Here is a 144,179-nt window from a genome sequence, read left to right on the forward strand (position 1 = left end):
GTTAGTATTTCGTTTAATATTTTTGGATCTGTTTTCATCAGAGGTATTGGTCTGTAGTTGTATGTGTGTTATCCTTGCTAGATTTTTACATGAGGATTAGTTATATTGGCTTCATAATATGGGTTAGGAAGTATTGCTTCTTCTTAAATTTTATGAAGTAGTTTGAGAAGTATAGGTATCAAATCTTCTTTGGATGTTTGATAGAATTCACTAGTGAAGCCATCTGGTTTTTTTTCAGAGAGACAGATTTTTAATGTTTATTTTAATTTTCTCACTGTTGGCCTATTTATATGTTCTACTTCTTTATGTTTCAGTCTAGGAAGGTTATATATTTCTAGGAATTTACTGAATTTGGTGACATATACTCTTTTATAGTATTCTAGTATGATCCTATGTATATTTGTGATGTCTGTAAGTTCTCTTTCATTTCTGATTTTGATTTATTATGGGTCTTTTCTCTTTTTTCCTTAGAGAGTCTAGTCAGAGTTTTGCCAGTTTTATTAATTTTTTCACGGACCATCTCTTTGTTGCATTATTATTTGTATATTCCTTTTGTTCAATGCTTTATTTAATTCTGCTATATTTTTTATTATTTTCTTTTTTCTCCTGGGTTTAGATTACTCTTCTTCTCCTCCTCCTTCTCCTCTTTCTCCTCCTTCTTCTCATTCTCCTCCTTCTCTTCCTTCTAATGTCTTCTGTGGCCCAGTCATTTTTTAGTATTTTGCTGCTTAATCTCCACCTCTTTGTGGGCTTCTTTACTTTCTTTTTTGAAGATGATTTCTAATATCAAAGCATTATGGTCAGGAAATATGCTTGGTATAATTTCAATCTTCTTGAAATCGTCTAGGCTAGCTAGTTTTGTGACCCAACATATGGACTATCCTAGAAAATTTTTCATGTACACTGGAGAAAAATATATAATCTTATGTTCTGGGAAGAAAGGTTCTGTAAATGTCAATTACATGCATTTGATCTAATCTTTCATTTAAGTCTGATATTTCCTTATTGATTTTCTGTTCAGATTATCTATCTGGAGCTGTCAATGGAGTATTAAGTTCCCCAACTATGACTGTTTTTTTTCAGTTTATCCCTTTAGTTCTGTTAGTATTTGCTTTATATATTTTGGTGTTCCCTAATTAAGTTCACATATGTTGAGAAGTGTTAGGTCTTCTTGATGTAGTGTCCCCTTTATCACTATAAAATGTCCATCTTTGTCCCTTGTTAACTTTGTAATCTTAAAATCTGTTTTGTCAGATATAATATGGCTACACCTCTTTCTGTGGATGTTATTTGCTTGAGGAATCATTACCCACTTTTTTACTTTGAATCTAGCTTTGCTTTTGCAGCTTAGATATGTTTCCTGGAGGCAACATATAGCTGAGTTTTGGCTTTTGATCCAATCTGGTACTCTGTGTCTCTTTATTGGTGAATTCAGTTCATTTACATTTAAGGTAATTATTGATGTGTGAGGATTTCCTATATACATTATATTTTGTTTTCTGGTAAATCTGTGCCTTCTTTGGTATTTTTTTCCTTTGTATTTCTGTCTGTTATTTTTGTTGATGATATTCTATAGTTCTTTCCTCTGTTTCCTCCTTTTTATGCTATGTGTCTCAGTTTTTTTTTTTTTTCTGTGTGTGTGTGTTGTGTATGTTTGGTTATAATTAGGTTTATGTAAAATAATTTTTTTATATGCAATAGGTCTTTTTCTTTTAAATTTATTTAATCCCCACTCCTCTTTTCAAATTTGGACCTCAACCCCTCCCATTTTATGCTTTTGTTCTCACAAAATACCTCTGTTTATGCTGTAAGTTTGTTGGTGATATTATTCATAATTTTGTGACCCTTTGCTCTTTGTTTCAGGTACAATAACCCCCTTAAGTATTTCCTTCAGTGAATGCCTTCTGGTGATAAATTCTCTCAGCCACTGTATGTCTGAAAACATTTTATTTCTCCTTCATATTTGAATAAAAAGTTTGCTGGATATATTATTCTTGGCTGGTAATACCTCTCTTTCAGTTGTCTGAATATTTGGTTTTACTCCCTTCTGTCCTGTAGAGTTTCTGCTGTAACCCAGTGGGCTTTCCTTATAGGTTCCTTTTCCCTGGCTTCCTTGATAATTATTTCTTTTTCATTAATTTTTGACAGTTTAATACAATGTGCTTTGGGTATTGTCTCTTTGAATTGAGGTAACTAAGTTCTCTGTTTACTTCTTGGATTTGAGGATCCAACTCTTTCCGTAAGTTTGGAAACTTCTCATAAACTATATTTTTAAATAAGATCTCCATTTCCTTTCCCTCTCTTCCTCTTATGGTATATCTATTATTTTTATATTGTGTTTTTTATGGTGTCAGATATTTTTTGTAGAATTCTTTCAGTAACTTTTTTTTTATGTTCAGGTCTCTCCCTTCTTTCTTCTGCATCATTTCTAGGCTCTTTTTTTTTTTTTTTAACTTTGATATTACTATTGTTTTTCTCCATCAGGTCCACTTTATTTCCTGTACTTGTTAGCTAATTCTTGATCTTTTTAATGGAGTTCTTCATCTCTAGAATTTCTGTTTAGTTCTTTTTTAAAGTTTCAGTTTCTTTGGTAAAGTTTTTGTTGTTGTTAATTTGTTTTCTGAACATGCTAAATTGCTTTCCTGCATTTTTCAAATTTCATTGAGTATTTTCACAACTACAATCTTGAATTCTTCTTTTACATTTATATCACATATTTCTATGTATTTAAGTTTGTTTTCTGGAGATATTTATAATTTCCTTCCTGAACAGTCTTGCTACATTTATTATTCATAGTATTTGATGAATTCTTTCTCTGACTAGGCATCTATGTATGAGTGGCATTATTCTAACTGATTAATATGAAAAAGTCTTTTTCTTATTTTCCAATGGGTGGCACCGAATCACAAGTTTTTAGTTCTGTGGATTCCTAGTGCTGTCTCCCACAGCCAGATGCTGTCATCAGTACAGCCACAACAGGTGTGGGTATGGCAGGCTGGGGCAACCAGCTCACTTTTTTGTTGTTTTGCCCTCTTGGTAGTGGCAACTTTGGAACTTCATGAGGCTTTCCCTTCACCCCAACTGTGTGGTAAGTCACAGAGTACATCCTTTGCTCAGGGGGAAAAAAGGGCAATTCTGAAGTACCAGTCCTCAGCTTTGCAGATAATGTGCTCTACAACCTGACACCAAGGGCAAAGGCAGAAAGCTCTGGAAGACTATGGAGCGGTAGGTCTCTGTGTCTGTCTTTCTTTGCCATGAATTCCAACTGCCTGACAATCACAGCTGTACCCCAATGAGGTGTCCTACTCATGACTCTAGGCCCAGCTAAATATCCTCAAAATCCTTTTGTTTCTCCTGGCTGAAGGAGGTGCCAGCAACAACCAGATTCTTCTCTGTTTTTGTGCTGGGGAACGACTGTGAGCTCCTGACTGTAGGGCTGCATCTGTGGCTCATTTGAGCTCTTACCCCTTCTTGCCTACTTTTGTTCCCACTTGCCCACCTTTAGATTTTCAATGTGTGGATCCCTTAGTCTTGCTTGTACATTGAACATAAAATTCTTTATTGAGATATAACTGTTCAAGTTGTTAAAACTTGAAATGGGGAGGTCAAGGGGATTTATTATGCTGCCATTTCTTTGATGTCACTCTACTAATTCTTTTTTTTTTTTTTTTTTGAAAATTTTGCTTAGAATTTTTTAAGTTGCTGTTGACTTAGTAAGTGCCCGAACATGATTTAAACAAGGAAGGTCATATGGATACTTAACATATTATAATGATTTTTTTCAATGTGTTCATGTGGCTAAGCTACAAATCATATTTACAATAAAACATTAATCGATGTGCTACTGTGAAAGTATTTTGTAAAATGTGATTAAAAGCTATAGAGATTAACAACTAAAGAAGACAGACAAAGGCAGTAAATCCCTGGAAGTCTCCAACAGGCTGCCTAGAGCCAGACTGGTAGATGATATGACGCCACCAGAGGCAGATTCAGGAAGTGCAGATCATTCTAAGAAGCACCAACAAACAATAGGAGTCACAAAAATGGGGAGACAGAGAAACAACCCCACATTGAAAGGAAAGGTAGAATCCCCAGAAAGAGTGCTAAATGAAATAGAGGGGAGCAAAATATCAGATATGGAATCCAAAACATGGATTATGGAGAAACTCAATGAGCTCAGCAGAAACTACAAAGAACTCCAGGGAAACTACAAGGAACTTACTGAGAATTACACCAGCATGAGAAAGGACATAGAAACTATCAATAAAAGCGAGGAGGAAATGAAGAATATGATCTCTGAATTGAAGAACAGAGTAGAAGGAATTAAAAGCAGGCTAGAGGAAGCAGAAAATTGGATCAGTGAGCTGGAGGACAATGTAGACAAAAACTCCCAGACAGTGCAACAAAAGGAAAAAAGATTGAACAAGACTGAAGAGGTTCTAAGATAGCTGAATGACAACATGACACGTAATAATATCTGTATCATAGGAATTCCAGAAGGAGAAGAAGAAGAGCAAGGGATAGAAAACCTCTTTGAAAAACTAATAACAGAAAACTTCCCTAACATGAGGAGAGAAAGAGTCACGCAAGTCCAGGAAGCACAGAGGGTCCCAATGAAGATGAACCCCAACAGGCCCACTTCAAGACACATCATAATTAAAATGGCAACATTCAAAGACAAAGAGAGAATTCTAAAAGCAGCAAGAGAGAAACAAATAATAACATACAAGGGAACTCCAATAAGGCTATCACCAGATTTCTCAGCAGAAACACTACAAGCCAGAAGGGAATGGCAGAAAATATTCCAAGTAATGAAAAACAAAGGCCTACAACCAAGAATACTCTAGCCAGCAAGGCTCTCATTCAAAATGGAAGGTGAAATAAGGAGTTTCCAAGATGAAAGAAGGATAAAAGAATACACCTCCACCAAACCAGCATTGCAAGAGATGCTAAAGAGTCTGCATTAAGAAGATGAAGAAAAAGAGAGAGACAGAGAGGAACATGAGTACAAAGGGGCGAAATGACAATGAATAAGTACTTATCGGTAATAACCTTAAATGTAAATGGATTAAATGCTCCAATCAAAGACATAGGATAGCTGAATGGATTAGAAGGCATGACCCACATATGTGCTGTCTACAAGAGACCCACCTTAGAACAAAAGATTTACACAGACTGAAAGTGAAGGGATGAAAAAAAGTATTTCAAGCAAATGAACATGAAAAAAAAAGCTGGGGTAGCAATACTTATATCAGACAAAACAGATTTCACAGCAAAGGCCATAAAAAGAGACAAAGAAGGACATTTCATAATACTTAAGGGAAAAATTTATTAAGAAGATATAACCCTTATAAATATATATGCACCCAACTTAGGAGCACCCAAATATGTAAAGAAAAATTTGAAATACTCCAAGAAAGATATAGACAGCAGCACACTCATAGTAGGGGACTTTAATACCCCATTGTCAACAATGGACAGATCTTCAAAGCAAAGAAACATCAGAGATATTGAGGCATTAAACAACACTCTAGATCAAATGGACTTAGTCGATATATATAAAACTTTTCACCCCAAAGAAGCAAAATATACATTCTTCTCAAGTGCACATGGAACATTTTCAAAGATAGACCACATGGTAGGACACAAAACAAGCAACAAATTCAATAAAATTGAAATTATATCAAGCATCTTCTCAGATCACAATGGCTTAAAATTGAAAATCAACCTCAAGGAAAAAACTCAAAAACATTCAAACTCATGAAGAATGAATAACATGCTACTAAATAATAAATGGGTCAGCAATGACATCAAGGAAGAAATCAAGAAATTTCTGGAAACTAATGATAATGAACACACAACAACCCAAAACCTATGGGATACAGTGAAAGCAGTCCTGAGAGAAAAGTTTATAGCAACACAGGCCTATCTAAAAAAGCTAGAAGAATCTCAAATAAAAAATCTAACCCTACAGCTACAAGAACTAGAGAAAGAACAACAAGCAAAGCCCAGATCAAGTAGAAGGAAATCATCAAGATCAGAGCAGAATTAAATGACATAGAGACTAAACTAACAATTCAAAAGATCAACATAAGTAGGAGCTGGTTCTTTGAAAAGATAAACAAAATCGACAAGCCCTTAACCAGGCTCATCAAGAAGAAAAGAGAGAGGACCCAAATAAATAAAACCAGAAACGGAAGAGAAGAAATCACAACCGATACCACAGAAATACAAAGAATTGTAAGAAACTATTACGAACAACTGTATGGCAAGAAATTTGACAACCTAGAGGAAATGGACAAATTCCTGGGAACACATAGTCTTCCAAAACTGAATCAAGATGAAGAAGAAAGCCTGAAAAGACCAATAACAACTAGTGGAATTGAAGCAGTAATCAAAAAATTCCAGCACACAAAAGCCCTCGACCGATGGCTTCACAGGTGAATTCTATAAAACATTTAGGAAAGAACTGACTCCTATCCTCCTCAGACTATTCCAAAAGATCCAAGAAGAGGGAAGACTCCCAAACTTGTTCTATGAAGCCAATATTACCCTAATTCCAAAACCAGGTCAAGACACAGCAAAGAAAGAAAACTACAGGCTAATATTGCTGATGAACATAGATGCTAAAATCCTCAACAAAATATTGGCAAACCAGATCCAGCAACACATTAGAAACATCATACACCACGATCAAGTGGGATTCATCCCAGGGATGCAAGGATGGTTTAATATTCGCGAATCAATAGACGTAATACACCACATAAACAAAGTGAAAGAAAAAAACCACATGATCATATCAATAGATGCAGGAAAAGCATTTGATAAAGTACAACACCCATTTATGATGAAAACTCTCAGCAAAATGGGGATAGAGGGAGCATACCTCAACATAATAAAGGCCATATATGAGAGACCTGAAGCCAACATCATACTAAATGGGCAAAAACTGAGAGCATTCCCACTGAGGTCAGGAACAAGACAAGGATGTTCACTCTCCCCACTCCTATTCAACATAGTCTTGGAAATTCTAGCCACAGCAATCAGACAAGAAAGAGAAATAAAAGGCATCCAAATTGGAAAAGAGGAAGTAAAACTGTCATTATTTGCAGATGACATGATAGTGTACATAGAAAACCCTATAGACTCCACAAAAATACTACTCAAACTAATAAGTAAATTTGGCAAAATAGCAGGGTACAAAGTCAATATTCAGAAATTGAAGGCATTTCTGTACAGCAACAATAAATTCTCAGAGATAGAAACTGAAAGCAAATTTCATTTACCATAGCAACAAGAAAAATAAAGTACCTAGGAATAAACTTAACCAAGGAGGTAAAAGACCTGTACTCAGAAAACTACGTAACGCTGAAGAAAGAAATTAAGGAAGATACAAATAAATGGAAGCATATACCATGCTCATGGATGGGAAGAATCAACATGATTAAAATGTCCATACTACCCAAAGCAATTTATAGATTCAATGCAATCCCTATTAAAATACCAATGACATTTTTCACAGACCTAGAACAAATCCTTCAAAAATTTATATGGAACCAAAAAAGAGCCCGAATAGCCACAGCAATTTTGAAGAAGAAGAACACAGTAGGAGGATCACAACACCAGATATCAAACAATACTACAAGGCCACGGTAATCAAAACAGTCTGGTACTGGCATAAAAACAGACATATAGATCAATTGAACAGAATAGAGAGCCCAGGAATAAACCCAGGTATATATAGTCAACTAATATTTGACAAAGGGGGAAGGAACATCAAATGGAGTGAAAAGAGCCTCTTCAGCAAATGGTGTTGGGAGAACTGGATAGGGACATGCAAAAAAATGAAACTAGACCACCAATTTACATCATACACCAGAATAAACTCAAAATGGATCAAAGACTTAATGTAAGCCATGACACCATAAAAGTCCTAGAGGAAAACATAGGCAGGAAAAATTTAGATACCCCATGTAGCAACATTTTCACTGATATATATCTCCTAAGGCAAGGGAAATAAAGGAAAGAATAAACAAATGGGACTACATCAAACTAAAAAGTTTCTGCTCAGCTAAAGAAAACATCAGCAAGATGAAAAAGAAACCAACCATATGGGAAAATATATTTGCCAATGATATCTCAGACAAGGGGTTAATCTCCAAAATATATAAAGAACTTATACTACTCAAGACCAAGAAGACAGACAACCCAATTAAAAAATGGGCAAAGGACCTGAACAAACACTTCTCCAAAGGGGACATACAGAGAGTCCATAAACATATGAAAGTATGCTCAACATCACTAGCCATCAGAGAATGCAAATAAAAACCACAATGAGATACCGTAACCTTAGACCAGTCAGAATGGCCATCATCAACAAATCAACAAACAACTTGTGCTGGAGAGGATGCAGAGAAATGGGAACCCTGGTGCATTGCTGGTGGGAATGCAGACTGATGCAGCCACTATGGAAAACAGTTTGGAATTTCCTCAAAAAACTAAAAATGGAACTGCCTTTTGAACCAGCAATTCCATTGCTAGGATTATATCCAAAAAATCCTGAAACACCAATTCAAAAGAACCTATGCACCCCAATGTTCATAGCAGCACTATTTACAATAGCCAAGTGCTGGAAACAACCTAAGTACCCGTCTGTAGATGAGTGGATCAAAAACTGTGGTACATTTACACAATGGAATACTATGTAGCAGAAAAAAAGAAGGAACTTCTACCATTTGCAACAATATGGATGGAACTAGAGAGAATTATGCTTAGTGAAATAAGCCAGACAATGAAAGAAAAATACCTTATGCTGTCACCTATTACAGGAAACTAATGAACAACACAGACAAATGAGCAAAATTGAACCAGAGGTATGTAAACAAGGAGTAGACTAACAGTAACGGGGGGAGGGGGAGCAGGCAGGAGGGAGGAAAGGGGGTAAGAAGGGGAAGGGTCTAGTCAAAGAACATGTATAAATGACCCACGGACATGGACAACTGAGTGGGGACTGAATGTGGGAGAAGGGAGGGACAGGGTGCAGGGAAGCAAGAGGGGGAAAAAAGTGGGACAACTGTAATGGAAAAAGAAACAACAAATTTTTTAGTGGGGGAAAAATGAAAATATGAAGAAAAAAAAGCCATAGAGAGTTAACTTCAAGATATTCTTAGGTGATATAGTTAAGTTTGATTCAGTTCATTTAAAATTCTTAAAATCAAAGGTGAGGCTTCTCTAAAGAAATTTCACATGTAAACAACAATTTTGGCATGTGCTTAAGAGTCACAGCCTGACCTTTCTGATGACTTGCCCTATGAGTTTTAGACTCATCTACATAGCTTAAAAAATCATGTAAGCCAATTCTTTACATGAAATCTCTTAATATGTACATACTACTGGGTCTATATCTCTGGTGTAACCCTGACTGACACTTACTCTTTTTACCTGGAACTACAGTACTGCTCTAACAAATGTTTAAAAATGTGAAAGTGCTTTGAAATTGGGCAATGAGAAGAGGCTAGAAAAATTTCGAGGAATATAAGTTTTTTAAACATACAAAAACAAACCTGGATTGCCTTGAACATACTATCAGTAGACATATAGATGTTTATAACTACAAACAAGGACTTGAAAGATCATGGGGACTATGAAATAAAGAAACTTAAATCACTTTGGCAAACAAACAGTTATATTGTGATACACAAATTCTTAGTAGATATATGAATGTCAGATGTGCTAGTGGTGAGGACCCAGGGGCAACTAAGAAACATCACATTAGAAACTTTAAAAAAAGGAGACTCTTCCAATATAGCAGCACAATTATGTTTTATAAAGTTATGTGGAAAGAATTTGGAAACAATAAAATTAGACACTAATCTGAAGAGATTTCCAAACAAATTTGTGAATTTAAGGTGATGTTTCTTCTTGCTGCTTATAGTAAATGCAAAAGGATAGACATCAGTTGAAAAAAGAATGGTTGAACACAGAGGAACCAGGACTTGATTGTTTGGGAACTTCTCAGGCTCTTCAAATTGCAAAAGAACCTAAATTAAGGGATTTCCCCATCAGAAAAATAGGCTCTAGAGATAGAAAGTCAGGAGTCTGACTTTACAATCCTTATCTAATACTCCAGGAATATAAATATGTTAGATTATGCAGTGACTAATGTTTGTTGTGTGACTCATAGATTCCATCAAACAATTAGGCATTAGACATAAATAGACATTTGATTATCTAGAAAATATCTCTGCAGGCGACTATTTTCTACTGGAATGAATCTCCATCAAATACATAAGAAACCCATGAGATTTTCTTGAGAATATTGCACCAAAAGAAACACTGACAATATAGACTAAAAGTGTAATATAAGACAACGCAGGTTCAACTGCCTACTGCAAAGAAAGTCAAACTCACAAGACAGGTGCTGGTGCAAAAGGAAAGAGGTTTATTTAGGTGCCACAATCTCAGAGAATGGTGGACTCCAGTCTCAAAAACCATCTCCCCTTTCTTCTCAAGATTGCCATTCTTACAGGGATAAGTAGGAGAGGATTTTTCTTTTCTAACCAATTATATTGCTAGATTTTGTTGTGCTCAAGCTCTATCCATTCATCTTTCTAGACTTTGGCATGCTTAGTGTTAGAACCACCCCCTGTGCCATCTTGGCCAATAGGGGAAGACTCTTGGCACTTTCTGATTGTTTATGGTATTAGGGTCATTGGGGAAGGAGTGTTGCAGGTCTTGCTATCAGGGAGCCTGGAGATGCCACAGTCCTCAGTCCATGTCCTGACACTGAACACAGGTAACTGCACATCTGGGAGAGCCCTTTGGAGTTTCTGAATCATCTGAATATCCCCCATGCAGACTGTTTCTTTGATTTTTCCAGCAACACCTGCACTTACCATACCACTGACTGCTTGTACTCCAACTGACTGTCTATGGTAACAAAAGGAGCAGAGAGAGAGAGAGAGAGAGAGAGAGAGAGAGAGAGAGAAATAAATAAATAAAGCTTTCTGATCCCCAAAGTTATTCAGGAAAGAAACTGGTTGGTGAAACTACTCAGTAGCAAACATATGCTACCATTTGTTTAAAAAAGAAAAAAGAAAGAGAGAGAGAGGAAAGAAACAGAGAGAGGAAGGAAGGAAGGAAGGAAGGAAGGAAGGAAGGAAGGAAGGAAGGAAGGAAGGAAGGAAGGAAGAAAGAAGAAAGAAAGAAAGAAAGAAAGAAAGAAAGAAAGAAAGAAAGAAAGAAAGAAAGAAAGAAAGAAAGAAAGAAAGAAAGAAAGAAAGAAAGAAAGAAAGAAAGAAAGAAAGAAAGAAGAAAGAGAGAAAGAGAAAGAAAGAAAAAATAATCCACAAAGTGGAGCTTCAGGGCAATTTGGGTGAAACCTGGATCTTGGACTATAGAACTCAGAATCCAGAGGTTGTAACTTCTGTTCTCAGATCTTGAAACCTATGAATATTTATCTGGCTTGATCTTACAATTATTTGAGATCAGTGATGTTTTCTTCCTTTTATTTTGTCCATTTCTGAGAAAGAAAGTCTCAAACTGCTATCCTATGCCAGATCGCTTATTCTATTTTGGAAACAGATAACTTGATTCCTAGTTCTATAAGTCCACAAATACAGAGGAATTTTGTACCAGGATATATTGTACTCTTACCTAATTTAGATGAGTTCTATGATGATTAGTTTGGGGGATTTTATGCTAGTGAGAATTAATGAGATTTTGGACTTTGAGTGGATGTTATAATGAGTTGATATTTTGTGGATCTTGGAATAGGATGAATATATTTTGTACACAGGATTTATTTGAATCTTTTGGATATAAATATTCTGTTATAGTCAAAATAATAGCTGTGATAATAAAAAATAATACCTCTTCAAAAATGCCCACATCGTAATCTCTGAAAGCTGTGACTCTGGTACCTTATGTAACAAAGCGGCTTTGCAAATGTGATTAAAGTAAGGATTTTGAGATGATAAGATTATCATGAATTGTCTGGAAAGATCCAATGTAATCACAAAGGACCTTAAAATACTAAGAGAGACAGATGAATATTTGACTATGGAAGAAGTCAGAATGATGCCATGTGAGGAATATGAGGACTCAATTCTCCTTTGCTAGCTTTGAAGATAAATAATGGGGTCTATAAGTTAGGGGGTGTGAGCAACCCTGGAACCTGGAAAAGGCAAGGAAACTTATGCTACCTAGAGATTACAGAAAAGAATGCAGTTCTGATTTGTAATCTTTATTTTAGCTTATTTTAAACAGTGTCAAAATTTTAACTTACAAACCTATAAGATAATAAAGTTCTGTTGTTCATATGTGGTATGGGTCAATACTGATTTCTGGTATTTAGCCAATGTGTGGCTGAATAATAAAGGACTTGGAAAGGAACTGAATTTGAAATGTGGTGACAAGAAGGTCTGAAAGAGAGATAGGTAAACAGACCTCTTTGAATCGGCAAAGAACATGAAATACTTGAGTCCCATGTAAATGCTTCCCAAAAAGTGATAACTGGAGAGGAGGATTATAATAATTAATTGTATAAAATAACCCATTCTGTGGATATCAATGTCTGTTTCCCCAGCTTCTCTTCTTGTTCATTGGGCAATGAACGAAGTGGCCATGATTGCAGGGATGGAGATTATACATGGTCTCAGGAACATAAACTTCCATTCACTAAAGTTGACCTGGCTGTGACCACTGCTGCATGCTCAATCAACCAACATCAGAGACCAACACTGAGTCACTGATATGGCATCATTCCTTGGGGAGATCAGCCAGCTATCTAGTGATAAGTTGGTTACATTAGACCATGCCCTTCATGGAAGAGACGGCCCTTTGTTCTTACTAAAATAAACAATTATTCTAAATATTCATTTCCTCCTACAAACACAACACTTCTTTCAAAACCACCACCCAAAGACTTATAAAATGGTTTATCCATTATAATGTTATTTCTCATATCTTTGCTTCCGACTCTGAAAATTTCTTCATAGAAAATTAAGAACAGCAATAAACCCATGTTCATGGAATCCCCTATACTTACTCTGTTACCTAGTATTATGAAACAGCTGGTTTTCCAGAAGAGTGGAATAACTTTTTGAAGACTCAATTACAATATCTTGAGGATTTAGACAAGCCATAGGATACTATTTATGTTCTTAATTAACATCCAATATATAATCCTTTTTTTCCCCATAATCAAGATACACAGGTGCAAGATCAAAAGGTAGTGCCACCACTCACTATTACTCATGGTAACCCACTGCACCACTCATTGTTACCAATGGTGACCCACTGGCAAAATGTTTGCCTCATGTCTCCACAATCTTATTCTCTGCTCATATAGTGGTCTTAGTTTTAAAGGAAAAACTGCTTCTCTTAGAAGACACAACAATGGTTCCATTGAACTAAAAACTGAGACTGTGAGAGGGTCACTTAGGGCTCCTCATGCCTAAAAATCAACAAAGAAGTAGGTCACTGTGCTGGCCAGGATGCAAAGGAAAATTGGTTTGCTACTACACAATGAAGTTAAGGAAGAGAATGTTTGAAAAACGGGAGATTCCTTATGACAACTCTTAGTACTTCCATATCGGTGATTGCAGTCAATTGAAATCTGCAACAACACAATTCAAGCAGTACTGCTATTGGTGAAAGAACCCTTTGGGAGTGAAGGTTCTGGATTATGCCACCAAGTGAAGAATGATGACCAGTGAGTTAAGGGCAAAGGAAATACGGAATGGGTAATGGAAGAAGGCAATTATAAATGCCAGATGTGGTCACCTGGTCACTGTAGAAACAAAGTTATAATCATTATGAGTATTTCTTATGTTATTATGAATGTATATAAAGGGTGGGACAAAAGTAGGTTTACAGTTGTGCATATGCAAAAAAACTGTTTATTTTTGTATTATTATTTACTAATTATGGTTTTATTTTCCATACAAACAACTGTACATCTCATCCTGCATAGCAACCAAACATTTTTGTTTTCTTCCCTTTGTTATTCCTTTATCATCTAACATAGAATGCATTAACAATAGTTAAATTTATCTCACAGTATTTAAGCTGCAGGACATTAAATGAATAGAGTGAACATCACCTAATAACTTTCATTTCTTTGTTAGGAAAGGGTTAGTTTGTCTTTGTTTGTACCCAAGATAGTTCTATCATGTCCAGCATAAATATAATTTTGTTACTGTCTTTATCTGGAGATTTTGGAGGTTAAGAGTTAAGGTTGTGTATTTCAAAGAGATTGATATCTTGAGGCATGAACTGTGATGGCTTTTTCATATGTCTACTCGGTTAACCTACAGTATCTACTAGTTATTTAATCAAATACTAATTTAGGTATTTTGTAGATGAGCTTAAAGTCCACAGTAGTTGAAAGTGGACATTCTGGAAGAATTAAGTAAAGGAGCAAAACTGAGGATTTTCTGCAAATTGAGAAATTACATGGATGCCTATAGTACAATTTAAAGATGGTATTGGGAGATGAGAGGAGGTACCTCATTGAGCCCTGATTTAGTACTTAATGGTTGAATTGTAATGTTCAGTTGAGGAGGGGAAGTAGAGAATAGCTAATGTATGCTCTAGGGTGTAATAACTCTAATAAGTACAAAATTGGTTGAGGTCAGAGAAAAAAGGTTGACATGGAAAAATTAGAAGGATTGGCTTAGGATTTGAGACTATTAGATGCACAGAATTAAAAGCAAGATTTTGCTGAGCATTGGTTTTGATGTAGAAGATGAAGAAAGAGTACTGAAGAAAAAGTAATAACACTATGCTAGATGGATTAAAAAGCTGTGTATAGAGTGGGACCAGCAGTGTGAAAAAAATTTTAAAAAGTATTATGATAAATAGCGTCTATAAAATAGCTAGTACCTGCATGAGTAGCTGTGAGCCATCATCATTCATAAAGATCCTGTACCTTAGTATTTTATTGCTGCAAAGAAGGAAACTAGTCTTATCTTATTACCTTAAAAATGAGGGAACAGAGGCTCAAGTAGATGTAACTGTCAGTATCACAGAGCTAGTTCAAAGTGGCAGAACTAATAGAATTCTAACACTTTGTTTTCTGTTCATTTCAGTGCCAAGCTAACTCTCCACATCCCTAGCTTGAGAGGTAGAATGGTGTCATGGTTAATAGCATTTGTTCTCAGAGAAGACAACCTGAACTCAAATCCTGAATATGTTAAAGATGATGGTAAGGAATCTATTTAGAAAATAAAATATAGCAACTAATTTTTAAATGAATAATGGAAACAAAAAGCTACCAAACAGAAGCATTTAATCAGTAGTGGTAGCAGATGAAGTAATTTCTTAATGTTGCATTTTTAATAACAATTGGGTTCAGGAAAAATACAAACTATATCCTGGAGCATCTTTCTATGATGGGGATGATTATGAAGGGATTCTCAAACAGAAAGTCCAGGTAAGTGGTCAGAAAGGAAGATTAGCAAAAAAGCTCTATATCTTTGGGTAGCTGGAGGGATGATATTTAAAAAGCATATGAGCTGTTGATAGATAAAATGAATCATAGCAAGGGAACAGTTTCAGCCTCAGTATGTAGAAAGAAACGAACTGGAAACCATAGCATAATATTCAAGTACTCAAATGAAAAATCATTAGCCCTAAATAGACTGATAAGGGCCAATGGAATTCAGATGAAACCTCTCAGTGTCAGCACTAACTTCTTGAGAGCACCTAAAAGTAAAATGTATTTAAAAAGCTAAGCTCGGTGACAACCTTTCTCTGGATACAGCTTCGTGAGAGTGGCTTTTTGAATGGGTGGAACAATTGGCTGACTCTAACTGAACAAGACTCTGCATGATTTTGGTGTAGGAGCTGCATCAGTGAATCACAAAATGCAGTTAAGGAATTAACTGTTTATGTTGCAGGGTACTAAGAATTTTTGTATTTGGCTACATAACATATTCCTTTCCACAGGAGGTAGTTATGACAAATTAGAAGTCTAAAAATTTTCTGATGGTGTAAAGGCTCAGCTGTCACTGGGGAGACAGTGATCAGATTTCATAGCTGCTTGGTCCCGTGGCGCCACAGAGAGCTCCATATGGTCACCCAAATGTTCCAGCTAAATCCACTGAAAATTTCCAGGCTGAGTTTTACTTGAAAAGAATAAAACTCTTCTGGTATGAATTTATCATTATAGGCCTACAAAGAGAAAGAGTCTAGTTAACTGGCTACAGTTTTTCTTAGACTGGAAGAAAATAATCCACTTAAGAACAACTTTGTAAGCTGACATGTAGTCTTCATGATAAGCAAATAATAGTGCATTCCTGGGAACTCCACATAATTTTCTTTATATCAGTTGTAATACAACCTAAGAATGGTGAACTTTTTAATAGATGTATAGTGAATAATTAAAATCTGTGGGAATACTTACTTGTACTATAATAATTTTATAAACCACTATTCTCTCATTCCCCCAGACAACCATCTCTTCTAAATTGTTAATGTAATTACTAAGTGCCAGGACACTTGTATGCATGTCAGAAATGTCAGTTAAGTCTTACCCAATAACAAATGACTAATGCATAATTGATTGAGTCTTAAATGGCTATGTCCTTGGATATATTTCATATAAGTAATTTGCTTAGAAACACATCTGGTTCATGAAAGCAACAACTGTTTTAAAGAAGGTCAGCTCTAGATTTTAAAGTTAAAGGAAGGGTACAATAATCTTGTCACAGTTCTGTACTGAATCAAAAAACTTTTAGTTTTGTAATTCTATTTTGGGTTTCATGATATAAAGAATATGACAAAAATCTTCCTCTAAAACTTGTAAATATTGAGAATATAAGCAAAAAAATCAAATATCCCTTCATAAAACTTTTTTTACCAAAAATAACTGATGTACCTGATTTTTATAATATACATTGAAATCTAATAGGTTGAGTATTTGTTTTTAATGAAATATAAATGCAAGTATTTGGCATTTCAAAATGGAAATATTAGTGAGAGTGCTTCAAACACTTAATTTATATTAATTGAAATTAGTTTACTATTAATTCTTAATCCTGTATACCTTAGATAGTTATTAATACTTCTTGTGGTGGTTATAAGCTTATAAAATTTGATAAATATTATTTTATTATATCTTACATTTTATGTTTCTTTGATAGAAACAAAATATGATTTTTGAAATACAATGTAAATTTTATTCTCTTGGTATACAAAGAAAGGCACTGTGGAGAAAATACATTTTCAAACCCCTACAGTAAATAGCCAAGTATCTTTAACTTTACATTTCACCTTGCAGCATACTCAAAATGTTTAATTATTTGAGGATTAATGGAGGTAGTTTATAATTAAGCTGAAGTATGAACTGATGTCATCATCTCAGTATGATGATATACATTTTTATGCCAAAGCACCTGTTGTTTTGGAAGGAAGCAGCTGATATCATTATCTGCGCAGCCAGATAGCCCTGTTTCCTGCTGCTTAAAAAATTATCCTAAGGGTTACCTAAGTTGGAGTAATTCAGCATTTATGTTTTCATACCCAGAATAGGACAGAATGGAAAAAAATGACTTCTTTAGCAATCAAAGGAAGGCAAGGTGAGAGATATGCTGAGAAAAAGAAAGATGGAGAAAGGGAGAGAGCATCAATGTAGGAGATTGCTGCTTGCTTCTGGGATGGCCTTCCTACTTCTTCTAAGAACATGTGGATCTTGCAGAAGAATAGAACAATAGAAGCACCTAGTTAATTTTATTAATGTAATAAATAAAATTTTACATTGTTGGAGGAAGTGGAGAGCAAGATAAAATTTTATGCTTTATCACAAAATATAACATTACTATGTTCTAAATACTAATATAAATGTGTCTATTTCAAAATTTTGTATACAGAGAATCAATGACAAAATTCAAGGGACCCAAATTTTCATTTTCCCCTATTAGACCCCCTGCCCCTGATTTCTTTTTTTTTAGTTTATTGGCTGGCTGGTTGGTCTTTTATTATATATTAATTAGAAATGAAGGTGAAGGCTTAAGTAACATAAACACAAGTTGTTTTGTAAATATATTAATAAATATACTCACCTGACCTGTCCCTGGCCTCATCCTGAAATCTTTAAGCATGAGACAATTCTACAGTCTCCCACACTGCCAAATCAATATTCTAAATATAATTGGGACCTTGTGTGTTGCTCCTACACTCTTTTATAAGAAGCTGTTGCCTACTCGGTGTTCTCATTTATTAAACATAAGTTCTTCCCAACTTAGTTTTTCCTTTTTTTTTATTTCCATTGCGACCTATAGCCCCAATCAATACTACTTAACTGCCATGTGTTTTCTATATTGTCTTATTTTTTCCTCCTCATAGGCTTCCTCACATAACATCTATTGACACTAGTTATTATTTACTCATAGATCATAGCTGTTTTTTATTGAGATAAATTTTATTTCTATAAAAATCTCACTTGAGAAAGTTGAGCTTTACAGAGTTAAAACAACTTTCCCATAGTCACACAGTTAGTAAATGGTTGAACTGATACTCAACCTTTGTCTGCAATATTCAAAGATTATGTTATGAATCTTATGTTATTTTAAATTAATCTTTTTCTTAAGCACTCTTACTATTCCTTTCTTTAACTGAAACTGATTTGTCTCTGAGGATCATAGTTCCTTACAAAACTTCTGTTAGGATATACTCACTGTTTTCACTGGTTGTATTCACTGGGGTAACTACCTCTAGCTGCCTAACAATCCAGGAAATATAGTGGATTAATAAAAGTTTACTTCTCACTCATGTCACAATTGAATCCTTAATTATAGAAGTAGTTTGGGAAAGTTTTTGAGGTGAACACTTCTCCAAGTGATAATTCAGGGATACTATCTCTTTCCATCCAATGGTGCATCTCAGTTTATGAGCAAGGATATTACATGCAGCATTGTTAGCAGTGGCAAAATATTGAAAACAACCTAAATGGTCAACATATACTGGAAAAATTAAATATACAATATTGTACTATATATGGAAAGAATAATAAAGCTTTTAATACAATTATATAGAAAAATGTTCCAATACATTGCAAAGTTAAAAAAAATAAGGTTCAGAAGAGTGTCCATCATAAATTACTCTGTTTAGGAATGTGTGTGTGTGTGTGTGTGTGTGTGTGTGTGTGTGTTCATTCTCTGGAAGAAAACACAAGAAACTGGTGACAATGTATGTCACTACTGGGGGAAATGGGTAAATAGGAAATTAAGTGGAGAAGTTATTTGTTTCACCCCATATCAATTTATACTACTACATAGTACCATATATGTGTACTACTTATTTAAAATAATAAACAAGCAACTAATAGAAATAATATTGTAAAGCAGCCCAAATCAAAAATATTGGAGATTCTGAAGCTACCAGAGCAAAACTTCTATCTTATCACAGAATATTGCCCTCCCTATAAGAATAGCTTTTTACCAAGGTTGTTAGAAAAGGTTCCATGTTCCAATATAATACAGTGGGCTTATGTATGTATCACCTTGTTTGCAATTGGAAAAGCAGGAATAATTCAGAGTCCTTAAAATAGAATGGAATCAAAACTAAGATTTGGTTTTACACTTGAGAAAAAACATTGAGAAGCCAAGTAAGTGACAGTGAGTTACCCTGGAGATTAGCAACAGCTGGAAGCCACGACCTCTTGAGCTGGTGGAGGGAAAAGACCACTTTTCAGCATCAAGAGTCACCAATCAGAAGCTGAAACTGTCAAATGGGAGTCGGGGCCAGTGCTGCTAGAGATGTTGTCTGAGTTAGAGGGGGAGAAACATTTTCATCTCTCTCCCTTTCTTCAGCCCCATGTCTACTAAGCATGCCTTTCACTAGCTGAATCCAGCCAGAAATCAGCTCCCAGGGGAGCTTGGAAATTGAAACATTCAGGAATCACTCCACCTGAAATACAAAACAGAACTGGATCTGAAGAAAAACAAACTTGGGGCCAGTGAGCTCTTCCTTTTTATTACTCAGCAAAAGTTTGCATTATGTGCCGATATATAAATCACATATAATGATGTCACATTTCTGCCTAATATATGGCTATCATCTATTATACAAACTGAAATGCTCTTTCTCTGCATCCAACAATGTATCTTTCTTACTTCCAGGATCTACAGGAAATTTCTAATCCTGCCCCATCAGGTCCAGATGTTGCACCTTATGCAGTCTGGAGACATATGAAATGAAACTGTAAAGTTAGGCACCATTAACACTCTGAGGATACAAAAAATACATGAGGAGGGGGAAATAATTGACATATACACAGACAGACAAACACACAAGCATGCACAGCTGTTAGAGTGCTCAGCTCTGGAAATGGCTATGAGGGCTTCGTTGATGTTTATCCATTTCTCTTCCCACTATTAATTCCATGTTACCTTTACTCTCAGATCATCTGCTCTGGATGTTTTTACATTGAGATATGTTCAAAACCTTAATTCCAGAAGGCTTTGAATCTCCAATGGTTTTGCCTTTATGAGGCTGGCCTTTATTATCAGTCGGGATGTAATGAATTTCTGGGAATCCCATGTGTTTCAACTGTATTATTTCTTGTTCTTGTTGTATAGCAGCAACTCAATATTCCCTTGATAATTTGTAAGAGTCACCTCTACTAATATCATAACCTCTTCACTGCCTTTTATTTCAAGGGCATGAAGAGTCATGTTTCTAAAAATAGTCAGGTGGTAGTTTCAACTTTCAGTTTAATTGTGTCACATAGTAGACACTTGAACAAGGTTGCAGGAACTGAAAGAAAAATGTCTGTAGTGGCTTATGTGTAACAGTGAGAGGGACTCTTTTCACTTCAACTTCTTGTATTCAGGATCTGTGAATTCTGGCTATGAGAGACCTATCATCACCTGACTGTGACTGATTCAAAGTATATACTACATACTGTAGGAGAACACCTCAACTTTAGTTGGTCTCCCATCAAATATTATTGCTGTCCTCAGGCTTTTTTCCCTTCTTTCAGGCCCACTGCTTCGGGTGATGAAGTTTATGACTAGATCAGAGAAATCCATGGAGTCAGTCCATTGCTGCATTTCTCTTGCAGCAAAATATGTTTTTCAGTCAGAATTAATGTTATGTAGGAAAGATGACACCATTATGCATAGGGGAATTCTACAAGTCCATGGGTGGTTATGATGACAGAAGCATATGGGTATGGAAGACAAATTCATAATAAGAATAGATATTTAATCCAACAGCTCACTTCTGAGTATATATTCCAAAATAACTAAAATCAGCATCTAAAAGAAATATATGCAGTTGCACATTCATTGTAGCATTACCTATCATAGCCAAGGTATGGAAACAAGCTAAATGTCCATTAATGGAAAAATGGATGAAGAAAGTGTGGTATATACATAAAATAAAATATTATGCAGCCCTGAAAAAATAAATGTAATCATATATTACAACCTTAATGAATGAACCTGAATGACAATATGAAAAATTACAGTGATGAAAAATTACTTTCTCAATAGAAGAGGTCCAATGTCATTTACCTACAACAGGTAGACTGACCAGTATTTCTAGAGAATGGTCTTGTATTGGATGTTCAATATGGGCATCTACGGTTCAGAAATTGAACAGTAGTCAGAGACAACAGTGAGTCCAATCTTGATGAGGCAGTCTATGTTGTTGAGATCATACATCACCTACATCTCTGCTGATATGGCCATTTTTATCATGGGACCATTGAAAAACATACAAATCAACAAGCAAACTCAGAATGGATGAGAAAGTGGGCTGCTAGCTCTGTAGCCAGCTATCTTGTGCACATAATTAGTGAGCTCCTCCTCTTCAGTGAATGCTCTTCAGTGGACGCACATGTCCATATGGCAAAGTCTGTTTATATAATGTCCCTCAACCTGCTTTCTATCAATCTTCCAATATTGTTTGTTTCAAGTCCTTGACCAGCAAGGACAAATATTAATCACTGTCATGAGCCAAAGGAGAACTTCACCTAAAACCATCTCTCTCATTACACAGAAAAATGGATAGCCAGATGCACTGTGCAAAGTCTTAATCCTGAGAACTTTGACTTTCACCACCATCCCCCAGGTTCACCTCTATGTGGGATTGTAATGTATTAGCAGTCCATGTCCAGGCTGACTTAGCACATTGTGCAAATTCTGTGTAAACCAGAACCAAGCATTTCTTCTTCAATCAACTGGTCATAGAAAACCCATGTGAGACCATAATTGTTGCTTGATAGGGGAGCAGCAACACAGCAGAAGTGTGTCATACAAGTACAAATCACCTTCTCATGCTACTGTGTCTTTAGGATCTGCTCAAGCCAACTTTATATATGAATTCAATTTCTTTTTTTAAAAAACTTTTGTATTTTTTCCATTATCATTTAATCCTTTTACACCCTTATGCCCCCAACAATCTCCACACTGTTGTCCATATGCATGAGTCCTTTTTCCTTTTTGCTCAATCCTTCTCCCCCTTAAACTCCTCCCCCCAACTTAGCTGTCCTCCTGCTCTCTATAAGTTTGTCTCATATGCTAAGTGAATAAGCCAGTCAGAGAAAGACAAATACCAAATGATTTCACTCATATGTGGAATCTAATGAACAAACTGAACTAAAAGGGAAAATAGAGACCAATTCTATTTCATAATGCACTGCCACTGCAGATGTTCAAACTTAATATTAGACACTTTTTGAGTTTTTATATTCGAGTTAAATTAAATTCTACAATTTGTGTGCTTGGATTTGGGGCCTGATCCTCTGTCACAACTTTTCTGCTACTATAGATTAGATATTATTTTAAAGTGCCCATAGTAGCTCTTTGGTTCTCAAGTCATAATATGAACTCAAAACCTGGAGCCTATAATTTTCTTTCTTTAAGTTTTTCAAACTCCATTCCAAAGACAATGTTTGAAACCATCATTACTACCATACTAGTAAGGAGCAGTTTCTACAATAGTTGTTTACCCAAAAACTTGCTATTGACTGGCACTTCATTCCAAGAAATAATAGGCTTATTTGAGTAATCTAAGATTCTGTGTGTCAGGTATTAGTGTTACCTCATTTTCCAACTGCAAGAGGGTTATAATTATATTCACATTCAAATAAAAAAGGAACCCAATTCTGTAAACCCATCTTGAAAGCTTATCACTTGGGGTAACTCCTAATAAAAAGAAGATTGTTAATCAGGGTATAATCAAGAAAATAAAACCATTCATAGTTATAAACAGAGAAAATATAAGGCACTGAAGTGGTTACAAAGGTGGTAGAAGAGGCTGAGGTTTTAACCAGGGAGTGCTGACTCATCAGTGCTGTCAACACTCTGGTAACTATGTGACACACAGAGATTCAAACTCACCCAGAATATAAGACACTATTCAAAACAACTGCTACTATGTGACACACAGAGCCAAACTCACCCAGAATACTAGATACTATTCAAGAGGATTTGATATAATGAATAAGAGAGAAGGGAATCTTCTGTACTGGGACAAAGACACACATAAAATCCCCCATTGGAAAGTAAAAATGCTTATATCCTGTATAGAGAAATCTAATATATAATTTCTAACATATCATCCAACATGGTACATCTTTGAAAATAATAAGGATACCATTAACAATTATACCAGGACAGCGGGAAAAAAATGAGCTCGTTTAAGTAAACCAGTATACACTGTCTCCTAGTTATAAAGGACATTTTTCAGATAATTTGGGAAATATGAGGGTAGTCTGTACATTAAAAAATGTTATTGAATTGTTTTAATTTTCTTAGGGGTGATAGTATCATTCTTATAGAGGGAAATGTCCTTGTTTTTTGGAAGAAATACTTACACTGAAGTGTTTAAAGTATCACAATGCATTTTCTGCCTTCTTTTGGATAGTTTGACAAAAGAAAAGTGTAACAATAAAAATTAACAATTTCCCCCTCTCAGACTTAAGACCCTTCATAATCTAATAAAAGACAATGGGCGAAGGTCTTGTGCTCCTCTAGCTGCTTCAAGCTGGGCATGGTCGTCGTCCTACCTACCCTTGGGTCCAAAAATCCCTAATAAGAGTGGGAGGGTTGAGGGGAGGGTGGCCTTCCCATATGGGGAAGGATCTTGCAGACTCCAGGTCAGGTGGCTGTCCCCAGACAATGGTGTGCTTGGTTTAACAGGCTGGCATCCTTGTTATATTCTGGGGACAACAGATTTGGTAACAGGGTTAAAAGACATCATTCAATCCATAACCACTAGATAACAGAAGGCAGGGATTAATTTTTCAATATCCCACATTAGGGGGAAAAAAAGGCTTCTTTGGAGGAAGTTGTATAAATTAATTAATTGATTTTTAAAATTATATAGGAAAGGGTGAAGCCAAGAAACTTATATGCACAACCCATGGACATGAACTAAGGGTGCTGGTATTGCTGGGGAGTTGGAGAGGTTGGGCAGAGGGGAGCAAAGGGGAAAAAATTGAAACTATTGTAACAACATAATCAATAAAATATACTTTTAAAAAGTGTTTGTGTGTAGAAAGAGACAGAGTGGTAGAGCTAGTGCAATATATAAATAGTAAATTAAGGTAAGAGGCTATATGTTTTCATTGTACTATCCTTTTAACTTTTTCAGAGGTTAAGCATTGATCCTCACCTCCCCCTCAAATGTCAATTATTGGGAAAAAGAGGAAAATAAAAATAGATAATAAACATTAGACTATGTGCTTGGGAAGAACAAGAGAAATATCACTGATTCTTAATTCTCTACTACACCCCCAGTGATTCAGGTTTAATTGGTGTAGAATGAGATCAGGACCAATATATGTTAATAGCTATCAAACAGGTTTGTGAACCACTAGCTCTGATAATTAATTATGTGCTGGTAAGTCTTAGATCATAGTGCTCTTCTCTTCTATTCTACATACAGTCCTGCAATTCTGATGGATACCTTCATCTGTAGAGTTGTCTGGCCCCTCAAACAGAAAATGCCTCAAGACATAGTGATTATTTTTCTTTACCATCCTCATTGCTTCCTAACAGTCTCTTTTCATTGTTTTACTATTTTTTACTAATGGAACCTACATTCTCCCAAATATCTGAACTAAAATGCATGGAGTCATTATCCTTGCCCCTCCTATTAAATCAGAATCGGTGCTACCATGTCCCCATTGTCATCTTTATTATCATCAGGAAAAACCTCATTGTCTCTCTCACTGTATCATTACAAGAGCCTCATTGATTCTCACTTCTATTATAGCCCCTTCTCCAATCAATCATATGCACTGCGCCCAGAGTAAACTTACAAAACTATGCTTCAGTAAAAGAGAACTTTTAATTATTTTATAATTCCTGCTAAATTGAATGAAAATTTTCTTCCTGACACTTAAATTCTCCATTGTTTTCTCTCAACTAAGTATTGCAGGCTTTTCCCATATTACCTGCCTCATATTTTAGTTACAATCTAGACCTGCCTTTTCATGATCCAAACTCATATTGAAATTGTTCCTTACACACTAACATTCTCCTCTATAACTTATTCAAAGACAAGCATGTTCCTTCCTACAAAAAGCCTCTATTATCTCTGTTTTTATGAATCCCCAGAAGATGTCATTTACATTAAACCCACTTTTCACCTCTAATATTAGAAAGCCTAGGTCTTGCATAAAGAAAACCCCTAGGTAGTTTCTTCACCCTACCCTTTCTTGTATCTCTATTTCTACTTTTTACTTACTCATTTTGGAGATGTGATGAGTTACAGTTTACTTGCAATTTCCCAAGTTGGTCTTTATTTTCCAGACTTCCTTATCTGATCTTTCCAATACTAACAAATAATTAACCTGGAGAAAACTGCCAAAATGTACTTTCAGTTGGGTATATTCCTGGACATCTCTTCTACTTGTATCTCATTAGGCCTGCTAGTTTTCTAAAATTTTTATCTCTTCTGGACATTTTCTTCCTTTAATTATAATTACTCAATCTTTCTCTCCAGTATCTATAAGTTTATTAAGAACAGAGAATACCTTTATCATTTCTACATCTTTTGCAACACTTAAATGTCTACACAGATTTTTTGTTCAATAAATGTATGCTCCCTGAATTGAACAAGAGTTTTTAGCATTCTATACAAATCATTTTGCTATGCTTTAAAGAAATTACTAAAAATTAGGATTATTTTTATTATTCTTTTGTAAAACAAAGTAAAATGTTTTCATATGAAATCACACTTGGTGAGTTACAGCTAAATTCTGCACTAGTGAAATAAACTCTAGATCATGGGAAGAATAAGTTGTAGAAATTGTTGGGAAGGCAGAATGAAAGGTTAAAAAGTGACTGGTAAATGAGAAATAATGCTTTTTTTTATTAGATTTAACTAGCTTGAAATTGATATTGATGAATGTTCCAAAATAGTACACATAAAGCTGTAATATTACCTTGAAATTCTAATGGCAATGATGAACTAAGTTAAATGTTTGTCACTTTTTATACCTTTGGATAGGATAAAATTACTATCTTATACTAAAGTGCAATTGAAAAAGAATATACCTTCCCATGTTAAATTCACTGTATGTGAAAATATAATATGTAATGAACATCTGCATAATATAATTACGTAAACAGCTGCTAACTACAGATATGTTATTGTGTTTCAAAACTTAATGCTGTGATGGTTTAATATGCACAGGAAAGGAGAAAGAGAATGGCTGCACTGTTTTATCTCAGAGTAAAAAGAGAAGTATAGTTTTCTGTAGGGTTTTAAGGTTGTAAAATAGGGGTTTTTTGACAGCACAATTATTCTTAACATTTTACACTTCCACTTAAAATAAAGCGACTTCTATTTTTTATCTTCTAGCCATTTTGACGATTTAATTGAACAAGATGTCAAAAAAAATTTAAAACTTTCACAGAATCCCAAATGCAAGGTAGAAAGCTGCAAAATGGGGGTGGGGGAGCTGTGGTATAGACCAAAGAGGAAATCGATGATTAAAAATATTTTTATCTCAATCACATCTCATGATGTAAAAGACAATTTTAAAAATAAATGGTGTAGTGATGACCAGCAGGAAGGAGAAGATGGGTCTGGGTGGAGGCAGGCAAAGGAGGACATCTGTAATAGTGTCAAGAATAAAATAAATAAATATAATTAAAAAACAAAAACAAAAAAAAATGAAAACCTCCATTGTAGACATCAAAAGAAATAAAATTATTTTATCTAAACAAATTTGTTATAGGAATGGGATATGTAAAATAAAAGAACATTTAACAGAGATCATGTAGGAAATAATAAAATTATCCTAAAATGAATGATTTTTTTTGTTTTTTGTAGTTTTTTTGTTTGCTTGGTTTTCAATTATATATTATTGTTTATACTATTACAGTTATCCTCATTATTTTTTCCCTTTGCCCACTTTTACCTAGCCCCATCCCCCTCAGGCAATTCCCACCCCATTGTCTGTCAATGGGTCATACATATATGTTCTTTGACTAACCCCTTCACCTTCTTTTATCCAGTCCCTCCCTTCTACCTCCCCTCTGACACCTGTCAACCTGTTCCATGTGTCTATGCTTCTGTTTGTGTTTTGTTCATTTGTTTATTTTATTCATTAGATCTCACATATAAATGAGATCATATGGTATTTGTCTTTCACTGATTCCTTTATTCACTTAGCATAATAGTCTTCAGGTCTATCCATGCTGTCTCAAAAGGTAAGAGTTCCTTATTTTTTTTCTGATGTGTAGTACTCCATTGTGTAAATGTACCACAGTTTTTAATCCACTTATCTACTGATGGACACTTGGGCTTTTCCAGATCTTGAATATTGTAAATAGCACTGCTATGAACATAGAGATGCATATATTCTTTTGAATTAGTGTTTTGGGATTGTTAGGATATATTCCCAGAAGTGGGATCACTGGGACAAAAGACAGTTTCATTTTTAATTACTGAAGGAAACTCTACACTGTTTTCCACAGAGGCTGTACCAGTCTGCATTCCCACCAATAGTGCACTAGGGTTCCCTTTTCCTCACATTCTCATCGGCACTTGTTGTTTGTTGATTTATTGATGGTAACCATTCTCGTAGGTGTGAGGTAATATAACATTGTGGTTTTAGTTGGCATGTCTGTAATGATTTGTGATGTTGAGCATTTTTTCATATGTCTATGGGCCATCTGTATGTCCTCTTTGGAGAACAGTCTATTCAGGTCCTTTGTCAATGTTTTAATTGAATTTTTGTCTTCCTGTTGTTGAGTTGTTTAATTTCTGTATATAGTTTGGAAATTAAACCTTTTTTGGATATATCATTGGCAAATATATTCTCCCATACAGTGGGTTCCCTTTGGCTGTGCAGAAGCATTTTAATCTGATGTGGTCCCAAAGATATCATGGTACCTGACTTAAAATTATACTACAGAGCTATGATAATCAAAATAGCTTGGTATTGGCAGAAGAACAGACATGCTGTAATAAAATAGAATTGAGAGCCAAGAAATAAAACTGCACATGTGTGGGAAAACAAATTTTGACAAAGGTTCAAAAAACATGCAATGGAGAAAATAAAGCCCTCTTCAATAAATGATGCTGGAAAAATTGCACATGCAAAAGAATAAAACAAGATTACATTTTGTCCCCACATACAAAAATTAATTCAAAATGGACTGAAGACCTAAATATAAGATCTGAAACAATAAATTATATAGAAGAAAACATAGATACTAAATTTATGGATATCGGTCTTAGAGAGGATTTTATGAATTTTAACCAAAAGCAAAATTAACGAATGGGACTATATCAAACTATAAAGCTTCTGCACAACAAAAGAAACTGCCAGCCCAACAAAAAGGCAACCAACTGAATAGGAAATGATATTTGCAAACAACAGCTTAGACAAGGGGTTAGTATCCAAAACATATAAAGAACTCATACAACTCAACACCAAACAAACAATCCAATTTAAAAATGAATGGAGGACCTAAACAGGTACTTCTTCCAAGAGGCATACAAATGGCCATCAGATATATGAAAAGATACTCAACTTCACTAGCTATTAAAGAAATGCAAATCAAAACTACAATGAGATATCACCTAACACCTATTAGAATGGCTATTAATCAAGGCCTGTAATAAGAAGCATTGGAGAGGTTGTGGAGAAAAAGGAACCTTTATTTACTACTGGTGGGAATGTAAACTGGTACAGCTACTATAAAAAAACTCTATTAAGGTTCATGAAAAAATAAGAATAGAGTTACCACATGACACAGCAACCCCTCTTCTGGGTATCTATCCCCCAAATTTGAAAACATGTATTGCAAAGATATATGCACTCCTATGTTCATTGCAGCATTATTCACAGTGGCCAAGACATGGAAACAACCAAAGTTTTTTTTTTCTCTTTCTTTCTTTGTGATAGATGATTATGTTATCAGTGAAAGTGTGGTTCTTGGTGTCTAAAAATAAAAGAATTTCCTGAGACCCACACAGGAGAATGTGTCTCTGTGGTATAGTTTATTGGTGGTGTACAATTAAGGGTGTTTCCTTTCTGACTTCCCAATGTCCAATCTCCATCTGTCTCACCACAGAAAAAAGTCCAATCTTGTTTTCTATAGAGCCAGGATGAAAGCCACTACCCAGAATTTATGCCCCCTGTTCAAGCTTATTCCAGTCCAGCATTCAGCCAGCCTTGCATGTGTTTCTAGATGCAGTCCATTTCACGCTCCTTCCTGGAGTCTGTTTGCGGAGTTGCATAGCCATGGGCCACGTGGCTGCTAGGGCCACATGGCCATGAAAAGAACAGGCTAGTGCACTGTGCCAATGCAGGTTATGAGCAAGAGAGAGAAGGATCTCTTTTGTTCCCCTGGGATTATATTAGCTTGGGCTTGGGTTGAAGGCCTTTTCAAAAGAACAAATCAACTTCCTAAACTCTTCCAGGCTGTGATGGGTCCACTCCCTAGTTAGTCTTTCAGGTGTCTATGGCCCCCCAAAATCTGATGCTGGAGAGGAAATGGAGGAGTGTTAATTCCCTTAGTGCAGGAATGTTGTAATCCCTTGGTGTATGAAGCTGTGGCTTTCTGGCTAGCAAGCAAGCAAGCTTATGTCCTCCATTTTACTAATCTCAGAGTCTAGTTCCCTTTGCTCACCTTTTCTAGCTAAATATTGATGGTATCAATTGGTTAAAGAACATGTGGTCAATATACACAATGAAACAGTACTTAGCCATAAGAAAAGATGAATACTGCCATTTCTAACAACATGGATAAACCTAGAGAATATCATGCTAAGTGAAATAAGTCAGTTAGAAAAATCTAAGAACTATATGGTTTCACTAATATGTAGTATATTAAAACTGAAATTCATATATGAGACAACAGTGTTGTGGTTATTAGAGGGTCTGGGGTGTGGGGGGTAGTAGAGGGTAAAGGGGGCCAAGTACATGGTGATGGAAAATGACTTAAGATGGGTTATAGGAGCACAATGCATTATACAGATCATGTTATCATAGCAATATACACTTGAAATCTATATAATCTTATTATCCAATGTAACCCCAATAAATTTAATTAAAATGTATATATGTAAATACAAAATTTTGTTCATTCTTTTTATTTCACTTAGGATTAAAGTCAAAGCCTTAACAATTGTCTAAATTGCTGTGAATAATATAACTCCCATCACCTCACAGCCCTTATTTCTTACCTGTCTTCCCCTCACTCTTTCTACTTCAGCCACACTGGACACTTTTTCCTGTAACACCCTAGACTTGCCCCAACTCAACACTTTTGCATCTAAAGGAGAAACCAAAATGTTTTCTTCTTATCAGGTTCAACAGCATCTCATAAGTGTCACTAGAATCAACATTGTCTCACATTTGTTCAATGGTGTGGTTGCCAACTACTCTGCTAAGTTTATAAAATATAAATATGAAAAAATTACTTTCCTGAAGAATCAGTCTAGTAGAAGTGATAAATTATAAGTACAGTGAGCTATGAGCCCAGGAACAGATTTATTAGTAAATATTATAGATACTGAACCTTCCTAGAAGAGTACAGCCTTGAAGGATTAGCTAGGATTTTAAAGGCTAAGGTGTATTCCAGAGAGAGAATTATTGGCAGAAGGAAAAAGGAAAGGTGCAGAATAAGTAGATGATATAATCTATTTGGAGGACTGCTAACTAGGTTTTTCTCATAATTGACAATAGGGCTCTGACAAATAAGACTAGAAAAAGAGGAAAAGAAAGAAAACAATGGGGTTGTACACATGTATGCATTTATTCTTGCATTAATTAAATGATTTTGTATATCATACACTGTATTAGATTCTGAGGAACACTGTAGTGACCAAATACATTGATTTTATGCTCATATTGATTAAAACATCATGGGAGTGCCACTGGATGGGAACCAGGCACAGAGTGAGTCTGCCTTTGACCAGCCTATGTAGTGTGTGGGTTCCTGACTATTCAGGAAAGATTTCACAAGTCCAGGTGATTTCAAGAGTCTTTATTAAAACTAGAAAGAGTGAAACTAAGGAAAGACAGAGTAGAAGAAGAATCAGGAAACAGCCCAGGCTGTCATCAGTTTTGGCTTCCTAGAACATTATAGGAAAAAACAGAGTCAGGGCAGGGCTACTTTTAGTTCACTGAAAAGTCAGAGAAAAAAGGGAAACTGGAGACGGGTTCAGAGGATAAGCCCAGGATGAGCTGCCCCTACCCACTGCTCTCCTGGTTGCAAAACTTGTGGGTACCCTTAGAGTTTAGGAGAAAGAAAGTAAAATATTTATGCCCAAGAAAATGCGTGGGTGTGCTCCAGAGAGAGCCCACACTGGTATCTTTTGTCTTGAGGGTTTTAATCACTTTTCTGTGGGTAAGAATCTAAGGGGAAGGTTTTAGTATAATATTCATCATCTTTCTAGGTGCATTTTTAATATGCTGATTTATCTTAATGAACATAAAGTGGAGTTTAGGATTATTCTATGGTCAGCTTCACTGCTTTCCTTTGATATTGAGTCTATCTGGATCTAATCAGGTTTTTGCTATTTGTTCCCCTGAGTTCATATACCCTTGGCTTTGGCTGGCACAAATGGCATTAATTAGGCCTCTTTCCTCTATCTCCCTGAATAGGGTGATTTAAGATATTTGTTCTCTGGTTATGGAGGAGAGGTACACATTACTGTTTACAAGTGTCCTTGGTTAGGAAAGATAAAGTCTTGTGACTCACTAGCTGGCTGTAAGTTGTTCAAATTATTTGGCCTTGCTTAATTTTGGGTGTCTCAGTTTCCCCACTCCACTTGCCCAGGATTTTTTTTTTTTTTTAGTTTCTTACTATCCTGCCTCAGGAGAGGCAGACAAAATAACATGTTCTTTGAAAGGGAAACTCGAAGGTATTATGAGAGTGCCTAGAAGCAAGATTATAATTCAGACTTGGAAAAGCAATGAACGTTTTCTAAAAAATTAACATCAAAGGAGAAGTCTAAATTATGCATAGGCATTAGTCAGTGTTAGAGGCTTAAAAAAGTGCCTTCCCAAACCTATATGTCAAATACCTAACTTAGTACTTAAAAATCTAACTTTATTTGGGGATAGGGCATTTAAAGAGGTGATTGAGTTAAACAAAGCTGTTAGGGTCAGTGCTAATCTAATCTGAATGCTGCCATTATAAGAATAAGACATTTGGACACTGAGAAAATCCAGGGGTGCATAGAAGGATGATTGTGTGGAGATACAGCAAAAGAGCAGCCACCTTTAAGGCAATGAAAGAGGCCTTAGAGGAAACCAATCCTGCTGACACCTTGATCTTGGACTTAAAGCCTCCAGAACTTTGAGAAAATAAATTCCTGTTGTTTAAACCACCAGTCTTTGGGCAAACACACACAGGAAACTTCTGGCCAAGAGAGAGGCCTAGACTAACACATTACATCTCCCTCCACAACGAAGAAGGAATACAATTACCACAAAACCAGAAATAAACAGTAGTTCCAGAAAATAAATGGAAGTCCAACATATGAAGTTATAAAGAAGTGGTGCTCATCTGGACGGGTAGGAGGGGCGAAGCTGGAATGGAGAGGTCAAGCTGTGCTGGCAGTGGCAGCAGCAGCAATGGTGGTGGGGCGGTGGTAAGCACAGACACCCATATTTAAGGGGAGGTGAGAAGCACCTAGGGAGCACCCCCAGCTGCAGACCAGACCCATCAGCTTGCGATTCCAAAGCCAGGGAAGGCAGACCCCCATTGCCTTGGACTGTGAGGCCTGGAAGGAGTGGGGACAGAGGAGGAGGCTCCTGGTCTCTCAGCGGAGAGTGGATGACAGGAATCCATTTTGGATCCCCCACCCCCACAGAAAATGCCACAGCACAGTGAGAAGGGTCACCCCATTGTGATGAGTGCATGGGGCTCTGCCCCCTATAGCATAGGAGGTGTGACAGCCCTGCCCAGGAAGCAAAGGTAAACACAAAACTGTCAGGATGGCACAGATCATGATAGAGATCCCGGCGACGCAGCTGATCAGACAGCCAATATCTAATCTAATGAAACAGCAGATGCGAAATCTTTCTGAGGCACAGTTCAGAGCTTTGCTTATAAAAGCGCTTACAGACCTAACAGCAGATCTTAAACAAGACAGAAAAGGAATGAAGGCAAGTCCTGTTAAAATGAACAAAAACACGTATGAAACTAGTGGTGAGGGAAAGAAAACCAGGGATCAAATCAACAAATCAGCAGATAGGGAGGGAACAAACAATCAACCAGTGCAGAAAGAGGAAACAAAAAGTGGGGAAAATGAGGAGAGGCTCAGAAACCTATGGGACAGCTATAAGCAGACCAACATCTGAATCATAGGTTTGCCAGAAGGTGAAGAAGATCTAAAAATTTAAAAATTATGTGAAAAAATAATGAAGCAGAACTTCCCTAACTTGGGAAAGGAAATAGACTTACAGGTCCATTAAACACAGAGAGTTCCCAAACAAAAAACAAAAAACAAACAAACCTGGACCCAGGGAGAACCACACCAAGACACATAATCAAAATGTCAAAAATTAAGGATAAAGAGAGAATCTTAAAAGCAGCAGGAGAAAAGAAGAGAATTATGTACGAAGGAGTCCCAATATGACTACTAGCTGATTTCTCAAAAGAAACTCTGCAGGCAAGAAGGGACTGATAAGAAATATTCAAAGTAATGAAAAGCAAAAACCTACAACCACAATTACTCTATCCAGAAAAACTGTAATTCAGAATAGAAGGGCAGAGAAAGTGCTTCCAGGACAAAGTCAAACTGAAGGTGTTCATCAGATCCAAACCACTGTTATATAAAATGTTAAAAGGACTTGTTTAGGAGAAAGAAGATCAAAAGTATGAACATTAAAATGAAAACTGTATCACAACAACCAACAACAGAAGCTAGGGAACTGAAACAAAGGCAAACTAAGTAGGCAACGAGAGTGGGAAAGGAATTATAGGTGTGGGGAACATTATGGGAGGAGGTTCGCAGGGAGAGGGGAAGGGGGAAGGGAGGGAGATGGCACAGGAATTAAGAAGCATATGATATTATATTGAGATGTTGGATTATAAAAGGGGAAAGAGATAATATGGCCACCAGAGGCAGAAGTTAGTTTTTATAAGGTGGGAGAAGCCTGTATGTTTAAATGTGAATGGGAAGGAGCCAGATGAAGAAGAAATGTTCAAAATTAATGAGATAACATTCATGTCATGTTCCTTTCATGCACAGCTCTATTTTAAGTACTTTACTCAAAATTATTGATACTAATGTGAATTATTACCTTTGTTTAATTGATGAGAAAATATCATCAAAGTTATTATTAATTTCCCAAATTTGTAGAACTAGTGAGTTCAGAGATTTGAAAACCGACAAATCTGGTTTCAAAAGCTAGAAACTCTATGAAGGTGCAGTAGATGAAATAACTTCAAGGGGTAATCTGGCAGAATTAGTGCATGATTGAGACTGGATGAGATTAAGATGGAATAATCTACACCACTTCTGCTCTTAGGGGAGGAACATGCAGCTCCCAGAGGGAAACTATGTGAGTATGGTTTTTCTAATTTGGAAGATTCAAGCAGAGAAGTTAGTTAATTAATTTGGGGGAGAAGCCAGACCAGATAAGAATATATTTTTTGTGTAATAATACCTGGATTATTATATAAGGAGTAGAGACAAAGTAATGGTAAAGAGTAAATTTTGTTTTTCCAATCAGCCAGGCAGTCTTTAAAATCAAAGCTTATTGTTTTGGTGACAATTTATATTTCTCTTTTGAGGTACTTTAGAAGAAAACTTGGCCACACTAACAAAGCATAAAAGAAAGAATCACTGCCTCCTCTGCAAAAGTAGAATGCTAGCATCTCCCACCTCTAGAATTTCTAGAAGTCAGCTCAAGTGACAGCTCCATATGGAGCCATATTAAACTAAAGAGGCAGAGATTGCAAGGAACAAGAATAAATGGGGATCCGAATTCCATTGTTCTAAGAACACAGGTATTGAATCCTAAGTGAGAGATTAAATAAAGCACTGCAGAAAGAACAGAAGGATGGTAAAGGAAAATAGAAGACCATATGAATGTACATTCTAAGTTATTTTAATTCCAAAGGCAAAGCATTGTGTTAGAGAAACAGAGACACAAATTATTATTGGTTGGGAACTTTTCCTGAAATTTCAAGTCAAAAACTCCTTTAGCATTTATTGAAGTCCAGGGCATATTTGCTCTAGAGAAAAGTGTTTGCATGGTATTTGGAAAATTGTTAGTGTTCCTTCTCTCTATACTTTGCCAACAGCCATGAATGCTGTAAGACCCATTGTACAATTCTAGGAGAAGAGAAATATCAGACAGTAAATAACAGCCCAGGGTTGCATACCATACATTTAAAAAATAGGAGAAGAGAATAGAGGAGCTTTGCCAGTCATCTTTCATCCTAAACCAGCTCTCCTTTCATGCTTTACTACTTATTATAAACATCATGCTATTTCCTTTGTTTTCATCCCCGGAAAGGGATTGTAGATCATTGATATAATTTCTTCCCTAAATGTTTGGTAGAATTTTCCAATGAAACCAGCTAGTCCTGGTGCTTTCTTCTTTGAAGGTTATTAAGTAATGGTTGTATTTTTAAATAAATGTCTACATATGTTTTTCTTGTGTGATTTCTTTCAGATTGTATCTTTCAAAGAATTAGTTGCTTTAATAAAGATTATTAAATTGTTAGGCATAAAGTTGTTCATAGTATTCTTCACTATGCTTTCTCTTAACTTATAAGTAATTTGTATTCTTTCATTTATTCTTAAGTTTCATTGGCTAGTTGTTTGTCAATTTTATTGATCTTTCAAAGATCAGTTTTTGGTATTGTTAATATTCTTCATTGATTTTCTATCTTCAATTTTATTGATATTGGCTTTATTATTTCCTTTCTTCTGCTTACATTTGATTCAATTTAACATTTTCTTAGTTTTCTAAGGAGTAAACTTAGATGATTTATTTTAGATCTTTTCTGAAGTGTATATTCAATGCTATAAACTTTTGTCTAAACATTGTTTTTGTTGTATTTAATAAATTTAGATAATTTTTATTTTATTTAGTCAAAATATTTTTAAAATTTCTCTTTTAAAATATGTGTTATTTAGATGTGTGTCTGAGAACATAATTTGTTTGATTTCTGTTCTTTGAAATGTGTTAAGGAGACTTTTATTGTGGCCTGTCTTGGGAAATATTCCATGCAAGACTGAAAAAAATGTGTATTCTGCTGTTATTAGACGAGGTAATCTATGGATCTAAGTTATATTCAATGCATCAGTAAAAACATCTTTATTGATATTCTGCCTGCTGGGTCTGTCTGTTTCTGAGAGAGATGGTGAAGTCTCCAACATTGATTGAGGATTTATCTATGTTCCCTTACATTCTATGAGTTTTTACCTCATATAGTTTGACACTCTGTTGTCATATTAATACATATTAAGAATTATTATGTCTTCTTGGAGACCTGATGCCTATAATCTGTAATACCCTTGTTTATCCTTAATATCTTTCCCTAATTTGAAGCCTGCTATGTCTGAAATTAATAAAAGCTACTTCTACATTTTTTTTGGATAGGTGTTAGCATGATATAATCTTCTCCCTTCATTTATTTTTAATCTATATGTGTCTTTATATTTAAAGTAGGTTTCTTGTAGACAAGACTATAGTTGCATCATGATTTTGATCCACTGTGACAATCTCAGTATTTTAATTAGTATAGTTTAGACCACTGATGTTCAAAGTAATTATTGATATATTTGAGTTAAAATTCACCATATTCATTACTCTTCTTTATTTTTTGCAATTGTTTTTTGTTTCTATTTTTTTTTTAGATTTAATGTGTTTTATTGATTAAAATATTACATTTGTGCCAATTTCCCTTCCCTCTGCTCCCCTCCACCCAGTGGCACCCCTCCCTCCAGTTGTCCCCCCCTTTTAGATTATGTCCATTAGTTGTGCATACAGTTCCTCCCAACCTCTCTCCGTCTATTCCATTCCCTCCTACCTTGATCCCCAATTCCTATATCATCTCCCTCCCTTTCCCCATTCCCCCTCCCTGTTGACCTCCCCCCAATATGCTTCCCGTACCCACAGTTCCTTTTCCACTCTCGTTGCCTATTTAGTTTGCCTTTGTTTCATCTCCCTAGCTTCTGTTTTTTTTAAACCAGTCCCTTTAACATCTCATATAACAGTGGTTTGGATCTAGTGAACTCTTTCAGTTTTATTTTGTCCTGGAAACCTTTCTCTGTCCTTCTATTCTGAATGACAATTTCGCTGGGTAGAGTATTCGTGGTTGTAGGTTTTGGATTTTCATTACTTTGAATATTTCTTGCCAGTCTCTTCTTGCCTGTAGGGTTTCCCTTGAGAAGTCAGCTGATAGTCTAATTGGGACCCCTTTGTACATAATTCTTTTCTTCTCTCTTGCTGCTTTTAAGATTCTCTCTTTATCTTTAATTTTTGACATTTTGATTATAATGTGTCTTGGAGTGGTTCTCCCTGGGTCCAGTCTCTTGGGAACTCTCCTTGCTTCCTGGACCTGCAAGTCTATTCCCTTCCCCAAGTCTGGGAAGTTCTCCTTTATTATATTTTCACTCAATTTTTCAAGTTCTAGTTCATTTTCCTCATTCTCTGGCAAACCAATGATTCTTATGTTGGGCCTTTTATAGCTGTCCCAGAGGTTTCTGATCCTCTCATTGTTGCTTCCCATTTCCTCTCGCTGCATTGGTTGACTGCTTGTTCCTTCTCCATATTCCAGTTTGTTGAAATGAACTCTGGATTTTATTTCCTTTCCTTCTGTCTCGTATGCGGTTTTGTTCCTTTCGTTATGAAAGTTTTTCACTTCTTTCATATCTTTTTCCTGCTCTTTTGTGAATTCTGTAAGCCACCTGATAACAATGGCCCAGAACTGAGCCTCTGACAGGTTTCTTATCTGTTCATCTGTCAGGTTCTCTATCTGCTGTCTGGTGAGCTGCGCCACCAGGATTTCTATAGCTGTCTGCCTCATTTTGACAGATGCGTTTTGTTTTCTTGGGCTGGCTGTCGGGGGCAGTGCCTGTGTACGCGTCACAAATCAGCGACCGGCCGGCGCCTGCCTGTCCGCGACCTATTTCGCAGCCCTGTGGTGCTTTCTTTGGGGGCGGGGGTCCAAGATGGATTCACACAGTTATTCAGCTAGGAGACCGGGATCTGTCCTCCCGCCCCCCTGGGCCTCACTGTTCAAGGCGATGTGGTGGCCGCTCTCCCCAGCGCCGGAGTCGCGCACCGGCAGGGGCTTGGCCGCAGCTGGGATTCCTCGCCGGGGTCGCGCACCGCCAGGGGCTTGACGGATCCGGGATTCCTCGCCGCCCCGCCGCTCCAGGTGCGACCGCAAACAGCACTGCCCTCTTTAACTCTTACCTGCCCAAATGGCACCGCTGGTTTATAACTTCATATGTTGGACTTCCGTGTAGTTTTATTTTCTGGAATTTCTAGTTATCCTTTGTTTTGAAGTAGTTGTATTCCTCTCTAGTTGTAGAGGGAGACCTAGCGTGTCCGTCTAAGCCTCCATCTTGGCCGGAAGTCTTGTTTCTATTTTTGTCTTTTACTTTTTTCCTGCCTTTTGTGGTTTCAATTCTACATTTTTTTATAATGCCATTTTCTCTCCTTTCTTAGTAATATTACATGCTTTTTTAAACTTTTTGTAGTGATTGCCTAGAGTTTGCAAGGTACATTTACAACTAATCCAAGTATACTTTCAAATAACACTGTACCACTTCACAGGCAATGTGATTACCTTATAAAAATTAAAATAATACTAATTCTTTATTTTCATTTCTTTTATTATTGCTGTATTTATTTAACTTATATGTAAGCACACTTAGAATATATCTGATATATGTAACACAAATAAGGATATGCAATGAATGCATTATTGATATTATTATAATGAGTTATAATTATGAAGTAATTATTATATGTTAGATTAATTAACAATAAGGAAAATAAAGGTTTTATTTGATTTTTACTTATTCCTTCTCCAGTGTTCTTCCTTTCTTTATGGAGAGTTGAGTTTCTGATGTATATAATTTTCCTTCTCTTTAGAAAACTTGATTTAATATGTCTTGCACAGTTAGGTGTTCTGGCAACAAATTTCCTCAATTTTTGTTTACCTGAGAAAGTCTATATTTTTTCTTAACTTTTTAAAGTATAATATCACAGGGTGTAGAATCCTGGGTTGGTGATTATTTTCTCTCAATGTGTTAAATATTTTAATCCACTCTCTTCTTGCTTGCATTATTTCTAAGGAAAAGTTGGATATAACCATTACCTTTGTTCCTCTATAGATAAGTTTTCCCTGCCCCACAAGCTTCTTTTAGATTTTTCTTTATTTTTTATGTTATGTAATTTGGAAATGATTATATCTAGGTGTTGTTTGTTTTGGCATTATTCCTGCTTGATGTTCTCTGAGATTCCTGGATCTGTGGTTTCATATCTGACATTAATTTGGTGAAATCCTCAGTCATTATCATTTCAAATACTTTATCTGTCTCTTCTTCCCTTTCCTCTTTTTCTTGTATTTCCATAAAACTCATTTACACATTTTGTAATTACCCCACAACATTTGAATACTCTGTCTTTTTTTAAAAGTCTTTGTTCTCTTTGCTTTTTGGTTTTAGAGAATTCTATTGATATACTTTCTAGCTCAATTTATTTCCTCAGCTGTGTTTAGTCTACTAATAACCTCATCAAAGACATTCTTTGTTTCTGTCAGTATTTTTGTTTTTATCTCTTGCATTTATTTTTGGTTCTGTCATGGGGTTTTCATCTTTCCTCTTACACTGTGCATCTGTTCTTTCCTGCTACTTTATCCATTAGAGTACTTAGCTTATTAATCGTAGGTGGTTTAAATTCTTGGCCTAATAATTCCAACATCCCTAATATGTCTGGTTTTAATGCTTGCTCTGTCTCTTCATATTTTTTTTTATTATTATGCCCTGTATTTTTTCTTGATAGCTGGACATGATGTTATAAGTGGTTGAAGGACAGCTGCTGCAAATAGGTCCTAGTAAGGAGGTGGTGAAGTGTAGGGGAGGGGAAATATTCTATTGTTCCATGTTTAGCCTTAGTATTTTAGTAAGTTTATACCTTTGCACTATAAAATTCATAAGAGTTTCTCTTTTTTTTCTCCTCTCTTAGGTGGGATATGATGGTTAATGTTAGCTAGAATTGGCTATTTCACTTCTCTCATGTGGAAGATTAAATCCAGTTAGAATTGATTATTTTTCTGTTTCCAGGTAATTTGGGCTCTGATAATACCTGATGCCCTTTATGCTGTTTATGTGGGCTCTTTGATTGTATTTGGTTTTGCTGTTTGTTGGGTCATTCTTTTGTGGGTACATTTCTCCTGCTAACTAAGTGTCACTTCACCCACCATGTCCTCTATGCTGTTGTACAGATGCTGCCAGAATAAAACCAAACAACCAAGGAAACAAACCCACACCAGCAAAAATAATCCCCACCCACAATCACACTATCAACAGCAAATGAGCTTCTATTAATAAGAGTGTAAAGTGAATAAGACTGTTATAAGTAAGAAAAAACAAATATGAGATGACTCACTTAAAGAAAAATTATTTTGAGAGGATGAAGGGAGAAGCAATAATAAAAGTAGTGAATAAAGTAAGGCAAAGATAGAAAAAAAGTAAAATTTTTATTATAAATAAAAAAGGGAGGAAAGAATGCAAAATGGAGTAAGAGAAAGGAAGCATATAGTATTATGTTTAAACAGAAAATTAAAAAATATATAATGAGAAAGAAGAAAAATAAGAACTAAATTGCAGAAAAAGATCCACTACAGCACTAACATCAAATGAGAAAATATCTATATAGGTGAGATGGGAATAAGAGGGAAAAAAAGAATGAAAGAAAATCTTAAAAGAAGACTAGAAGAGAGAGAAGTGATTTTGAGAGAACAGAGGAAGAAGGAATACTAAGATTGAGAAATAAAAATCAGGCTGAGACAGAGAAAAATTTTAAAGGAAAAAAATGGCAGGAGGAAGGCAAAATGGAGTAGGGAAGGGGAAAGGTAAAATTTGAGATTTTAAATACAAAAATAGTGAAGATCTAGAAATAAAATGGAAGAAATACAACTACCACCATATTACAGCCAGTGAGCAAAGACTGATAAAGATTGAGAGAGAATAGGCTATTTTAAAAACCAGAAAAAGAATGTGAGATGACTAATAATAAGTAAAATGTTTTTGAGAGGTTGGAGAGTGGAGAAATAGTAAGTGTGCAGAATGGATAATAGTGTTATTAAGAGAGAAAATATAATTTAAAATGAAAATAAGAAGAGGAAAAAAGACCAGCAAGACATGTGTGGATACAAAGTGAGTGCTGGCCTACAACTAAGGGCCTGTACCAATGTGCCTGGGGATGGGAGGGCCACCACAGCAAGGCTGCCTTTGTTCATGACGCTTCCCACACTTCAGATGTTGCTGGCTGACTGGGTCCCTTTAGAGTTTTTAACACTCAGAGTTGCCCACAACGAGCCTCTAGAAATTTGTCAATTATACTGTTTTTTTTCTACCCAGGCAGTGTTTCTAGCAGCACCTCCACTTGCAAGTCTCTATTCTGATAAGTTGTGATACCTTATGTTCTTGTTTGTCTCTCCAATCTTGTTTGCTCTGTATTCTCTCCTCTCTTATGGATCCCAAAAGAGTTGTTAATTTTTCACACTCTTTAGCTTTTTATTTGTTAGGACGGATTGGAAAATTAAAGCTCCTTACATTAATAACCAGAAACCCAATTTTTTTTAAATTTTATTTTTAATACAACCATCCTAATTTTTTCCCCTTTGCCTTCCTCCACCCAACCCACCTACTGCTCCCATAGTCAATCCCTGCATCCTTTCCCATGTTCATGGGTCATTCATACATGTTTCTTGACTAGTTCCTTCCCCTTTTTACCACCATTATCACCCTCTCCCTCCACTCTTGTCACTGTCAGTCTGTTCCATGTTTCCATGTTTCTGGTTCTATTTTGTTTATTAATTTATTTTGTTCATTAGATTCTTCTTATAGATGAGATCATATGGCATTTGTCTTTCACCAACTGACTTATTTTACTTAGCATAATAGTCTCCAGTTCCATCCATGCTGTCACGAAAGGTAGGAGTTCCTTCCTTTTTTCTTTTCTTTTCTTTTCTTTTTTTCTATTTTACTTCCAAGATTGTAAGTACCATCCTTAAAGTGCTTCACTGACTTAACGAGACAAGATGCAAATATATTCTTATCAGGAGAAAGGCTTCCTTTTTAAAAAATTATTTATTTATTTGTTTGTTTGTTTATTTATTTATTTATTTTTAGAGAGAGGGGAAAGGAGAAAGAGAGGGAGAGAAACATCACTGTGTGGTTGCCTCTCACTCGTGCCCCCAAATGGGGGCCTGACGTGCAACCTAGTCATGTGCCCTGACTGGGAATTGAACCAGCGACACTTGGCTCACAGGCCGACACTCAGTCCACTGAGCCACAGAAGCCAGGTCCTTCTTTTTTTCTACTGTGTAGTATTCCATTGTGTAAATGTACCACCTTTTTTGATCCACTCATTTCCTGATAGGCACTTGGCTATTGTAAATAGTACTGCTATGAAAATAGGGATTCTTATTTTGAATTTGTGATTCAGGATTCTTAGGGTATATTCCTAGCAATGGAATTGCTAGGACAAAAGGCAGTTTCATCTTTAATTATTTGAGGAAATTTCATACTGTTTTCCACAGTGGTTTTACCAGTGTGCATTCCCACCAACAGTACACTAGGTTTCCCTTTTCTCTACATCCTCATCAACACTTGTTTGTTGATTTATTAATGATGGCCATTCTGACAGGTGGGAGGTGATATCTCATTGTGGTTTTAATTTGCTTCTCTCTGATGACTAGTAATGTTGAGCATTTTTTCATATGTCTATGTACTATCTGTATATTCTCCTTGAAGTGCCTATTCAGGTCCTTTGCCCATTTTTTAATTGGATTGTTTGTCTTCTTGGTGTTGAGTCATATGCATGCTTTATATATTTTGGAGATTAAACCCTTGTCCAATGTATCATTGGCAAATATGTTCTCCCATATGGTTGGTTCTAATTTCATTTTGATGATGGTGTCTTTAGCCATGGAGAAACTTAATTTGATGTATTCCCACTTTTTTATTTTTTCCTGAATTTCCTATGATCTTTTAAAATAAACATTATTTTAATACTAAGTACGTATTTATTGTAAACAAATTAGAAAATATTCAAGATTATTAAGATTAAAATTTATGCAGAATATCACCAAGGAGAAATAACCATGCAAGCATTGGGATATATCTATTTCTGATATTTTAGAAATTCACACACATCTGCATTGTACAAACATCTTAAATCCTCTCCTCTTATTTATTATTTATCAAATAAACATGCTCCAATATTATTAACAGTATTTGAAAATATTTTTTAAAGTGTATAATATATCATTCACATAATATTCCATAATTAACAATTTTTCATTGTTGGTCATTGAAGCTACTTAAAAATTTTTATTAATATAAATAATCTAGCATGAAACATATTTGTAATTAAAACTTCATTTCTCATTGTTTTATATAGCTGTGTTCCTAGAATCAAAATATTGGGTCAAAAATTCAAACACAAAAAAAATCCCTTAAATAATTTACTAAATCTTTTTACAGAAAAGCTGTTACAATTTAGCCTTCCATCTGAAGTGTATTTGAGCGACATTCTCACCCATTGAATGAAGAGACCACTTATTATCTAAAATTAAAAGATGCTGGCTTTATTGCTTGCTTACACATAGATATGATATACTTATAAATCACAGTGTCTTGGAATTGATTTTATATATACAACTTTGAGAAGTGTAGAGCTAAGGACAGAAATGAAAGGGTTAGAGATTAGCTGAATTTCAGTCATGAGGTCATTATTGCAGGAGTGATAATATTGTCTATCCCATCAGCTAACATGTGACACTGTCACCCATTGTCTGACTTTCCAGAGCCATGCACATAATGCATTGTCACTGAACAATGAGGTGGGTTTAATTCCAGTTCTGCTTTGTTACTTGGTCATGGCTTAGGATTATGACTAAAGAAGTATTAGGTTTTAAAAAATTTTTTTGTATTAATGAAGTTTATCTTTACATTATGTTTATTATTCCTTTTCTGTGAGATCTTTTCTCATCTGTTTTGTCCATTTGTATATTTTTTCTAATTAATTTGTATAACTGCACTTAAGTTTCATAAATAATTCTGACTAACATATACAAAGAAAGACATTTCAGTTTATTATTTGTTTTCAAATTTTAGTGACTGCTATAGAATCTCTCTTTGTAGACATACCTAAACTTCCTATTTCTGTCATCACCACATCTCACCTGAATTATTGGCCTGGCCTCCTTACCAGTTTTCCAACACTGTTCTCCTTTCTTCTAGGTATTTATATTGCTGTGGTTCATCTTCCTAATACACTGCTTTTATTAAATCAGATTTCCTCCACAAAAATCTCAATGACTCCTTATGGCTCACAACATAAAATCTTAAGACTCTACACAATCCTGTCACATATGCATCCCACTCATAACTTGCCTAACACTAATTCTGGACTCCAAACACCCTGGACAATATATTCTCCTACAACATCTATTAATTCATTTACTCTTTTTTGAAAAGCCTTTAGTCAATATCGCTTATATACCAGTTTTCCAAGGGGTGCTAAGACCAATAAGACCTGCAAATGTTTACTGGATAGTTGGAAAGCCCCAGAAGTAATCAGAAAACTCCTATAAAATGCTCTAAGAACTGTGCTAAACTAAGAGGAGCAATTGGAGAAGAAGGGCATGCTTCTCACAGGTAATAATACATGAGCTAAATCCTGAAAGCCAAAGAGAACCAGCTGCAAATGTTGAAAATGGAGAGCATGTAGGAAACACTGGGAGCCCTAAGTAGTCTTGTAGAGACAAAGTAGATAAGAAGTGAGGCCAGAGAGAAAACATAGACATATTTGCACAGCCATACCAAGAAAAAGGTGTAAAGATTCCTTCAGAATCAACCTGGATGCTGGATGATAGACTATGGAAGGTGGAGAAGTAATAGGAGTAGAATCATTTTGACTAGTATAAGCCCTAGTTTCCTAATTCAGACAACAGGGTAGATGCTGGATTCATAGGCATAGGAAACTGGAGGAAAAACAGGCTTAGTGAGGGTGGGAAAAATCGAATTCAGTTTGGGACATACTGAGTTTGGTTGTCTAAGAGAAATACAAAATCAGACATTTAATTGGATTTTCTCCTCTCTGCTCTTAACCATGACAGTACCCTCCCCATTCTCCAAACTCTACCCAATCCACAACCTAAATCTCACCCAGCAGTCATAAAAAGATTTTTCTGCCCCAAAGCTGAAACATTTGCCTAAAAACCGTTTAAATGTCACTTATCCAAATATATGAGTCTTGTCCTCTAAAAGCTGTTCATGCCTTGTAGGGCCCCATATGTGATACTTTAGCACTTTGTATAGGCAACTTTTTTCCCATTTTAATTTCACTTCCACGACAACTAGAAATGAACAATATCTTGAGAGAGATAAAAGAAAGTTGGCCCTGTCTATGTGGCTCAGTTGGTTGGAGCATCATTCTGTATATCAAAAGGTTGGAGGTTTGATCCCCAGTCAGTGTGTTTATGAGAGACATCTGATCAATATCTCTCTCACATTGATGTTTTTCTCTTTCAACTCAGTGAAAGCATATCCTCTGGTGAGGACTTAAAAAAAAACAAAACTTGGAGGCTGATTTGAGGGAAGAATGTATGTTTTGGGGGAAATATGTACTTATTTTGTGAATTGCTTATCCCGGTCATAGTGAAGGACAGCTGAGATGTGACAGAGTAGAGAAGTGGTTTCCAAATAAAGGGTCACAGGTTGTGTCAAGTTTTGTGTAAAGGGTATTCTTGTGGCATATTTTAATGAATATAGAAGGAGTTCTGGGCCGTGACCAGTGTTGTGATCTGTAATTAGTAAATTATTAGCTTTTTATGGTATGTAAGAGAAGAATAGCTGTCCAAAGATTAAGAGTTATTGAAATATATGGCTATCAGGTTTCAATAATAGTAAGGCTCCCTTCCCACTCTGTCCTCTAACATAATAAAACTCTAATCTGACTTTGGTTTTGAAAAAACTATATACACAACAGAGAAAGACTGTGTTGACATTCAAGATATAGAGTAATTTCCCAAGACTATGCACTATGCTTGTAGCTGATTAATCATAAGCTTTGAATGCTATTTATCTATTTCCTATATAGGACCAAAAAAAATGCCACTAATGTCTTTAATGATATTCACTTAGGAACTGTCAATGCCTAATAAAATGAAACAGACTTGAACACAAGTAACAAAGACATATATCTTTTTCCTAAGTCAAATAGCACATTTTCAGAGACAATTCTTAGCAATAAAAAGGAACTGTGTGAGAAAAAAATTGTGCTACATGTCTAATTTTTGTGATTCTTTGAATCATAAAAATTAAAGGTCATGTAATAAAGATCACTGTGGGGTTAAGATTTAAAAGGAGCTCAGTTCACAGTGGTATAGTTAGCAATTCTGAAATTACTAACTGTGGCTTTTAGGATCGAGAATATGAGTAAATATATTGGGAATAATAAAAACCACATTTCTGCCTGTTGGAGAAAGAAGTTAGAAATATAAAGGAAGAAGACAAAATGAGCTCTGAGATAATGAATTAAAATTGAAGGTAGCAGTATGAATGCATAATTTTTAATATAGCTATATAGAACAAAAATTATAGCTAAACAGGAAGATATATGCATGTTTAGTAGCTCTGTCTACTGAGAAGTCCTAAAAGTAAAGCTCCCCCTATAGCAATGAGCAAACCTAGATCTTAGATATTAATTGCTGTATACAATACCCTTCTAAAAGAAGCAGGTGCTCTTTGGAGAAATGGCTGAGTCTGGAGCCATGGCAGAGAACACACAATGTGAACCTGGAGCATCTTGTTTTGTAAAGAAAGGAGTTGCTAAATAAAATAATAAAAATATGTCAAAAGTACACTTAAGCTAGCTTTAAATCTCTCTCATAGGACAAATGTTGGACAAGTTTATGAACCAAAATAAGAATTTATAGGAGTCCATACTAATATAAATATGTCAACAGATATATAAGTAAATGGGTGAAAAGGAATAAAGTTAGAAAATTATTGTTGCAATCATTATAGAAATTATTGATATAGCCATGAATCGATGATGGCTAGAACTTGTGAAAAAAGTTTCATGGAAATATTTACATATTGCAAAGTACTCTTTCTCAAATTAGCTATTGCTCAGAAAACAAGCAGAATAAGTTTACAGTGGACAAACATCACAAAAACTGTCAAGTAATAAAAGTTAACATCACCAATAATAGGACAAGCCAACATTAGAAGCCTCCTGACATGATATACTAGAAAGAACACAGAATCACTTCCAGTATTTCTGTCAAAAATATTGGGTTGACCAAAAAGCCCATTTAGTTTTTTTTTCATAATATATGACATACTTTTTTATTTTCACCAATAAATTTATCATTTTGGGTATTTTGAGTATGTTAGCCAATAAATTTATCATTTTGGGTATTTTGAGTATGTTAGTTATTTCTATTAGCTTCTAGTGGGTAGAGACTAGGGCTGCTGCTGAAAATATTTTACAACCCCACAGCAAGTAATTATTTGGTCAAAATGTCAGTGGTAACAAAAAACTTTTCAAGCTACTTTTGACATGTTCAATTAGTCACAGCACCTTTTCCACATACAGCATAAATCTTTTTTGATTTTCACTTGCATTTTTACCTTTCTTGAAATAATAAAGCATAATATGCTGAAACTGTTGCATATCTTTTTCCACCTTCAACATTAAAAGGACTGCTCAAAAATTGACCAATTTTGATTAAAAAAATATATACAATCTAACAAAATTGTTTCAAATGAAGTTAAAAACAACTAAGCACACTAGAGTCATAGTATAGAAAAAACTAAATGAACTTTTTGGCCAACCCAATATATAACCTGAATCTAACCATAGTGATACATTAGACAAACATAAACTAAGAGACTTTCTAAATGGATATATGATTATTGTTTCTTAATAGCATATATAAACTACTCATACTCAACCAGTCACTGGAATATGGGACAATGGATTCAATATTAACTTATAAAATCATGGAACAAAAACAATATTCATGATCTTACCCTTATGTGCAGGGAACTCTTACCAAAACTTCTCTGGTACAGAAAATATTAAGATGAACACTATTGTTTACTGTGGCATTGTTTGAGAGAGTCATGGTCATGGTCTCTAAAATGTCTAAATGGGAAAACATATTGATTTCTAACAACATTATAATATAACAAGATAATGCAGGGAATAGAAAGTCAATGGTAAAGCCAAAACACACATAAATGTCTAAAATCTACTCTTCCTAAGAGACATCTTTCAAACTTTGGGATTTTAGAAGTGAATGACTCCTTAGAGATTCTCTAATAATCCAAACACTTTATTTGCAAATAAAGAAATTAAGTTCATATGGATTGACTTATCAGAGATCATCTGAATAATTAGATCATAACCTGGATTTGAATTGTGTAGTTGAATTAGTTTATTTGGAATCTTTAACCTGCCTTTTTTCTGACTTTACAAATTAAAATGTGTTTCACAGTAGTGGCTTTCCAATAAAGAAGGGAAGATTTAAGTATTTAAATCCTTGGGATTCATAAAACCAAGGCATGACTATGCCCTCAATATTATTAAGTGTTTGCAGAATGGCTTGAGTCTTAAAAGTATTCTTTCAAAATGTTGTTTCACTAGTTTGTAAGATAGAAAAAAAATCTAATGTGTGCTTTTGACCAGATGATTGAATTACCTGTCCAGAATAGTTGTGAACTTGTTATTCATTGTTAAGATATTGATATATTTTACATATGGATGAGAAAAACTATACTAAGAATACTTCTCATATTATAAAATTATAATAATGTTTACATTAAACTAGAGTAATTACAGTTATAAACTACACCCAGATTCATCATTCTTAATAAGAGATCCTGAATATTAGGTACTATGTTCAAGAAAGTACTACAGTAAGTGACAGCTCTAGACATTTGGGAAATAATGGTCATGTCATTAACGAGAGAGACCTTTCTTATGTGAAATTATGGAAGGTTAAATAAAATCCTTAGCATCACACTGAAAATTGCTTTATTAAATCTTAGCAATTATTAGTGTTACTAGTATGTTGACATAAACATTTCTCCAGCTTTATTGAGGTGTATCAACAAAATTGTAAAATATCCTAGTGTACATCATGATGAAATTATATGTACATATACCTTATGAAAGGATTCCAATTCATTTAGTTAATTAATACATTTATCACATATTTAAGTTTTTTTTAAAAGGAAGTTCTACTTTATTAGAAAATTTTAATTATATAATACAAGGTTATTGACCATTAAATCATGTTTTATATTAGATCCTCAGATGTTGTTGTTGTTGTTGTTTATAGCTGGAAGTTTGTACCCTTTTACGAAACTCTCCAACACCATCCACCCCCCCCCAACCTCTGGAAACCACTTTTCTATTCTCTGTTTCTAAGACATGGACCTGTTTTTAATGCCATGAATGTTATACCACACAGTATAAATCTTTATCTGTCTGGCTTATTTAACTTAGCATAATGCCCTAAAGGTTGATCAATGTCATAAGTGACAGAATTTCTTCCTCATGTTTAAATAATATTCCATTGTGTACATATGCACCACATCATTTTTATCCCTTCATTTATTGACGCACTTAGAATGTTTCCATATCTTGACTGTTGTGAATAATACTGCAATCAATGATCATGGGAGTAAAGAAATCTCCTCATGACACTGATTTAATTACCTTTGGATATACATCTAGAAGCAAGATGGCTGGATAACATAGTAATACTATTTTTAATTTTTAGAGGAACCTCTGTATTATTTTCCATAGTGGCTGCATCAATTTACATTTTCACCAATACTGTGCTAGGGTTCACTTATTTCCATATCCTTGTCAATTGTTATTATCTCATGTCTTTTTTTAAGTATATTATATTGATTATATTGTTACAACAGTTCCAATTTTCTCCCCTTTGTTCCCCTTCACCCAGCACCACCCCTCCCCCAGCAATCCCCCCCGAAGTCCATGCCCATGGGTCATACATACGAGCTCTCCCACATCACCCTTTCATATATTCTTCTTCTTCTTCTTTTTTAATAAATAAATGGTTAATTAATTATTTTAACAATAAAAAATAACAATCCTTCCCTCTCAGACTTAAGACCCTTTATAATCTTATAAAGGACAATGGGCGAAGGTCTCAAGCTCCTCTAGCTGCTTTGACCTGGACATGGTCATCGTCCTACCTACCCTTGGGTCCAGAAATTCCTAATAGGAGAGGGGGTGTGGAGGGGAGGGTGGCCTTCCCACATGGGGAAGGATCATGCAGATTCCAGGTCAGTTGGCTGTCCCCGGACAATGGCATGCTTGGTTTAATGGGCTGGCATCCTTCTTGTATTCTGGGGGCAACAGACTTGGCAACAGGATTAAAAGATATTATTCAATCCATAACCACTAGATAACAGAAGGCAGGGATTAATTTTTCAATATCCCACATTAGAAAAGAAAAGGACTTCTTTGGAGGAAGGTGTGCCAGGCACATCTCATTTGTCCAAAACCCTTTTGCCCATTATACTTAGTTTGGGCTAAGGGAAATATTTTAGGTTTCCCCCCTCTCAGACCTCTGGGCCCTTTCTGTCCAAGCCATTAGGGTTAAAAAAAGAAACCGGTTTTGTAAAGTGAAGCTCACAGACCACCCCATACTTCATCAACCCAGCCACTTAGTTCAGCCAAACCATTGAGTCTCAGGAGGAAGCGATGCAGACAGGATTAAGTGAGGCCTATACGTACAGACAATCACTCAGGTAATGAGATCGTAGGCTTATGCCCTTTGAAAACAGAAAACACATGTTAATTTCTGTAACATAACCCACAAACAAGTCTCTAAATCTGTAAGATTGTCTTATTGGAAAGACGTCTAGTTGACATTCTTGTTGCCTGTAAATTAAACATCTTTGATGATACCACAGACATAGTTTAACTTTCAAATAAAAACATATTTTAAATGAAAAGAAACTTTAAAGATGGTTAGCTGCACTACTTTATAGTCTACCACTGGGCATTGTGATTTTCTTTGAATAACGATTTTTCTCCCTAAGATTACTCTCCTTGTCATTAAAGGGACTGAATTAAGTCCATTTTTAATTTATCCTGTTCATTTGCATAAACACAACAAGAGCAGAAAATAATCACATGATCTTTAGTTCTGCTTTGCTGGAACTTACGCAAGGAACATTTAGGGTGACCTTCAGTCTGCCCTTCAGGGCACAGAAGCTGAGCCACATACCTGGCATTCAGCCTTGCCTATACACACCTGTTTTTTCCAAGTCCTTCTGGTTTTCAATTGTGCCTTAAGGTCCCTTATAGCCATCTTTCTGGAAAGTAATCTTCATTTTTTCCCTGGAAAGATTTCTGTGGACCGCACATCCAACCAAGGTACCAGGCCTTTTATCTCGTGGGCTTTTATTACCTTCAAAAACCATTCCCAGTTCCTCAGGGCTTTTTGGTAACAACCAGAGCCCAAGCATGTCTCCTTTAGGCATGACATTCCAGTCAACGTCTTGGTAAAAAAAAAAAAAAAAAAAAAACCTCTATCAACAACTGGTCTTATTAGTTTTATGCAAAGAAACTTATGTCATTACTTACTTCTTTAGAATGCCAAACTCTGGAGGGATCAGATAGGGAGAAACATATACAGTGTGAAGGAAAAATCCTTGTCGTTCTAATATTCACTGAACTGTCATTTCTACTCTTCATATTTTCATTTTTCCCCCACTAAAAAAATTTTTTTGTTTGTTTTTCCATTACAGTTGTCCCACTTTTTTCCCCCTCTTGCTTCCCTGCACCCTGTCCCTCCCTTCTCCCACATTCAGTCCCCACCCAGTTGCCCATGTCCGTTGGTCATTTATACATGTTCTTCGACTAGACCTTTCCCCTTCTTAACCCCTTCTCTCCCTCCCACCTCCCCCCTTGTTACTGTAGTCTACTTCTTGTTTACATACTTCTGGTTCAATTTTCCTCATTTGTTTGTGTTGTTCATTAGTTTCCTGTAATAGGTGACAGCATAAGGTATTTTTCTTTCGTTGCCTGGGTTATTTTGCTAAGCATAATTCTCTCTAGTTCCATCCATGTTATTGCAAATGGTAGAAGTTCCTTCTTTCTTTCTGCTACACAGTCCATTCAGCTACCCTCTGTCTTTTGATTGGAGCATTTAATCCATTTACATTTAAGGTTATTACCAAAAACTACTTATTCATTGTCATTTTCCTCCTTTGTACTTGTGTTCCTCTCTGTTTCTCTGTTTCTTCATCTTAAAGCAGACCCTTTAGCATCTCTTGCAATGCTGGTTTGGTGGAGATGTGTTCTTTTAGCCTTCTTTTGTCTTGGAAACTCCTTATTTCACCTTCCATTTTGAATGAGAGCCTTGCTGGCCAGGGTATTCTCAGTTGTAGGCCTTTGTTTTTCATTGCTTGGAATATTTTCTGCCATTCCCTTCTGGCTTCTAGTGTTTCTGCTGAGAAATCTGATGATAGCCTTATTGGAGCTCCCTTGTATGTTATTATTTGTTTCTCTCTTGCTGCTTTTAGGATTCTCTCTTTGTCTTTGAATGTTGCCATTTTAATTATGATGTGTCTTGAAGTGGGCCTGTTGGGGTTCATCTTCATTGGGACCCTCTGTGCTTCCTGGACTTGCGTGACTCTTTCTCTCCTCATGTTAGGGAAGTTTTCTGTCATTAGTTTTTCAAAGAAGTTTTCTATTCCTTGCTCTTCTTCTTCTCCTTCTGCAATTCCTATTATACGGATATTATTACGTGTCATGTTGTCCTGCAGCTGTTTTAGAACCTCTTCAGTCTTGTTCAGTCTTTTTTCATTTTGTCGCACTGTTTGGGAGTTTTTGTGTACGTTGTCCTCCAGCTCGCTGATCCTATCTTCTGCTTCCTCTAGCCTGCTTTTAATTCCTTCTACTGTGTTCTTCAATTCAGAGATCGCATTCTTCATTTCCTCCTTGCTCTTATTGATAGCTTCTATGTCCTTTTTTATGCTGGTGTAATTCTCAGTAAGTTCCTTGTAGTTTCCCTGAAGTTCTTTGTAGTTTCCGCTGAGCTCATCGAGCTTCTCCATAATTCATGTTTTGAATTCCATATCTGATAGTTTGATCCCCTCTATTTCATTTAGCATTCTTTCTGGGGATTCTACCTTTTCTTTTGATGTGGGGTTGTTTCCCTGTCTCCCCATTTTTGTGACTCCTATTGTTTGTTGGTGCTTCTTAAAATGACCTGCACTTCCTGGATCTGCCCCTGGTGGCATCAGATCATGTACCAGTCTGGCCCTAGGCAGCCTGTTGGAGACTTCCAGGGATCTACTGTCTTTGTCTTCTTTAGTTGTTAATCTATTCAATCTGTGATGAGCTGTCAGGCTTAAGGACCATGGGTGTGGCAGCTTAATTCCTGTAGGCAGGGCTTTTTCTTCCCCTCAGGCTGACGCCACTTGGAGGGGAATGGTCTGCCTGCAGTACTGGGGATGAGTCAGCACTGGGACCCGGTCGGCTGCTAGCTGCTCCCCCAGTTCTCCCCTCAAAGCCACCATGCCAAACTCTCCCCAAGTGTCTCCAGTCTTCTCTGCTTTCCCTCTGCTTGAGCCTAGGGTAAGTGGGGACCAAAATATTTTTGTATGTGATTTACTTAAGAGCTCTTTTTCTCCCGCTGTTTCTCTCCAGCTAGCAAGAAATCCTGTGGCTTTTCACTTTTCACAGCTGGATACTATTTTACTTACCACTCTGTTGCTGTAGGCTGGGAAGCCCAGCCAGGAGTTTAGACCCTGACCTTCTCAGGGGGAACTCCCAGCTGCTGAGCTGTTTCTCAGTCCCTTCAGCTGCCACCCCTGTGAGCCCAGCCAGCCCTTCCGCGTCTCCGCACTCCCTACCGGTCACGTTGTGATGTGGCAGCCTTTTCTGTCTCTTTGTGGTTATAAGACTTCTCTCTAGCTAGTGTTCAGTTGATTATTCCAGATGATTTCTCCAAAATTAAGTTGTAAATCCAGACTGGTCCTGGGAGGAGCTTAGTGTAGCTTCCACTTACTCCTCCACTATCTTTGATCTCCTATCTCGTGTCTTTTTGATGATAGCTATTATAACAGGCATAAGATAATATTTCATTGTGGTTTTGATTTGCTTTCTCCTGATATTTAGGTATGTGGAGCATCTTTTCAACTCTCTGTTGATCATTTGTAAGTACTTTGGAAAAATGTCTATTTAGTTCCTATGCCCATTTAAAAATAATTATGTGGGGGGAGGGAGGAGAGAGAGAAGAGGGATAAGTAAGGAAGGGTCTAGTCAAGGAACATGTATAAATGACTCATGGACATGCAGAATGGGGGGGATATGATTGCAGAAGAAGGGGTGGGTTGGGTGGGGGTTGAGCAATGGAGGAAAAATGGGACAACTGTAACTGAAAAACCAAAAAATAAAAGGAAAAAAAATAAAAATAATTGTGTGCTTTTTATTGAGTTGTTTCAGTTCTTTACATATATTGGATATTAATCATTTATAAGACATATGATATATGTTTATATATCATTATTATCAAATATTTTTTTCCATTCCATAGGTTACCTTATTGTTTTGTTGATGATTTTCTTTGTTGTGCACAAAGCTTTTTAATTTTCTGTATTCCTACTTGCTTACTTTTTTTTTTTTTTCCATAGCTTTTGGTGCTAAATTAAAAAAAAAAAAAAATCATTGCCAAGACCAATATCTAATAGCTTACCCTCTAAGTTTTCATCTAGAAATGTTATGGTTTCAAATCTTATATTCAACTTTTTAAACCATTTTGAGTTTATATTTGTATATGCATAAGATAAGGTTCCAATTTCACTCTTTTGCATGTGACTGTCCAGTTTTTCAACACCATTTATTTATTGAGAGACTATCCTTTCCTCAGTGTATACTTTGGCTCCTTCATCATAACTAATTGGCCATATGTGTGTGGGTTTATTTCTGGGTTATATATTTTGTTCCATTGACTTATATGTCTGTTTTTTATGCCAAAACAAACTTTTGATTGCAATAGCCTTATAAAATAGTTGAAAATCAGGGAGCATAATGACTCCAGCTTTGTTTGTTCTCAAGATTGTTTTGGATATTCAGGGACTTTTGTGCTTTCATACAAGTTTTAGGACCATTTGTTCTATTTCTGTAAAAACATGCCACTGAAATTTTGAATAGAAATTGTATTGAATTTGTAGATTGCTTTCAGATGTATGGCATTTGAACTATATTTATTATTACAATCTGTGAGCACCAAAATATTTTAAATTAATTTTTAATTGTCTCTTCTTGAATTTATTTTATCAGTGGTATATTGTGTTCAATGTACAGTTCTTTTTCTTCCTTAAATTTATTTCTAGATATTTTATTCTTTGTGATTGCAATTGTAAATTAGATTGTTTCCTTAATGTCTCTTTCTGATAGTTTGTTGTTAGTGTATAGAAACAAACCTTATTTTTGTAATTAATTTTATATCCTGCATTTCTACTTAATTCATTGATTAGCTCTAACAGTTTTCAATGAAATATTGAAGGTTTTCTTTATATAGTATCATGCCATCTGCAAATAGAGCCTATTCTTTTTCTTCCTTTTTCTTTTGAATATTTTTGCTTCTTTTTCTTGCTTAATTACACTGGCTAGGATGTCTAATAATATTGTTTTGAGTGAAAACGGCAAGAGTGGGGATCCTTGTTTATAATCTTAGAGAAAAACTTTTGAACTTTTTGCCATTGAGTATGTTAGCTGTAGGCTTCTCATTATGGCACTTATTTTGCTGAGGTACGTTGAGTTTTTACATATTATATTACATGTTGAATTTTTTCAAATGTTTTTCTTGTATTTATTGAAATAATCATATAATTTTAGTTTTTTTATTTTGTTACTGTGATGTGTTACATTGGTTGATCTGAACATATTGAACCACCCTTGCATTCCTAGAATAAATTACACTTGATTATAATGAATATATTGTGGAATGTGGTTTGCTAAGAATTTTTGCATCTATGTTTGTTAGGAATATTGGTCTATAATTTGTTTCTCTTACAGTGTTCTTGTCAGGTTTTGGCGTGAGGTTAAGTCTGACCATGTAAATAACTTTGGAAATGTTTTCTCCTCTTTCATATTTTGTAATATTTTAGAAGGATTAATATTAACTTTTTTTAATGTTTGATAGACTTCACCAGTGAAGCTCTCTGGTCCTGGGCTCTCTTTTTTTGGGAGGCTTTTAATTACCGTTTCAATTTTCTTACTAGAAATCAGTCTGTTCAGATTTTTATTTCTTCACAATTTAATCTTGATAGGTTGTAAGTTTACTTAAGTAAAAATTTGGATCAATTAAAGAAAATTTTTATGTAACTAATAATATGAGTTATTCAAAAGTAAGGCAAAAATAATCTCAAAAGATATGTAAAATTTTATAGAAAACTTTATTCTTCAAAACTTTCACTTCTTCCAGGAAAGCTTTACAAATGATTATAATAGGAAATTACTTTTCTTTTCTATAAATTATTAAACTCACTTATAGTTCTCATTTGTTTAATAAATCCTGTTTCTATGATGCCTTTTGACAGTCTTCCTTTGATATTTTCTTTATTTACTCAATAAATATTTATTGAATAACTACTACATATTAGACACTGTGTTGGGATTGAATACACAGTGGTGAACATAGGGTTCACATTGTTAAAAACCTAAATTTTGGAAGATTAAGTTTGTGATATACAGCATAATTAAGGGGAACTAAATCTAATAAAGAAAAATATTAAAATGGCACAGTGTACTCAATTGTTACAACTCTCTTCACCATAATCTTGATTCTTGTAGCCATGCAACAGTAAGTCATACTCTCCTCATAAAACACATCATTGCACAAATAAAAACCTCAAGGATATGAATTCTAGGTAAAAATACAGTCAATAAGCTTAAGATAGAGTAAGTAAACTAGTAAACTATGTATTTTTATATAAATAAGTATAACAAAAATTAAGAATATGAGTAGAGGAAATGGGGCAGGTTGTATTTGATCAAACATTTGGTTTCCATTTTTATCATTTAAATTATGTCTATTTATCCTTTTTAAAAATGTATTTAGCAATGCAAATGAGCCTGGGAATCTATTTCAGCACTTACCTAAGGAAACCTGCTAGGTATCTTTTCTAAAGGAAACATCCTAGACATCTTAAGTACTTGCAAAGTCACTGATCCTTGAAGCGCTACCTAATGTATGACTTATTACCACAAAAGAGTAATTACTTTTTACCTCCAATCCACTAATATTCAGGAGTAAAAGACATCCTTCATAAACTCTAACTACAGGCATGTAAACCCTAGGAGACCTTGTCTAAGACCACCACCTCCCACATGATATGGGAGAGTGGTTGCCTGTTTTTCAATACATCAACACATTATTCCCTTTAGATATTGATAAATGTTAGATTAATGGTACCATGATATTTTTGCAGCATATATTTTTAAACGTTTAAGTAATACTAATTTTCTTTCTCACTCTCTCATTTTTCATACCTATCTTTTAAATCCCTTTTCTCCTTTCTCTTTTCTTTGGTCTCCAAGCCAGAAAGATGTTTTTTTTCCCTGCATTTAATCAACACAAAAGTCTCAAGGTGGAAGATGGCAGCTGAGTAAGTGGAAGTTGATTCCACTTGCTCTTTTCCCTGACTCGGATTGTTGCCTGATCTTCTGACAATTAACCACACCAAACAACAAAATATTAGCTAATGTAAAGTTTTGAATCCAAGGGATACAGAAGATGCTTCATCCCATCCAGTAAGATGTTATAAGTTGAAAAGGAAATACTCTGTGCATGATGCCTGCAGCAGAGGAGAGACAAGACAGAAATTGCAGTTTTGGTGCTGCTCCCTCACATCTCAGAGCAGTGATCCCCCACAAGGAATCCCTAACACTAACCTGGAGAGACTTAGGAGGATATACAGAGTCTGGAGGACTAAGGCTACACACACACAGTGAGCAGCATATCCATAACAGTAGTGCCAACCTGGAGAATTCCAAATAGGGACTCAATCTCCTAAAATAATAGGTTGCCACACCTAGGTCTGTCAGAGACACCAGCAGGCTGCAACCAGCCTGACTGTGAGAGACATTTTGCTTTTTAGGGAGGGGTATGTGCAGAGAACCAGACAGTGATTCAGTGCTGTGGTATGAGTAACACACAGCTGCTCTTCTAGTAAAGAGATATATTGAAAGTACAATTTGTTTCCACTGAATCTATCTGGGCAGGGAGTTAAGAGAGTGTGCAACAAGGGGTTTGCTGGGGCTCACCCAGCTTAGCTAGAAAGCCGGGGGCTCTGTCAAACACAAGAGTTCTGCACTGCCTCTCCTGCAAAGGCAATGGGCTGGAAGTTAGGCAACAGTTGAGCACCAGAGATTTTTTGCAGCGAAGCAGATCCCACACCCTGCAGAGTAAAAATGTCTAGGAGGAAAAAGGCATGTCCATCTCCCTCCTGCAGAAAATCTGCCCATGCCCCTGCTGGGTACATATCAGAAGGGAAAGAAAAGGAGACACCAATGGGGGCTTTCTGACTTTTCTCAGCCACACAAGAAACACTGGTTTTTTGGGTCCTCTTCCACTGAAACCAGCTGGGCAGAGAGTGCAGAAATTGGTGTAGCAAGGGGAATTTAGGGCCCTGCTCAGCCTCAGCTTTTATACAAAGTTGTCATCAGTGCTAGGCAAGGAAGAGCCAACACTTTTACACAGATTGACCACTCACATGAAATGGACAGCTAACTCATCAGAAAATACATTATTGGAAATAAGCTAGTTCAGACAAAAACGTGTGGCACAGGGGTGAGGGAACACACCCACGATCTTCCCTTAAGTCTGAACAGTGTCCCCAAAAGGAGACCCCTGGCCCTATCCTCCCAACTGCACCAGAAGCTTTCTCAGAAACAGACAGGTGAGTGGCGAGGCCAACACTAATATCAGGACTGCAGATAGAGGCAGGTAGAGGTGGTACCTATGGTGCTTTTGGACGTTGAATGACCCACATGTTGGCTTTGTCCTGATGAAAAGCCATCAGGGCAGAGCATTGAAGACTGTCTCAGATGCAGCCAACCCTGAAGGAGACAGCCACAGACTGGAGCTAGCTGGGGGCAGCATCTGACATTGCCAGAGTTGGATTCAGAAGGAAAGACCTGCAGGCAAGCACTGGACTCTGCTGAGAAGAATTCCACCTCATTCTTTTTCCTTGCTTACATAGTTTTTTCTTCTGCATAGCTTTTTAAAATATTTTCCTTTTTCCTCAATTTTGTTCCTTTTAGTTCACTATCTTTTTAAAAAATTTCAAATCATATATTTTACTCTTCCCTTTTCTTACTCCATTTTGCCTTCTTTCTTTTTTTCTTATGTTCTTTTCATTTTAAAAATTATTTTTTCTTTCTTCTTCTCATTCTCATTCTTTATTCTTATTATTTCTCCTCCCTCTATCCTCTCAAAATAATTTTTCTTTCCTTTAGTCATATTCTTTTCTCTTTCTTACAATAATCATCTTCTTTTTTCTTTATTAATCTTCCCTCATTTTTCATTGATATTGCTGTTGTAGTTAATTATTCTTCCATTTTATTTCTATTTGTTCAATATTTTTAATGTCAAATCTCATACTTTACTCATCTCTTTTTGTGTTCCATTTGTCTTCTTCCTTCCATTTCTCATTTACATTTTAGATTTTATTTTTTCTTTTTCTTCACCTTTCTTCTTTCTACTTCCTACCCTTATAGTTTCTCATTTCTCTGCCCTCTCCAAATAATTTTCTTTCCTTTAGTTATCTCATATTCTTTTTTACCCTTCTTAAAATATTCTATTTACTTTCCACCTGTATTATTTCTGCTCATTTGTTGTTGATATTGCTGCTGTTGCAGGGGTGGGGAGGAGCTGCTGATGTGGGTTTTGTTTTCTGTCTTGTTTTGTTTTGTCCTTGTCAGCACCTGTACCACCGCATAGGAGATCAGAGGACTTCACCACTGAGTTTCACAGACTCCTATCACAAAAGGCCACTCCATGAAGACCAGGAGTCAAAGCAGATCAATCTAATATATCGAAATGAACAAAAAGTCTCCTAAAATAGGGAGACAATTAAGCAACCCCTAATCAAAAGGAAATGTGGAATCCCCAGAAAAAAAGATAAAAGTGAGACAAGCAATTTATCAGACATAGAGTTCAAAGTAATGGTTATAAGGATACTTAAGGGACTTAATGAGAACTCCTAGGAACTTAGTGGGAATTACAGCAGCATGAAAAAGGCCTTAGAAACTATGGATAAGAGTCAGATGGAAATGAAGAACACAGTACCAGAAATGAAGATTACACTAGAAGGAATTAAAAGCAGGGAAGAAGAAGAGGAAGATTGAATCAGCAAGTTGGAAGACAAGATAGAAAAAAAGCACCCAGTCATAGCAACAAAGGAAAAAGATTTTAAAAATGAAGACAGTTTAAGGATGTTTGGGAGAACATGAAATGTAACAATACTTGCATCATAAAGATACTAAAAGGAAAAAAAAAAGAGCAAGGAATAGAAAAACTGTTTGAAACAATAATGAGAAAAAACTTCCATAACTCGGTGAGGGAAAAAGTAATGAAGGTTCAGGAAGCACAGTGTCTCAATCAAGAAAATCCAAAAGAGGCCAACTCCAAGGCACATCACAATTAAAATGGCAAAATTAAAAGACAAATAGAAAATGTTAAAAGCATTAGGAAGAAACAGATAGTAAAATACAAGGGTGCTCCCATGAGGCTATTGGTTAATTTCTCAACAGAAACACTACAAGCCAAAATGGACTAGCATGAAGTATTCCAAGTAACGAAAAGCAAGGACATACAACCAGAAATACTCTATTCAGTAAGACTCTCATTTAAAATAGGAGTTGAAATAAAGAGCTTCCCAGATTAAAAAAAAAAAAAAAAAAAAAAAAGTTAAAAGAGTAGAGCTGCACCAAACCAGCATTTTAAGAGATACTAAAGAGTCCTGGCTGGTGTGGCTCAGTGGATTGAGTGCCAGCCTGCAAACCAAAGTGTCATCAGTTCAATCACCAGTCAGGACACATGCTTGGGTTGCAGGCCAGGTCCTCAAATGGTGTGTGCAAGAGGCAACCACACATTGATCTTTATCTTCCACTCCTTCTCTCTCCCTTCCCCTCTCTCTAAAAACAAACAAACAAACAAATAAATAAATAAAATCTCAAAAGAGAGAGGTGTTAAAGGGACTGCTATAAGTAGGAGAGGAAAGAGGGAGAAGAACACAGGTACAAATGACAATAAACAAACTCCTATCAACAATAACCTTAAATGTAAATGGATTAACTGCCCCAACCAAAAGACATGGGGCAGCTGAGTGGATGATAAAACATGACCAGCATATATGCTGTCTGCAAGAGATCCCACTCAAAAAAGATCTACACAGACTGAAAATGAGGGTATGGAAAGAAATAGTCCATTTAAATGGACACAAAATGAAGTTGGATAGCAATTTTTATTATATCAGGCAAACAGACTTCAAGAAAAGGCCATAACAAGAGACAGAGAAGGTCACTAATTAATACTTAACAGAGTAGTCCAACAAGAGGATATAACCCTTGTAAATATATATGCACCCAATATAGGAGCTCCTTAATATATAAAGAAAATTCTGAAGAGTTTTAAAAAAAAGGTTGACAGCAATACAGTCATTGCAGAGGATTTTAGCAGTCCACTGTCAACAATGGATAGATCTTTCACACAAAAAAATCAACATAGATATTGTGACCTAATTGATATTTACAGAACATTTTCCCAACAAAATGAAATGTACATTATTTTTAAAATCACTTGGATCATTTTCAAAGATAGACCACATGGTAGGACACAAAACAAGCCTCAAAATATTCAAGAAAATTAAAATCATATGAACATCTTGAATCAAAAGGCTTGAAACTAGAAACCAACCTCAAGGAAAAATATTTTAAAACATTTAAATACATGGAGACTGATTAACATGTTATTAAATAATAAATTGGTTAACAATGAAATCAAGGAAGAAATTAAAAAGTACTTGGAAACAAATGAAAACAAACACAAAATAACCCAAAACCTATGGAACACTTTGAAGGTAATCCTAAGAGGGAAGTTCATAACAATACAGACCTATCTGAAGAAGATAGAAAAATATCAAATAAAAAACCTACTACATCTAAAAGAACTAGAGGAAAGACAACAACAAAGCTCAGAGACAATAGAGGTAGGAAAATAATCAAGATCAGAGCAGAATTAAATGGCAGAGACAAAAAAAAATGAATTTGAGAGCTGGTTTTTTGAAAAGATAAAATTGACAAGCCTTTAACCAGACTCATCAAGAAAAAAAGAGAAAGGACCCAAATAAATAAAATCAGAAATGAAAAAGGAGAAGTAACAACTGGTACCACAAAAATACAGTGAATTTTAAAAATTACTATGAATAACTATATGCCAAAAATTAGACAACCTGCGCAAAAAGGATAAATTTCTAGAAAATTTCAAACTTCCAAAACTGAATCAAGAAGAAGCAGAAAACCTTAATAGACTGATACAAAAAAAAAAAAAAAAACAACGAAGCAGTAATCAACCTCCCACCACACACACACACACACACACAAACACAAAAAACTCTTGGACTAGATTGATTTACAGACTAGTTTTACCAAACATTCAAAGAATAATTAACACCTATCCTTCTAAACTTATTTCAAAACATTTGTGAAGAGGAAATACTCCCAACCTCTTTTTATGTGGTCAGTATTATGCTAATTTTAAAACCAGGTAAAGATACAACAAAGAAAGAAAATTACAGGCCTATATCTCTGATGAATATAAATGCTAAAATCCTCAACAAAATATTGGCAAAACAGATCCAGCAATACATTTAAAATATCATGCACCATGATCACGTGGGATTTATTCCAGGGATACCAGGATGGTACATTTGCAAATCGATAAACATAACACATCACATAAACAAAGAGATAAAAATAGATGATTACATCAATAGATGCTTAAAAAGCATTTTATAAAATCCAGCACCCATTTATGATAAAAATGCTCAGCATAACAGAAATAGAGGGAACATAACTCAACATAATAAAGGCCATATATGAGAAAACTACTGCCAACATCATACTCAATAAGCAAAAGGCTAAAAGCATTTCCCTTAAGGTAAGAAACAAGACAGGGGTGTCCACTTTTACTACTCTTATTTAACATTGTACTGGAAGCTACAACCACAGAGATCAGACAAGAAAAAGAAATAGAAGGCATCCAAATTGGAAAGGTGGAAGTAAAACTCATTATTTGTAGATGACATGATAGTGTATATAGAAAAGTCTATAGACCCCAACAAGAAAATACTCATCCTAATAAGTGAATTTGGCAAAATAGCAGATAAAAAGTCAATGTTCAGAAATTAAAGGCATTTTTGTACCCCAAGAATGAACTAACAGGAAGTGAAACTAAGAAAAAAAATCTAGTTTACCATAGCATTAAAGCAATTAAGTACCTAGGAATAAATTTAGGCAAGGAGGTAAAACATGTGTACTCAGAAAACTATAGAACACTGATAAGAAATTGAGGAAGATACAAATAAATGGAAGCTTATACCATGTTTATAACTTGGAAGAATTGATATTATTAAAATGTCCATACTACTCAAAGCAGTCTCTTGATTCAACTCAATTCTTATTAAAATACCAATGGCATGTGTCACAGATCTAGAACAAATACTTCAAAAGTTCATATGAAACAAAAAAAGATCCTGAATAGCCTCAGAAATCTTGAGAAAGAAGAACAAATTTGGAGGGATCAAAACATGTGATATCAAACTAGATTACAAGACCACTGTAATCAAAAGAGTCTGGTACTGTCATAAGAACAGACACATAGATCAATGGAACACAAAAGAGAGCCCAGAAATAAACCCAGGTCTCTATGATCAATTAATATTTGACTAAGGGGGCATGAGCATACAATGGTGTAAAAAATTGTCTCTTCAATAAATGGTGTTGGGAGAACTAAACTGGTACATACCAAACAAACAAACAAACTACACCATCAACTCACACCATACACCAAAATAAACTGAAAATGAATAAAAGACTTAAATATAAAGTGTGATACCATAAAAATCATAGCAGAACATATAGGCAGTAAAATTTCAGATATCTCACATAGCAATATTTTTGCTGATATTCTTCCTAGGGCAAGGGAAATAAAAGAGAAAATAAATGGGACTACATCAAATCAAAAAGCTTCTGCACAACTAAAGAAAACATCATGAAAATAAAAAGGGAACCTACTTTATGAAAGAACATATTTGCCAATGATATATCAAACAAGGGTTTAATCTCCAAAATACAAGGTCTGTCTAGTAAAAGTACAGCCAATGTTAAGTTAATAATGGTTTGTGCAATATCAATATAACCTGACAACCAAGGAGAGTGGACTGGAATGTGCACGCATGAACAATAACAACTTCACTGTACCATTCAGTTGGATGGTAGTTGCCACTGAGTGAGCATGTGTACTGTGTGGCTGTTTCACTCAAAGTGACTGAGTAAGTAGAACAATGAATCTGCATCAAATTTTGTGTTAAGCTTGAACATTCCTCCACAAAACCTATTCAGATAATTCAGAAGGCCACAGTCATGGGCAACTGGTGACTGGCAGCTTCATCATGAGAACATGCCTGCTCATGCATCACATTTTATGCAGACTCTTTTGACAAAATATAAAATCACCCAGGTGACTCAGCCCCACTACAGCCCTATTTGGCATCCAGCAACTTCTGGCTTTTCCCAAAACTAAAATCACCTTTGAAGACTGTCTATGAGATTCAGGAAAATATGACCATGAAGCTAATGGCAATTGAGAGAACTGTGTGAGGTCCCAAGGTGTCTACTTTGAAGGGTACTGAGGCACAATTGTCCTATATACAATGTTTCTTATATCTTCTTCAATAAATGTCTCTATTTTTCATATTACATGGCTGGATACCTTCTGAATAGATCTTGTATATAAAGGACTTATATGACGTATTACCAGGAAGACAAACAATCTAATTAAAAAATGGACAAAAGACTTCAATAGACACTTCTCCAAGGAAACACACAGATGGCCCATAGACATATGAAAAAAATGCTCAACATCACTAGCCACCAGAGAGATGCAAATTCAAACCACTTTACACCTGCCAAAATGGCTACCAATAAATCAACAAACAACAAATGCTGGGGAGGATGTGAAGAAAAAGGAATCCTAGTTCACTGTTGGTGGGAATGCAGACCGGTACAGTCACTGTGAGAAATAGTATGGAATTTCCTTAAAAAATTAAAAGTGAGGCTACCTTTTGATGCAGTGATTCCACTGCTGGGATTATACCATAAGAATCCTGAATCCCAATTCAAAAGAACTTATGCACCCCTGTGTTCATAGCAGTGCTATTTACAATAGCCAAGGTTTAGAAGCAGCCTAAATGCCCATTCATAGATAAGTGTATTATAAAACTGTCATACATTACAAAATGTGATACTACACAGCAGAAAAAAGGAATTTCAACTTTTTGCAAAAGCATGGATGGCACTGGAGATTATCATGTTAAGTGAAATAAGCTAGTCAGTGCAAGACGAATACCATATGATCTCATTTAGGAATCCAATGAACAAATAAAATAATGAGCAAAATAGAACCAGAATCATGGACTCATGAATAGACTGCCAGAGGTAAGATGGGGGAGGGAGTGTGGACTTTTTGAAAGAAGGTGAAGTGATTGGTCAAAGAACATATATGAAGATCCCATGAACATGGAAAACAGCATGGGGATTGACTATGGAATTAGAGGGCAGTCTGGGTGGATGGGAGCAAAGGGAAATGTAATTGGATCTGTAAAACATAAAAATAAAAAGTATTAAACAAACATTAAAATTAGAAAAAAAGACAGAAGTCTCAGTGATATAAAATAATCTTACTATGGCATTGACTCCTTTCCATGGTCTGTTGATTGACAGTTTTGTGCTCTTCCGTGGCTATTTGAGTATTCATGTGGAAAATTATTACAAATAATACATGTTTAATTGAGGGACTACCAGAATTCCGAGGTCTCTCAGGTTAGTTGAAGAAAACCTAAGCCCATTCTGAAAACCAACCAGCAGTCAATACTAACAAAACATGTAAGTCTTCCATGGAAATGTTTTGTATAACTATCATGAATACAAAGTAGTCTAAAAGATTTGAATTTTAATGCAATCACTGTTTATAAATGTATACTTTAAATGATGCATTAATAAAAACAATTTCTTCTAAAAAGAAGACCATTTAAACTCAACTCTTAATAGAATAAAAAATAGAACTATAGTTCAGTTTTACAAATCTAATTTTTAGGATATTAAATGGAATAGATTTCTATGGATACCATAACACAGAACAAGTTTATGGCAAATTGTTCAAATGCAATAAAATCTATTGGATATTTCTATGATCAATATGGATACTATATCACCTAAAAGTGCCATGATCATTCTTTTTATTTTCATTATTTCTGAAAGCTAAATGAAAACATTTTGTGTGGTAAGAGATGGATTTCTACCACATCAGGCTAAAACCTTAAGAAATCTGGGAGCATAATTACATACTATAATTTTACCCACACATAAGTTACAAATGATTAAATTATCTTCATGAATATGAGATTATGCATGCAAAATAAACAAATTTAAATGTGTATACAATTACCTGTAATCTGGAAATGAAGTACATGGCATTCATGAACTGTAATTATTTGCTCTCACATGTGGAGATTTTTTTGTGGGATAACTTTGATGACTATTAGAGAAACAGTTCACAAACTGCTCCTGCTCAAACTTGTCAGATTTTATGGCAACATAGGAAAAGGTCTCTTTCTGTTCTTCTTAAAAAGAATTTAGGGTTTTAAAATCCTCATTTTTTTTTTTACCATAACTTTCAAAGACTTGATTTTTTGTTCAATTAAAAGAATTTTTACTCAATTATAAAAATTACATCAATCTAGATGGTATCATGCATTTTAATAACTCTGTCATTCTTTCTCTCTTCAATAATAATGACTTCCAGCCAACTAGTAATACGTTTATTTGAACACTTATTCTAACTTTTTGACTATTTTCAGTTTCTCTGGTGATAATATTTGAATTATAATTGTTGTACTCAAGTATTTATTTTATTTTCTTAAACTGTTAAGTTTTCATGAGCAGCTCATAGAACCTTTTGTTTCATGGATTGTAAATTAACAATCTACCACGTCAGCAAATTTCTAATTGTAATGCACCATATAATGTTATAATCCATTACACAGATGTTTTTTGTTATTGTAAGATGGTAGACAGGGACATTGAAATATACGCTTGCATTAGAGACAGAGTTTGGACTTAATCATGAGCGTTAATGTAATAGATTTTTAACTCTAGAAACCCAAATCTATTCAGCTGTTTGCCCTTCAAGTAAGCTGTTACATTTGAATTCTTCAGAATAATAATCCAGTGAATTTCTCTGAAATAAATAAATAAATAAATAAATAAAATGTCTTTGATTCATACTTCACTGTGTATATTTTCATAGATATTTAACAATTGGTATCAAGCATGCTGTCTATATAGAAAGTCCTTAAATTACATTCTCTGAGTTTATAATAAAACAATTTTATCCTCCCTGTCAATGTAATAAAACTAGGATTCAAGTTGTTTTTTTTTTTTCTTCAGTATATGGCTGTGGTCATCTTTTTGAGGAATCAATGAACCCCAAGTACAGATGAAGGTATCCCCACTTAAAATGAATGATACATAATCTTGTCTCAGTGCTAATCTTTTGCTTAGAGAGTAAAGTTGCTAAGATCTGAGTTTCCTGCCAATAGAACCAAGTGTTGAATATTAGTAATCTTTTCTTTGCTAGCTAGTAAAAAACCAAGCTCACTTTAAGACCATGATACCCTGGCCATTAAATTTTAGTCAAAATTTAGAAATTTTAAACAAAAGAATACAAGCATGCCTCATTTTATTGTATTTTGCTTTCCTGTCCTTTGTAGATACTGCATTTTTATTTTGTTTGTTTGTTTTTTGTTTTTACAATTGGTGTTTGTGACACTGCTTCATCACCATAAATGATGGAAGTCATTTTGATAACAAGTCTATCAACATCATATTTCCAACAGCATTTGCTTACTTTGTGTCTCTGTGTCATATTTTGGTATTTTTTCAATATTTAAAACTTCTTTGTAATTAATTTGCTATGATGATCTGTGATTAGTGATCTTTGATGCTACTATTTTAATTATTTAATATTATTATTGTAATTGTTTTGGTGCACCACAAAGCACACCCATATAAGACAATGGATTTAACTGATTACCTTTGTGTGTATTCTGATTGCTCCAACTGGCCACTTTCTCATCTCTCTCTCTCTCTCCCCTCTTCCTCAGGTGTTCCTATTCCCTGAGACATAATATTGAAAATAGACTAGTTAATAACCCTACAATGGCCTTTAAGTTTTGAAGTGAAAGGAAGAATCACATGTCTCTCACTTTAAATCAAAGGCTAAAAAAGATTAAGCTTAGTGAAAAGGCATGTTGAAAACCCTGATAATCTGAAAGGTAGTCCTCTTGTGTAAACAGTTAGCCTAGTTGTGAATGCAAAGGAAAAGTTCTTGAAGGAACTATCACTTCAGTTGAAACAGGAATGATAAGAAAGAGAAAAAGCTTTATTATTAACATGAAGAAAGTTATAGTGGTCTGGATAGTTCAAACCAGCCACAACATTTCCTTCATCCAAAGCCTAATCTAGAGCAAAGCCCCAACTCTCTTCAATTCTATAATTACTGAGAAGTGGAGAAGCTGCAGAAGAAAAGTTTGAAGATAGCAAAAGCTGGTTTGTGAAATTTAAGGAAAGAAGCTGTCTTCAATAACCTAAAAGTACAGGTGAAGAGGTAAGTGCTGCTCTAGAAGATACAATAAATTATCCAGAAGACCTAGCTAAGATGATGAATGAAAGTTATCCAGAAGCTGTAGCTAAGATAATTTATGAAGGTGGCTACTCTGAAAACAGATTTTTTAAGTATATTTTATTGATTATGTTGTTACAATCATCCCAATTTCCTTTCCCTTTGCTCTCCTCTTCCTAGTACCCCTCTTCCCTCCTGAAAACAGATTTTTAGTGTTGGTGAACGAACCATATATTGGAAGAAGATACTATCTAAGACTTTCATAGCTAGAAAGGAGATATCAATGCCTGGGTTCAAAGCATAGGCTAACTCTCTTGTTAGGGGGGCTATGGTGACTTTAAATTGAAGTTAATATGCATTTACTATTCTGTAAATCCAAAGGCCCTTAAGAATTATGCTAAATCCATTCTGCTTGTGCTGTATAAATGAAAACACAAAGCTTGGATGACTGCACATCTGTTTACAACATGGTTTATTGAATATTTTAAGCCCACTATTGACACCTTCTTCTCAGGAAAAGATTCATCTCAAAATGTTACTGTTCATTGACAACCTACCTATTCAGCCAAGAGCTATGCTGGAGATAACCAAGGAGGTTAATGTTGTTTTTTACTTTTTTATGCCTGCTAACACAATATCTATTCTGCAGTTCATAGATCAAGGAGTAATTATGACTTCCAATTCTTAATATTTAAGAAATACATTTTGCAAGGCTATAGCTGCCATAGATAGAGTCCTCTGATGGATCTGGGAAAAGTCAATTGAAAATCTTCTGGAAAGGATTCACCATTCTAGACGCCATTAAGAACATTCATGATTCACGGGAAGAGGTTAAAATATCAACAATTAATAGCCATTTGAAAGAAGTTGATTCCAACACTCTTAGATGACTTTGAGGCGTTTCACAACTTCAGTGGAGGAAATAATGGCAGATGTGGTGGAAATAGCAAGAGAATGAGAATTAGTAATGGAACCCAAAGATGTGACTGAATTACTACAATCTTATGATAAAATTTGAACAAATAAGAAGTTGTTTTTTATGGATGAGCAAAGAAATTGATTCCTTGAGATGAAATCTACTCCTGGTGATGATTGTTGAAATGACAACAAAAGATTTATAATATTACATAAACTCAGTTGATAAAGCAGTGGCAGGGTTTAAGAGATTGACTCCAGTTTTTAAAGAAGTTCTACAGTCAGTAAAATTCTATCAAACAGCATCACATGCTACATAGAAATTGTTCATGAAAGCAAAAGTCAATTGACATGCAAAATTCATCATTGTCTTATTTTAAGATATTGTCACATCCACCCCAACCTTCAGAAACCACCACCCTGAGTCAGCAGACATGAGCACTGAGGCAGGATCCTCCACCAACAAAAAGATTATAACTCACCAAAAGATCATATGATAGAATATTTTAGCAATTAAGTATTTTTCATTGTTTTTAGCAATAAGGTATTTTTAATTGTATGTACATTGCTTTTTTAAGACTTAGTTATTACACACTTAATAGACTACAGCATAGTGAAAACATAACTTTTCTATACACTGCAAAACCCCCCAAAAATTGTATGATGCTCCTTATTGTGATATTTGCTTTCTTGCAGTATTCTGGAACTGAACCGACAATATTTCTGAGGCATGCCTATAGAGAGAATGCTAAAAGGTCCAAAAAGAGTCCATGTCAAGTTTGTTTGTAATCTCTAACAATAATAAATTTGTAACATTGTTATGAGGTTATGAAGTACCAGCTACTATGTTGAGAACTTTTTAGGTATCATTTTATCAAATCTTCAACACAATGAGGTAGCAGGTATCATTTATTAAACGCTCAACTACAAGTTTTATTTTTTTAATATTTTATTTAATCCTCAAAACAAATGCATAATAATACTATGATTAATTCTACTGATAAGAAAATAGAGTAATTATGTAATTTACCTTTGTAGTAGTTTTTAACTGCCAAATAACAAGTTACTACAACTTAGTGACTTATAACACCCATTTATTAGCTCACAGTTCTGTAGTCAGAAGTCTGATCATCACATGACTGGATTCTCTGATGAAGGTCTTAGAAGACTAAGAATCAGGGTGTTGGATTGTATGCCTGTCTGTGAGTACCAGGGTAAAACCTGTTTCCAAGCTTATTCAGTTTCTTGGAGGAGTCTGATTTCTTTCTACAGTAGGATGAAGGTCCTGTTTATATACTGGCTCTCATCTGGGGACTGTTCTCAGCTCCTAGGGACTATTCATATCCCATGCCATTTGCCCCACACACTGAATTTTCAAAACCAACAGTTAAAAATCTCCTGTCAAATCCTTCTCACACTTTAAACTTCTTTCAACAGAGACTGTCCCTTTTAAGGCTCATCTAATTAGGTCAGGCCCACTGAGGATATTCTTTCTTTCTTAAAGTCAAGTGTGTCATATAGCATAACCTAATTACAGCAGTAATATCCCATTGTATTCATATTCTTGGGGGTTTTATAGACTGTGTATATAGTAGGCAGTGATCTTGAGAGACATTTTAGAATTCTGCCTACAACAGTCTCGTAGTCAGTGGGAATTCCACAGACATTTGAAATTAAAATCTCAAATTGTCAATGCTCCTAGCTTAGCCGTTTCTCAACTGGAGGTGGGGTAGACTAGTAACCTAAGAGTTCTCTAGAGTTTTCTCAAAGGATGCGTGAAAAAGTGACATTTACTTTTTTTATTGAGGGCTAATTGACATGTGACATTATTAGTTTTAGTTTACAATGTAGTGACCCGATATATGTCTATATTTTAAAATGATCAACAAATTACAGGGTGGGGTAAAAGCTGGCTTACAGTTATGAGTATGTGAAACACAAAGTTTATTCTTGTATTATTATTAATTATGTTATTATTTTTCATACGAACAACTATAAACCTACTTTTGCACACTCTGTCTAATTGACATGCTTCACCATGTACAGTTACAATTTTTTTATAAGAACATCTAATGTCTGTGCTCTTAGCAGCTTTCAAATATACAATACAATGTTATTAACTACAGTCACCATGCTGTACATCACATTCCTGTGACTTATTTATAGTCACCATGCTGTACATTACATTCCCGTGACTTATTTACTTTATAACAACTCTGTTGATTTTTCTACACCTCCATAATTATTTCCTTAATCAAAGTTATTAGTATTAGATAATACTAATATAAGTACCAATTGCTTTTTTTTCTGCTTTATTTGGCCCTTTCAATAAATAATGCTACCTCCAAAAATTTTCATAAATTAAGGAAGTTTGTATGGCCTAGTCTCTGCTTATTGTTTCAGGTTTATTTCTCACATTTGTCTCTTCCACTAATTTTCTAAGCATTAGTCATACAGAACTTTTTTCAGTTCTCTGAGCATGTATTATGTCAGCTTGACTCCAAGTCTTCTCATGTACAGTCCCCTCTTTCTAGAACACAATTCTCACTATTCATTCCCATTCAGTGAGTTAATCCTCATGTACATTTCAGATCTCTTCTTGGATATTAATTTTCTATAAAACTTTCCTGTAATTCACCTGTTATCTAAAGGTTATATGCCATGTACATCTATTATACCCCAGAATTTCCTTGCACAAATACATATGTTACCTGCCTCTCCTATAAATAATAAACATGAATATATCCATAACTTTGTCATTCTGTCCCCAGTGCCAGGAACAATAAATGCCATGTAAATATATATTGAAATATGAATGAATCAATATGTGCATTAAAATTTCCTTTGAAAACATTAAGAAAAAAGTGCCTTTATATTCTTCATCTTGGCTCGCTTTCTGGCCTTATCACTTCCACACAATCCCATATGGTCTATTAGCCATGCACTTATAGTTTTCCATGGGTCATATTCCTTGCCACCTCTGTGCCTTTTCATATTCCAGTTTCCCTCTCTAGAATGTCCCAAATACCTTCTTCTCCTAGATTACTCACTTGAGCCTTCAACTCTTTCAGAAAGTGATTTTTCCAAAAATTCACTGACATGTCATCATCTGGACTGCCAACTCCTGTGGGAGCATCTCTCTATCATACTACTTTTCACTGCTGCACCAGGAGGATTTTTCTCCTTAAACCTAGAGGAAATATTTTGGTGTATATATATATTTTTTTACCAAACATCTAGAAGATTAGCTAGTAAATACAAAGAATCAATTATTGCTTACTGAATGAAAAAGGAAAAGAACAATTTTAGTCACTCATATGCAGTTTCAATAGCATAATGAAAATAGGTAAATTTGCCCATGAACGTAAATTCCTGAAAGTAAATTTTCAAGAATTAAATCAAATACAAATATTATACTACTGTCTTTTACATTCCATGTTCACTAGAGAGAATTTTTCTGAACCATTCCTTCACAGTCAATAAAAATAACTATTTATATTTTAGAAATGAGTAGTAAATTATAACCCCTGAGAAATCTTACCTCATTTGAAGAAGCCAAATAACTTTGCTAACTTTATTCTCTAAATAGAAATTCTGCTGCCAACTATATTCACATTAGATGAAATGGAAGGCTGAAGGCTTTGTTTATTTAACTATTCATTTGTTCCTCAGCACAAATTTGATGTTAGCCAATTTTTGTTTTGGAAGAAAACTACCTTATTTTGGTTTAATTTTTAAATATTTCAATATTTCTACTTTTTCAGAAACTACTTTGAGTGCCACAAAAATAAAAGCAAAATGTATACATAAATCAATACACTAAGTAAAATGTTTATACTTTTAATATATAAATAAGGAGGCTTAACAATTCAGGTAATAGTTATTACATAAATTCTTAGAGGAATAAAAGAGAACCAAGGTTGTAATTATGTTACATCTAGAGTTTATTTAATGTAAACAGCATTTATTATTTGCTTCTGTCATGATTAATTTTAATTAGAGCTATGTTATGTTTTAAAATTATTACACAATCCAGTTTTAATCTTATAATGTTCAAAAGTTGAAAAGAGGAAAACAGCAATATTCAGTGCGTGTGATAACTTTATGTATAACTGAGAATCATGGGATGTGGTTAACTTGAAATTACTTAAACTACTATATCTGTCAACTGCAGTTATTTTATTTTCAATTCACGTCAGTGTTTTAGTGTGCATGTCAATTACTGGTCAAAATGGTAGATTGATTTATGAGCATTCTGTTGCAATGCTCTTCATCATCGTCATCACATACAATCCACTATTAAAAGTTAATACTTCCCCATTAAAACTGATTGCCAAAGATATTATGCTTAATATAACCAATAATATATAGATAAGAAACTTTGGCTAAATTAGAGATTATGGTTCAGAGCTTCTATAGTATAGAGACATTCAGCTATGAAAGATATTTCAGAAAAAGTGGAACTTGAAAGCAAAAAGAGGGTCAAAGAAACCTTCAGAATGCTCTAAAAGAACTGGTAATAGACTAATGGGGCTTTTAAAAATCATATATGCATATATAATATGAAGAGAGATAGTATCAATGTATTTAAAGGCATAATTATTTAAAGGTAAATATTGCACTATAATAAACAGTCTAGGCTAGATTTGGAAAAAGGAGGAATAAGGATAATGAAACACTAGCTTAGTCTATCCCATTAATACATAGCCAGGCACTAATAAAAAGTAATAGAATTAAAATAAGCCTTTGGGAAATAAACCATCACAACAGCATACACATTGCATTAGTAAATAGTATTATATTTTTACCATATGTGACCATGATTACATCATTTTATTATAGTGCAATACTGAACATTTAAAGGTCTCTGACTTTCTTGGAAGTTTTGTAAATAAGGTAAAGACTCAGTTAATAAAATCTCATTTCAAAGATACAAAATTGTCCCTCATCTATGTGGCTCAGTTGATCAGGTGTTTTCCTGCAAATTGAAAGGTCACCAGTTCAAGTCCTGATCAGGGCACATGCCTGTGTTGTGGGTTTGGTCCCCTGTGGGGCATGTAGGAGAGGCAACTTACCGATATTTCTCTCTCACATCAATGTTTCTCTCCCTTTCTTTCTCCCTCCCTTCCCATCTCTCTAAAATAAATAAATAAATAAAATTAAAAAGATAAAAAATTCACAAAAACCAACAAAACTGATCAGACACCAAAAATTTTTATTTTCTCGGAAAGGAAGAACTATATGCTCTGGAAATAGGGCTTTGAAGTTACACCTCTTTCATGGAACTTGTAGAACAGTAGGAAATACAACATCACCTTTATTTACCAGCACCCGGAAAACAGTAACCTTCACATATTTGTGCAAAACTGGAAGCCACGCACACAAAAAAACAGGTACAGTCAAAGAAGATTTAGAGATGTACCTATAAAAGCAACCTGCATGAAACCTTCTGGCCATGGCAAGAACTTCAAAGCTGTTGCTTTGAAACACTACATAATACTGCATCAAGGATGAGAACAAGAAAGTGTTGCAAGTAGGAAATAGTAAAATCTTTGCTATGTGGGGAATGTGGGTCAGTACATAACCCATTCTACATCACTTCCCTGACACTTCAGAAATATCCTGCACCTGATCTATTAGTTTTGATCCTTTGGAATACATGTAACTCTTAAAAAGTCATATCTTTCTAATCTAGTAAATCATAAACTGTGGTGCAAGAAAAATTGCCATTTTTAATAAAGTATTAACAACAACAATAAAGAATCTTGACCTTTTTCATTATGTTCTTAAACACTTTGTGTTCTAGTTGTGTGTTCTATGGGGAACATTGTTTTTAATATACTGGATTATTCGCTTAGCTAAAAGTTGAAAGAGGCCACTCTGATTTTGCTTTTCTTGAATGACTTTCTACACATTTTGACACTGAAGATTACATTCTAGTGGCTAGTTCAAAAGTACAGTGGTAGGCAAAGTACAATTGTTTGTATGGTAAAATATATAATACAAAAATTAATAATACAAGAATAAACTTTCCTGTGCTCACAACTGTAAACCTACTTTTGCCTACCTCTTTATATATTTATGGAAGAGAAACAAGTTTAAGAATAAACATCTTTCAAGCTATCTTGACCCTGTAGTTAATTATTGAGTTAGATTTTAAAAAGTGGTTAAGTGAAAAATACCTTAGTTTTCAGGTCAACACAGTTATATTTGAGAACCTCTAACACAGCGGTTCTCAACCTGTGGGTCACGACCCCTTTGGGGGTCAAACGACCCTTTCACAGGGGTCACCTAAGGCCGTCGGAAAACACATATATAATTACATATTGTTTTTGTGATTAATCACTATGCTTTAATTATGTTCAGTTTGTAACAATGAAAATACATCCTGCATATCAGATATTTACATTATGATTCATAACAGTAGCAAAATTACAGTTGTGAAGTAGCAACCAAAATAATTTTATGGTTGGGGGTCACCACAACATGAGGAACTGTATTAAAGGGTTGTGGCATTAGGAAGGTTGAGAACTACTGCTCTAACATGAATTTCTGTTCACATTTGTTTCTGTGGAAACTAACTCAATAGAATGGTAATTGGTACAAGATTACTAAAAGTTTTCATAGTCTCAACTTTCAAAAACACAGGATTAAACTGTTAAAATACATTTTTGTGTTTGGTATTTTTTACTGTGCTGATATGTGTATGATCACGGGACACATTTTGCAGATCCACAAGGAGTCCTTTAGGATATTATGCATACACATTTAATAGTATAGCTGAATATCAAGGTTAACCCAAGTTAAGTTGTTGAACTACCCCTGGTTCAGTTAGTCTCAAACAATATTAATGCTATTCATCAGAATCACCTGGGAGGCTTTACAGAAAAATGCTTGGAGCACATCTCATTCAATGAAGGGGAGCAATGAAGGTGGAGTCTTTAACTGCATGTTTTTCACAAGCTCCATGAATGATTTTGAAGTGAATCTTTGTTTAAGAAATACTGATGTGAATATTACTGTTACTTTTCTCTTTAATTTTCACTTCCACTTATATCTCTATATCTATTTAATCATGTTGTATATATTTTGTAGCTGAACAGTATTTCCTGCAAGCCAAATTAAAATAGCAATATTCTAGAAAGTTTTAAAGCATATGGCAACTATTTAACAGGAATATTTGAAATCTTAGCAGTGTTAAATGGTTAGGAACTGAGCACTGTTGTGATCTTCCCTGATATGTGGCACTCACTGCTGCGTTAGCTTGCTGCCTCTCATCCTGTAAAAATGTCCAACCTGGCTACACCTCCTCCTTCTCTTTGCCTCCAGCCTGGTTGTTGCCCCTCCATCACCACGTTGAAAGCGTGCCTGGTCCAGACTGCATCCTGAAAAAGGTGTGCTTAAGGACCTCATCTACGAGGCCTGCTGGGACATCAGCTCCAGTCGCATGAACGTGCAGAGCACGGATTTGTGCCACATGTCTTTGGCGCGGCTCACCCTGCCCTCTGAAGGATTCGACTCCTGCTGTGGTGATTGCAACCTGGTAACGTCCAAAATAGTAAAATGTGCTGGCAACAAAGGCACTATTACCCAAAGGACTGAAGATAGTGCGGACACCTTGGCGCTAGTATTTGAAGCTCCAAATCAAAAAAAGTTTTAGGCTATGAAATGAAGTCAGTGGATTTAGGCGTTGAACAACTTGGAATTCCAGAACAAGAGTATAGCTGTGTAGTAAAGATGCTTTTGATGAATGTACAAGTATATACCGAGCCACATCATAGATGCTGTGCTAACTTCCTTGTGTGAAAGACGGAGTGACATTTTCTGTAGGTGGGGAACTTGGAAATGGAAATATTAAGTTGTCACAAACAAGTAATGTTGATAAAGAAGAGGAAGCTGTTACCATAGAGATGAACGAGCCAGTTCAGCTAACTTTTGCACTGAGGTACATGAACTTTTTTACAAAAGCTACTCACTCTCCTCTACAGTAACACTGAGTATGCTTGCAGATATACCCCTTGTTGTAGAGTATGAAATTGCTGCTATGGGACATTTAAAGTACTATCAGACTCCCAAGATGGAGGATGAAGGAGGATCTTAGGTATTTTTAAAATCCAAGAAAATAAAACTAAACTCTTTGAGAGCTGCTTATGAGATTCAACCATGCTGTTTTGCCCTGGCTGGTATGCTTCAGTGGACTGAGTGCTACCAAAAGTTCACTGGTTCGATTCGATTCCCAGTCAGAGCATATGCCTGGGTTGCCAGCCAGGTGCCCAGTTTAGGGCCTGCCAGAGGCAACCACACATTGATATTTCTCTTCCTCTCTTTCTCCCTCCCTTTCTCTCCCCATCTCTCTAAAAATAAATAAATAAAATCTTTTTTAAGTAGTCTCTTTTGTCACCAAATTTATACCTGAGTACCTATGTAGATAATGTTTTCTATAAATAACCTATTTTTTCCCCATTCTATACAATTTAAAGGATAAAATCCAAAGTCAAATCTGGTCTTATTAACCTAGAACTACTTCTGCCTTATCTAGATATACTCTTTAGGATTTTTATGACAAAGGATTTTGACTATTAATGCAGTTTTAAGAAGTCTGTTTTCAATTTAAACACAAGTTATTTAAATTTCAAATGTCACAGGAACAAATATTTGTAATATTAGATGCTCTAACCAAAAGCATATCAGTCCATGAGAGTTGAAGCTATAATGCGAGAATTAAATACAAAATAACATAGCATAAAAATAATTTAACAACTCAAGGCCCTCCTTCCTTCAAAATTTAAATGAATGTTTACCATGTTTTTGTACTCTCACTATTCTACAAAACTCAGATCACTTATGCTATTTAAATTTATTTGTATGTCTACTTTAACATAATTGCATTGGTTTACCATTTAAATTATTTTTTAATCACAGAGTTTCATTATTAGGAGGGATCTTAGTGATAACTGACTATGACTTTCCAGACAATACTGGAATATTCCCTGAAGTACTTTTTACTCTTGGCTTTATTTATCTCATTGTACTGTATGTTATTCTTTTTTCTGGCTCTTTGAGCATTATAAGCACTACTCCTATTTCTTTCCTAGCTTTATCAAATGCAACTAATAAATGTTGTTGACTGACAAGCAAATTAATTAGTCTTCAATAACATTTACTGTTTTGGTCTTTGTTTTTTGCTCTTTATCAAAATGAATAGACTTTAATTTTAAGTGCTTGACTTAAAAGTTCATAAAAAGGTGACCAATAAATAAGTCATTATTTTATTTACTTGTGATAACCAGGATTCATGGTTGCCAGTGATAGCAATCCAACTCAATCTGCTTTAATAAAATTGGGTGCATTGCTCTTTATTTTTTAATGTTATTTTTCAGTTATATTTATATTCAATATTATTCTGTATTACTTTTAGGTGTCCAGCATAGTGGTTAGACAATCATATACTTTACAGATTTTCCCGATGATATTTCCAGTATCCACATGGTAATATACACAGCTATTACAATATTATTGAGTGTATTTCCTGAAATGCATTGCTTCTTAAGTGTAAAAGGCAGGCTATGGCAGCCATTAGCAGAGTTGCATCCAAGGGCTCCAAAAAAGTAATCAGCAATCTTCTCTTTCTTGTTCTCAATCCTGCTTTTCTGGGGCCAGCATTTTTCTCAGACTGGCTTTCCCCATTTAGCAACAAATATGGCCAACCTGTAGTTCTAATTTCTTATTTTAAATACTTAGCTAACTAGACACAAAAGACCACATGACCAAAAGTCTGTCAGAATTTCTGGAGTTAACTTTTCTTGGCTCGGACCCATCCCTGAGTCAATTATTATAGCTAGTGTTGATAGAATATTCTGATTGACCAGATGGTTCTGCCCCTAGTCCCACTGACTGAAAGTGATTAGTGATAGACAGGTTTTTGCTTAGAGGAAATAAAAGATACTGTTACCAAAATAGTGGGAATGTGGGTAAATGAAAGTAAGTGCTTTTGAAATCTTGGATCAGCTTATTATACAGTGCCAGTTTTGATCTGTGTTTTATATGAAAAACTTGTTTAGTTGATGATTTCAGATTTCACTGATGGCAGGCAGTTAATATTTTGAAAAAGACAATTTATTGCTAGTGGGAAAATATTATTTTACATATTCCTTACATCATATGGTTAATTATATTTTGAGTTAATATTTTTAATCCTAAAATACATTGAAGCTTAACCATTTGATTAATAGCTCAAGTTTGAATATAAAGTAAATGTACTAATTCACTGATCATAAAAATTTGCTTCTGATTCATGGAGGATGCATAAATAGGTGTGTTTTCATACTAGTGAAAATAAAATAAACAATATACAAAAATATAATGTGTATATACTGTAAAATATGAAAATCAATTATTCAAGTATTAAATTGTAAAATACCATCTTTCTGTGGCTTTCATTCTCACTGAGACTTAGCACATGAACTTCTTATTTCTTTCAAAATAATCAATAAAGAAAAATATCATTTATTTCATTAGAACCAATCATGTCAATACTATCTTTTAAAAGGTGCTAAAATATTATACCTATGAATATTAAGTCAGAAATAGAACAGAAAAATATAAATGCTTTTAGAAAGTTAATATTAAAATAATGTCCTTTATAGTATTCACCATCATGACAGATTTTACTTATTCTGTTAACTTTTCCTTTATCTTAAAACATTTTGAAACTTCTTTTGGGAAAGAGCCTTCAAGACCAGTTTATAAATCATTTGAGAAAGAAGGTTTGTTATTTATTTTCACATCACATATCTTATCTACAGTTAATTAAAACAATTAAAATCACATCTTCCTCAATGGATTTGACTTCAAGTGACTCCCATTTAATTCCTACAATTATACCAAAAGATGTAGACTTGCTATAGTTAAAAACATTCAAAGAGTGGAATGCACAAACTAAGTGCCAAATAAAAAAATACTTTTCTTATCCAAAAACATCCAAAAAACTTTAAGTAATCACCTTCAGAATAGGTGGGTCTCGAGAGTGACAAAATTTACACAAAAAGTTTTCCTCTGGGGCATGACATTACTTTATAGTTACCCATAATATTTATAAATTTATTGTATATTATTGGAATTGGTAATGAATATAGCTATGTAGGTAAAACAAACTTCATTTATTTTATTGTTTTTCTATTACAGTTGTCCCACCTTTCCCCCCATTGCTCCCCCCACCCACCCAGCCCACCCCTTCTCCCACAGTCAATCCCCACCTTGTTCTACACATCCATGGGTTATTTATACTAGTTTCTTTACTAAACCATCCCCGAACTTACCCACCTTTTCTCCCTCCCCAACTCCTCCCTGGTAACAACAAACTATTTTATTTTATCTTTTTTAAGTTTAAAAAGAAGAGATAATATGAACTAAATATTTGGCTAAATGCCTTTATTTGTATGAAAATTTTAAAAATACTTAAATATACTGTTAAATGTTTTTCATTAAATCTTAAATTTTATAATATATTTTTACCTCAAAGGTATGTTTACCCATCTCTAAAACAGTGTTTTTTGTTTGTTTATTTGTTTTACTGTAGCTGAGAAGCAGGACAATTTTAGAATCACAACTTTTAGTGAAATCCATCAGGTGATAAAATGGCAGGTTCCTGCCTCTGCTAAGATTACTGTGCTGATGAAGCCAACTTCACAGATTTGATTCCTAAGTTGGCCAATTTACTTTGCTATAGGCAGTCCCTCAAATGCTGGCCTGACACCAGCAAATGGAAGCCATCAGTCACAAGGACAAGCTGGAAAAAAGTGGGGTGGAGCAGAGCCAACTCACCCCCACTAAAGAAAACAATTTCAAGTCCAAACCAGCAAGTGGTTATGCCTTGGCATTTCTTTTGCAAATAAAAGAGGGGACTATCTTTCCAATGATAGTGAATTGACACAGGTTGGAGTGTAAATCTGATTTCCAGAAATGTACTTTAAGATCAAGCATATTAACAGTTACTGAACTAGTAATCAATTGTTGGTTTGATGAGGGTTGTACCAAGAATGGGAGGAGGTGTAAGGGAGACCCAAAATAATGTATGAATTTATTTATAATGTATTTGTTACCAATTTCCACAAAATAATTGGCTGCTGCTTAAACAAGAGAAAATGTAGCTACTAGCAGAGAAATAATGGTGATAGATTGTATAAAACAAACAAAAAACATTAAAGCATTGTGTCAAAGTTTTATTAACTCATTAATTAGGGACTTAACAAAGTGACAAAGGCAGTTCAAAATAAAATTTAAGAAGCTAAATGTTGTTGCTGTTTTTTGTCAGTAGGAAAAATAAAGTACCAAATTAGGTACAAAATTGTTTAAAGTCCTGCAGGGTAATAAAACCATCACACCTTACCAGTTTTACAGAACTGTAAAATGGCCCTAATCAGTTGTGCAAACAAAGCTATATTCCCTTAGAGCATATTAGAAACAGCTGGGGAGGTTTTAAAAATAGTGACAATTAAGTCTTACCCCCTTATATTCTGATTTAATTGAAAACTGGCTAAGGTCTGAGCAGCAGGAGTTTTAAAGCCTCCTCAGGTGATTCTAATGTGCAACCAAGTTCAAGAACCAACCCCCTAGAAACTTTCATGGCTATTTATGAGGGCTTTCAACAGTCTGCCCCCTCAACTTGCTACTCAAAATGTGTGGCCTTGTCCAGCAGCATTGCCATCGCCTGGGAGCTGATTGAAATTCTGATGCTGAATCTCCAACCCAGATGCACTGAGTCTAAATCTGCATACAGGTAATTCACGTACACATTAAAGTGTGAGAGACACTTTTCTTACATATTGAAAGGGCTTGCAGTCACTTTTTTCTCTTATTTCCAACTTTCAGAATAATTTTCCTAAAATGACAGCAATAGAAGCTGCCCAAATATCACTAAAAAGGCCACAAATTGCACTTTATGTATGTAGAGAGGGAAATCAACTTTAAACTGGAAAACATGCACTAAATCAGTCAGTGGTATCAATTCTTAGAAATCTCAGCTGACACAGGCATGATATCTCCAGCTTTGTTCTTTCTCAGGATTGCTTTGGCTAATAAGGGTATTTTGTGGTTCCATACAAATTGTAGGACTGCTTTCTCTCTTTGTGAAAAATACCATTTTAATTTTGATAGCAATTGTAGTGAATATGTAGATTGCTTTGGGTAGTAGGGAATTTTAATAGTATTGATTCTTTCAATTTGTGAGCACAGAATGTCATTCCATTTATTTGTGATTAAAAAATTATGTATTGAATTTATTGGGGTGACATTGGTTGATAAAATTATACAGGTCTCAAGTATACAATTCTATAATACATCATCGGTATGTTGTATTGTGTTCACCATCCCAAATCAAATCTCCTTCTATTACCATTTATCCCCCCTTTACCATTTTATACCTACCCCCACCCTCCTTTCCCTCTGTTAATCACCATACTGCTCTCTATGTCTATGAGATTTTTTTATTTTTTGCTTAATCCTTTCACCTTTTTCGCCAAGACCCTAAACCCCCTCCTCTCATAGCTGTCAGTCTCTGTATCTATGAGCCTCTTTCTATTTTGTCAATTTAATTTTTTCATTAGATTCCACATATAAGTGAAATCATATGGTACTTGTCTTCCTCTGACTGGCTTATTTCACTTAGCATAATGTTCTCCAGGTTCATCCATGCTATTGCAAAAGGTAAGATTGCCTTCATTCTTTATGGCTGAGAAGTATTCCATTGTGTAATTGTGCCACAGTTTTTTATTCACTCATCTACTGGTGGACACTTGGACTGCTTCCAAATTTTGGCTATTGTAAATAATGCTGCAGTGAACATAAGGGTGCATATATTATTTTGAATTAGTGTTTTGAGTTTCTTCAGATGAATTACCAGAAGTGGACTCACTGGATCATAAGGCAGTTCCATTTGTAAATCATTTGCAGTAACTACATACGTACTGTTTTCAACATTGGCTATACTAATCTACATTCCCACCAACAGTGGACCAGAGTTCCCTTTTTTCCACATATTCCCAAGACTTCTTCTTTCTTGATTTATTGATGATAGCCATTCTGACAGATGTGAGGTGATATTTCATTGTGGTTTTAATTTGCATTTCTCTGATGATTAGTGATGTTGAGTATTTTTAAATATATATCTACTGGCCATTTGTATGTCCTCTTTGGAGAAATGTCTATTAAAGTCCTTTGCCCGTTTTTGGAATAGTTTAAGAAAGATCGGTGTTAGTTATTCTTTAAATGTTTGGTAAAATTTAACTGTGAAGTCATCTGGTGCAGGATTCTTGTTTTTGTTTTTGTTTATCCTGCTTTAAATTTATTATTTGTAATCAGTCTATTCAGATTTTCTGTTTCTTTCTGATTCAGTTTTGGAAGACTTTCTGTTTCTGTGAATTTATCCATTTCCTCCAGATGGTCCAGTTTTTAGCATATAGATTTTTGTAACATTTTCTTACAATCCTTTATATTTCTACAGTGCCAGTTATTGTTTCTCCTCTTTCACTTCTGATTTTAATTATTTTGGTCCTCTTTTTTTTTTTTCTTGATGAAATCTGGTTAAAGGTGTGTCAGTCTTGTTTATCTTATCAAAGACCCATTTCTTGGTTTCATTGATCTTTTGAACTTTTTTAGACTATTTTGTTTACTTATGCTCTGATCTGTATTATCTTCTACTCACTTTGGGGTTTGTGGTTGTTCTTTTTCTAGTTCTTATAATGTAAAGTTAGACCATTTACTTGAGGCTTTTTTAGTTTCTTGAGGTAGGCCTGTAATGCTATGAAGTTTCTTCTTGGGACTGCTATCTCTGTGTTCTCACTTTCATTTGTTTCAGAAGACTCTTGATTTCTTCTTTGACCTTATTGTTGATCTATTTATTGTTTAGTAACATGTTATTTAGCTTCCATGTTTTTGTGTTTTTCACTTTTTTTCTTGTGATTAATTTCTAGTTTCATAACATTATGGTTAGAGAATATGCTTGATATACTTAAGGTCTTCTTAAATTTATTGAGACTTGTTTTGTGTTCTAACATGTGGTCTATCCTAGAAAATGTTTCATATGCACTTGAAAGGAATCTATATTCTGGTGCTTTGGGGTGAAATGCTCTGAAGCTATCTATTAATCCATCTGATCTAGTGTATCATTTAAGGCCACATATTTCTCGTTGATTTTCCTTTTTTTTTAAGTATATTTTAATTATATTGTTACAATAGTCTCAATTTTTCCCCCCTTTGCTCCTCTCTGCCCAGTACTTCCCTTCCCCCAGCAATCCTATCCCCTTTAGTTCATGTCCATGGGTTGTGCATATAAGTTCTTTGGCTTCACCCTTTCCTATATTCTTCTTTTCTTAAAATTAATTAATTAATTTTTTATAACAATAAAAAATAACAGTTCCCCCTCTCAGACTTAAGACACTTTATAATCTTATAAAGGACAATGGGCAAAGGTGTTGTGCTCCTCTAGCTGCTTCAAGCTGGACATGGTCATTGTCCTACCTACCTTTGGGTCCAGAAATTCCTAATAAGAGTAGGGGTGTGGAGGGGAGGGTGGCCTTCTCACATGGGAAGGATCTTGCAGACTTCAACTCAGTTGGCTGTCCCAGGACCATGTTGTGCTTGGTTTAACAGGCCGGCATCCTTGTTGTATTCCAGCCACTTAGTTCAGACAAACCATCGAGTCTCAGGAGGCAGCAACTCGAACAGGATTAAGTGAGGCCTACACGTACAGACAATCACTCAGGTAATGAGGTCATAGGCTTATGCCCTCTGGTTTAATTTTGCTCATTTGTTTGTGTTGTTCATTAGTCACCTGTAATAGGTGATAGCATATGGTTTTTTCTTTCATTGCCTGGCTTATTTCAATAAGCATAATCCTCTAGTTCCATCCATGTTGTTGCAAATGGTAGAAGTTCCTTCTTTCTTTCTATTACATAGTACTCCATTGTGTAAATGTACCTTGTTGATTTTCTGCCTGGAAAATCTATCCATTGATATAAATGGACCGTTGAAATTCCCTACTATGACTGCTTTACTGTCAATTCCTTTTATGTCCATTAAGATTTGCTTTATATACTTAGGTGATCCTATGTTAGGCGCATAAATGTTTACAAGGATTATATCCTCTTTTTGGATTGCTCCCTTTATCATTATATAGTGTCCTTCTTTGTCTCTTTGTATAGCCTTTGTTTTAAAGTATATTTTGTCAGATATAAGTATTACTACCCCAACTTCATTTTTATTTTCATGGAATAAATATTTTTAGCCCTTTACTTTGAATCTGTGTGTATCTTTCATTCTGAGGTTGGTCCCTTGTAGACAGTATATGTATATTAATCTTGTTTTCTTAACCATTCAGCTACATATGTCTTTATATTGGAGCATTAAAATATGTACATTTAAAATAATTATAGATAGGTGAATTTTTATTTCCATTTTATCCTTTATAATTATGTTCCTCTGTTTGGTATCTTCTTCTTTTTATTCTTTTTTTCTTAAAGAAAACCCTTTAACATTTCTTGCAACACTGGTTTGGTGTTAATTAACTTTTTAAATTTTTTCTTGTCCAAGAAACACTTTATTTGTCCTTTGATTTTAAATGATATCATTGCTGGGCAAAGACATCTTAGTTGGAATTGCTTGCTTGTCATTACTTTGAATATGTCATGCCAATTCCTCTGCCTTGAAATATTTCTATTGAGAAATCAGCTTATAGTCTTATGGAAGGTCCCCTCTTGCCACTTTTAAAATTATCTCTTTGACCTTTGCCATTTTAGTTATCATGTCTTGGGTGTGGTCCCTTTGAGTTCATATTGTTAGGGATTCCCTGCATTTCTTAGACTTGCTTATCTTTATCCTTCACCAGGTTATGAATGTTTTTATTTTTTTTCTCAAGTAGGTTCTCATCCTTTGCTTTTTCTCTTGTCCTCTGGAGCCTATATTTGGATGTTGTTATGACTGATGTTGTCCTAGGAGTCCCTTAAACTATCCTCCTTTTTAAAATTTCTTTCTTTCTTTTTTTTTTTTTTTGCTCTGATTGGGTGTTTTCTGCTACAGTGCCTTCCAGATCACTGATTTGATCTTCTGCTTCATCCAACTTACTGGTTATTCCTTCTAGTGTTTTCTTCATTTCAGATATTACATTTTTCATTTCTGATTGGTTCTTTTTTTTTTAAATAGATTATGTGTCTCTTTTCATGTTATCATTAAGCTCCTTCAGCATTCTTATAACCATTTTTTAAAACTTTGTATCTGGTAAATTACTTCTATTTCATTTAACTCCTTTTCTGAAGATGTCTTCTGTTTTTTCATTTGGAACAGGTTTCTTTTTCTCCCTCTTTTGGCTATCCTTTGTGTTTGTTTCTATGTATTATGTAGATCTACTGTGTATATCTCCTTGTCTTGGTAGTGTGACCCTATGTACTAGGTGTCCCGTAGGGTCCAGTGGCACAGCCTCCTTGAATACCTGAGCTGGATGTTCTGGAAATGTTCCTTGTGTGGCTTATGTAAGCCCTCATGTTGTAATTTTAGTCTTGATTGATTGCTGTTGGCCCATTTATGCATGGGTTTGTCCATCAGGCTGGCTGACTGTGAGGACTGACCTCACTACAGTTTCTGACCTGCTGTTTAGGTGCTGACCAAACCAAGCAGAATTCACCTCATCAGGGTCTGGTGCCTACTAATATCTTCCTTTAAATAGCCACTTGTGAGACTAATTGTACCTTGCTCTGATGTTTCCTGGAGCTGGCTACTGGGTGTGTTATTTCTGGGGCCTCTTGGGATGGACTCTGGTGCAGGTCAATAGCAGATGCTGCCTATGAGTGGCCATATACCACCTGTTTGGAGCTACGGAGTGATCCACAGTTTGTGGCCCCTCTGCTGGGTCTGGGTGTGCATGGGAAGGACCAGGTTGTGCACCAAGGCTAGCTTCCATGTGTCTTGAGTCCAGGGCTTGGCCAAAAAAGGCCCAAGGCACTCTAAAGTCTGCCTCTTCCCACCTCTTTCTGCTGGCTGGCTGGCTGCCTATTAGGCTCAGTCACTGAAAGACCCTCTGGCTGTACTCAGGTTGCATGAGGTGTCACCAGGTAGAGGCAAGTGGTATTATAGTGATAGAGGTTCAGTCTTGGTGCCAGTGCTGGGTCTGAGGCTACTCATCAAAAGAAACAGGATATACCAAGTTTAACTGATATCCACTGGTTGACCACAGACCTTTGTGGTGGGATGGGGTCTTAGGAAATTATTAGGGTGTGACCAGCAGAGTTTATCAGGCCCATGGAGATAAATATTTGATGTTGTGAAGGGAAGGGATGTCAGACATGTGAGGAATAAATAGCCCCCATCTTAGAGCCACAAAACTCAGTCTGTTTCAGATTCTGCTGGCAGCCGTAGCTAATGGAACTAAGAGAGGAGGCTGGGAGTCAGAAGGATGTGGCTAGTAGATCTCCTGTGAGAGTAAGGATCAAGCTTGAGGGAAGAAAGGAGGAGGGACCCCTGCCCCAGAAACACACTTTTCAGTCACCAATAACCTCTGAATCTGCCCAGACTGCTACACCATTGCCTGGGAAGTTGAAACCTCATTAGTGTGAGGCCTACAAGGTGGGGCAACAAAGAGTGCAGAGCATGCAACTATTGCATTCCCCAAGACTGGTGCCATATAGAAGGTAGTATTCCACCCAGGAAAGATGGTATGTTCCATGGAGAGGGACTCAGCACAGGCATCCTTGTGGCTGTCCCTTCAGCTCTCCCCACAGAGCCACAAAGCTCAGTTTCTACTCACTCCTTCTGCCAGAGCCCAGGGTGGGTGGCTGTGAATGAGATTGCGTGTTTGCCCTTTAAGAGGGTGCCTATGTCTTTAGCAAATAGCTATCTCTCCCTGGCAGACAGAATCTCTGCTGATTTTCAAGCCAAATGTTATGTAGGGGTACCTCTTCTGGTTCTGGTGTTCTGGCTTGGGGAAGCCTGCTTGGGATTGAAACCCCATGCTCTTCAGGGGGAACTTGACAGCTGATATATCTCTTTGGAATATCAGCTTTTGCTCCTGGAGTGGAGCCAACACTTTTCTCATCTCTGTCTTTTCTACCAGTCTTGATATGACTTCTGTAAATCATTGGTTATAAGACTTCTGTTCAGCTAGTCTTTGCTTGGTTATTCAGGTTGACTGTTCTATATTTTATTTGTAATTCCAGTTTGGTCCTGGGAGGAGGTAAGTATAACTTGCACCTTCCCTGCCACCATCTAGAATCTTCCCTATTTGTTTCTTAAATTCCTTTCATTAATATCTTATAGTTTTCAGTGTATAGGTCTTTCACCTCCTTGGTTAAATTTATTCATAGATTTTTAAAAAATTTAATCTTTATTTTTTTCCATTACCATTTAGTCCCCTTATATCCCTCTCCCCTCAACAATCACCACTCTGTTGTCCATGAGTCCTTTTTCCTTTTTGCTTAATCCCTCCACCCTCTCGCTGTCATCATATTCTCCATCTGAGTCTGTCCCCATTTCCCTTGTTAGTTCAGTTTGTTCATTAGTTCCACATATGAATGAAATCATATGGTATTTGTCTTTCTCTGACTGACTTATTTCACTTAGTATAATGTTCTCCAGGTCCATCCAAGCTGTCACAAAGGGTAAAATTTTCTTTATTATTTATTTATTTTTACAGCTGAGTAGTGTTCCATTGTGTAAATGTCCCATAGTTGTTTTATCCACTCAACTACTGATGGACACTTGGAAACATCTCTATGTTCATTACAGCATTATTTACAATATTCCTATTTTAAAAAATATTTATGATGTAACTTTAAATTGAATTATTTTCTTAATTTATCTTACTGATAGTTTGTTTTTAGTACATAGAAATAAAACATAATTTTGTAAATTGATTTTGCATACTTTAAATTTATTACATTTGTTTTTAGGTCTAACCATGTTTTGGTGGTGTTGTCAAGGTTTTCTATATATATTATCATGCCATATACAAAGAGAGACTATTTTCTTCCTTTCTATTTGTATACCTTTTGTTTTTCTTGCCTAATTGCTCTGGCTATGCCTTCTAGTATGTGTTGAATAAAAGTAGTGAAAGTGGGTATACTTGTCCTGTTGCTGATCTTACAGAAAACTTTTAGTACTTTTAGTATGATGTTAGCTATGGGCTTCTCATATGCAGTCATTATTATGTTGATGCACATTCCCTGTATACCCATTCTGTTGAGAGTTTTTGTCATAAATGGATGATGAATTGTGTCAAATCCTTTTTTTTGCCTCTGTTTAGATGACCATAAGATTTTCATTTATTATTTGTTTAATGTGATGTAACATATTGATTTATTTTTAGATATTGAATCATTCCTGAGTCCCTAGAATAAATCCCAGTTGATCAAGGTATAAAATTCTTTCAATGTATCATTAAATTTAGTTTGCTAGTATTGATATTTTTTTGATAATTTTTTTATATGTGTTCATCAGAGACATTGGCCTATACTTTTCTTTTCTTGTGTCTTTTATCTGACTTTGTATCAGGATAATAATGGCTTCATAAAATAAGTTTGGCAGTGTTCCCTTATTTTCTGTTTTTTGATAGAATATGAGAAAAATTGAAAATAATTTTTTAAATGTTTGGTAAAATTCACCAGTAAAGCCATCTAGTTCTAGACTTTGTGTGTATGGCAAGGGGGAGGGTATTCTGATCACTAATTTCATCTCCTTACTAGTAATCAGTCTGTTCAGATTTTCTGTTTCCTCATGATTCAGTCTTCATTGGTTGTATATTTATAGGAATTTATTTATTTATAATAGGTTGTTCAACGTGTTAGTGTATAATTATTCATAATATTGTATGATCTTTTGTATTTATGTGATATCATTTGTAATATCTCCTCTTTTATTTTTTTGTTCTTTTAATTTGGATTCTCTTTGTTTTTCCTTGGTATTTCTGTTGATCTTTACCAAAATACCAACTCATAGTTTCTTCAACTTTTATCTTTTTTAGTCTATACTTTACTTCTCTTATTATTTTCCTCTTTTTATTAACTATTTGCTTAATTCAGTCTTCTTTTTCTAGTTCATTGAGTTGTAAATTTAAGTTTTTTGATAGTTTTTGTTTTTTTATTGAATCATTTTGTTGTGTAACATTGTGTAAATTTAAGTTGTACAGCATATTTCTTTGATAAATTCATATGTTGTAATAACATTGCCAATGTATTTATATTTATCACATTACATAATTATTGTACAATATTAATGTCTATATTTGTATACTGTGCATTAAATCTCTATAGATAATTTATGGATATTATCTGAGAATAGTGAAAATTTTACTTTTTTCCTTTTGATTTACATGTCTCATTTCTTTGTCTCGACTAATTGCTCTAGCTAGGGCATATGGTACTATATTAAATAGAAGTGGTGAAAGACTGCTTTGTTCCTGATCTTAGAGGAAACACTTTCAATTTTTTTCCACTGAATGTAATGCCAGCTGTGGGTTTGTCATATATGGTATTCATTATGTTGAGGTTTGTTTCTTCTATACCCAGTCTTTTAAAGTGTTTTTTTTTTTTTTTTTTATCACAAAAGAATGTTTTATTTTGTCAAGTGCTTTTTCTGCATCTGTTGAGATGATCATCTGATTTTATCTTTAATTTTATCAATGTGATATATTATATTTATTGATTGTGTGTGTTGAACCATTCTTGCATGCCAAGGATAAATCACACTTGGCCATGGTGTATAATCCTTTTAATGTGTTCTTGAATTTGACTTGCTAATATATTGAAAATTTCGCATCTATATTCTTCAGGGATGTTGGTCTGTGGTATTCTTTACTTGTTTTTTATCTGGTTTTGGTATCAAAATAATTCTGGTCTTGTAAAATGAGTTAGGAAGTGTTCTCTCCTTCTTGATATTTTGGATGAGTTTAAAATTCTTTAAATGTGTGGTGGAACTCTCCAGTAAAGCCATTTGATTCTGGCATTTTATGTGTTGGGAGTTTTTGATTACTGGTTCAATCATTCTTCTTACTCATTATTGATCTGTTCGTATTTTCTATCTTGGTAGGTTGTATACTTCAATAAAAGTATCTATTTCTTTTAGGTTATGTAATTTGTTGGTATATAATTGTTCATAGCAGTCTTTTATGATTCTTTTTTTTTGGTAGTTTCAGTTGTAATGACTCCTCTTTCATTTCTAATTTTATTTATTTGATTCTTGTTTTTCACTTAGTTTCACTTAGTTAATTTCACTAGTTAATTTTTTGTCAATTTTATTTCTTTTCAATGAACTGGCTCTTAGTTCATTGATCCTTTCTATTGATTTTCTAGTCCCCATTTCATCTATTTTCACTCTGATACTTATTATTTCCTTCCTTCTTCTAACTTTAGGCTTCTCTTGGTTTTTCTAATTCCTTGAGGTATAAAGTTAGGTTGTTTATTTAAGAAACTTTGATACATGCATTTGTGGCTATAAACCTTTCTCTCAGAATAGTTTTTGCTTCAGTCCACAATATTTGAAGTTATGTTTTTTCATTTTTATTTGTTTTTGTTTTCCTTTTGGTTTCTTCTTTGACTCAATGCTTGTTTAGAAGTATGTTATTTATTTACCACATATTTGTAGATTTGTAGTTTTATATCATTGTGGTTACAGAAGACAGTTGGTATGAGTTTAGTCTCTAATATTTGCTAAGATTTGTTTTTTGGCCTATTGTATCATCTATCCTGGAAACTGTTTTATGTGCACTTGAAAAAAATGTGTATTCTGCTGCTATTTGATGGAATAATCTACTATGTCTTTTAAGATAATTTGTTTTAAAGTGTGATTCAATCCTAATATTCTTGGTTGATTTTTCTCTCTGGACAATACATCCGCTGCTGATAGTGGGGTATTAAAACCCCTACAATGATTGTATTGCTGTCTACCTCTCCCATAAAGAGACCTTTCTTATTTCTCATTGTAGGCTTTTTTGGCTATAAACCTCTTAGGAAGTAAGTTTTGGTATGTTGTATTTACATTTTCATTTCTCTCAATGCATTATTTTTATTTCTCTTGATTTCTTCTTTGCCAATTTGTTGTTCTGTAACTTGTTATTGAATCTCTACATATTTATGAATTTACCAGTTTTCTTCTTGTCACTTCTAATTTCATACTCTTATACTCAGAAAAGATGTTTGATATGATTTCAATCTCAAATTTATTAAAACTTGTTTTGTGGCCTAACATAGGATCTGTCCTAGAGAATATGCTATTTGCATTTGTAAGAATATGTATTGTGCCAGTTCGGAGTGTAATATTCTGCAAATATTTGTTAAATTCACCTAGTATAATGTGTAGTAAGTCCAATACTTCCTGTTGTTTTCCTGTCTGGATGATATATCCATTGCTAAATAAGTATTAAATTTCTTCATTACTATTGTATTGCTCTCTGTTTCTCCCTACAAGTCTATTTGTTTTATATATTTAGGTATTCTAATGCTGAGTGCATAAATATTTACAAATGTTATGTTCTTTTCCTGGATTGATCCTTTAAAAAATTTTTTTATTTAGTTTTCTATTACAGTGTCCCTCCTTTTTCTCCCATTGTTCCCCCCACACCCCCACCCCTTCTCTCACAGTCAGTCCACACCCTGTTATTTATTAAATGTCCATGGGTCATTTATACTAGTTCCTTGACTAGACCCTTTCCCTTCTTTCCCCTGTTCTTCCCCTCTCTCTTCCCTCCCCTCTTCCCCTGGTCACTGTCAGTCTGCTCCTTGTTTATATGCCTCTGGTTCTATTTTGCTCATTTGTTTGTGTTGTTCATTAGTTTCCAGTATTAGGTGATATCATATGGTATTTATTTTTTTGCTGCCTGGCTTATTTCACTAAGCATAATACTCTTCAGTTCCATCTATGTTGTTGCAAATGGTAGGAGTTCTTTCTTTCTTTCTGAGGCATAGTATTCCATTGTGTAAATGTACCATAGTTTTTTGATCCACTAATCTACAGATGAGCACTTAGGCTGTTTCCAGCACTTAGCTATTGTAATTAGTGCTGCTATGAACATAGGGGTGCATAGGTTTTTTGAATTGGTGTTTCAGGATTCTTCAGGTATAATCCTAGCAATGGAATTGCTGGATCAAAAGGCAATCTGGATTGACCCTTTTATCGTTATACAATGACCTTATTTTCTCTTGTTGAAGTCTTTGATTTAAAGTCTTTTTTGTCTAAGTATAGCTACTCCTGCTTTCTTTTGGTTTTCTTTTGCATGAAATATCTTTCTTCATTTCTTCACTTTTAATCTGTGTGTGTTCTTAAAGCTGAAGTGAGTTCTTTTAGGCAGCATATAGACACATCTTGGTTTTATATTTATTCAGCCACTTGATGCCCTGTAATTGGAGAATTTTGTATATTTATATTTAAAGTAATTACTGACAGGTATGGATTTACTATTGCCCTTTTGTTAGTTATTTTCCAGGTGTTCTGTAGTTTCTTTGTTCCTTTCTTCCTTTTAACTCCCTTCCTTTGTGATCTGATGATTTTATCTTGTGGCATGCTTAGATCCCATTCTTTTACCTTTTGTGTATATAAAAAGATTTTTCTTTATGGTTATCATAAAGTTCATGTAAAATATCTTATTTTTATACAGTCTATTTTATGCTGATAGCAACTTATGTTAAATACATATTAAAGCTTTATCTTTTTACATTATACTTTGTATGCTTTTGTCTTCTGTATTTGTTAACAAATTATTCTAGGTATAGTTAGTTTTACTACTTTTGTCTCTTAATATTATACTAAATTTATAAATAAATTATTTACTACCATTACAACATAAGAAGATTATGAATTTAACTATGTTTTTACCTTTACCAATGAGATTTATACTTTCATATATTTTCTTGTTACTAATTAGTGCCCTTTTGTTTCTGCTTAAATAATTCCCTTTGCCATACTTTGTAAAGCTGGTCTATGGTAATGAGCTTCAGTTTTCTTGAAGAACAACTTCACTGGGTAGAGTATTTTTTCTTTGGGATTTTCAATTTTCCTTTAGTACTTTAAATATCTCATGTTATTCGTGGTTTGCAAAATTTCTGCTGAAAAAGTTGATGATAGTCTTATAGGGGTTTCTTTATATGTAAAAAGTTATTTTTCTCTTGCTTCTTTTAAGATTCTCTTCTTGTCCTTAACTTTTGACAATTTAATTATAAAATCTCAGTGTTGGCTTTTAAATTGTTTTTTTAGGAGGAAGTGAGACCCAAAGAGGGCTTTATTTTTATTTTTTAACTTTATTTTTATTGTTGACGCTACTACAGATGACCCCATTTCTGCCCCCTTCCCTTTTCCCACCTCCACTCAGCCTGTGTCCCCTCTTTCCTCTGGCCATCACCACACTATTGTCTATGTTTATGGTTTATGCATATATGCTCTTTGGCTGATCCTTTTGTTGGTTTCTTTTAATTTATCTTATGGGTTGCTTTTAATTTATTTTACTGGGAATTCTTTGGGTTTCCTGGATCTGAATGTCTGTGTCATTGCCCAAGTTAAGATAAATTTTAGCCATTACTTCTTCAAATAACTTTCTTCCCCTTTTTCTCTGTCTTCTTCTGGTACACTTGCAATGTGGAACTCGGTCACTTGAAGATGTACCATATGTCCCCTAAGCTATCTTCCCTGTATTTTTTTTTCTTCTCTCATTAAATTCCACTGCTCTTTCTTTTAATCTACTGATTCTTTCTTCCACTTCATCTAATCTACTGTTGAGCCCCTCTATTGAATTTTTCAATGTAATGATTGTATTCTGCAGCTCTCTGACTTCTGTTTAGTACATTATTATTTTTTCAGTCTCTTCGTTGAAATTTTAACTTTGTTCATGCTCTGTTCTCTTGACCTTGGTGAGCATCTTTATGATTATAATTTTGAATTCTTTATCTCATAAATCATATTCATTGCATTAAGTTCTGCTTCTGAGGTTCTATCTTAATCTTTCTTTTGAAATATATACCTTTGTTTTTGTTGTTGTCCTTATCTCTCCATGTTGGTTTCTGGGGACTAGATAGGACAGCTACTTTTTCAGGTCTGAAATAAGTGGCCTTATTTAGGAAATAAACCTGTTGTTCATCCCAGCCCTATATTTTTATTGTCTTTTAAAATTCTGTGCTTGTGCAAGCAATGCTCTTTGTTTTTAATGGCTCCCAGTAAGTGACAGTGTTCCAAAACCTATCAGTGTTTCAAAATAGAGGATCTCAATGATTACCTGCACATAAGCAATTAAAAACTGGACCCTTAAGCAGCAGCTTTTTAGGTATAAAAACAGACCTCTTTCAAGGAAAGACTGAAGAATGGGAACCTCTGTCCAGTCTCTCTGCACAGAAAAATAGCAAGAACTGTCTCTTTGCCTAGTCCCACTAAGCCCTTGAACATAAGGCCCACTGCTCACCAGAGCCAGGCTATCCAGGGATGTGTCCTTTGGGCTGCAGCCATTAGAAACCGGGGTGTCAGATGTATGTCAAATCTTCCTTCATGGAGACAATGGTGATCCATTTTGAGGTGTTTTTTACTTGTTTGTTTTATTAATGTTCACCTGATGTATAGGAATCACTCAGCTCTTTTCTGGATTTCTCTGACAGGGAATTGTTCCATATGTAGTTGTAGATTTGGTGTGTCCATGGGAAGAGGTTAGTTTAGGAAATTCCTTTGTTACTATCTTCAGCTGAAAATACTGTTCTAAGCTTCTTGAGGGCAGGAATCATCTCTTATTTGTTGTGGCTTCAAAGATACAATAAGTCATATCCCTTCCCTTGTCACTTGCTGAACCTCTTCATATACTCTGTGTTCCTCCTTGTCACAGTTAGTAAACTATTCATTTCTCTTTCCAAGGCAACAGCTTCCCTTATTCACAAAACCCCCTTCTCCCTTTCTTGCTAAAAATCAAAACCAGGAACAGTGACTCTGAGTAGGAGAAAGAAAGCAGGAACACTGTTTTTAAACTCAATATTTCTTATTAAGATGAATGGACAGGGTGGTGGTGATCTGATATGGTCTGCAGCTGTCCACTGGGTACACAGGCTCTGTGGTTTCCTGAGTGCTGCAGGTCAAGATCAGCCCCCACCTCTGTTCTGTCTGGGGCCACCCTGCATTAGTTATAAAGCAACCAGAGCTAGCTTCTACTCATGCAAGGCTTGGAGATTCCCAGGCAAAGCTAAACTGTGAATATAGGCTGGCTGCTGCTAGTGCCAGACCTGGCACCATTTAGCAAGAGGTTTTAGGATTGGGGGATTACTGAAGCTGACTGTTGCTTGTTTGAGAGGATTTAGGGAGTTGTGAAGCATGAGCCAAAACCAGCCATTCATGTGGATATGTTATGGTTAACAGTTTGAGTGGGCCTGTAATTCGGGTGGGACGAAATCTTAGGGGGTCTCCAGGGATGAGCAAGTAACATTAGTCAGGTTGATGGAGTCTTAGATATGGCATCCGACTGCTGGCTCTGTGTCTTGTTAGGGGGACTCAGAAAAGGAACGATGGCCTTTCTCCACCTTTCTGTCTGAGAGAAAGCTTTCCCCTAGCTCCTGCCTTATTGTCAGACACTTCAGTTCCTTTCTGTATGTCACTGATGCCTTTCAAGCTGCTACTCCAGTACTGGAGCTCAGAGGGAGTGAGTCTGAGTAAGTCTGTGTGTGGGTTCTTTAAGAACTGCTTGGGACTCCAGAAGTTTCTCCCACCAACTCAGTTCCAGATAGTTTTTGCAGCTAGCAGTTGTGGGGACTTATCTTCCTCACACTGGAACCCTGGGCTGGGAGGCCTGGTGTGGGGCTGGGGCTCCTTGCTCCCAAGATATCCCTCCTGAATTTTTTTCTACCACATGTACATGTGGGACCAGCCAGTTCCGTCTCTCTGCCCCTGGTGGTTTCTTTAATTCTATAGTTGTCAGACTTCTGTTCAACTCAGTTTCTCACAGTTCTGAGTGATGGTCATTCTATACTTTAGCTGTAATTTTGATGTGGTTGTGCAAGGAGGTGAGCCATGTTTACCTATGTTACCATCTTGAGCTGATTTCTCAAAAGAAACTTTGCAGGCTAGAAGGGCTTGGCAAGAAATCGTCAAAGTCATGGAAAGCAGGGACCTACAGTTAAGATTGCTCTACCCAGCAAAGCTATCATTTAGAATTGAAGGGCAGATAAAGAGCTTCCCAGACAAGGTAAAGCTAAAGGAGTTCACCATCACCAAACCATTATTATATGAAATGTTAAGGGATGTATCTAAGAGAAAAAAGAAGATCAAAACTATAAACAATAAAATGACAATTAGTACATATCAACAACTGAATTTAAAAAACTAATCAAACAAGGAGAACAGAGACAGAATCATGAATATGGAGAGGGTTTTGTTGGTTTCCAGATGGGGAGGTGTCAGGGAATGGGTGAAGAGGTGAGGGGATTAAGAAGTACAAATAGATAGTTACAGAAGAGCCTTGGGGGTGTAAAGTACAGTACAAGAAATGAAGTAGCCAAAGAACTTATACACATCACCCATGGACATGAACAATAGTGCAGAGGTTGCCTGGGGTAGTTGGGGTGCTGGGTTGAAAAGGGAAAAGTGGAAAAAATTGAGACAATGGTAATAGCATAAACAATAAAATATAACTTCAAAAACAGATGAATGGAATAAGGGAGGAATAATGTATGAACTTTCTCAAGGAAAGTTTCCTTTAAGTGATAAAAGAAATGAAGATTCTCTGATGTTAAACATAGGTATATTATGGTACAAATTCAGATATGGAGATTTTTAATTTGTTCATATAATTTAAAAATATCAATATTTATTGATACCTATTATTGTAGGTTCTGAGCTAGATACTGGGTGTATAGTTGTTTTTTGTTTGTTAGTTTGTATTTGTTTTTCAATCCTCACTGAGGACATTTTTTCATTGATTTTTAGGGAAAAAAAAAAAAGAGAGACAGGAAGGGAAAAAGAGAAACATTGATGTGAGAGAGAAGCATCCATTGGTTGCCTCCTGTAGGCACCCAGACCAGGGACCAAACTGCAACCTAGGTATTTGCCCTGACTACAAATCAAACCAGCAACCTTTCTGTTATGGGATGATACTCCAACCAACTGAGCCACATCAGCCAGAGCTAGCCATTCAGTTTTTAATGACATAATATGACTCCTGATTTTATAAAGATTATAGTGCAATAGGATGAACATATAGTAAACAACAATAATGACAATTACTTGTTAATTTATCATAGTGTTAGAAGATAAAAAAATCTGATAAAGAGTAATGGTGCAGGATCTACTTCAATAGAGTGTTCAGAATGTCCTCTCCCATTTTAGGAAGACACTGCACCATGTATACCAACAATAAATTAAAACAGCAGCTTGTCCCACTCTCACAACTTGACTGAGAACTCAATATTTCCTCTGAGAAATTTTATTTGCAGTTCTAAAACAAAATCAAAGTTCACCATATGTTTTAGAGCCTGTTTTCTCTACTTATTTTAGTTTTTCTATCTGGTCCTACCCTGGAAGATAGGACCTATGCCAGGTTTTTTTTTTTCTGGTTAATGGGTAAATAAACCTCAATCCCCTAATATGCAAATAACATCAGGTCTGTAATTTTAGCTTTCAGGTGTATTCTCCTCTGACCTATGCAAATTATTTGACACAGGGTTTCTCAGAAATGGTACTATTGGCAGTTTTAACCAGATAATTCTTTGTTGTGGGAGACTCTGCTTAACATTTTAGGATTTTTAGCAACATCTTAGGCATCTACCCACTAGGTACTGTTAGAAACCTACCCACAAGGTATAATAGCCAAATTTGGCTCCAGATATGTCAGAGTACCCTGGGGTGTGGGGCAGAAGTACCCCACTCCCAGGTTAAGAACCACTGATTTCACACTTTTACTACTCTCTTGCTAGATAGATATACAACTTTAGAGAATTAAACTACACAGGAAAGCACTTCCTGAGTTGTACATACAGTATGGAGTTTCAGGCCTCATGCTTATTAATATTCAACAGTTTTTGTTACTTATGAAAACTGTAAGCTTACTAAAACAACCAAATTTAAACATTGAAAAAGTAAAATGCACTGGAGCTTGGAGGCAAATGTCTAAATAAACCATATGAAGGCAATACATATCCTGGTAGCCTGACACGAGGACAGGTGGCACCTTGGCCACTCTTGAATTTCCCTCTGCTGCTGTAACCTCTTTTATTTCAACAAGAGAACATTTCATCTGTGCTGCTCATCACTAGTCATTGAGGAAGAGCATTCTGTTATCTACCTCAACTACTCAGTATCCAGGTCTTCAACACTCTTGAATTCTAAATAAAGGAAACTGGAAAAAGAAAAGAAAAGAGAAAGGGGGAAAAAAGAAAGAATTTAGAAGATGGGTACAGAACATGGCCTTGGATCTCTTCTGTTAGGGTATAACTTCCCACCTAAACCAAGGAATAGAGAAAGCACCTCCCCATCTATGCTTGAACCAAGAGTTTATTACATTAATTTGCATTTAATACTTAATTAAGTAATGAACAATCTCTTCACAAATTGTCTCAGCAGCACTTATCAAAACTGCCACTTAGAATGTTTTGACAGGATTTTAGATCACGGATTTACATAAAAGAGTAAAATGAATATTTAAAAGAATATAATTCTCAGGGCACATAGTTAAAAAACAACTAAGTTATTTTCTGTTTGAAATGTTTTGCATGTGAACTGTAAAATGCCATAATTGATTTCAAAACTATTTCACTGTTGCTTATAAATTTAGGTTATATCAACTCTGTGTCCAATAATTTGACTCCTATGTATCTCCAAGCAAAATGAAAACATTCACCCACGAAAAGACTCATCCCATAATATCTATAGTCGCCTTATTCATAATGACCTAAAACTGGAAACAACTGAAATGTTCATCATCAGAAGGATGATAAACTAATCATGATCTATCTATACAAGGAAACACCATCTAGCAGTACAAAATATCAAAGTATTGATATATTCAACCTAATAATATCATGTATATTTTATACATTAGAAAAAACAAAACAAAGTCATTTATATGAAACTGTAGTTAGGCAAAACTAATCTATGGTAATAGAAATCAGAAAATAGTTGCATGTGGATGGGGGACAGCAGAATAGATCAGAAAAGAACATAAGAGAATTCTGGGGGATAATGGAAGTGTTTAATATCTCATTTTGGATGATAATATAAAATAGAGCAAAATAAAAACATTCACAATTCTACCAGTTGAGGATTATCATCAACCTGTTTGAAATTTTGTTTATTTTAATTATTCTTTCATACCTTCTAAACCTGTAAACATAGGAGTGTCCCAGGCATCAGGCCCTGAACCCCTTTCCTTTCCTATTTGTACTCCCTCTCTTTGTGGTTTCATTTAGTCTCATGACTCTTAATATTATCTCTATAGTAATGGTTCTCCAATCTTTGTGTCTCTATGTGACATCCACATAGATCTCTTATGGACATCTCAAACCTATATGCCTAATACTGACTTGCTGAATTCAGCACCAAATCTACTCTCAGATCATGGTTTTTGCTATATCATTGAAAACAGAAACCCATTTCTGCGGTGGCCAAAGCCTACCTCAAGGGTATGCTTTAATCCACCTTGTCTCTCATATCTGCATATTCAAAAATCCAACCATTTCTCATTCCTTTAACTACTGCTACTCTCTTTTGATCCACAGTCATTTTAGGTCAGGATGATTATAAATTCTTAACCAGTCTTCTTGCTTTTACTCCTTCTCCTCTAGTCTATTCTCCACACACTAGGCAAAATGATCCCATTCAAATATAAATTAGATCAAGTTGTTCATCCATTGAAAATCCTGAAATGACTTCTGCTTCACTCAGAGTACACTGACCAAAAAGGCTTTAGTAGATATGCCCAAACTAACTTGAACATACCTTTTAGTTTTAATCTACTTCTAGTCTCATCATCAGTCCTCTCTGTTCACTGTGCTTCCCCTCTTTATGTTCCTTCAACACATAAGGTGTGAATGAGCTTTGGGGCCTTTGTTCTCTCTGTTCCCTCAGCAAGGAACATCCACAAGATGTCTGCATCATTTCCCTCTTCACCTTTGGGTATACATTTTCTCTGAGAAACCTTCCCTGGCTACTCTAGCTAAAATTGTAAGATATCTCCACCCAACATCCTCAATACCTAGATTAACCACATCAGTTATTTTCCAAAAGGGCACAATTAGTGAAAAGGAATATTATTAATAAGTATGCTGGATGAGAGCCATAAGCCAAGACTTCTTCTCTTACTGCTTTATTTTCCTCTGTAGCCTTTAGCACCATCTAACAACTATTTTATTTAATTGTGTGAGTAATTATCTTTTTCTCCTTTTGATGCAAACTCCTTCAGGACAGTATTATTATTATATTATTATTATTATTATTATTATTATTATTGCTTTGGCACATAATGCTCAATAAATATTTGTTAAATGAATACATTTTAAAACAATGTAAATGATTTGACAATAATTTTCTGGTTTGTGTTATCAAATCCCATGCTTCTCACATTAGTGTAAATATCATTTATACTCTGAAAATGTCTGTTTGAAAAAAGTCTTAAATGACTTTTGACTATGGAATCAAATTCAAAAGAAAGTCAAAGGGATATAAAGCAATTACAGCAAAAGAGTATGTACTCTTTGTAAATAAATGTCAGTGCAGATTTGCTGTTGTTGTTTATTTAAAAAATCTATAGAAAAAAAGGAAGTTTACTAAAAAGAAAAAAAAAAACTTGCAAATATTTACATGTTTAGGAGGACCTAAAACTTCTTATCAACCGAAGACAATGTGTGGAAAAAATATGGAGTGTTAAGAAAATAATTCTTGGATGTCTGTTAAATGGAAGTCAAAGGATTGTGTAGTAGGAGAACAGAGATATAATGATGATGAAAAACCCCAAATTTATAGCTGGCCCTCTGTTGATTTATCTTGTGGCCCCAAGCTGTGTATCCCCCAGTAACCCAGCTCACACCCACCATAGCACCTGCCAACAACAGACCATTGTTATTTCATCTATAGGAATAGAATATGAAAATGCCTAATCCATCTACTTAAGCATTACTATAGGTAGTTTGGAGGTTCAAAATAAATTTATATTACATTTAATAAAAGTAAATAAAAAATATGGAGAACAAAGGCTATTTTGTAAAACAGGAAGCCTAGTGTTGGCATATTTGAAAAATCATTAATTGTTTTTAAAATGGGTGATGTGAAAAGATACCTCCTGTTTCCTCAGAATGCCTATACAGTAGTCCCCCTCTATATTGCAGTTCACTTATCGTAGCCTCACTGTATTGTGTGATTTTTAAAAATATTATATTTAATTATTTATCGCAGATTTTTCTCTATATCGTGGGATTTTGCAGTACTGTATATGTATGTTGTTAAAATTACATAGGTTTAAGAGTGTAGAATATGTTTAAGAACATAAGTAGTATTTATAAAAGTGTGGAAAAGGTTAATAAGGGAGTGGGAAAGGTTAATAAGAGACTGGAAATGGTTTATAAGAGTGTGGGGAGGGTTTATAAAGCCTTAAAATATATATAAATACTAAAATAAATGTAAGGTTCCTACTTCGTGGATTTTCACCTATCGCGGCGGGACAGGGGTCTAGAACATAATACCCGTGATAAGTGAGGGAATACTGTATTAGTGAATTTCTCCACTATCCAGCCATTGCTCCACTATCCTGACTCTCAAGACAGAAAAGGGAGGGCTCCTAGAGTCTATTCTCCTCTCACTTTCTCTTGCTGATTTTCTTTACCCTGTACTCTGGTCCTCATTTAGGCACTGGTAAAGTCCGTCTGAACCCACGATTTCTTCTCTATTCCCACTGTTATTTCAGTGTTTATGTATGTATTTTGCCCTGGCTGGTTTGGCTCAGTGGATTGAGCGTCGGCCTGCGAGCTAAGTGTCGCTGGTTCGATCTTCCAGTCAGGGTACATCAGAGAAGGAAACTCTGACTCCAAAAAAACTCCGCTGCCTTGTGGCATACCTCTTCAGGGGGAAGGCTAAGGGAGTAAACCCCGACAGAAAATCCGGAGCCGGAGTCCCTAAGGCCGTTTGACGTTGTAGTCAACACCGGCAACTCCTGCAGCGCACCTGAAGCCAAGCTGTATTGACTCCGTCTTTCCCTTGGACCCTTCAGCTGTGAAGAGAGGGGGGGTCTGCTGCATGGGCAACAGCAGACCCTCCATATCACCCTGCCCAGGCTCTGTAGCTTCAGCTTCACTGGAGAGGACACTCCAGCGTCATCGTAAGATGTCGATTCAACACGGGAGGAGACAGATACCGTGTCACTCCCGAGTCGGACTGCACAGCCATTCTCGGCGGTGCAGATAGACTCTTAAGAAGCTACACCATCGTCTCTCGAGACGGACGGCTGCCGACGACGACGATGTATGTATTATATATGAACATTTCAAGTCCCTATCATCTTATCTAGCTTAATGAAGTAGCCTGTTGCCAGTCTTATTTTGTCATCTTTTCCTCACTCTTCTTGCCAGATATTGCCAGTGAATTTTCTAAAACCTGATCTCATTGCTCTCACACTAAAATTCTTCAAGTGTCTCTCTGCAGTCCTAGGGTTAAAGTCAACAGGTCCTTAATTGGCCCTCAAGACCCTTCCTAATGTTTGTTCCTCCTAGGTCGCCAATGTTTCCCAGTATTCTCTATTCATTCATAAATATTCATATTGGGGAGATTTTCTAGAAGCCTGTGCCCAGTATGGGAAGAGCAAGCACGGGGTGGTCAGGAACGCTTCACAGAGTAATCTCTGAGGTATGTGTGTGGGTAGTGGGCAATGATGGTTTCCAAGCAGGCAATGGGGAAAAGAGCATTCCCAGGGAAGGGAGCAGAAGGAGCAGGGACAGATGCACAAGTCACAAAGCCTGAAGAGATATCAGAATGCAGTTCAGTAGAGCCGAGTATTACAGTTCAATATGTTGGTGATGGGAGAGGGAAACCATGAAGTAAGGAAAGAGGTTCAGGGTAAAATCCCCAAAATCTTTGAATGGCAATGTAAGGAATTTGGATTTGAAATATGGAGAGGTCTTTGGTATTCTACTAACAATACCACAGGCTAGTTAAGAGGAGATATGGAAAAAATATAAAAATTAGCAAAGTTTTCTCTGAAAATCATTTTATACTTGATCACAATTATATCAAGGGTGTTAATTATAAGTTATTATATGGCATTCAGAAAATGGAATATTTTTCAATGCTAAAAGGAAATGAGCTATCAAGCCATGAAAAGATGTGAAGGAACATTAAATGCATATTATTAAGTGAAAGAAGCCATATGAAATGCCCCATAGTATATGATTCCAATTATGACATTATAAAAAGGCAGAGAACTATGAAAACAGTATAAAGGTTGCTGGGGAGATGAGGGAAAGTGATAAATAGGTAGAGCACACAGGAGTTTTAGGGCAGTGAAAATACTCTATAATATTGTAATGATGGTTACATGCCATGATAAATGTATCCAAACCCAAACCCATGCAATATATAGTAGCAAGAGTGAGAACTAAGGTAAACTATAGGCTTTGAGTGATTATGATGTGTAAATGTAGGTTCATCAATTATAACTAATATACCAATCTGGTGAAAAATACTGGTCATGGGAGCAAGGGGTATATGGGAAATATCTGTACCTTTCTTTCAATTTTGTTATGAACCTAAAACCACTTTTAAATGTAGATTTTTAAAAGTCAAAAACAAGAAAGTAAAAATATTAGAACCCCACATCATATATCTGGCTTCTCTCTTATTTCATACTCTAATATAAATACGGTATATATCACAGCGGCCAAAGAGATGTTTCAAACACATAAGTCAGATCATGGTACTTCTCTGCTTTAAAGCTTCCATTACTTCTTGGGGCATTTGGAATAAATTTTAAAATTCTTACCCTGCTTTCAAAAGCCCTAAGAGATCTAGCCCCATACTTCCACTCCAACACTGTCTTCCCTTTTCCACCATGCTTACAATGACACTTCAGTCCCAGGGAACTCTATTCTGTTTCTGAACCATGCGAACATTAATCCTTCAGTAGGGGCTTTGCACTTGTTCCTCCCCCTGCCCCCGAGGAATTCTCATCATCCTGATTCTCATCATCTTGGCTCCTGTTTGTCATTCAGATTTCAGCTCAGTTGGCATCCTCTCATAATTATCTTAATTCTTTATGTACATGTTTATTATCTGTCTCTCACACTAGAATATAAAATCCTTGACAAGGGAGACCATTTCTGTTTTGTTTACTATGCTAATGCTGGCACCCAGAGGAATTTCTGACACATAATACATGCTCAACAAATATGTGTTAAATAAGTGAAAGAGAGGATGAGATTCTTCTTTTAGAAAATTAAAAAAAAGATATTAAAGTAGCTATTACCCTGATATTTTATAGGTAATATCTGTGACATATATTTATGTGCATATATTTGCAATGTCTTTTGTAATGAAGTAGCAAAAATAAAAACATAATTAAACACGGCAGCTACCAAATATAAATAACAAGTTAAATGGGGAAAAAAAATCAAAGAAACAAATCAGAAAAATATATGTGGCTGTGCATGTAAAATACTTAATGTATGAAATTTGCCTCATCTTGTCCTTGCAAACCAAACAGTTGTAAGGAGAATAAACTGAGGAAAAGCTCATCCTTGATCCCATCTGGAGAGCTAGTACAAAGAGAGAGTTAGAAGAAAGGGGACAAAAACATGCTGGGGTCACAGAAGGAAATTGAGTTGAAAGGAGGAGGAAAATCTGCATTCTGAGTCATTTGGAACAGAGAAGGAAGAGAGACATTATCTGAAGATCATGTTCACCAGAGGCAAACAGGCTGAAAAAGAAATCGACATCTGTGAGAGTCTCGTGCGCCCAGATCTGAGGGGCAGATGAAGATTGTTTATGTAGCACAAGAAGGTGTTGGGAGAAGGAAGGAACAGGCTCACATGGAAACATATGCTCTCCTACGCGCCTTGAAAAATAAAGCAGGCAGAGGAGAGAGAAACATCTGTGTTGCACACGGGCAGACCACCAGTAGTGAAGCAGGCTTGAGGAAGAAGGGAAAGGCATACACAAACAAGATCGGACATTATGTCTTGTCAAAATGACATGTAAAGGCACTGGGTCTGCATCTCATTCTCTGGTGAGTAAATGGAAACCCAGCCATCTGGGGAAATCAAGGATGAGTAAGTTGCTGCTTTGGTGTTTTCACAGTTTTGCAGAAATGACAAAGCATTCACAAGTTTTTCCAAGGCTACTTTATTTTTCCTACTGGAAAGAAAAAAAAAAACCCTTTAGAGTACAGTTTATTTTTTTTTCTTAGAGAAACATATTGTAGAGCTTTTGTTCCAAATTCACTGCAGCAATAGAAGCAGCTGGATTTCTCATCCTTTGATGGCAGAGTTTCAGAACATAATAGCTTTAGAAAGCATTCCTTCACATTAGTAAATGATCATAGGAATTTTGTGAAGCATTAGATAATCATTGCCCTTTATATTAAGAATGGTAAAATCTAAAATATTTATCTTAAGAATATATACTAAATTTTAACAATTATACTTAATTACTAAAATTTGTTATATTTAATAATTTGTTAAAGTATAGAAATAAATATAATATGATTTTATTGGTAAAATAAAAAGTTAAAAATTAGAAATTAAGTCAAGTGACTACTGACAATTAGATTATCAAGAACTTATTGTTATAATTTATTGTAACTTATAGATACCTATTTATATGTATGTTTATGTAAATAAAACACATAACCACAGTCATCTTTACACAGATAAAAACAGAGCATATGTTTATAAACATATATTATCTTTTATTATAAATACCAACTTATTTCTAAAAGGTAGGGTTCACAGATGAACAATGATGCCAAAAGTAAAAAAAAACAAAAAACAAAAAAAAAAAAAAAACAGAAAAAAAGATAAAACTTAAAGCATGAAGCATCTGGTATCTACAATGGGATTCTTGAAACTACTTAGAAAAAAAATTACATAAGATGTGTTGAAAACACAATGTCTTAAAGAAAACTACTAAAATTATAAACATATTTTGCTGTATCTTGATAATATAAGTATGTCTAAGAACTAAGTATTTACACCAATCAAACAGAAAAGAGTAAGTTTGGGATAAACTTGGAAAGAATAGAGTAACTTTAGAGTAAATATGGGATAAGTATAGATTATGTCTTAGAAAAAATGAAAGTGAAAAAGTATTGTTGTTAGTCTATAGAATAGAGATAATAAGCCAGTTCCAGGTTAAACCACAAAAATTAATTCAATGATGTTTGGCTTTCGCAACAACTGGAAATTCTATGTGCCCCTCTCTCATTTAAACAAGTGCCCACAACCCAGTCCCCCAGAAGGCTGTTCTACAAGTAGTTCACATAACTTTTTCTTCTCTTCATTTACCCAGAGTAATGTCACCACCGTACTTCAACATTCCTTGATTTCTGCTATGGAAGGGAATATGACTTTTATTCAGAGTTTACCAAATTCCTACTTTATAATGTGTTATTTAATTCTTATAACAACCCTGTACAATTTTATAATTCAATGCATTTTAAAGACATGGAAACTAACACTCAAATATAGAAGTAACATAAAATACTGAATTAAGAATTAAGATACAGATATTACTCCAAAATTAGTGTATTTCTCTTAAATTATATTTCCTTTTTAATAAAGTATTACTTTCTGGATTGTCAACACAGATAACAGCATTATACCATGTTTCAAAATTATCATTGTCTATACTTTGAAAAAGAGAGATTTATTTTTTATTCTTTTGAATGTTCAAATGATACATGCTTATCATATAAATTTCTAAAATATAGAATAATATGAAGACAATAATTGTCATTTTAATCAAATCACCCAGAGGAGAAAATCATTATTTATGTGTGTATTTTTTAGTTTATTGTTGTTCAGTTAGAGTTGTCTCAATTTTTCCCCCATTGCAAATGTTTTAGAATAATAGCACTTAGCTTTTTTTCTGTACCACATGTGTGAAATGCCCAATTCCATTTAATGGTGAACCTTCTATCAATAAATGGCTCAATTTTAATGTTCAAATCAAGGAAGATTGGAGACTGACTTCCAAAAGAGCAGAGTGAGAAACTCAGTGAATCACTTACTCTCCCACAAAAACTACAAAAACACAGATACAACAATTAAAATAACCATTTCTAGGACCCTGGAAATTAACCAAGGCAACAGAACTGTATGCGAAGGCCTGAAATTCCAGGTGCAAACTTGATATCTTTGAGTCTCCTATGTTCCCCAAAGACTTAGCTATGAGTTTCTGCTTTTGCCAGAAAAGCCTTCTACTCAGCTCAACCAGGAAGGCAGTTAGTTTCCTATCAGCTGCACCAGCCAGAGAAATTATTCAAACAAGCCAATCACTTTCTCCTGAGAAAAACAAGGGCACCCTACCATCCTGCTATTACAAAGACAATCTCCCACAGCTCCTGCTACTTCACTCTGTTTCCAAGTGCAACCTATGTGTGACCTTGCATAACAGACGTTGTCCTCTTCCCAACAGCTATGAGTACACGTGACTAAAAACTGCTACCAATCTTATCTGTTCTGTGTTAAATGTCATGTGTTTAGCTTGCTTGTACTATTTAGGTTAATGGAGTCCTCCTTCACTAATGGATTAAATAGAAATTATCAGAACAAGAACAAACTAAAAATCATGTATGTAAAAGTAACTATTAAACCTCTTTAGATAGTGGGGTCTGTGACATATTAAGTTTAGGTTATTCCCATCCCACTGCTCTCCATAAACCAGTGGTACATTAGCCATGAAATGCCAAAAGTCTTGTAGCCAATTGATAGGACTGAAAATTTTTGGAGCTCTATAAGAAACACCTGCCCCAGGACAGAGTTACTATAATGTCCAAGAATCCAACTCTTTGAAAAGTCTCTAATATCAAGATAGCACAGCATTTTGATTTAACTCAGATTTTGACTTAGCCATGGGGGAGGAAAGGAGCACTACACCTAGGTCATCCCTGAAACAATACGTCTACTAGCAACCTTGCAGCAACCTAAAGCTATTATTTTAGTTGGAGGGGTAAAAAGAGCCTGATCAGGAATTTAAAAGAAAATCTTGGCAAATAATTTGGTATAGGAAAATTTAAAAAGTTCTGATATGTTTCTAGATATCCAAAAGACTGTAGGAGCATGCACACAGCCCTGGAAAGATCTGTTTAAGAAGAAAGCCCCATTCATTATTGGCTGAAAAGATATTTAAAGAAATAAAATATTGGTCAAAAACTGGAGACCTGAACATGCAGGAAGTGAAAACTAAGGCTGTCTTATACATGGCCTGGAGTTTGGAAGCATGCCTTCTCACCCAGATCCCCTTGACAAAGGGTAGTTGATAAACAGGCAAGATATTTAAAGACATCATGTCACTGAACTTAGTATTTACACTGAATGAAGGGAAGCTTAGGAAGCCAGGTTTAAAATTTTTAATAAGAATTATTTTAAATGAATACATTTTTCTATTAAACTAAATTCCAGCAGAGAATTCAGTGGTGGCATCTATAGGAAATACAGAATCTGCAGAATTGATCCAGTAAGTCTCTGCACAAAAACACAGCAATAAAAACTAAGGCTTCTACCTCCAATGCTCCGGCTTGATGGGAAACTCCCTGTCCAGGAGAGGTTTCAGGATCACAGATGAGAGAACAAATTATCCCAGGACACTGTATTTTGTCTGGAGGGAGGAAAGGCAGCAAATCTCTCTAGTGGAGAAGTGTGCTGAACGCTTTCTCCTGTTCCCTTTTATTGAGGAGGGGATTTGGGGGGTACAAGGTCAAGACTTATGAATCATCAATAAGCATTAGACACTTGGGTTATAGTTGACAGTTACTGACTGCAGATATCAATGTAAAGAACACAGTGACCGCTCTGTGTCAGGGTTTGTTAAACATTCTGGTGCTGCACTGACATTAGGTGCAAGGCTTTACACATTTTCAGCTACACGCTGTTTATAGTTAACTAAGAGATATGAAAAGCAGAGCAAGCTCTAAAGCATAATATGCATTCTTCAAATTCAATTCCCATGGAAATCTCCTGAGTGGGCTTCAAGTCATGTCTGTCACTTAACCTTTTCCCGTGTTCCAGTTGAGTCTGACAAAGCTCTCCGAAGTTCGTCTCACAGTTTGGGCTACAGTTCTTGAAACCACAGGACAGTCCCCTACAAAAAAACAAATAATAAAATAAAACCTCAGTAACACTGGAAAAATTTGGGCAGTATATGGGGGAGGCTTGACAGCAAAGTTATTATATAATTTAAAGGTACAGTTTTTAACAAAAAAATTATTTTATGGAAAAATCCCAACAAAATATGCAAAAAACAAAAGCAAAAACAAGAGGTGTACCACACAGACAAAAAGCAGCCAAAAACTAATGTCCCTAAGGGGCTCAAATTTTAAACTTAAGAGATAAAGATTTTAAATCACCTATTATAATTATGTTCAAAGAAATAAAGAAAATCAAATATAAAAAATAAAGAAAAATATGACAACAATGTCTTACCAAAAATATAAAAAAGATAATTTTTTAAAAGAACAAAGTAAAAATAATTCTGCAGTTGAAAGGTACAATAACTGAAAAAGGGAAATTCATTAGAGGGACTTGAAACCTGAGTCCTTCTGGCAGAAGAAACACTCATCAAACTTGATATATTTCAAGAGATTACCCAGTTTGAGGAGCTAAAAAAAATGAATTTATAAAATGAATAAGGCCACAGAGCCCTGAGGGACACCAGCAAGCATTATAACATACAGATAATGGAAATTTCATGAAAAGAAAAAGAGAGAGAAAAGATATTTGAAGAAATATTGGCTAAAAACATCCCTAATATTATGAAAATTGTTAACATACTCATTAAGGAAGCTCAATGAGCTCCAGGTAAAATAAACTAAAAAAATAATTGCGACTAGACATATTATAGTCCAACTGAGAACAGTCAGAAGTGGAGAGGAAATCTTGAAAGCAACAAAAGAAAACTAAGTTATTACACACAAGGACCTCCCAATAAGTTTAAAAGATGATTTCTTATCATAAGACATGGAGTCCAAAATACAAAGTGCTGGGGGAAAAACTCTGTAAACCAAGAAGAACCTTATATCCAGCAAAACTATTTTTCAGAAAATAAGGGAGAAATTAAGACATTGCTCAAAACAGAACAAACAAAAACAAAGACTCTGCCACCAAAAAATTCTGCCCTACAATAATTACTAAAGTGAGTTCATCGGGCTGAAATAAATAGGTAGAAAACAGTAACTTGAAGACAAATGAAGAAACAAAGAGCATCAGTAAACATAACTATATGGAGAAATGTAAAAGCCAGAATAAATTGTCTTTTTGTTTATAACTCTCTTATTTAAAATAAATTCAAAGTAATAATTATATAACGGTATTGGTGAATATAAAATGTATAAAGTGTAATATGTATGAGGAAGAGGGAGAGCATTATCTCTTGGAACAAGTTATTTATATGCTATTGAAATTTAGAACAAACAATAATTTGGAACAAATTACTTATATGCTATTGAAATTTAGTTAATATCAACCTAAACTGGATTGTTTAAGATAGTAATTGTAATCTCCAGGGATACCATGAAATAACAACAAAAATATATAATTTTTAATAATAAGAAAATTAAAATGGTAACTAAAAGTACCTATTTAACACAAAAGAAGGCAATAAAGGAGAAATAGAGGACCAAAAGACATAAGACATGTAGAAAACAAATTGCAAAATAGCAAATTTATATCCTACTTTCTTCATAATGCCATTAAATATAAATGGAGTAATCACTCTAATCAAAAGGCAGAGATTAGAGAATGGCTAGAAAGGAAAGAAAAGAAAAGAAAATTATCTGCCAATCTGCCATTTACCAAAAGCACATTTTAGATTTAAAGGCACAAATAAATTGAAAGCAAAAGGATGGAAAATATATAACATAAAGGACTAATCAAAAGAAAGTTTAGGGTCTATATTAATATCAGACAAAATAAACTTCAAGACAAAGATTGTTCTTAGACATAGACATTTTGTTATGATAAATGGTCAATATGCCAGGAAAATAAAACAATTATAAATGTACATGTCACAACAGAGCCTCAAAACATATAAAGCAAAAACTGACAAAATTGGAGAAATAGACAATATACCAATTAAAGTTGGAGACATCAATACTACACTTTCAATAATAGATAAAGGTTGCTTGAAGGAGAGTTCCATTTCCTAGTTAAAGGCACCTTTACTCATGTATTTTTTTCTCTCCAGAAACCAAGCATTTTTGACATATTCTCTCATTTACTGTCAACATATCATCACCAAATCTTAACATGTGACTTCTCCCCATCACCAAACAATGCTACTATTTCAGTTAAAACTATCATCATCTCTCCTTAGGTTAGTCAGATAGACTCCCATACTAATCTCCCTGATTTCCCCCTACAAACCTCCTTTTCCTCATTCATTTCATTTTTCACATAATAACAACTGGCACATTTCTTAAATGTTTGTTGGGTCATACTATGCCCTCATGCAACCCTTACAATCTTTTCATTATATTTAAAATAAAATTCAAATTCTTATCCATGGCCTACAAAGCTCTGTATAATTAGGGCCTGCTTGATTCTCTAATGCAATTTTGAATTACTGAATCACCATTCTCTTGACACATGGCCTCTCTCTGTTTATGAGGTCACCAAGTTCCTCTTCAACTAAGTTTTAAAGCTTTCTATTCCTTCCACTCAAATTCTGCAGGTTTCAACTTAAATATACCCTTCCTCAGAACTTCATTGATTCCACAATCCAAACCACAGCTCCATACGACTCTCTTTAGGCACTATGCATTTTCCTTTAGAAGACTTACTGCTCTTTTTGATTACATGTTTATATATTAGTAATATTATTTAAAAAGTGTTTTAAAACTGAACCCAACCCTTACCAGTTTTTATCTGTACTTTTACCAATTTAACCTATGGAAAGATATATTTGGCAAATTTTAATTTGACTTTCAAAAATAATTATAAAAGGTGAAATGTTTCCTGTAGCTTCTTCAGACTAATATTCTGTAAATGATTTCTTTTTTGAGGTAGAATGGGAGGAGAGAGGGAGAGATTTATAAATCTATTCAGTTTTAAGCAGCTGCAAAAATATTCTTTATAGCTATGTTCTGTCTGTATATCTTTTTTGTTAAGATCAAAAATCCTGAACAAGAAGTTGGAGGCCAAGTATGTGGAAGCTGAGTCTGCTTGCTCTTGCACCCAGCTCGGACACTTGGCTGACCTTCTGAAAAATAAACTGAATATTCAATAGAATCCTAGGTGATACGAAGTTTGGAAGCCAGAGAGTACAGAGGACACTTCACAATGGGCAGAAAGGAGAATTCATAGGCAGAAGTGGAAATACACCATGCGTGGTACCTGCAGCCACAGAGAGTAGCTTTTCAGCTTCCTCTCCTCCTAGGGCAGGGAACCCCCGAACCCAGGCAAGGAGTGACTTGTATACAAAAAGTTGGGGAGATCCAGGCTACACACACACAAACAGCAAGCGGCACACCCACAGCTTTAATGGCAAGTGCCAACCAGGAGAGTGCCCAACCTGGGTTGGGCAGAGACAGGCCATGGCCAGCTGTGACTTTGAGACTCTTGACTTTTCAGAGAGGAGCTGCATGAGGAAAGCTGAACAGTGACTCAGTGCTGCAGTGGGAGTGCCCAGGGAGACATTTTAAAAGGGGAGCTGAACCCTGCCTGCTCTGGCTCAATGGATTGAGCATCGGCCTGTGAGCCAAGTGTCTCTAGTTCAATCCCCAGTCAGTGCACATGACTAGGTTGCATGACAGGTCCCCAGTTTGGGGCGCGAGTGAGAGGCAACCACACAATGATGTTTCTCTCCCTCTCTTTCTCCTTTCCCCTCTCTCTAAAAATAAATAAACAAATATTTTTTTTTCTTTTTAAAAAGGGGAGCTGAGGCATGCTGGGCATAAACCTCACACGCAGTGGCCTTGCCAGCAAGGGGAAAAGACTGAGAGGGTGCTTTGTTCCCACTCAGTGCAGCTGGGCAGGTTGATCAGAAAGGTGCATAGGATGGGGATTTCTCAGCCCCAACCTGGTGCAGCTAGCAGGGCAGAGGATGCACAGAAGGAGAATGTGAAACTCTGTCTGCAGTGAGGGCAGTGAGCTGGGAACTGAAAGGGCGGCAGATGAGCACTTGAGATCATTTAAAGCTAGACAGAGCCCCTGTCCTTGGTGAAGACTGAACATCCCAGAAGGGAAGGTTGCACCCAGCCCCCAACTCCTGTAAGGTCAAAAACATCTCCAATGGGGAAGACCTTCAAAATAGGCAGGTCAGGTTCAAGAACCCCCTGCAGTGTGCATTTCTACAAGAGAAAGAGAGCAAGAGGAACACCTAAAAGACTCATTTTGAACTTCTCTCAGGGAGACAAAATACTCTGGTTGCTAGGGCCCTGTTCCTCCTAAGGAGGACAGCAAAGCAGAGTGATCAGAAATTAGTGCAGCAAGGGAGAACCAGGGCCCTGTCAGATGTTAGCTTGCACACAGAGCTGCCATTAACACCAACCAGGAGACAGCTGACCCTCTTACTCAGATTGGCCGCTCCCTTGAAACAAACAGCTAATTCATCAGAAACTATACATTATTGGAAATTAACTGGGATAGACCAAGACAGGGTGAGGGATGTGTGCAGGGGCAGGGGGAACACACCCATAATTTTCCCAGAAGACTGAACAATGCCTCCCAGGGCAAACCTAAGGATCCTACCCTACTGATCACAACATAAGCTCCCTCTAGAGGCAAGTGAAGGTGATACAGAAGTTAGACGGCCCACCCTGGGATCTTGAGCTAATAAAAAATTAGAGGCATTTCCAGAAAGAAAAGACAGAAGATGGACACCAAACTGCTAAGACAAATTTCACCTCATTCTTCTTCAGAATTTGTTTTTTTTTTCTTCCTTTCACATAGCCTTTTAATATTTGTTCTTTTGCTTTAATTGTATTCCAACCAATTAACTACTCTTTGTATATTTTTCTTTTAGATTTTTGTTTTTATTTTTATTTTATTGTTATTTCAAATCTCACATTGTACCCTTCCCTTACCCTAATCCACTTCACTTCTTTCCTGCCCTTTTTTGTTTTCATTGTAAATTTTATTTCCCCCCATGCTATGCCTTGTTCTTATTCCTTACTCTATTTTCCCTTCCTCTATGCTCTCGAAAGCATTCTTCCTTCCTTTAGTCAGCTCACATTCTTTTTCCCCCCTCTTACAATATTATTTGCTTTCTACCTTTATAAATTGTGGCTTGTTTGGCAGAAATATTATGGTTATGCTGTTCTTCAATGGTCTTCCTAATTGTTCACTATATTTTTATTTTAAATCTAATAGGTTACTCTCTCCCTATCTTAATCCATTTTGCATTCCTCCTGCCCTTGCTTATTTGAGTTAGAAATTTTATTTTTCCCCCTTTCTTAGCCTGGATTCTATTCTTTATTCTTATTATTTTTCCTTTCCCTATACTCTCAAAATCACTTTTCTTTACTATAGACATCTCATATTCTCTTTTGTGTAATATTCTTATTCCCTTTCCACCTTTATTAATTTTTGTCCTTTTGTCATTGTTATTGACATTGTTGTGTTTTTTCTGCAAATTTTTTTAAGTATGTTTTATGGATTATGTCAATGATCAGCAGTTCCAATTTTTTCCCCTTCGCTCCCCTCTGCCCAGTACCCCCTTCCCTCCAGCAATACCACCCCCCTTAGTTCATGTCCATGGGACATGCATATAAGTTCTTTGGCTTCGCCCTTTCCGATATCATTCTTAACTTTCCCCTGTCTATTTTGTACCAACCAATTATGCTTCTTAGTCCCTGAACCATTTCCCCATTTCTCCCCTTCCCTCCTCCCAGCTGATAACCCTCCAAATGATCCCCATACCTATGATTCTGTTCCTATTCTGGTTTGCCTAGTTGGATTTTGTTTTTATTTTTTAGATTTAGTTGTTGATAGTTGTGAGTTTGTTGTCATTTTAGTGTTCATAGTTTTGATCTTCTTTTTCTTAAATAAGTCCCTTTGACATTTCATATAATAATGGCTTGGTGATGATGAACTCCTTTAGCTTCACCTTGTCAGGGAAGCACTTCATCTGTCCTTCCATTCTACATGATAGCTTTGCTGGATAGATTAATCTTGATTGTAGGTTGCTTTTCATCACCTTGAATACTGCTTGCCAGTCCCTTGTTGCCTGCAAAGTGTCCTCTGAGAAATCAGCTGATAGTCCTATAGGCACCTCCCTGTAGGCAACTCTCCGCCTCTCTCTTGCTGCCCCCAGGACTCTGTCTTTATCTTTCACCTTTGGCATCTCAGTCATGATGCATCAGGGTGTGGTCCCCTCTGGGTCCAGCTCTCCCAGGACCCTCTGTGCTTCCCTGACCTGTATGTCCACCTCCTTCACAAAATTTGGGAAGTTTTCCTCATTTTATTCAATTCTTGCTTCCTCATTCTGCACTGGTTGACTGTTTTTTTCTCCCTTATGTTCCAAATCATTGATTTGAACCCCAGTTTCCTTCCCTTCACCATTGGTTTTGTGTGGATTTTCCTTTGTTTCACTTAGCATACCCTTCACCTCTTCTCTTATGCATTTGCAGTACTCAAGCATATCTTTCAAGCCTGTGAGCATCTTTATCACCAGTGTTTTGAATTCTGTGTCTGTTAGGTTGTCTATCTCCTCACCTGTTAGGTTGGCTATCTCCTCATCGCTTAGTTCTCCCACTGGAACCTTGATCCATTACCCCTTTTTGGGACATACTTCTCTGTCTCCTCATTCTGACAGGCTCGTGTTTGTTTGCCTCTGTGTCCCAGGTAGAGCTGTCACTCCTGTTATGTTGTAAGGGGCGGAGCTTTAGGGATTCATCAGTACAGGGCAACCTGTTTCACTACATTGTGGCACTGCATGTGGAGGAGGGTTCCGAGAGGGAACAATGCTGCCTGCACAGCACTAGCCCCTTTCCAGGCACCTCTTCTAATTCCACACCAGACTGGCACCTCTCTAGCTGCTTCCCTAGCCATCATTCCCAGAGTGGGTGGGTCTGCAGATGTTCAAGGACCGTGGGGACCCTTTAAACAAGCAGACTCTGCTGAGACTGGCAGTTTCTGCCTCCACCCCAACCCCCACTGGTCTGTGCAGTCAGAAGCAATGAGGTTTGATTTTCCCAAGAGCTGGGACCATGAGCTGCAAGATCCAATGAGGAGCTGGGAATGCTCCCCAGGTGTCCCTCCTGAGTTTGTGCTTGTCTGCTGCTGCTGCCACTGCTGCTATCACAACACCACATCCTCTCCACCCCGGCTCCACCCTTTCTACCTGTCTGGATGAGTATTTCTTCTTTATATCTTTGTTTTCTGGATTTCCATGCAGTTTGATTTTCTGGAACTTCTGATTGTTTCTAGTTTTGAGATAGTTGTACTGTTTCCTTTACTTACTCCATTTTGCCATTGCCCTTCCCGGTTTCACTTACATTTTAAAATTTATTTTCTTCCATTCCCTTGTTTCTATTTTCTACTCTTATTGTTTCTTCTCCCTCTTCACACTCAAAATCATTTTTCTTTCCTTTAGTCATCTCATAATCCCTTTTTTGTTTCTTATAATATTTTCTTAATCTCTCTCCACCTTTATTAATCTTTGCTCAATTACTGTTGATATTGCTGATGTGGTAGCCAGTAGTTTTGCTGGCAGGGGTTTGGTTTTCTGGGTAGTGTTGCTTTGTTAACCAGCACCTGCACAACAGCACACAATTTAAGACGGGAGTTGTGACTTCCATTCAGCAAGCTGGAAGGGAGAATCCACCACTAAATGAGCCACCAATAACAAAGCCCAAGTACAACAAGAGACCCCAAAATTAACTGATAAAAGACAACCCTACAACATTTAGGTCAGGAGATCAAAGAGACTGCACCACTAAGTCCCACAGAACTCTACCACAGAAGCCTATCACATGAAGATAGGGAGTCAAAGTAGAGCCACCTGAGATGCAGAAACAAACAAAAAGGTTCACCCAAAATGGGAAGACAAAGAAAGAACCCAAATTGAAAAAAAAGAATCCCAGAAAAAATAGCTAAATGAAATTGAGGCAAGCAATCTATCAGACAGAGAATTCAAAATAATGGTTATAAAGATGCTCAAGAAACTCAGTGAGGACTACAAGGAACTTAGTGGGAACTAAAGCAGCATGAAAAAGGGTATAAGAACTATGAATAAGAACCAAGAAGAAATGAAGAACATAATATCAGAAATGCAAAATACACTAGGAAGATTGAAAAGTAGGCTAGACAAAGCAGAGGACCAAGCAGAAGACAAGGTAGAAGAAATACCCAGTCAGAGCAACAAAATAAAAAAAAGACTAAAAAAGAATGAAGGTAGTTTAAGGGACCTTCAGGACAACATGAAGTGTAACAACATTTGTATCATAAGAATATCAGAAGGAGAAGGAAAGGAACAAGGGAGAGAAAACCTGTTTGAAAAAATAATGACAAAAAACTTCCCTTACTCGGTGAAGGAAAAAGTCATACAAGTTCAGGAAGCAAAGAGAGTACCCATCAAGTTGAATGCAAAGAGGCCTACTCCAAGACACATCATAATTAAAATGGCATATTTTAAAGTCATAGACAATCTTAAAGGAAGCAAGGGAAACACTGCTAGTAACATGCAAGGAAGCTCCAATATGGCAATCAGATGATTTCTCAACAGAAACACTATAATCCAAAATGACTGACAGGAAATTTTCCAGGTAATTAAAAGCAAGGACCTACAACCAAGACTACTCTATTCAGGAAAGCTCTCACTTAAAATAGAAGACAAAATAAAGCACTTCAAAGACAAAAGAAGGCTAAAGGAGTACATCTCCACCAAGCCAGCACTTCAAGAGATGCTTAAGGGACTACTACAAAAAGGAGAAAAAAGAGGGGAGTGGGCATGGAAAAACAGCAATGAATAAGTACCCACCAATAATAACCTTCAATGTGAATGGATTATATGCTTCAATCAAAAGACATAAGGTAGCTGAATGAATAAGAAAACACAACCTGCATATATGCTGTCTACAAGAGACCCACCTTAGAACAAAAGATCTACACAGGTTGAAAGTGAAGGGTTGGAAAAAATATTCCAAGCAAGAAATGGATACAAAAAGAAAGCTGGGGTAGCGATACTTATACCAGACAATGTATGCTTCAAAACAAAAGCTAAAAAAAGGGACAAAGAAGGTCACTACATATAACTTAAAAGAATATTCCAACAGCAGGATATAACCCTTGTAAATATATATGCACCCAAAATAAGAGCACTTAAAAATATAAAGAAAATCTTGGAGGACTTCAAGAAAGGAATTGACAGCAACACACTCAGAGTAGAGGATTTTAACAACCCACTGTCAACAATGGATAGGACTTCCACACAAAGAATCAATAAGGGTATTGTGGAACTGAACGACATTCTAGATCAAATGGACTTAATTGATATATACAGAAACTTTCACCTAAAAGAAGCAAAATATATATTTCTTTCAAATACACATGAAACATTTTCAAAAATATAACACATCATAGGACAAAAATAAAGCTCCAACAAATTCAAGAAAATTTAAATCATATCAAGCATGTGCTCAGATCACAATGGATTGAGACTAAAAACAAATCTCAAGGGAAGAACTCAAAAAAATTCAAGTACAGAGACATAATGGCATGTTAAATAATAAATGGGTCAAAAAAATGAGATCAAGGAAGAAATCAAAAAGTATCTGGGAAAAAATGAAAATGAACATACAACAAAGCAAAACCTATGGGACACAGCAGAGGCAGTCATGAGAGGGAAGTTCATAGTAATATAGGCCTACCTAAAAAATATAGAAAAATCTAAAGTAAATAACCTAACCCACCATCTAAAAGAACTAGAAGAACAACAAAAACAATGCTCAAAGCAAGTAGAAGGAAGAAAATAATCAATATCTGGGCTGAATTAAAGGACATAGAGAATAAATGATCAATCAAAATTCAATAAATCAAGGAGCTGATTCTTTGAAAAGATACACAAAACTGACAAACCTTTAACCAGACTCATCAAGAAAAAAAGAGAGGACCTGAATAAATAAAATCAGAAATGAAAGGAGAGAAGTTACAACTGATATCACAGAAATACAAAGGATTATAAGAAATTACTATGAACAACTATATACCATGAAATTTGACAACCTGGATGAAATGAACAAATTTCTAGAAACATACAACCTGCCAAAACTGAATCAAGAGAAGCAGAAAACCTAAACAGAATGATAACAGCTAGAGAAATTGAGGCAGTAATCAAAAAACTCCCAGCACATAAAAGCCCTGGACCAGGTGGCTTCACAGGTGAATCTTACCAAACATTTAAGTAAGGACTAATCCTGTCCTTTACAAACTATTCCAAAAAATTCAGGAAGAAGGAAGACTCACGAACTGTTTTTACAAGGCCAGTATCATTCTAATTAAAAAATCAACTAAAGGCACAACAAAGAGGGAAAACTACAGGCCAATATCTGTCATGAACATAGATGCTAAAATTGTCAACAAAATACTGGCAATCCTGATTCAGAAATATATTACAAAGACCATAAACTATGATCAAGTAGGGTTCATCCCAGAGATGTAAGGATTGTATAGTATTCCCAAATTAATAAATGTAATACACCACATAAACAAAATGAAGGACAAAGATCACCTGATCATATCAATCATTGCTGAAAAAGCATTTGATAAAATCCAGCACCCATTTATGATACAAACACTCAGCAAAGTGAGAATACAGGGAGCATACTTTAACATAATAAAGGCCATGTATGAGAAACCTACAACCAACATTATACTTAATAGGCAAAAAACTAAGAGCTTTCACCTTAAAATCAGGAACAAGACAAAGGTCTCCACTTTCACCACTTTTATTCAACATAGTACTGGAAGTTTTAGCAACAGTGAGCACCACAAGAAAAAGAAATTAAAGGCATCCAAATTGGAAAAGAAGAAAACTGTCAATATTCACAGATGACATGATAATGTACATAGAAAACCCTATAGACTCCACCAAAAATCTTTTATACCTAATCAGTGAATTTGGCAAAACAGTGGGAAACAAAGTCAATATTCAGAAATTGATGGCATTTTTGTACACCAATAATAAAATATCAGAAAGAAAAACTAGGAAAAATTCCCATGTACTATAGCAAAAAGAAAAATAAAGTATCTAGGAATAAATTTAACCAAGGAGGTAAAAGATCTATACTCAGGCAACTATAGAAAACTGAAGAAAGAAGTTAAGAAAGATACAAATAAATAGAAGTATATACCATGTTCATGGATCAGAAAAATGCACATCTTTAAAAAGTCTATACTACCCAAAGCAATCTATAGATGCAATGCAATACCTATTAAAATACCAATGGCATATTTCACAGATCTAGAACAAATATTTCAAAAATTTACATGGAACCAAAAAAGACCCTGAATAGCCTGAGAGATCTTGAGAAAGAAGAACAAAGTAGGAGAGATCACAATACCCAATACCAAGCTATACTACAAGAACATTGTGATCAAAACAGTATCATGCTGGCATAAGAAAAAACACATAGATCAATGGAATAGAATAGAGAACCCAGAAATAAACCCAGGTATCTATGGTCAAATAATATTTGACAAAGAACCATGACCATACAATGGAGTACAGATAACTTCTTCAATAAATGGTGTTCGAAGAACTGGACTGGTACATGCAAAAAAATAAAAATAGACCACCAACTTATACCATACACCAGAATTAACTAAAAATGGATAAAAGATTTAAATATAAGTCATGACACCATAAAAGTCCTGGAGGAAGATATAGGCAGGAAAATTTCAGATATTCCACACAGCAATATTTTCACCAATATATGTCCTAGGTCAAGGGAAATAAAGGAGAACATAAACAAATGGGACTACATCAAACTAAAAAATTCCGCATGGCTAAAGAAACAGTCATCAAAATAGAAAGAGAACCAACTGTAAGGAAGTTCATATTTGCCAATGATATACTGGACAAGGGTTTGATCTCCAAAATAAATAAAGAACACATAGGACTCAACCCCAGGAAGAGAAACAATCCAATTAAAAAATTGGCAAAGGATCTGAATGGCCATTTCTCCAAGCAGGACATACAGATGGCCCATAGACATATGAAAAGTTGCTTAACATCACTAGCCATCAGAGAGATACAAATTAAAACCACAATGAGATATCCCCTCACACCAGGCAGAATGTCTATTATTAATAACTCAACAAACAATGAGTGCTGACAAGGATGTGGAAAAATGGAAATCCTAGTGCACTGGTGGTGGGAATACAGACTGGTGCAGCCACTGGGAAAACAGTATGCAATTTCCTCAAAAAAACTAAAAATAGAAGTGCCTTTTGACCCAGTAATTCCATTGCTGGGAATATACTGTAAGAATCCTGAATCACCAATTCAAATGAATTTATGCACCCCTATGTTCATAGTGGTACTATTTACAATAGCCAAGTGCTGAAAACAGACTAAGTGCCAATTAGTAAATGAGTGGATCAAAAATCTGTGGTACATTTACACAATGGAGTACTATGCAACAGAAAGAAAGAACTCCTACCTTTTCCAACAGCCTGGACAGAACTGGAGAATATTATGCTAAGTGAAACAAGCCAGTCAGTGAAAGACAAATACCATGTGATCTCACTCATAAGAGGATCCTATGAGCAAAAAAACTAATGAACAAAATAGAACCAGAGGCATGGAAACATGGAACAGAGTTAAAGTGACCAGAGGAGAGGGAGAGGGGGATAATTGTGGAAAGAAGGGAAAGGGACTAGACAAGAGCATGTGTGAATGACCCAGGGACATGGACAACAGTGTGGGGATTGACTGTGGGAGAAAGGGGTGGAATGAGTGGAGGAAGGCAAAGGGAAAAAAATTGGGACAATTGTAATGGAATAACAATAAAAATGATTTAATTAAAGAAAATAAAAGACCCTTTTAATCTCTAATTATTCCACTTCACTCACTGTCAATATGTATAACCTTAGTATTCTAGGATAGTATAAAAGTCCTTCAGATAGACTTTCATCAGGCTTCAAACACATGCTCTTGTGTGGTTTTCATTATTAATAATGGCCAGTGGTGTCATGGTTTATGGTTATTTCAGAGAAGCAATGAGGCCTTTTAATAAATGTAGGTTGAGAAATAGTGAGTGCAACTTCTTCGAATTAAAATGTGTAAGTATAAATTTGGCCAACTATTTTATAAATATGTTTTCTTTGTTCAAAATGTTAGTAATAAGAACATTGCTCTTTAGCTTTGAGAAAGAGAGAAACTTTTTCACATATTTTATTTCAATACATTTTTCTTTTTTGTCATTATATTTCAATAGAATTTTAAGTCTCTTTAATTCCTGATATTTGGAGATTATGGTGATCTCCCGAAAAAAATTTTTCCACTAACAGTGACTGATAAAATTGAGAAGGTTTGGCAAGAACAAACTTTTGCTCCCACTTTTTTAACTTTTGGTGCCATTAGTGTAACAAATGTATCTGATTGATACAAACACCTGACACTGTGCCCAGAAGTTATTAAGGAGAAATTAATTATTTGTCTCAAAATTATTTTGAGAGTAGTTTCTAATTAATTTTCACTGTCAGTGTAAAATAAGGTATACATTTTTTAACTTTAAAACTATATACTATTTATATTTTTGGACAAAATTGGGCCATATACTAAACCTGACAAACTCAGGGAAAGCCTACATGGTGGCCTTAAAAACTTAGAAACCTAAAATAACCACATAAGATGTTCTGAAATTTAAACATCCAAACTAAAAGCAAGTCATGGTGGTAGTCATGTCCTAGGCCAATATCTCCTATGTCAAAGGTTGATCTTTACCTTAACTGAGCCTGTCTGTTGTCTTTTTGCATCAATAATAACATACTTTTGGAGTAATCCCCTTTTTTCAGAGCCCTCAGGGCACAATCTCCCACAAGAGCAGAGACCACAGAACCCCTCATTGTTATCTTGTTGCCAAAATATTGTTTCTATGTGCTATAAATGTCAATGGTTAACACTCCTGTACCATTAATGTAAAAGAACTATGTGTCTGTTTTACTTTTTATCCCATTCCTTCTTTGCTTCCTTCTGCCTCCCTAATCTATCACCAATGGATTCCATGTAACCACTTTATGTCTTCCCCTTCATTCATATGTATAAGTGGCAAAAACTGCCATTTTCCAGAGCATTTTCTCAATTCATGGTGACTGTGTTCAAAAGCTGGAAAAGAAAAACAAAATGCCCTCAGGAAAATGCATAAACAAATGGTTGTATAAAATGAAATATTTATTAGACAATAAAAAATAACTGTTATGTACACTGCAAGGATGAATCTCATGGATGTTATACTTGAGAGGAAGAAGTTAAACACAAAAGAGTACCTAGTGAATGATTATTAGATAAAGATTTGGAATAAGCAAAGTTAATCTATGTTGAAACTCAGAATAGTGGTTGCTGCTCTAATAAAAAAGTTGGATATGATTAAATTTTAGGGGGCTGTTAAAAATGTTCTATACTTTTACAAATCTGTAAGATTTTCAATACTTATTAAACTATACCTTGAGATTTGTGCATTTCACTAAATAAAATTTTACTTAATGTGAATAATTATAAAGAAATGTTGAGCTCTAATTAATTACTAAATTCTGAAACTATGTTCTTCGTATTCTAAAGTAGAGCTAAGAAATAAATATATTATGGTAATAGGAGCTATATTTTTCTCTGATTGAGAATGGAGTTACTATTGAATAATATTTAAGTGAGGAGGACTAGACTAGACACTGTGGTATTGAAACTGAATTAGAGATACACATATAATTATATTGCATATAATATAATGTAATATTAATATAATCTTTTCACTGTAAAGACCTAGAAGAAATGACAAAACAGAGATCCTTGAATAAAAGACTGAGTACAGGACTGAGGAAATAAAAATAACATATAAACCTAGAATATCTTGTAACACCAGAAAGAATACAAAGTCTCAAAGCCTAATGGAAATGTCAAAAAAACACTTGTGACAGCTTGAAGAGTCTTTCAGTGGCTATATCAAGAAAAATTTAAGTATCAAAATGAATAGATTACAACTACCAGATAAAGTAAAAATTCACAAATTTATAAAAATATAAATAAATGAATCAACAAGTAAATGGAAGAGAAAAAGGGCATTTCTGAAAGTAGACTGACAAATATTAAATAAAAATTATAGAATTAAAAATCATCAGTGAACTTTAAAAGTACTATGTGAAAGTTTGAGAAAAAATAAAACAGATTTAAGCATACGCCAAAGATTATCAATTTTATAGAAACAACTATAATTTTACAGGTCACTGGTAAACACTACTTTAACCACTTGATCACCAATATTGGGACAATCAAGTGCTTCCTAATGAAGCATTGAGAAAGATACACATTGCATTTGTGTTCTTCCTTTCAAAAATATGTACTATGAGTCTAATCATGAGGAAATATCCAACAAACCGAAAAGACATTTTTACAAAATGTTTTATAGCCTTAAGAAAAGTATTAAGCTCAAAAAATTCAGAGAAAAGTTGAGAAATATTACTGATATTCAGAGAATAAGGAGACAATAATGCAATGTTTATTCTTAGACTAGATTCTGACAAGGAAAAAATAGCTTTTAAGGAAATTATTCAGACAATTGATTCTATTTCAACATGGACTAAATATTAGATGATGGATATATTATATCAATAATAGGATTGCTCTTAGCAAATACACAAGTATATAAAAATAAATGGGTAAAATTTCTCCAAATTACTCTCAAATAGCTTAGGAAATATATATGTATATATCTAGTTTTATAATTCTATATATCTCTAATCCTATCATCTATCTATCTATTTATCTAGAAAATAAAGGAAATGGGTGAATGTTCAAAAAAAAAGAAAATATTTTTAAAAATCCAGAGGAAACTCACAGATGTCTACTTCACCAGGATAGCAAAGAAACTAAAAATAAAAAACATGTAGAGGAAAAAAATTCCCTGAAAATAGCTTTAAATTCTTAAAGGGTCTGTAAATTGGAGTTGTATATTTCTGTGCTATCATCACTCTGAGGAAAGTCTTTGAGATACAGCTGCTTTGCTACTTTGCATTGCTCTAAGCCTCCATGAGGGCAGAGCCTGAGCCACTACCTTCTAAAATGCTTATATAGCTGGTATTACTACATTACTATTATTAAGAATTTAAATAATTGCTTTTGCCCTTTTGAACAATTCTTCTCATAACAAAATAGAGGACATATAAATTTGGCACATATGTATAATCCTGAGTCACCCTAATTTAAAAAAAGAATAATGGGCAATTAACCTATTAAAGTTTGAAAACAGGTAGCCAGTGAATTCTCTGTAGTGCCAGATTATTTTTGACAGTGCAACTCCAGATTTTATATAGAAGAACATAAGGGTGAATAATATAATTTAAATAGGAGGCTAGAGGGATTATGTAGAAGTGACACACAAAAACACAATTTTTAAATTGGATTGCATATTTATTTGGGATGGCTTGAATAATTTGCTTAGCAAGCACTATTTTTTTACTTGGATCGTATCTTTATTGGTGACATAGTGAAGAAAAGAGACACAATGAAGGAATCTGATATTTTCACTGTGTACAAAGAATCAAGAAGACCTGAGAAGTCCTTGGGAGATCAGGGTAAGACAGAAATTGTGTACCTCAACAGTTTAATCAAAGTATCTATACAAGTGATTTTCAACCTTTTTCATCTTGTGAAACATATACACTAATAGCTAAAATTCTGTGGCATACTAAAAAATATATTATGTTTTTTGCCAATTTGACAAAAAATGATAGGCAGAATTTTGATTCATTCACACCAATTGGCTATTGCATTGGCCATTGTCATACACACACACACACACACATACATACTTTTTTTTTTTTTTGACAATCTAAGGGAAAAGAGGTCAGTGTTCCTGACATCATATCACTTCCTACTCTATGCCCTTCTATTGACATATGCCAATTTTTTATACTCTGTATTATAGTTATTTTCTCCTTATTAAACTATAATCTCTTGGAGGACAAAGGACAGATACTCTTCAAAGATGTGCCCCTTGTAGCCACTGCTTCATAAATATTTGTTGAATTGAAAGCTTATTTTCCAAATTAGTAAGTGGTTCTCTGGGTTCCACATACACAGATAATCATTGATAGCAATACTCAAGCAACAGATATTATGGTATAGTGGAAACAAGTATAAGCACAACCTCAAAGCTTTTTGGAAATGTAGAATCTTAGGACCCTCCACAGCCCATTGAATCAAACTCTTCACTTAAAAAGATTCCGGGTAATTTATATGTACCTTAGTTTGAGAAACACTCTATTTTTAATTATTTTAAATTCAAAAGGACTGCATGTGAGTCTAGGCTTCACCATTTGCTGGCTAAGGCTCGTTAGACAAGTTATGAAGGCTCAATGGTTTTAGTCTTGAGTGACTGATGGAAACAGGAGAACACAGGGAACACACAGTAATCACATAAGGAAAATTAATTTATGCAAAATGTATAAGCACTACAACAGAGCAAAATGAAGAATCGTTTGATATCAGGTGTGACATTCTAAATCATGTTAAGAATCACTATGTATTTTTAAGTATAATGTGAAAAAATAAATTATCTGGATGTTCTATTCAAAATAGTCCTTAGAAGTCATGGAAGTCTATAAAAATGTCTATATTTGATGAAGATATGTTTTTATAGAAAAAGTATGAATTGTAGGAAATGGAGATTGTCAAATGAAAGAAGAATTTAAAACTATTGTAATTTATATTGCTCTAAACAAAGGAGGGATCAGTAGGAATGGAATGAAGGAATAGATTTGAAATATTTTGAAACATGAGCATCAATGGATTGTGGAAATTGGTTAGATATAAGCTATGGAGTCTTGGAAAGCATTAACTGAAAGAACAAATACAAAAGGAAAACCAAAGAGAGAGGGAGACAGAAAGCGACATGAACTTAACCAGGACCACTGGACAGATTAGAAAAAAAATGGTACCCTATATCAAGATGCACACAGTATGGCCATGATCTGAGAAGTGAGGCAAGGCATTGATTTCAGCTCCCAGTCCTTACTGCCCAACAATGCCCATGCGCCTGTGCACATATGACCATGATCCTGGAAAGGAAGATGCTGAAGGTCACTGCAGGGTTCTAATGAACATCCATTTGATGACTACAAAAGGGAGAAAATGGCATTTAGCATTTGAAAGTTATGTGCATGAAATATTAGTAGGAAAGACAGCATGATAGTTCTTCAACTTCTCCCTAAAAATGTTATCTTAATTAATCATATCTATATATGCAGAATTATTGAAATCATCTCAAGTTCTATGTCTTGCCACTTATTATTGTTAAATCCACTGTAACAAAATTAAACTGGCATATGTAGCATGTGAACTTTTTTGTTATCTTTCTACTTACCTGTTTGGAGGAGGTGTTTTGTAAAAATTTGCCTTGGACAAAGTCCATGCTTAGGGTCAATTGGAACCCAAGAAAATGAATATATAAATGAATTTCTTAAAAGTAAAGCCTTTCTAGTGGGGGTAGTATTATTGTAGATAGTATTTATTATCTTTTAAGAAATAAATAATATCCCAGTCTGGGCAACAGTAACATAGTGGGAGTAGAGAGGAACAAGGTCTTTTCTTATAGGGGAGGACATCTGCATATTAAATCTTTTAGTTGAAAAAAAAAGATTAAAATGAAGCAGTAAAATGCTTCAAATGAAAACTGAAATAATAAATTATGAAATAGAACTAAGTAAAATAAATTAGCACATGTAAACCCAACAAAATCCAGATAAGTACTATTTCAAGAGACTTGTATAGAACATAAGAATATGCAAAGGTTTTAAAAGATAAAAAAAAAAACAAAACAAAACAGGCATTATTAACTGAAAAGATTTGGTATTCTTATGTTAAAATAGACTTTAAGGAATTTAATTTGTGGTGACTAGATAACACCTGAGATAGTGAAAGCTGGTAGACAATGAATGTGGTAGGGTCGAAGGGTGGGTAATGGAGCCTAAGTCTTTGATGGCTCCCCATATCCTGTGTCTGGTCCCTTGTGAAGCCACCCAGTCCCTCTTTCAGTTCCCTAAAATAAGCAGGTATTCTTCCAATAATTCCCCTGGTTTTCTTCAGCTGGTTGAAGTAGCCTTCCTTAAAGTTACTTGCAACCAAAAAGGTTTTACTACAACCGTACTCTGTGGGTGCTTAGAAAATGTTCTGTAACTAGAGAGAGGCCTGAAGAAAGCAGGTAGCAGACTCAACCCTCATCAAGTTTCTTCATAAATTTGACTCCTAGTTTTTCAAATCTTTTGCAAATCCCATGTACATGAGGAACAGCAACTCCAATGTGACTGTAGATGACCACCCCCAAAACAAGGCAGAGAGAAAGACAAAATGATTACAAGTACCAAGTGACACAAACTAGTTGTATTTCAAAACAAAAGCATCCCAAAACAGACTGAATCAAGTAGGTTCAAAAATATTATATACAGGTTGAGGCAAACATAGGTTTACAGTTGTTTGTATGGAAGATAATACAATAATAAATAATAATACAAGAATAAACCTGTACTTCATGTACTCATAACTGTAAACCTACTTTGCCCCCCCATATTTATATGAATATTAGGCTGTGAAGGATCAGAATTCAAAAATAGCATAGTGTAAAAGTAATCTTTTTCAACCAATTGTCTCAATATAGTTATAGTTTAAAAATATTTTATAATATAGTTTATTAGGTGCTACATTAAATGTTTAAAAAATCTGAAACCATAAATATTTAGACATAAGATTTAAACAAACCAAATATAACTTTATTATTGTAGGATTTTAATTTACCTATAAAATGCAATATTTTCTGTGGTTTAATTTTTTTAAATTTAATTTTATTGTTTTTCTATTACAGTTGTACCATGTTTTTCCCCATTCCTCCCTGCCCACCCAGCTCATTCCATCTCCCACAGTCATTCCCCACCCTGTTGTCAATGTCCATGAGTCTTTTATACAGTTTCTTTGACTAAACCCTTCCCTTACTTATCTTATCCCCCTTCTCTCCCTCTCCCCTCCCCCCTATTGACTGCTATTCTGCTCTTTGTTCTATTTAGTTCCTTTGTTTGTGTTGTTCTTTAGTTTCCTGTATTAGGTGATATCATATGGTATTTTTCTTTCTTTGCCTGACTTATTTCACTAAGCATAATTCTCTCTAGTTCCATCCATGTTGTTGCAAATGGCAGGAGTTCCTTCTTTCTTTCTGCTACATAGTATTCCATTGTGTAAATGTACCACAGTTTTTTAATCCACTCATCTACAGATGGGCACCTAGGCTGTTTCCAGCACTTAACTATTATAAATAGCGCTGCTATGAACATAGGGGTGCATAGGTTCTTTTGAATTGGGATTTCAGGATTCTTTGGGTATACAGTAATCCCTTTCTATATTGCGGTTCACTTATTGCAGCCTCACTGTTTCACCAAAAATTTTAAAATATTATATTTAATTATTTATCACAGATTTTTCGCTATATCATGGGGTTTTGTGGTACTGTATATGTATGTTGTTAAATTACGTAGCTTTAAGAGTGTAGAATATGTTTAAGAACATATGTAGTGTTTATAAAAGTGTGGGAAAGGTTAATAAGGGACTGGGAATGGTTTATAAGTGTGTGGGAAGAACTTATAACGCCTTAAAATATATATAAATACTGAAATAAATGTAAGGTTCCTACTTTGCAGATTTTCACCTATCGCAGCGAGGTGGGGGGTAGAATGTAATACCCCCAATAAGTGAGGGAATACTGTAGTCCTAGCAGTGGATTGCCGGATCAAAAGGCAATTCCGTTTTTAGTTTTCTGAGGTAATTCCATACTGTTTTCCATAGTGGCTGCACCAGTCTGCATTCCCTCCAACAGTGCACTAGGGTTCCCATTTATCCAAATCCTGTTTTGTTTTGTTTTGTTTTGTTTTGTTTGCATCTCTCTGATAACTAGTGATGTTGAGCATTTTTTCATATGTCTATGGACCCTCTGTGTATCCTCCTTGGAGAAGTCTTTGTTCAGGTCCTTTGCCCTTTTTTTTAATTGGGCTGTTTGTCTTCTTGGTGATGAGATGTGTTTAAGTTCTTTATGTATTTTGGAGATCAATCCCTTGTCTGAGGTATCACTGGCAAATATATTTTCCCATATGGTTGGTTCCCTTTTCATCTTGCTGATGTTTTCTTTTGCTGAGCAGACACTTTAGTTTGATGTAGTCCCATTTGTTTACTCTTTTCTTTATTTCCCTTGCCTTAGGAGATATATCAGTGAAAATATTGCTACATGGGATATCTGAAATCTTCCTGCCTATGTTTTCCTCTAGGACTTTTATGATGTCACAGCTTACATTTAAGTCTTTGATTCCTCTTGAGTTTATTCTGGTGTGTGGTGTAAGTTGGTGGTCTAGTTTCATTTATTTGCATGTCCCTGTCCAGTTCTTCCAACACCATTTGTTGAAGAGGATCTTCTCCCTCCGTTTTATATTCCTTCCCCTTTTGTTGAGTATTAGTTGACCATATAGACCTGGGTTTATTTCTGGGCTCTATTCTGTTCCATTGATCTGTACGTCTGTTTTTATGCCAGTACCAGGCTGTCTTGATCACAATGGCTTTGTAGCATAGTTTGATGTCGGGTATTGTGATTCCTCCTACTGTGTTCCTCTGTCTCAAGATTGCTGTGGCAATTCAAGGTCTTTTTTGATTCCATATCAATTTTTGAAGTATTTGTTCTAGGTCTGTGAAATACGTCACTGGTATTTTAATAGGGATTGCATTGAATCTGTAAATTGCTTTGGGTAGTATGGACATTTTAATGATGTTGATTCTTCCCATCCATAAACATGGAATTTGCTTCCATTCATTTGTCTTTCTTAATTTCTTTCTTCAGAGATATGTAGTTTTCCCCATACAGGCCTTTTATTTCTTTGGTTAAGTTTATTCCTAGGTACTATATTTTTCTTGTTCCTATAGTAAATGGAATTTTTTTTTTTTAGTTTCTATCTCTGACATTTTATTGTTGGTGTACAGAAATATGTTCGATTTCTGAATATTGACTTTGTCCCTATTTTGCCAAATTCACTTATTATATTCAGTAGTTTATTAGTGGAGTCAATAGGGTTTTCTATGTACACTATCATGTCATCTGCAAATAATGACAGTTTTACTTACTCTTTTCCAATTTGGATGCCTTTTATTTCCTTTTCTTGTCTGCTTGCTGTGGCTAGAACTTCCAAGACAATCTTGAACTGGGGTGGAGAAAGTGGACATCCTTGTCTTGTTCCTTATCTCAGAGGGAATGCTTTCAAGTTTTGTCCATTGAGTATGATTGTTGGCTTCAGGTTTTTCATATATAGCCTTGATTGTGTTGAGGTATGCTCCCTCTATTCCCATTTTGCTGAGTTTTCATCATAAATGGGTGTTGTACTTTATCAAATGCTTTTTCAGCATCTATTGATATGATCATGTGGTTTTTGTCTTTCATTTTGTTTATGTGGTGTATTACATTTATTGATTTGCAAATATTAAACCATCCTTGCATCCCTGGGATGAATCCCACGTGATCATGGTGTATGATCTTTTTGATGTATTGCTGGATCCTGTTTGCCAATATTTTATTGAGTATTTTAGCATCTATGTTCATCAGTGATATTGGCCTGTAGTTTTCTTTCTTTGTTGTGTCTTGACCTGGTTTTGGAATTAGGGTAATACTGGCTTCATAGGAAGGGTTTGGGAGTTTTCCCTCTTCTTGAATTTTTTTGGAATAGTTTGAGAAAGGTAGGCATTATTTCTTCCCTACATGTTTGTAAAATTCACCCGTGAAGCCATCTGGTCCAGGGCTTTTGTGTGCCAGGAGTTTTTTTTATTACTGTTTCAATTTCACTCTTTGTTATTGGTCTGTTCAGGCTTTCTACTTTTTCTTGATTCAGTTTTGGAACATTATATGTTTCTAGAAATTTTTCCATTTCATATAGGGTGTCATGTTTCTTGCCATACAGTTGTTTGTAGTAATTTCTTACTATCCTTTATCTTTCTTTCATATCGGTTGTGATTTCTCCTCTTTCATTTCCGATTTTGTTTATTTGGGTCTTCTCTCTTTTTTTCTTGATAAGCCTGGTTAAAGGCTTATTGATTTTGTTTACCTTTTCAAAGAACCAGCTCCTATTCTTGTTGATCTTTTGATTTGTTTGTTTAGTCTCTATGTTATTTAATTCTGCTCTGATCATGATGTTTTCCTTCCTTATCCTTGCCCTAGGCTTTGTTTGTTGTTGTTGTTCTAGTTCTTGTAGCTGTAGGGTTAGATTTTTTATTTGGGATTCTTTTATCATTTTCAGGTAGGCCCGTATTGCTATGAACTTACCTCTCAGGACTGCTTTTGCTGTGTCCCATAGGTTTGGGGTTGTTGTGTGTTCATTGTCATTAGTTTCCAGAAACTTCTTGATTTCTTCCTTGATGTTGTTGTTAACCATTTATTATTTAATAGCATGTTAGTCATTCTCCACGTGTTTAAATGTCTTTGAGTTTTTTTCCTTGATGTTGATTTCTAGTTTCAAGGCATTGTGATCTGAGAAGATGCTTGATATAATTTCAATTTTCTTGAATTTGTTGAGGCTTGTTTTGTGTTCTACCATGTGATCTATCTTTGAAAATGTGCCATATGCATTTGAAAAGAATGTATATTTTGCTTCTTTGGGGTAAAAAGTTCTTTATATATCAATTAAGTCCATTTGATCTAGTGTGTTGTTCAATGTCTCAATATCCTTGGTGTTTCTTTGCTTTGAAGATATGTCTATCATTGATAATGGGGCGTTAAAGTCCCCTGCTGTGAGTGTGTTGCTGTTGATATTTTTCTTGTAGTCTTCTAGTATTTTCCTTATATATTTGGATGCTCCTATGTTGGGTGCATATACGTTTACCAGGGTTATTTCTTCTTGATGGATTTTTTCCTAGGTGTTATGAAATGCCCTTCTTTGTCTCTTTTTATGGCCTTTGCTGTGAAATCTGTTTTGTCTGATATAATTATTGCTACCCAGCTTTTTTTCATGTCTGTTTGCCTGGAATATTTTTTTCCATCCCTTCACTTTCAATTTGTGTAAATCTTTTGTTTTGAGGTGTGTCTTTTGTAGACAGCATATATATGGGTCTTGTTTTCATATCCATTCTGCTACCTTATATCTTTTGATTGGAGTATTTAATCCATTTACATTTAAGGTTATTATTGACAAGTATTTATTCACTTCTTTTTGTACCTGTGTTCCTCTCCCTCTCTCTTTTTCTTCTTTTTCTTAAAGCATTCCCTTTAGCATTTCTTGCAATGCTGGTTTGGTAGAGGTGTATTTCTGTAGTCTTCCTTTGTCTGGGAAACTCCTTATTTCACTTTCCATTTTGAAGGAGAGCATTGCTGGGTAGAGTATTCTTGGTTGTAAGACTTTGTTTTTCATTACTTGAAATATTTTTTGCCATTCCCTTCTGGCTTGTAGTGTTTCTGTTGAGAAATAAGTTGATAGCCTTACCGGAGCTCCCTTGTATGTTATTTGCTGTTTTGCTCTTGCTGCTTTTAGGATTCTCTCTTTGTCTGTGAATGTCACTATTTTAATTATGATGTGGCTTGGAGTAGACCTTTTTGGGTTCATCTTCATTGGGACCCTCTGTGCTTCCTGGACTTGCACGACTTATTCTCTCATCGTTAGGAAAATTTTCTGTTATTGCTTTTTCAATCAGATTTTTCATCACTTGCTCCTCTTTTTCTCCTTCTTGTATCCCTATGATTCTAATCTTATTTTGTTTCATGTTGTCCTGCAGTTCTCTTAAACCCTCTTCATTCCTTTAAAAATTTTTTTCATTTTGTTAGTTTGGAAATTTTTTTCTACATGATCCGAGCCTCTGCTTCATTTAGCCTGCTTTTGAATGATTCTACTGTGTTCTTCAGTTCAGAAATTATATTCTTCATTTCTTCCTGGTTCTTATTGATAGTTTCTATGTCCTTTTTTATGCTGGTGTAGTTCTCAGTAAGTCGCTTGTAGCTTCCCTGGAGTTCTTCATAGTTTCCCAGAGTTTTTTATAATTCTCCTGGAGTTCATTGTAGTTTTCTTTGAGTTTGTCAAGTTCATTGAGCTTCCATAAAACCATTTTTTTTGAATTCCATGTCTGATAGTTGGCTTATGTCTGTTCCATTTATCTCTCTTTCTGGAGATTCCTCTTTTCCTTTCATTGGGAGGTTGTTTCTGTGTCTCCTCATGTTGGATGCTGCTTGTTTTTGTTTCTTGGATTTGTCTGCTTTGATTTTCCACTTTTATGGTATGAGATTCTGTATAGGAGACCTGAGGGATTCAGTGGTGCAGTCTCTTTCATCTCCTGAGCTTGATGCTCTTGGGATGCCCTTTATGTTGTATGTTTAAGCTGTCTGGTTATATGTCATTTACTCTTTGGTGGAACCTTCCCTCTGGCTAGTTGCTTGAGAGTCACCCTGCCCACCTTGTCTTGAATTCTTTTGTGGAGATTCTGTTAAAACATAAACACACAACCCAGGCAAGAAACCCACACCCTCAAAAATATCCCCCACCCACAATCACACTATCATTAGCAAATGAGCCAGTATTAATATAGATGTAAAGAGGTTAAGACTATTAACTATTTGAAAAACTGATAAGTGTTGTTTTAACTGATAGAGTTGATTTTTGAGAAGGAAGATGGTAGAATAATAGTAGTAGTGAGTAGGGTCAAGGCTATGCAAGACAGTAAGTATTTACATTGTATGTTGAAAAAGGGAGGAAAGAGTGCAGAATGAAGTGAGAAAGTGGAAGTGTATAGTATTAGGTTTATATAATATTTATATGCTATATATTTAGTGCAAAAGGGAGGATAAACAAAACAGAAAAACAAACAAACAAAAATTAAAGAAGAATAGAAGGGAGAGAAGGAAGGAAACAAATTAAAGAAAGGTTTTTTTCTCCAGTACAACCTTTGGGTGCTGTTCTTTTTCTGGATCCACCCCTGGTCAAAATTCCATGGGTTTCAAATCTTCTTTTCTGGCTGGCTGGCTGGCTATGAGGGGATCTAGTTGGATTCTGGGGCTGCTATATTCTCACTCGTGGGCCTGCCGCCACTCCCTGCTGTGAGCCGTACTGAGTTGGGTCTCTCCCCACTTTTCCTGCGGCACCCTCCAGCAATCCTCAGACTTTTCTAACAACGCTGTTCTGCTGGCAAGCCAGTGCGCAAGCCCCTATTCCCTGCCCAGCCTTGGGTCCTGTCTCCACTCCTCCAAAAACGTCCCTGTGTTTCCTCCAAGCTGCAGCACCGTCCTGTGTCCCTGGTTGGCAGTGCTTTATTGTGTGCCTGTGCATACCACTTGCCTGTTTGGGGTCCCTACTGAGTCTGGGTTTCTGCTGTAGCTTTCCCATATGGGCACCTCTCCACAGCTCAGTTCCATTTTTTTGTTTGGTGGAACCATGATTCAAGTGCCTGCCCAGGGTGCAGGGTTGCCAGCCCAGGGAGTCCCCATCTAGACTTAGTTCATACAGTTTCTCACAGTCCAGGTTGTTCATTGTCTTCCCACACCTCTGGCTGTTTCAACGAAACCTCAATGACTGCCTCCGGGACTTTGCTGGTCCTAGCACCTATGGCAAGGGGAAGTTTCTAAGCAAATCCTGGTTAATGCCAGTCTGTAGCTGCCCCTTTCGGGTGCAGTGTGGCAGAGGTATCAGGTTGGGGGGCCCAACAAACAATTTTAAGAGTGCAGGCGAGTTCTCTGCCCTCTCTCACACCACTCGCACACTCCCTTCCCTGTTTGAGCTATCTGAAATCCACAATCACTCACTCCTTTCTCTGTTTGTACTCCAAGTTCTTTTGCAATGGGAGCAAGCAGACAACGCTGCTATCTACTCCTCCGCCACCTTCCTCATCTCGAATTTCTGTGGTGTCACTTTAAAAACAAACTTCATGCCCACTTAATTTTGGTAGGGATAGATGGGTTGGGTAAATTGGAAGGTGAAATAACAATTTTCAAATAACCACATTGTCAAACATATTATTTAATTTTATTCCTTGGATCTAGCTTATAGATGCAATTTATACAAGTCTTAAGGAAAAAAGTATTTTAGGAGCTACAACACTATAACTTCCTGCTATAGTTCATCCCTGTAAAAATCATTTTTATAATTGTTCAGTCTTGCTTGCATTACTTGTTAATTAGCTTTAATTATACTTTCAGCCAATTACTCAAAATATGACCTTTTCTAACAAAAGTTAGACAAGAAGACTGTAAGTGAGGCACAGAAACTAAACTGTAGGCAATAAACTGATGAGAGTAATTTTTTTTTGCTTATTGACTCAACACTTGGGCAACCCATTACTAGTCACATTTTCTCTGATCCAATTTTATGAACTCCATTATCTTCACTGCAGAATTCCCTAACAAACTAAAATATAAAAATGTTATTTAGCCTTTACAAAGTAGCTTAAATGAACTTTTGAGTATCTGAAATGAACTTAGGTGATTGCTGTCATATAATCAATTCTTATAATACTATATGTTTGAAAGAATACTGTAACAAAATTTTGAGTTATATTAACTTTAGTAAAATATACCTTTTATGTAATTTGACTCTGCTACTTCAGAAAAAATAACCAGCTACATTACTTTTTTAAAGTATATTTTATTGATCAAGGTATTATAGTTGTCACAGTTTTTCTCCTTTTGCCCCCCTCTGCCTGGTACCCCACTTCCCTCCAGAAACCTCCCCCCTTAGTTAATATCCATGGGTTGTGCATTTAAAGTTCTTTGCTTCTCTATTTCCTATACTATTCTTAACATCCCTCTGTGGATTTTGTACCTCCCCATTATGCTTCTTAATCCCTGTACCCTTTCTCCCATATTCCCCTTTCCCCCTCCCAACCGATAACCCCCCAAATGACCTCCATACCTGTGATTCTGTTCCTGTTTTAGATGTTTGCTTAGTTTGCTTTTGTTTTTTAGAGTCAATTGTTGATAGTTGTGTTTGTTGCCATTTTAGTGTTCATAGTTTTAATCTCCTTTTTCTTAAATGTGTTCCTTTAACATTTCATGTAATAATGGCTTAAGGTATATAAATTTAGCACAAATAATTTAATAGGGCTTGGGGAGTTGACAGTGCCAATGTCTTGTCCTTGTCCTTTGCTATGCGTGAGCCACCTACATTCTATAGCTACTTGTAACTTAAATTCATCTTCACCAAGATGAAAGAACAATTAAAATTTTTGTGAACTTATAAATTATAGGGGATATTTTTAAAACACATGTTAAATGGTGCATTAGGAAAACTGAGATGCATATAAAACTTATTTTAAATGACATTTACTTTAACTGGTTTCAAGTAAGTGTAAATAAAAAATTAAAATTATAATCTCTACAGTGTATGTTCTTTCTTGATTTTATGACACTTTTTACATAGCTGCGGTTAAACTATATTATCAATTTCAGTTTTTAAATCCTTTCCTGAGGACATGCGTTTTGATTTTAGAGAGAGGGGAATGGAGGGGAGAGAGGAGGATAAACACTGATGTGAGAGAGAAACATTGATTGGTTGCCTTTTGTGTGCATTCCGACAGGACTGAACCTGCAACCTGGAATGTGCCCTGACCCAGAATAGAACCCATGAGCTTTCAATTTGCAGATGACACCCAACCAACTGAGCTACATCAGCCAAGGCTACTTCATGGTTTTATACCAAAAATTACACCCAAAAGTTTTTAATATTATTTTAAAATTCTTTACAAAGTGACTTTAATGACTTCCTAACAACCCATGCTACATATATACGTTCATTTACCTTACCTGTTAGCACAGTAACATAATCATAAATGATTCTGAGATTTTTAAGAAAATATGTTTACATTTTTAGAGTCCACAAGCTCTGCATCACTATAATATTCTCTGATCAAGTCTACTTGCTTCTGTATAGGAGTTTTAAAAGGACAGTCTCAAGATCTTAATGACATATGTCTGAATATTTCATTTGTTTCCAATGCTGTAATGGTCATATTTATAAATAAAATTTGTCTGCATTTTTTCTAATTTTCGTATTTGTGTAGTACCTTTATAGATTTGTCACTTTTTCAAAATAGGTAATCAACAGCATTATGTAGAATTTGATACTTTTAATAAAATTAGCATACTTTCTTTTTTCTTTTTTCTTTTTTTAGAAGGCCTGGAAGATAATAGGAATGAATGGAGAAACCTTCACTTAAATCCCAATTCTCCTAGTTTTTACCCCAGGCTTTTATGTTGTTTCCTCCCAACTTAAATTTCAAGTCCACTGAGGTTAGGAAACATATCTTAAAATTCTGGGTTTCTGCAATTGCTATCACATTAATTATTAATGATAATGATAATGAAGGTAATGGGGAAGGAATTATAAACTTTAACATATGAGCAATCAATAAGGACTAGTTTTGGTTGCACATGTAATAGCATAGACATTCTCTTCAAAGCTCTCCAATCCCTCTGTATAATGTACTTATTGATGCATATCTGAGACAGAGCACTGAACTTGTAACCTTTTTAGCACACCCTCCCATGTCTGCCTCATTTGCTGAGTTGTATGTTTAATAAAAGTCAATTATGGTCCTGGACAGTGTGGCTCAGTTGGTTGGAGCATCGTCTTGTAACCAAACAGTTGGGGGTTCAATTCCCAGTCAAGTCACATACCTGGGTTGATAGTTTGGTCTCCAATCTCGATGCATATGGGAGGCAACCAATAGATGCTTCTCTCTCACATTGATTTTGCTTTCTTTCTCCTCCTCTCTCTCTAAAAAGCAATGAAAAATTGTCCTCAGGTGAGGGTTAAAAATAAGTTAATTATGTATGGACCCAAAATATTTACTTCAATTAATCTTGAAATAACAGTGGAATATGAATGCAGAAAGAACAATTTTTGTTTTCATGAGTGTTGAATATTTTGCAAAGAATAGATAAAGGCCAATGGCTGAAAAAGAAATTGTTGTACAATTAGATCTATTCAAGATAACCATAAAAAGCTAGAGAAAAATATTTTTTAATCCATAAGAACACTGAATTTAGATTACTTAAAATGTTTTGAAATTCTTACTCTAGTTTAAAAACAATGAAACCAGATATTATAGATAATTCAAATGTGTTGAGATTTATTAAGAAAAGATCTTGGGGACTTTCAATCAGCATATTTTTAAACAAAACCAGATTTTCCACACATGTATATTTTAAGATAAATTTTCAAACATATTTAAGTATAAATGTATCTATTAATGATTTTATATTTTGACAGTTTTTTAAATAAACTAAAAAAAAGAGTACTTATATTTTAGATTTAAAGCAAGTATAAGTTAATGTCTCAGTTGTATTAACAAAAGAAATTTGAACTACACAGTACATTTCTCTAAGCCAAATTTCTCTCATCAATAAGACAATGGAATTAAAATAAATCACCTATGTGGTTCCTTCCAGTGTTTAGCAATGGGATAAAAGTTATGATTATATGAGAATGCAGGCAAGTTCTAAACATAACATGAGAGAGAGAAAAAATATTACTGGTTAAAACAAAAATGTTTAAATTAAATATTAAAATCATTAGGAAAATGAGGAATCAGTGAGTTTAGTTAAGCATGAGATACCCCCTCCACTATCCATTCTTTTCACAATTGAACGTCTATTCCACCATGTTGTAGCAGGGAACATGGCTGCCCAGGCAGGGACTACATTTCCTAGGCTTTCTTGCAATGAGGTGTGCTTTAACTCTTATCAATGCGGTCCGAATAGAAGTGATTTATGGGCAAGGGAAACATACTCTTAAAACATTTTGACACAGTGCCTTTCCTGAAGTGACAAGTGCTCATGAACCAGTATTCGCTATAAACCACAGAAATTCCCTAGAAAGTCATAAAGCACCAATATGGAAAAAACACTTGGTTCTTTGTATGACCTTGTGGGCCAGAGTCCCATCTCTGACTACACAACTATCTCAGCACTATTATAGAAATATTAAATAAACACAAACTTTGTTTGAGTTATTGTATTTTAAAGTGTAGGTGAAGCCACTCATACCTGTATTTATCACAGGTTCTTCCAGCAAAAGGACCAATTACTGTGTACTTTTATGGTAGTATTGATTTGTATTTACATTATAAGTTTGACCAATATAACAAAATTATTGTAATTTAAATATATTTCTACCCAAATATATTTTAAGTTTCTTGAGGTTAGACTCTTACTTACTGGAAGCTTCACTATCAAGCATACATCTCAATAACAACACTTAACATACTTACCGTTAGAATATGGGCTTGGAGTTGTTCAAGCCTCAGCTCTTATGCTAATTAACCAAATGGCTTTGGGCCTAATGTTTATATATGAAGTGCTTACTGCATAATAACTATTTCTTAAAGCTACTTCCAACAGAACTCTATATTTATAGATGCTTGCAAAGTAAGGTGAACAATGTTTTGTAATTCATCACAACTAATTTTACTGGTGTGCTTATTTTGTTGTTTTTGTTGCTGTCTTGTTGTTGTCATTGTTAACTGAGATCCTCACAAACTATTTTAGAAGAATTTTAATGGTGTAATGAAATTTTACTCTTTCATGTGTTATATATATATATATTTATTTAATTTGGTAATATCCACTTACAGAGACAATATGGATAATCAGATATATCAAATCTATTTTTCAATATCTTTTCCTAAAAATCTTCCAAATTATTTTTTAAATGTTTCAGTTTTATATTTCACTTTCAAAAACTCAATACTGATTTCAAATTACATTGCAAAGCTTCAGTAACCAAAATAGTATGGTACTGGCATAAATACAGATACTTAGACCGATGGAATAAAGAGGCTAGAAATAAATCTATGTCTATATAGTCAAGCAATGCTTGAAAAGGTGCCAAGAACTCACAATGGGGGAAGGATAGTTTCATCAAATAATGATGTTTTAAAAAAATTGAATATCCACCTTCAAAAGAATAAAATTGGACTCATGTCATACAAAAAACTCAACTCAAAATGGATTAAAGACATAAATGTAAAACCTGAAACTATAAAACTCCTAAAAGAAAAAGGGAAAAAAAAATTCTTGACATTGGTTTTGGCAATGATTTTTTGGATTTTACTCAAAAATAATAGGAAGAAAAGCAAAAATAAACAAGTGAAAGTACATATAGTGCTAAAAAAATTCTTCATAGTAAAGTATATGTCTGATAATGGGTTACTATC

General features: G+C 35.2%; 1 pseudogene; it reads left to right on the forward strand.

The window, feature by feature from the left end:
• Window positions 1–15,132: 15,132 nt before the first annotated feature.
• On the forward strand, window positions 15,133–78,741 carry LOC150021169 (DNA sliding clamp PCNA pseudogene; annotated as a pseudogene).
• The last annotated feature ends 65,438 nt before the right edge of the window (window positions 78,742–144,179 follow it).

Source organism: Furipterus horrens, unplaced genomic scaffold (assembly GCF_987537825.1).
Source record: "Furipterus horrens unplaced genomic scaffold, mFurHor1.1.pri manual_scaffold_1, whole genome shotgun sequence".
Classification (NCBI taxonomy): Eukaryota; Metazoa; Chordata; class Mammalia; order Chiroptera; family Furipteridae; genus Furipterus; species Furipterus horrens.